This window comes from Carassius auratus, unplaced genomic scaffold (genome assembly GCF_003368295.1).
Source record: "Carassius auratus strain Wakin unplaced genomic scaffold, ASM336829v1 scaf_tig00214205, whole genome shotgun sequence".
Classification (NCBI taxonomy): Eukaryota; Metazoa; Chordata; class Actinopteri; order Cypriniformes; family Cyprinidae; genus Carassius; species Carassius auratus.
Genome location: NW_020527558.1, coordinates 857,166 through 995,180, shown reverse-complemented (window position 1 = coordinate 995,180; position 138,015 = coordinate 857,166). Strand labels below are relative to the sequence as shown.

Genomic DNA, 138,015 nt, shown 5'->3' with positions numbered 1-138,015 from the left:
ATCATAATTTACCAACAAAAACAGAACAGAGAAACAGAAAAATGTGGTTCAACTTTTTATTAATCATGGATTGGATGTCTTTCAAGTTACAGGATTACAGGAAAACCCCTTATGGTCCTTGAGTGACAGACTAAAAGTGGAGTGACTTTGGATAATGTGTTTATACATGATTTCCCAAAGGATTGAATCAGAAAAAAGATATTTGAGTGACCTGACCTCTTTCCAAAACCTGAACCTGACCATAGTGACCCTAATATAAATTTCAAACCCCAATTTTTATAAATCTGACTCTAACACCCCCAAATGGATAACACATCCTCTAGCCCCCCTAAAACTGTACATCTGTAAAATGATCCTAAAAATAAGAAAAAGACTGTTGTGGGAGTCTTCGAGAGTGATTAAGGCATAAAACAATTTAATTTATCCTTATCAAATGAAAGACCCTTTTATTTTTTGGCAAACAAAGTGCTGCACAACAGAGGTTTGCGGTTAAAATGAAAAAGAAAAAAAATGTGATTATTAATTTAAAAATAAAAAATTGTTAATATTTATTAGTATAGTAGTAATATTGTAGTCTTTAGACTGCTAAATAGTAATATATTCGAAGTGACTCTGCAGGGCACTGTACCATGAAGCTAGATTAGCTGGCTAGCCAGGTAAATTTCAGGTTAATTTGCACCAATCCTGGGTTTTAGGTACCACGTAAGTGGTTTGGCATTTAGCGGCATTCATTGCCATAGTAACTTATACTCCATGGCTAACCTGCTCCGGGGCAGCTTATGTTCTGGGTTTGAGATCTCAAACTGAAGTTGGACCAATCAGATGTGAGAGAAGTGACACATGTCTGACACAAAGTCACTCCAGTTTATCTTGCTCCAAATTAAAGGTCACTAATGCTAAAATAAATTTAAAAAAAAAAAGTCTGTCGTTTTATGATTCATATAACTATTTTGATTCATAGTATTATTATTATTATTATTATTATTTACTACACACAAGCAATTTTAGTTTAACAATTAATCATTTATTTTAAATAAAAAATGAATGTATACAGATCATGTAATATGAATAAACTTTAGTATCAATAGATAGCACTATTTAAAAACTAAAAAATATGACCTTACATGTTCGAGTCTCTATCGCTATATATTTTCAAATGTATAAACTAAGTTAACAAGTTTCACTTGTCATTTTACTGATAGAGCAAGATAATTAATTTTATTTGTCATCCTTCATTTTTCATATAATGTTTAAATTAGTCATATTCTTCAATCTTTTAACCTTTAGTTTTGAATCTCGCTGAGTCTCTCGCAAGCATTGACAGTAAAAGAATTAGACGCCAAAATGAATGGGATTGAATGGAATGCTAACAGCAGATGGCGGTACGCTAGCCAATGGCGGCGCCCAGGGGTGCTTCAATAAAATATGAAACCCTGCCCCCCTGCTCGCAAGAAGTAAATCAAACTTGTTTTGTGCTGCAAGGCTCATGATTGATTGGCTGTTCGCCAGTGATATCACACATTCATGTGCACACGCTCCAAAGCCTGAGTTGACAAAGAAAGTTTTATGAACAGCATCATGGTATCAACAAAGAAGGATTGGAGAGATTTGGTTTTGTCAACTCAAAACTAATCCTGTAACTCTGAATTTGTTCAGGTACCATCATAGTACAGGCCCCAGGTGGAGAGGAAATTTGTGTATTCATATCATAGAGAGACGACAGAGGCTGAAAACACAGCGAGTGTCATCCTCGCTTGTATAAACAAAAATATTTTTTCATTGCGGAAAATTATGCCGCCTTTACACGTGATGTCAAATGCTTCCACAGATTTGTAGTATTACTATAGAATTTTACCGCATTGCAAATCACACATTGTTCTTGTTTCTTGTCAACAGTATCTCCGCCAGGATAAGCACTAAATGATTGTCAGGTTTTCTGTTGTGACATTGCGCAAGGTAAATAAGAGGGTGACATCTAGTGGAGAAGACTATTGAAAACGTTAATCAAATATTTTTTTAAATGTTTGCTGAAATAAATATTGGAAAAGTTTGATTAACGCGTTTAAGAATTGATATCAAATCAACATCATTTAAAAAAAAAACGATTAATCAAAAAAATTTTTTTTTTGCCCAGGCCTACTCAGGGTCCAGTCAGGGATACATATATTCTTATATAAGAGCTTTGCTAGCACAGTACTTAAAGGGTTAGTTCACCCAAATATTCAAATGATGTTATTAATGACTCCCCCTCATGTCGTTCCAAACCAGTAAGACCTCAGTTCATCTTCTGAACACAGTTTAAGATATTTTACATTTAGTCTGAGAGCTCTCAGTCCCTCCATTGAAGCTGTGTGTACGGTATACTGTCCATGTCCAGAAAGGTAAGAAAAACATCATCAAAGTAGTCCATTTGACATCAGAGGGTCAGTTAGAATATTTTGAAGCATCGAAAATACATTTTGGTCCAAAAATAACAAAAACTACGACTTTATTCAGCATTGTCTTCTCTTCCGTGTCTGTTGTGAGCGTGTTCACAGTTTAGTGATGTCCATTTCGTGAAGGAATCTTTCGATTTAACTAGCGATGGGAAGTTCGGATCATTTTACAGACTGATTTTTGAGTCTCGTTCAGCAAAATTAACAAATCTGTTTTTGAGTCATTTCGTTCATTTTAGCAAAATGTAATTAAAATGTTATGTGTTACTTCCCCAACACATCTAGTACTTACACAAACGTTGATCACACAACAAACAATACAAAGCTAAAATGCCATAAGATACAGAAAAGATCTGTGATTAGCTCAAAGCACTGAACCCCCAACTGCTTCCAGAGTTCCGCAGCATAAATGGCTGTCCACTGCTCCGGGTGTGTGTTCACGGTGTGTGTGTGCACTTTGGATGGGTTAAATTCAAGGTAGCGTCATCCTGAGGGCATTAGACAAAATTCCCTGCCTAAGAACATGGTCAGGATAACTCATGACCTGTCTGGCCTTCTGGAGCACTTGTTTTTTCCAGTGGGAGCTCAGGTCTGTCAGCTGAACTCCAATGATCTTGGAGCAATACTGCTGAGGCTATTCTTGTCCTTCACATACAATCCATTAAACCAGCAGATGAAAGAAAATGTTAAAAGGCTTTTCTTTCTAAAATCAATAATTAACTCCTTAGTTTTTGTCGCATTTACTCCTTAGTTGAGTAAATGAACCAAATTTATTATCAATGTGTAAGTCCCTCATGAAAATTAAACCCTTTTGCTTCCATTGTGAAAAAACCTTGTCATGTAAGCCTGGAGTGAAGGCATGGTTTTTGCTGTCTAAATAAATATGTGGAAGATCCAAAAATGATTTAATCCATTTCCATATTTTAAGAGAATCATTTACTATTATATGCTCATTAGAAGACCTTGATTAAATTTTTATTGGACTATTTAACAAAGCTTCTAAAGATGTCTTACTACACAAGGTTCTTTCTAACCAGACCCATTCCGGTATCCCCCCTTTATTCTATGGAGTTTGTCTCCACCAGGAAAGGGACTGTAAATTAAAAGCCCAATAGTAACATCTGAAATGGGGAAGATTAAATCCTCCTTTTGCTTTTGGTTTACACAGATGTTTTTTTTTTTTTTTTTTAGATATTCTGACAGTTTTATTATTCCATATAAATGAAACAATAATAGACTCTAATTTTGCAAATAACTTGACAGGTATCAGAACTGTAATGGAAGAAAATAAAAATAAAAATCAAGGGAGAGTCACCATTTTAATTGCATTGATCTTTCCTGCCATAGACATGTAATATTATACCCCAAAATGTAATATTATCTTTTAGCTGATTAATTTTATATGCCAATTCACTTTGAGTAATGCAGCTGTTCTTCTTGGGACTGTGATTCCCAATGTTTAAATTAATTGTGAGCAATTTTAAATGTGATAGAATTTAAAAAGGTTGTGTCGATATCCACAGTTAAAGGCATTAACTCACTTTTATACCAATTTATTTTGAAACCTGATAACTTGTTAATTCTAAAAGGTTAAAAAGAGGTGGAATGGACAATTCTGGCTTTGATATATACAAAAGCACATCATCTGCATTTAAAGATATATTGGGGTCTATCATTCATTAGAATAGGGACAATTTCAACATTCCACCTGACACTTTCTGCCAAGGGTTCCATCGCTAGAGAAAATTGATACGACAGCCTTAACGTGTTACTCTGTATAGTGAGAACAAGGCTGACAGTATCAAGTTTGTAAGGACCGAAGCTTCTGGTTTTAGCATATAAAATACCAATCCAATGAATGAATTTGGCCCCAAATCCAAATCTATTTTGGATTGGATCTATTATACTCATTCTCCCAATTAATTTTCATTTTTGGGTGAACTAATCCTTTAACTGTGGGAACCAGGCACTTCTCACTGTACATCTTCTTTAGCAGCAGCATAACAATTTGGATGCTGTTAGATCTAAAATGACTGACTTTGTCACATGAGACCAGAGTGTGGATTCCAAAAGGTTTATATTGGAAAAAAAAAATAGTTTATTGTGCTTTTGCCTAGCGACGCCCATGCTTCTTGTGCACATTTCGGAGAACCAGAAAAAATATTTCAATTGATCGCTCAGACAATTAAGAGGCACCGAAATCTGCGTTCTGTTTCGGTGCATACCGGTTCCATAGGGTTTCGGTAACCAACCCTATCCATAACCATGGCTTAAAAATGATGCAACTGTGCCGTATTCAGCTCTCTGAAGCCCACATGTATAAAACATCTATCAACTTTGAAACTTTCCAACTCACACAATCCATCCAACCAGCTGATCCACTCCTGAGCAGTTGAAGCAGGAATCGTTTCATCCCAGCCAAGTTTCTTCCTTTACAAATCTTGTACTGTAATATCTTTTTTGCAAATAAGATCACTGGAGACAGAATTCCCAAGGGATCATAAACAGAACTCGCAGTAGCAAGAATCCCCCTTCTGGTTAAAGGCCTTTGCTGCAACACGATTCTGAACTTGAAGGCATCAGATTGTATACACCATTGTACACCGAGTACTCTCTCTACAGGAAGTAAGTCTTGTCCCAAATCCAAGACTTTCACATTTTTGGCTCTGTGTTCCTCTGGGATACTAACCAACACAATTCTGACTGTTAGTTATCCATTTCGTCAATGTAAACTCCCCAATTGCACAAAAAGCTACTAGGTCTTGATACAGAGAAACAGCTTCATCTTCTGAATGTACAGAGACAAGACAATCATCAACATAAAAGCAATTCAAGATTGTATCAATTACTTCCATACTGAAGTCTCTGTTATCTTCTGAACACCTTCTAAGGGCAAAATTTGCACAACTGGGTGACGAAGTGGCTCCAAAGAGATGCACAACCATACGATATTCTACCATTTCTTGAATAAGTTCACCATCAGGCCACCAAATAAATCTCATTCATCTTTCGGTACCCGCACTTAGTGAAACATGTCTTCTATATCCGCTGTGATCACAACTTTCTCTTTCCTAAATCTAGTTATCACTCCAAAAGTTAAAACATGCTTTTCTAATCTTTTCTTTAGGTTCAGAGCATGCTGTTCAGCAATTATTTTGTTGTCCGGCATTTATTCCTCAGAGATAAGCCAACAGAATAATGACCCTCTTCCAACTTTAATGAGTCTGTTACAATCTAATGAACTTGTGATCTTCTCTTGAAAACCTTACTTGTTAATTTTTACTACATTCAGGAAAATAAACTTCAAATTGCTGCTGCCAAGGTTCTCCCAAGTTTGAAACAGAAATCCTTTTGATTGTAATGTCAGGGTACTTAGAAACAAATTAGTCACCTCCATCTCCTCTTAATGGACCATTTACTGTCTATCCCAACCTAGTTTTAATTGCGTAGGTGTGCTGTGTTTCCATGTGCACTGTTGATTGATTCCTCTGTTTGCCAGACATGTGACGTGAACCATGTGGGAATATTGTTTGTTTGAATCATGTTTTGAAGCCTGTTGAGTTGTGATTAGTAAACTCGTATCTCCTTCATTTGTTTCATTGTTCTAATTTGTATGGATTGACCACTGTCATTTAAGTGTTGCGAATCGTATTATTTCTTCATCATCTCATTATGCAGCATGCACACAATGCAGCTTAAGCAAAGTCAACCTGAATAATAAATAAAATACCACTGGTGTTGCAACAAACCTTGCCCACTACATGCTTCATTCATCACTCCATATCATCTGATGTCTTCTGACCGAGACTGTTTGCTCATCAAACCCTCAGTTTCCTTGGAACAATAGAAAGTTTACATTCATATTCACCAACCCCAGTATATCCATTGGACTCAACAAATTCAGGAGCACTGTTCATTAGTTTCCTCGCTTGCTTTAAATCAGTCCCGTTTTCTCTTGGATAAATGTTTAGTATACTAGGGTGCTTAAGATTACACACTTTGCATGTAAAGTGATTTTGTACAATCTTTACTGATGTGCCCTATACACATACAGCCAAAACAAATGCTGTTCTCTTATCCAATAGAGGGCACAATTCCAAAGTGTGTTCACATTTACAGAACAATCAACTTTTGTTGCTGAGTGAAACCTTTCTTTTATTTACAATTTCTAATTTCCTTTCCATTGGTGTAACAGTTGTAGCAAAACTGTTTCTTTTAGTTTTAATGAGACTGAGACTTGCCTTTGTTCAGTAATTTACTTCCTGCTAATGTTGGGAAATCCTGAATGTTTCCAAAAACAGGATCAGTCATTATTTTTACTTGTCTTTTTTAACCAAGTTAACAATGTCTCTAAAGGTAGCTCTTTGATTGACAGCTTCCTGCAGTTCACAGACCGCCATTTCTACCTTAATTTATATGGCAATTTCTGTTTCACCACAGTCAACACATTAGAAGGATATCCATCTCACACGGATACTCAATGTTTTCCATGGAGTTACAACAGCTTCTCAAGACCAAACTGTAATCTTGTAAAGCCCCAACATCAACTTTTAATGCCTGACACTGTGAGATTTTTTTTGCATGTAGGCAGATGCTGGCAGCTTTTTACAATCTCCCTTGGATGACCCCTGGTGTACTGCTCAAGAAAGCATAAGCTATCACTAGAAATTTCAGTTTGTTTGCTTCTTAAAAAATTTGTACCAAACTTTCAAGTTCAACCCGTACAGCTGAAACGTTCTCATTTCTTTGCATGAGTTCTTTGTTGTTCAGTATAGAACTTATGATAAAGTTCAGATTTCATTTTCGATCCTTCTGTAGTTGCTCAACTTTATTAGCCAAAGCCCTTGCAGTAAGTTGAACTTTTCTTTTACATTGGTCCGGTTCAAGTTCAGGATTCTCACTGGATTCACGTTCAGTTCAGCGCATCAGTTCAAAACAAGCAAGTACTCCCCAAAACACGCGAGCACAAAATAAACACTCTTTGGAACAAAACATGTCAAATACGCTCCTCATCTCTAAACAATTTCACACAAGCCCAAACAATGGCTCGCTCAAACAAACCAACAGCCCTACTTCAACAGCAAACAAAAATGGCAACCCATAAAACTGCAGAGCCATTTCAAACTATCAGCTAACTCCAAAAGAGAAAATTACAACCCTCTGTCCTTACTGGTTCAATGTCAACAGACATATCCTAATCATTGATCCTGCTATTCAGAGCATCCAAGCGTTCAATCCTTCTCATTAGAGCGAGTGAAAGTAGATCAATGCGTCATGTTGCTCTTGTTTGATTCCAGTCATCGGAGAGTGCGAACCTGCTTTCAGTATCCAGAATCAACTCGTTCATCCACGAACAGATTTGTTTGTTGACTTTATTGTAGTGGCCGAAGCCAACCTATGCCACAGGAGCTAAGTACGGGAATAACTTGTGATGCATCAATCATCAATTACATTTGCATCTTGAAATTTATTTGTTTGATCAAAAACTTCTCATTGACATATCTTGAAGCACTCAAAGATATTTTAGGTTCAAGGCAAATTTTGATGAATTTTGATGAATTCAGGCTGCATCTTTCTCTGTGAAACACACAGTCACTCTTTACATACTGTAGTCTCAGCCTCAGACATCATGCCCGCGGTCTGATGTACATGGCACACAAAAGTGGAAACGCTTCAGGAATGTTGAAGATGTTATCGGATTGGTTGAATTCTACAGGATTTCGGTGAGATGTGGGTCAAGTTTTTTAACATTCCACTTGGAAACAAAGATACCGTGGCACCAAACCCCTTCATGAAAGAAGAAAGCCAGCGTGTTTACAACTGTGACAATGAGTGATTATCTGGATCAGCTAAATGCTGGATTTCCAAAAGTATGTGAAATATTTATTTTTGTCCATTGTTTTTGAATTTGAATGCTTGAATTGATCAAGCAGACTTGCTGAAACATTATTTCAATCAGGACCACTTCCGTCAAGTATATTTAATGACAATTATACTTGCATACAGTTAGTGTTGGCGGTATGGTTATGTTCTGGGCAACACTCCACACGCTTGTCCATGCAGCCATGCTTGGACAGAGCGGGGAGAGCAGCAAGACAAACCCCCCTGGGGTAAAGAACAGAACCATAAGCATACATAATTACAATTCTCAATTACATGAGTTGTAAACAAAATGTCATGGGGACTGCTTCCAATGAAGACACTGTAAAGAAAGAACAAATTAGATCAGATTACAGGTTCAGTTGGTGGAGTTGGGGTTGGAGGAGGGAGTTAATTGCAAGCAGCGATGCGATGGAGAGACACTGAATAATGGGAATTTAAATAAACAGCAGGAGATAGGTGTCAAGACTGGATTGGTACACGTCAGGAACCAGATGCAAGCGTGACTCACGTGACCTGACTGAACTAACACGATGCTCGATATCTGTAACGGCCATGAAATACTTTAAACAAATATGTTTTCATTCTTTGTTTTGGGGCAAAAAGAAGTTCTGTTAACAAACTTTCCAACACCCCTGCGCTGCTAGAGGCGGGGTGTAAATTAATGTAAATATTTGCCATCAGGTTCGCGTGTATCCCCTAAACAAAACAACGATGAATTATAGTAGTGTTGGCAATCTAGGTTTAAGACTGGCCCCAATGGTCTGAATATTAAAGACAATAGACAATACTGAATATAGACAAAAATGATTAGCAGCAGTTCAGAGTATCATGTTTGCAATACAAAAGAAACATTCCATAATCAGTCCATTATGGGAAGTGTGAATGGCTCATAGTCTGAAAACTTTAACATGATGTGGGAAAAAAATATTGTAATCTGTTTGTTGCTTTACTTTTTTAAGTGTTCATTTATTTTATTAAAATTGGATAAATTGTTTTGATAAAACCAAAGGTTTATTGTTGTATATTCGTTTGGCATTTCATTTACAGTATATCCTTTAAATTTGCTTATTGAAAGCAGCAGTATGGTGTAGCATTTATTAAGGCTGGGCGATATACAGTGAGGAAAATAAGTATTTGAACACCCGGCTATTTTGCAAGTTCTTTGGAAATCATGGAGGGGTCTGAAATCGTCATCGTAGGTGCATTTCCACTGTGAGAGACAATCTAAAAAAAAAAAAAAAATCCAGAAATCACAGTGTATGATTTTTTAACTATTTATTTGTATGATACAGCTATACTATGATAAGTATTTGAACACCTAAGAAAATCAATGTTAATATTTGTTACAGCAGCCTTTGTTTGCAATTACAGAGGTCAAACGTTTCCTGTAGTTTTTCACCAGGTTTGCACACACTGCAGGAGGGATTTTGGCCCACTCCTCCACACAGATCTTCTCTAGATCAGTCAGGTTTCTGGGCTGTAACTGAGAAACACAGAGTTTGAGCTCCCTCCAAAGATTCTCTATTGGGTTTAGGTCTGGAGACTGGCTAGACCACACCAGAACCTTGATATTCTTTTTACAGAACCACTCCTTGGTTATCCTGGCTGTGTGCTTTCGGTCACTGTCATGTTGGAAGACCCAGCCTCGACCCATCTTCAATTCTCTAACTGAGGGAAGGAGGTTGTTCCCCAAAATCTCGCAATACATGGCCCAGGTCATCCTCTCCTTAATACAGTGCAGTCGCCCTGTCCCATGTGCAGAAAAACATCCCCAAAGCATGATGCTACCACCCCCTTGCTTCACAGTAGGGATGGTGTTCTTGGGATGGTACTCATCATTCTTCTTCCTCCAAACACGTTAGTGGAATTAAGACCAAAAAGTTCTATTTTGGTCTGATCTGACCACATGACTTTCTCCCATGACTCCTCTGGATCATCCAAATAGTCATTGATAAACTTAAGATGGGCCTGGACATGTGCTGGTTTAAGCAGGGGAACCTTCCGCACCATGCATGATTTCAAACCATGCCGTCTTAGTGTATTACCAACAGTAACCTTGGAAACGGTGGTCCCAGCTCTTTTCAGGTCATTGACCAGCTCCTCCCGTGTAGTTCTGGGCTGATTTCTCACCTTTCTTAGGATCATTAAGACCCCACAAGGTAAGATCTTGCATGGAGCCCCAGTCCGAGGGAGATTGACAGTCATGTTTAGCTTTTTCCATTTTCTAATGATTGCTCCAACAGTGGACCTTTTTTCACCAAGCTGCTTGGCAATTTCCCCGTAGCCCTTTCCAGCCTTGTGGAGGTGTACAATTCTGTCTCTAGTGTCTTTGGTCTTGGCCATGTTAGTAGTTGGATTCTTATTAATTGTATGGGGTAGACAGGTGTCTTTATGCTGCCAACAACCTCAAACATGTGCATCTAATTTAGGATAATAAGTGGAGTGGAGGTGGACATTTTAAAGGCAGACTAACAGGTCTTTGAGGGTCAGAATTTTAGCTGATAGACAGGTGTTCAAATACTTATTTTCAGCTGTATCATACAAATAAATAGTTAAAACAAATCATACACTGTGATTTCTGGATTTTTTTTTTTTTTAGATTATGTCTCTCACACAGTGGATATGCACCTACGATGACAATTTCAGACCCCTCCATGATTTCCAAGTGGGAGAACTTGCAAAATAGCAGGGTGTTCAAATACTAACTGTCTGCGGCTTTAAGAGAAGCTCTGAGTCATGAAACTATGTTTCCACTGACACTTAAAATCCTATTAGATGGGGAGCTAGTTGATGAAGCACATATCCATTTCTTATATATAAATATGTATAAATGAATACCAGAGACTTTTGCACCCTTTCTGTCTATATTATGAAAATTGGTAAATATAACAGTGAAATTCCCTAATAGTAATTCCAAATGGCCATAGCCTATGTTTCTCTATTCAAACATAAGTGGTTGAGTAAGTGCATTTATTCAGTGATCACAATCGCAAACAATACAGTGATGATCTCATGACAGAACACAGACTGGTTGAACGACACTTTCATTAGATCAAAACTCCAGCTTGTTAGTGTTTTCAGATCATTGTGGGCAGCGCTTCCGCAATGAGGAGTGAGCATTTGCTCATGGTTGCCAGATTGCTTCAAATAAACAAACACCAGGCAGGAAATGTATCATTGTAACAGTGAAGCTCTGAATTAGGGACTTAAACTATTGTTATCTGGCAACGCTCTCATGAAAGTTCACGTAGTAGAGGCGCATGGAGAAGTGCACAGTTTAATGTTACTTTTTTAGACGTTTGGTGCATTTTGGGGGGGGAAGTATGCTTGAATTTGAAATATTCTATATTCTCTATTTCAAATTTTTACATCATCGTCAAAATTATTCCGATATTATCGCTAATATTCGATATATCACCCAGCCCTAACTATTATTTGAAACATGTATTTGGTACTTGCTACCTTATCTTTACTCTTTGCTTTCATTCTTTTCATGGCTTTGTAAAACTTGTCTCGGATGTTTCTCTGCTTCGCTTTTTTACATAACTCCGGGTCGTCGACATCTAGCTTCATTGCTCTTTCTTTCTAGGAATGAAATACTGTCTCTACATCTTTAAACTCTTTCCCCGAGCGATCATACAGGTGCGGTTATATTTGAGAGATGTTGCTCTCCTTAATGACCTCTACAGAATGAGGAACGAACCGAGAAAAAAGAAAAAGAAATCGCACGTCAAAAAAGGTGGAGTTCCAATTGTATAACTACTCTGGACCAATAGAAACTCAAAGGTGTTTATGAACCAAAGCGAAGTCCCCCAGAAAGAACTGCCAAAAAGAACTCAAAACTAACTTCATTTTGGCCTGATTTTGTTCGAAATTACGTCATATCATATATTTTCGATTTCGTTTGAAAGTATAACGGGCCCCTTAAAGCCACCCTAACATGTCTATTAAGTAAAGAGTAGTTACCGAATTTAAGTTTCATGCTATTTTTTTTACTGTGCTGTACATGGTTTATGAGAACTTAAATGTGTATGATAAATGGGGTTAAGTGAGGTTAACTAAAGTTCGGGAGCAGGGCCACACCTCAAACAATCACCTGACTTCCAAACCTCCATATATAACGGGCCACCTCACACCACTCTGCTAGTCTCGTTCTCGAGAACCCACCCTTCCCTCCCTTTCTCATCCATTCAACCAACCTTATCCCGCATTATATTTCTATCAGGTTGTATCAGGGGGTCCTCATTGTCTGGCCTAAATATACGCTAGAGACGGTACCCCCACCCTGAGTCTCCCTGAGCCATCAATTCAAGATTCCCTGATCAACCTGACCATCATCCCATTCCCTCGACCCCTTCATCATCTTTCTACTCTTCCCCAGTTGCATAGCTGGTTTGTGGCGTGGTCCTAGCTAGTGAACATGGGTATAACAACGTAAACCTGGTTTATGAGGACACTTCCTGTGGCCCCGTAAACAAAATGGCTTAAGAACACTCTAAATAGTGTTTTTTAAAATGAAAAAAATGCCTATAGTTTTGTTTGAGGGGCAGTAAAGATATTTATACAGTCATCACATGTAGTATATGTTTCCACGGGTACCAAGGTAACAGATTATTTATGCTATGCAACACTTTATTGTCGCATGCATACACAGTTCAATTATTTTCTTGAAACACAATCTTGAAGCAGTTAAGTAATAATTCATGTAGAGAATTGAGGTTATTGTTGATTTTGAATCTTTTGCTTACAGATCCTGATCCACACACACACATATGTGTAATTGTCCGACCATTGTTGTGCATCTTGCGCTCGAGACCCTGACTTCTGTTCCATTAATCAACACTTTGGCTCTGCAGTTTTTGCATAGTAACTGCATCGTTATATTATATGTCTCGTGTTTTGAAGAGCAAAATCACATTATGCGTGACCATTTCCTTATTGCCTATCACTCAAAGGTGAAAAAACAATCTTGTCAAACTGGAAATATAGTGACTCTAAAGCACTTGACATTCAGGTGTGTGAAGAAAATGTATCCGTGATTATTGTTCAGTAATTTCAAATGACTGTCAAGTATTTACGGATGTGTGAAAGCAGTTACACCAGTAAAAAGTCAGAATCCTTTTGCTTGTGTAACTACATAGTTGTGGTCATTTTACAGTGATTTTCCAGAATTACTGTGTGAAAGGGGCATGAACAGAATAAACATGAACATAATTTTAAATTTTATAAATTAAATAACAAAAGAAAGGTCCACAGCTCTTCTGAACACAATCCAAACTTTTTTCTTTAAATAATTATAATGTTGATAAAGAGAAAATATTATAGTCAGAGTAAACTTAGTCACTGATAGTGAGATTTAATATATCTTATTGGTATATATATATATATATATATATATATATATATATAAATGTGTGTGTGTGTGTGTGTATGTGTATATATATATATATATATATATATATATATAAAAATGTGTGTGTGTGTGTGTGTGTGTGTGTATATACATATATATATTATAGAAAATTTACATTTACATGTTATTTATGTGTTATGCATTTAGCAGACACTTTTATCCAAAGTGACCTACAGTGCATTCAGGCTATCAATTTTTACCTATCATGTGTTACCGGGGAATCGAACCCCAACAATGCTCTATCATTTGAGCTACAGGAACACATCTATATAAAATATATTTATTGGTTTTATACATTAACACAGTGTTTCTCTATTTTAAATTTTTTGCATACCAATCAGTCAGCACTTGCTCAGAATGATCAAGATGATTAACTCCTCAATTCAAATCATCTTTGCTCGATTTAAATTTTTCCTTTCTCTTTGGAGTGTTGCAAGCTCTTGGTGTACTAATAAGTTCTGTCAAGTTGCAAAGACTAAAGTCGCAAATCCAAAGTAAAGAGTCAATCACGTCCTCCTAAACAGCTCATTCTAACACAAGTGAGGGGAGATTTGCATAAGGCCGGCCAAAAAGGTGTAACATTTTTTTTTGCTGTTACCTCCGCCGCCACATTTTGGAGACACTGTGTGTTTCATTGTGAAAGAAAAACTACTTCCAAAAGAGGACACAACTAGATATCAGTGGTTAACCCTGTAGGCGCCAGGTTTAAAAAAAGAAAAATTTAAATGCTGTATTTTGACATCAAGATTTCAAAAGATTGTGGCTTTAAAGGGACAGTAAGTAGGAATTACTCCCATCTAGTGGTGAAATTGTATTTTGCATTCAAACTAATTTTGCTCTCCAGCGCCTCGCTTTTTCAAATGCGCGTTGCATCTACAGTAGGCGATATGTACCAAAAAGCTTTGACAGGATGTCTTCTAATAGCACTTTGTCGAGTTTTCCTTCAGGTGAACAGGTGTGTTATTTCAAACAAACTGCAACATGACAACTAACAAACGAATGTTACAGTATGAATTACTGACTGTGGAAAACATGAAATATTGTAATTAGTAGTTATGTCTAATTTATTCGTTATATTTTCTGAATTATATGCATTGTTAGATATAAAAAAAAAAATATTATAATGTAGATTGTAACACTGACTTACCTGTCGAGAAGAAAACTGGCCCCTTCAGCGTCTCTTTTGAAATCTTTATCAAGCATTAGCTCTTTCCACCTAGAAAAAGCTTCCCCGACATTAAGTCTTGTTTTCTGTAATCTACGGTCACGTTTCCTTTTACGTTCTATTTTTGACTGTTTTGGCGACGATGTTTTCTTCTCCTGTGGCGTGGCATATGTATGGTCCATAATAAGAATGCAATCCAGACTTTTAAACTTGCCTGTGCAGTTTCAAGCGCCTCTCACTGCTCTGCACCTGCGTTTCTGGCTATGACCGAAAACGCGCTGGCTTAGTACTTTTTGTCCCTCTCTGCTATTATAGTTTTGCAAGATGGCGGAACTACATGGAAGCCTCCGTCGACCTACCCGTCCCATGTATATAAAGATAATAAATTCTTCATTTACGAGGATTAGTTTAAACATTGGCATAGGTATTTGTACACCATTGAGGGCATATTTATGAATAAAAATATTGATTTTAGATAATAAAATACCTAAAAAGTTACTTAATGTCCCTTTAAAGGGCTTAAAGATAGAGATCTACTATAAATGAAAAAATGTTGGGCATGACCGAAAGTTTATGAGGGGTGTAAATATACCCATCTAATTTGCATATTATAAAACTGGCTGCAACAAATGCCTTGTTTGTAATGGGTTTTATTGGTTTTGTCTTGTTGGTCCAGGACACACAGCATCACAGAATGGTAAGGGGTGCAACATTTCTGTCACACGCTTGAGGAATCCAGCCAATCACAATGCACTGGATAGCTGGCCAATCAGCACACACCTTGCTTTTCAGAACGATGAGTTTTGTAAAAATCTATGAGTTTCAGAAAGGTGGGGCATAGACTTGCAACAATAATGTACAGTACATAGAAAATAATGTTTTTTGAACCTTAACCCACATAAATACCATATTTTTCGGACTATAAGTCGCACCAATCCGGACCAATTTCCCCTTATAGGAAAATTATGGGGCATTTAAAACAGACTAAATGGACCACTTAAAACATGTTTCTGCAGTTGTTGTTTTTTTTAAATACAACCACTCCTTGTCAAAGATCTGTAATGTTACATATATGTGACATTGGGCGTTTATGGTACATTTTTTATGTTACATATTTGTCACATTGGGCTTTTATTTCTCATTTGAAAAAAAAAACATTTTGTCAGTTTTCTTGCTAAATAAATTTTTTTTCTATTTATTTTCTTTTCCACAACATTTTCAAAATTATAACTTTTATGGGAAGATAAATAAAAAAAACTTTTTCAGAAGTAATACAGTTTTTGCATTTTATTTGCTTTGCCACATATTTCAAAACCACATGACTGAGACCATTCAATTTTACAACAATTTTTTGTAATTTATCAAAATTCTACCTTTTCAGGTATACGGTTTAACCAGAAATAATGTTTTAGAATATTTTTTCACAACTCGAAAATGTGCAAACTGAATAAAAATAAATAACTACCTCACACTGGAGGTCAACATGTTGAACATGCAAGTGATGCAATAACATTGCAAAATTTTACCTTTTCAGGTAAACGGTTTAACCAGAAATACATTTTTAGATTATTTTTTTAACACTTGTTTAACATGCATGTGGTGCAATAACATAAAAGCATATTTTAACATATGTAAACAAAATACATTTAAAATTAATAACATTGTTAATGAAATGTATTTTAGAATTTTTTTTTGCATATAAAACAGGTAAAACATATGTTGATATCATATGTTGGTACTATTTTAAGGTTATTTTATCTTTTTTGTAGTTAGAATAACATGAATAGATTCAGGAAACCTCTTGATCTTCAGTACATTCTGAAGATCAAGATTGTTTCCTGAATCTATTAATGTTTTTAGTTACAGGTTTAGTTAAAAATGTAATTACAGGTATGCAAAAAAAATTCTAAAATACATTTCATTTAACAATGTTATTAATTTAACATTTATTTTGTTTACATATGTTAAAATATACTTTTAATTGAGCAGCAGAATATATATAACACTAAAATTATTGAATCAGCTAAATTATTTGAGCAGCTCATTACCATTTTTCTTAATGTGACACATATGTCACCACAACATTTTCATAACTTGTTTTATATCAATTTGTACAAGACATGTTTTAAAATCAGGTCAAGTGTAATCTAGGATATGTTATTAAAACATTAGAATTGTTGCATGAGTTGAAACATACCTTTAGTAACAAAAACAAGCATTTAAAAAAATTGCTGACACTGCAACATGTGCACTTCAGGCAGGCCACCATTTTGGAAATGTTACCATGGCAACAAAAATGCACAGATTGTCACATGACTGAACCTGGATGTTCCTTAAATGTCTCTTAGGGACTTCCTGGGTTGAAAGTAAGGGATAATGCTTTAAAAAGATCTTTTTGTGGTCTTGTCACCATGTCACCACGGGTTCTTATGGGTTAAGTTGATGAATTTACTTTTCTCACATTTCACTTATTACAATCCTGTTCTTCACAATCATGTCAAATATTTAATTGATATTTGTACTCATTACATCAATATCATTTTAAGTATTCCAGGTACTTCCCAATCACATGGCATTCAGTGATCTTTATTTCGCATTTACTTATCCCTTTTAGAACCTGAAGCTAAAATATGATTGTTTTACTTTAAATATTTTAACAAAATGTGCTATCTTCAAGTGCAAGGTGTCTTTTTTTTTTACAGAAAATAAATGGCTTTCAATGAATTACAGTTAATGACTATTAATGTGTGTGGCGAGTTTGTAAATAGAATTAAATAGACAAAAAAAATTATACATTTTCTGATTTTTATTTAGAAAAGTATCAATCCTGTATTACATATATACAAGTCTTTTTGTGAAATTGTTTGCATAGTTTTCATTCAGGATTTTTTTTTTCATATACACAAATATTCACATGCATGTACACATTACACACATGCACAAACCAAATGCGAAAGAATCTCGCTTAGCCTCCTCCCATCAAAAGTCATCCAAATTGCTTCTTGAGCTGAACTTCTTTACCATGTTTTTGTAGTTTTATTTTTCTTTTATACAATCCACACCCTGTATCTTCCGTTCAAAATTTTGTCTCAACGTTTCTAGTATGCCTAGATATACCTTGATGAGCTGGTTCAGGTGTGTGTTTAATAGTGATGTGTAGTTTGTGAACGAATCGTTCTTTTTGAACAAATCTTTTAGGTGAACGAATCATTCTCGTTCATGTAATCCACTGACTCATATTTCTCATTCAGTTAAGTTCCTCCCTCCACAGCAGCGCGGCGCTATTAGTAGCGCATGCGCAGCTCAGTGAACCGGGTAACTGAACCATTTCATCCTGTCAAAGAATTACTCAACCTTGAGCCAATAGCCTTCGAGTATGAGATGTGACAGAGTATGTGATTTGTTCAATGTAGTGAACGAATACACCCTTCAATGAATGAGTTTCATATGTGTCTGAACTAGATCTAGAGATCTTATCGTTCGTGAACGAAATGACTGAACTGATACCCATGTCGCTCTTGCACGAGTTGAATGATTTAGTACATCTCATTCGTGTATGAAATGACTGAACTGAAACACGTCATTTGTGAAGGAGCTGAATGAACGGATACATGTCGTTCGTGAATGAAATGAACTGGTACATAGCTTATCTCGTTCGTGAACGTAATTTAGCATGTCAATCTCGGAAAATGCAAAGGTACAGTACTGTGCACATACGCTTGTTTTGATATTTAGCAACTCCACGTTTAATCCCCGATTTATGAATGTGAATATATAATATACAAACTGTCTGACCAAACAATTAAAATGCTAATTAGGCAAGAAAACCTTGTGCTTTATTCATCTAAACAACTTAATTAGACTTTATATATTGAATGCGATTATACACACGTTTTAATAAAGCCGGATCAGTTTTTGTAACAAGTGAATACGTTCGTTGACTAAAGACATAACACATAATACACTCTTTTTTTGCCACCTGCTGGCATATTTTGTGTAATACGAAGAAATGATAACTGAACAAATCATTGAATGATTCTGAATGAATCATTTTGGTGAACAAACTGAAAATGAACGAATCTCTAGAAAGAATCATAATTTCCACCACTAGTGTTTAATTGAGGTTAGAGCTAAACTCTGGTGGACAGCAGCTCTCACTCTCTCTCAAAATGCTCTTTTAGAAAATGATTAACTTCGCATTTCAGTCTTTAAATAATTTTTAGGAAAAGGGATGAGTCAAAGGTATAAATTATAATATAAATGTAATAACATATAAAATATTTCTTAGTGTCATAATTGTTTAGATTTTTATCTACCACCGGTTCACAATTACAACAGCGTAAAAATATGTTTAGACTTTCACTTTTGGCCTGGGAAAAAAAACCCCACCACAAAAACAGCTTAAAGGGCTTAATGAAACTGCAAGTTCATTCTCTGGCAGCAGGTGGCACTTTCGGAACTGCAGAATACAATGGTTTTCCCAGTATCCTCGGTACACAAAGCAGAACAGCACTTGACTCTGAAACATGCAACGCTCTTGTTTATTCAATGATCAAACCCCGCCATAAAACGGTTGAACTGAATAAATAGAGTTTGATAGAAATCCACCTACTCCTTTTTTTTTAAAAGCCCCTTAAGTAATAAGCAGTTTCCCAACTACCTGTTTTCAGCATTGTTGCTAATTTGACGTCACATTAGGCACAGGCCCTGCCCCCGAAAGTTGACAGACATTGCTGTTTTATACATAGAACTGCCCTGAGTGAGTTCACAGCGAGTTGTATACAGTCCTCCATAGCTGCACTGCAAGAATGTCTCCCAAGTGTTTTTGGTGTTCTGTAGCTGGATGTATGAATCCACATAGCTCTCTCCATTTACTCCCGAAGTCTGAGCCGCTGAAGACAAGGTGGACTCATTTTGATTTTGAAGAAAATGCTCCCTCAAATCTAAAGTGGGTGTGGCAAAATGGCTCAACAGCACCACCAATAAACATTCAACGGAGTGTGCCTCAAACTACGTTTCACGTACATGTACGGAAATTGGTACATACATGAAACACATTAATATCTACAAAAAAGTATCTTGGTACGCAATCCGAATCCCAACAAGAAGTCATTTATATTTAATTTTCTCTGCAAAATTTTTCTCATTTTTGTCATTTTCAGTGGTTGTACTTTAACAAACTCCTCCTACAGATTTTTTGAAAGTTGGTCAGTGTCAGGGGCGACGTTAGGAGTGGGCTAAGGGGGCTTGAGCCCCGAATGTTTTCAGTAAAGCCCCAAATGTTTTTATTACCACCATGCCATCAATGAATAAAAAATAAAGTATAAAATATAAAGTAATTTATATTAGAATTTAATTAAATAAATAAATATCTCTCGACTCTCACGTCTACAGTGTCTGTCAATTTACGTGTTGTCATTCACACCCGTCGAAAACAACCCACTGAGTCTAGTCCTTCTGACTGACATGTAAACTGGCCAACCATTGATGAGCGTCTGTATGATCCAGCCAATGAAATGAGGTCTTTTGGAGGCAGGTGGTTTGTTGGCGTGTAGTATTTTACTAGATCAATTTATTTGAAAATTAAAATGGATATTTCAAAATTCTTCAAAAAAAAAAAAAAAAAAAAAAGAAGAAGTAAAACCACCCCAGCCAACACTTGAACGCCAAGATACAACAGCTTCAGGTAGCCTATCTGTAAATTTTAATCATAGTATTATATTTCTTTTTCGGTTTTAAATTGTGTCTGATTTAACGTTACATTTTGAACATCTAACAGTTAACGGTTTCGCAGCACAGTCTTTAGGACACACACACACACACACAGAGCGGTTATAATGTTTGGTTAGCACGGCACGGCCTGTGGCAGACTTTTCGTGTCAAGGCAACAATGCAATAAACAAAATAATAAAAAAAGACATATTTCGCAAAGGAAATGGTTTCAAACAAAGCATGTTGTTTTGTTCTGCAGGAACACACAGCGGTGTTTACTGAACAAATTTATTTGAGTAAATGATTCGCTGACCCATTCATAAAAACAGTTGCTTACTTTTTTTCTGAATGAATCATCCGTTTCAAACGATTCCATTGATTAAATGACAGACCGACTCACTCATTAAGGCAGTGGCATGCCGCCATCTAGTGACAAAGGACCATTCTAATTTTTTTAAATTTCATATTTCTGTATTGCAAATTTTATATTTGATGGATTTTTCTGGGCTAAGCCCCGGATCTCAACTCACTCTAGAACCGCCCCTGGTCAGTGTAATCTAAAGGCCTTTACGATGTTAAATTGCTAAGATCTTGAGGTTTCGTTAAAGGGCGTGTCCATGGCGGCCTGACAAATTTCGATGTTTCACCATGAAAAAGTAAGTTGCTATAACTCAGACATACAATTTCCAATCTGAACCAAACTTCACATGTTCGATAACACTTCTGCCCTGAACAGATCTACATGTCCATATTCAGTCATTGTCATAGCACCACCTGCTGAAAACAGGAAGTGTTATGTTTTATGCTGCAACAAACTACTCCTAGAAATTTAATGACATAAACATTTTATTTTGGTCAGTCTAATCTAAAGGCCTTTGCGATGTTATCCGGTTCGCGAATGAATCATTCAGTTCACCAAATCGAACTGAATCATTTTAAACGATTCACATCTCTAATACGCATTAATCCACAGATGACTTAAGATGTTAACTTTTTTTTATGTGGCTGACACTCCCTCTGAGTTCAAGCAAACCAAGCTTCAATGGAGGGCCTGAGAGATCTCGGACTAAATCTATAATATCTTAAACTGTGTTCCGAAGATAAAAGGAGGTCTTACATGTTTGGAACAGAATAAGGGTGAGCTATTAATGACATATTTTTCATTTTTGGGTGAACTAACCCTTTAAGTTACCAGTCACCCCCAGCTTTTTTATTTTTTTATCAATTTTCATTTTCAGAATAATTTGTTGAATGAATATCTGGACACACCACATATCAAAATAAAGAAGTCTCTGGTAGAAAAAAAAGAGTTCAGTGAGAAAATAGCATTTTTTTTACAAAAACCACAATGTAAATGAGCAATGCTTTTATTGCTGGTTTCTGCTTTTTGTCTGTGCTGTCTCATAAATTACAGAAAATGATATCAGTGGTAGTGAAAGAGTTGAAAGCAGGGTAAAAGCAGTATATGTTAAAAAAACATTGTAAACCTATGACCACAACCATGGCCGCGGGAAGTGGGGGTGCTGGGGGTGCTGCAGCACCCCCTAGTGACGAGAGGGAGAAAAAAAATGTAGGCCTATTAAAATATTTTGCACAATTTATAAATTCCTTATGAATATTTTAGAAAATGATTTTGACACACGTAGGCTATTACGTATATATTTTGGATTTTAATTTCATATTTTGAGGCCTAATCAACACGGGTTCGGAAGTTACGTTGTCAACGTCAGGCAGGCAGGTTTGGTCGCCGAGTAACGAGGTTTCCCGCTCGTTCCATGCAGAATACATCCATCTTTATATAATACAGCGCACCTCGACATTTGGACACCTGTAACCAGGGCACCCCGCCTGCATGTAGCTCAGGTAAGAGCATTGTGCTGCCGCGCTTGTAACATTTATTTTTTTGGCAACAAGTGTGGGATCAGCTTTGACTAGCGAAGCAATTGTAAGTAGTACACTATAGTATTTTTGTAAGGTGGTGGGGATGGAGATGGAGAGTATTATTTCGTTCGTGTGTTCTTTGCGTAATGGTTGTGGAGAACTGTTAAATAACGTTTAAATAGTCTGAGATTATTTCCTTTTTGTTTGTGTAAAAAGGTTGGAGATGGAGACAGAAAGCTTTATACTGTGCGTGTGTTCTTTGCGTAATGGATGTGGAGAACTGTTCAATAAACAAATTGCTTAAATAGTCAGAGATTATTTCCTTGTGGTGTGCGTAAAAAGATTTTGGAGTTAATAGAGTTGCGTGTGACATAAACGTGCAGTGACTCAAGCCAGCTGACCAAATCGATTGCATTGTTTTAGCGTTATTGTGAAGTTTGATTAATATTATATTTTGTTGTAATATTATTTGTTGTATCTAAATAAGTTGCATGTATGTATAGGCTATCTGAAATTGTAATGAAAGTAATTATTTCGTTTTCTTTCGATTATTAAACTATTATTTCTCATTCTGCTTCAGATTAATAACGCATTGCGCACATCTGAGAACTGATGTCTGTGTGTTTCAGACCCTGGCTGGCTGTGCACTGAAGTGTATATGACAATAAAGTAGTAAATCTCAATGTATTTATTTTTAAAATGTATTTTAAATAGGCCTATAGTTTTTTGTCAAAAAAAAAAAAAAAAAAACAATCACAGCACCCCCTGTTCAAAATTACTTCCCGCGGCCCTGACCACAACTGTCATTTTCTCTTTCCCTGAACTTATGAGTTGAAATAACTTCCTTGTACTGTGTTTGAGTGACAGCTGTAAAAACAGGTCAACAAGTCTGTCACGCAGATGCCACATTCCTGTTGAGTTCAGTTTCTTTTTCCAAATAAAAGAAATCCAGTTTTGTGCTATTAAAAGAATTATATGAGGGTCATATCTAACAAATTCATGTCTAACCCAGGGTATCCGCGGGGTCATAAAAAGTAATAAATTTAACAATAAGAATTTAAGGCCATAAAAAGTCATAAAAACGTCTGTTTTTTCCAGACAAGGTCTTAAAAAACATTTAGCCATGAATTAAATTGATATGCTAGTCCATTAATTTGTTCTTCCATCAAAATGCGCTCGCAGCGGCAATGGCATTCATTTGTTTCGCCTGTTGTAGTTCTGTATGAGGAATCTGGGTGGTATCACACTGGTATCACAGCGCTCCAGAACTACAAGGTCCATGCGGCAGCATACAGACTTGTCAGAAGGACTTTCACAGAAACCCGCGCGAACTCCGAACATACTGAGCTGAACTGAGTAACCGCGTATCACGGACAGTCCCTCCTGCACATGAACGAACAAATACTAATCGCAGTTTTGAACAAACAAAAGGACGTGAAAGAGCCCAATTCAGTACCACGGTGTTCAGGTGTTCAGGGCTCACGCTGAGAAAGGCTTCTCAAAACGCTTGTACACCGAATTTGCTTCTTTTTGCTCTTGTGCCGACAAATACATACAAAATATGTCAAAATACCCGCCCTGGAATGTATTCTCGAAAAAACGTATTTATTTGTCAGTTATTTTTTAAGTGAAAGTAAACAGTTGAGGGAAAAGATGCGTTCATCGTCTCTTAAAGTGACCGCGCCTAATTTAGCGACTGGCTGCTGTAATGTTAATCCAAGAAAATGACCCAAATAATCTTCATACAGTGAACTATTACTGAAATTGATAGATATACATTTTTTTATCTATCTATCTATATATAAAATTGGGAACAAAAAATTATTCAGCACCTTATAAAGCACCATGCATTGCTTATGTGTTTTTTTTTCTAAAAAAACAAAATGAAGCATTGCTTGGTAATTGGTCAACAAAGTATTGATAGTTGTGTAAATATTGTCATAATAACAGTAGTTTGTAGTTTTGGTTGATTACGTAGATTTCTATCAAAGTTGTGACATTATCAAGACGAATTTGTTCTGACGGAGTTTAACTTTAAGTTCTTGTCATATTTTATAACCTTTTTAGACGCAATAGCAAATAAACGAATAATGTGTGAAAAGGTGTCTGATTTGATTGTATATTTCATTTTTACATTGAAGACTATCCAGTGCTATTTTACATTTAATTATTCGGTTTCTGTACCTTGACACCTACAAACTTGAAAAAAACGTAAACATTGTGTAAATAGCAAAAATACATAAAAATGAACGAACATACAAATTAAACAATTTCAAACAGGGCCCACTGGTACAACCTTCACCAGGGCCCCACTGACCCCAGCTACGTCCTGTGGGTGTTTAATACTGTGACTAAACAACAATAACACTTGTTATTTTGGAAAATAATGCCATAAAATAATTGTTACTTTACAATGTTACAATTGTTAAGTGTTCCTGTGTTCTTGATACTCAAGAAAAAGAAGGCGAAGGCTTCAGTTTCTTAATCTTAAGAAATAATAGAATAACTCTTTTAATAATAAAACTTGTTACTTTCGATGGAAGTCAATAATTAAAAAAAAAAAGACTTTGGAAAGGAATTTTAATGACTGTTAAAAGTTATTTATCGTAATTCGTGTAGGTCATAAATTCAAATCCTAATGGTCATAAAAAGGTCTTAAAAAGTCTTAAATTTGACTGATTAAACCCTGCAGAAACCCTGCTAACCACAAACACATTTTCTTATGGAATAACTAGTAATATACACTCACCTAAAGGTTTATTAGGATCACCATAGTAATACTGTGTTTAACCCTGTTTCGCTTTCAGAACTGCCTTAATTCTACGTGGCATTGATTCAACAAGGTTCTTTTGAAATGTTGGCCCATATTGATAGCATCTTGCAGTTGATGGAGATTTGTGGGATGCACATCCAGGGCACGAAGCTCCCGTTCCACCACTTCCCAAAAATGCTCTATTGGGTTGAGATCTGGTGACTGTGGGGGCCATTTTAGTACAGTGAATTCATTGTCATGTTCAAGAAACCAATTTGAAATGATTCGAGCTTTATAACATGGTGCATTATCCTGCTGGATGGGAACATGGTGGTCATAACGGGATGGACATGGTCAGAAACAATGCTCAGGTAGGCCGTGGCATTTAAACGATGCCCAATTGGCACTAAGGGGTCTAAAGGGTGCGAAGAAAACATCGCCCACACCATTACACCACCACCACCAGCCGGCACAGTGGTAGCAAGGCATGATGGATCCATGTTGTCATTATGTTTACGCCAAATTCTCACTCTATCATCTGAATGTCTCAACAGAAATCGAGACTCATCCCACCAGGCAACATTTTTCCAGTCTTCAACTGTCCAATTTTGGTGAGCTCATGCAAATTGTAGCCTCTTTTTTTCTATTTGTAGTGGAGATGAGTGGGGTGTGGTCTTCTGCTGTTGTAGCCAATCCGCCTCAAGGTTGTGCGTGTTGTGGCTTCACAAATTCTTTGCTGCATACCTCGGTTGTAACATTTACATTTACATTTATTCATTTAGCAGACACTTTTATACAAAGCGGCTTACATATGAAGAGAGTGGAAGAAATCACAAACAACAAAAAGAGCAATGATATATAAGTGCTATAACAAGTCTCAGTTAGGTTAACACAGTACGCGTAGCATGGGATTTTAAATAATATAATAAAAAGAAAACAGAATGAAAAAATAGAGCAAGTTAGTTAGAGGTCTTTACACATACACACACACACACACACACACACACACATAAAATTGCATAATAAATGAAAAGAAAATAGAATACAAAAAGATTAGAAAGGTAGATTTTTTTAAAGAATAGAATTAGAATAGTGAGTGTTAAAGTTAGAGGGTCAAATAAAGATGGAAGGGATGTGTTTTAAGCCGATTCTTGAACATGGCTAAGGACTCAGCTGCTCGGATTGAGTTGGGAATGTCATTCCACCAGGAGGGAACATTTAATTTAAAAGTCCGTAAAAGTGACTGTGCTTCTTTGGGATGGCACAATCAAGTGACGTTCACTTGCAGAATGCAAGCTTCTAGAGGGCACATATGTCTGAAGTTATAAATTTAGGTAAATGGGTGCAGAGCCAGTGGTAGTTTTGTAGGCTAACATCAATGCCTTGAATTTTATGCGAGCAGCTATTGGAAGCCAGTGCAAATTGATAAACAGAGGTGTGACGTGTATACTTTTTGGCTCATTAAAAATTAATCTTGCTGCCACGTTCTGAATTAATTGTAAAGGTTTGATAGAATTGGCTGGAAGACCTGACAAGAGGGCTTTGCAATAGTCCAGCCTGGACAGAACAAGAGCTTGAACAAGGAGTTGTGAAGCATGTTCCGAAAAAAAGGGCTTGATCTTCTTGATGTTGAATAAAGCAAATCTGCAGGATCGGACAGTTTTAGCAATGTAGTCTGAGAAAGTCAGCTGATCATCAATCATAACTACAAGGGTTCTAGCTGTTTTTGAAGGAGTTATGGTTGATGTGCCAAACTGGATGGTGAAATTGAGATGGAACGATGGGTTTGCTGGAATCACAAGCAGTTCTGTCTTGGCAAGGTTGAGTTGAAGGTGATGGTCCATCATCCAGGAAGAAATGTCAGTTAGACAAGCTAAGAAGTGAATAGCTACCGTTGGATCATCAGGATGGAATGAGAGGTAGAGTTGAGTGTCATTAGCATAGCAGTGGTATGAAAAGCCATGTTTCTGTATGACAGATCCTAATGATGCCATGTAGACAGAGAAGAGAAGTGGTCCAAGAACTGAGCCCTGAGGCACCCCAGTAGTTAGATGTTGAGACTTGGACACCTCATCTCTCCAAGATACTTTGAAGGACCTATCTGATAGGTAAGACTCAAACCATTGAAGTGTGGTTCCTGAGATGCCATTTGCCAGTAGGGTTGATAGGAGGATCTGGTGGTTAACCGTGTCAAAAGCAGCGGACAGATCAAGCAGGATAAGTACTGAAGATTTGCATTCTGCTCTTTCCAGTCTTAGAGCTTCAACAACTGAGAGCAAGGCCATCTCAGTTGAATGTCCACTTCTGAAGCCAGATTGGTTGCTGTCAAGGAGATTGTTGTGTGTGAGAAATGTAGAGACTTGTTTGAACACCGTTCGTTCAAGTGTTTTTGCAATGAAAGGAAGAAGGGAAACTGGTCTGTAGTTCTCTAAAAGAGATGGGTTGAGGTTGGGTTTCTTAATTAGTGGAGTTATACGTGTCTAAATGATGAGGGAAAAACACCAGTGTGGAGGCAAGTGTTGATGATATGAGTGAGTGCAGGTACAACTTCAGGAGAAATGGCTTGAAGGAGATGAGATGGAATAGGATCAAGCGGGCAAGTTGAAGGGTGATTAGAAAGGATGAGTTTTGAGACTTCTGCCTCAGAGAGTGAAGAGAAGGATGTAAATGAGTGTAAGTTTGCTGGTGATATGAGCTTGACTTAACTTGTAACGAGTGGTTATTTCAGTCAAAGTTGCTCTTCTATCAGCTTGAATCAGTCGGCCCATTCTCCTCTGACCTCTACCATCAACAAGGCATTTTCGCCCACAGGACTGCCGCATACTGGATGTTTTTCCCTTTTCACACCATTCTTTGTAAACCCTAGAAATGGTTGTGCGTGAAAATCCCAGTAACTGAGCAGATTGTGAAATACTCAGACCGGCCCGTCTGGCACCAACAGCCATGTCATGCTCCAATCACCTTTCTTTCCCATTCTGACATTCAGTTTGGAGTTCAGGAGATTGTCTTGCCCAGGACCACCCCCCTAAATGCATTGAAGCAACTGCCATGTGATTGGTTGATTAGATAATTGCATTAATGACAAATTGAACAGGTGTTCCTAATAATCCTTTAGGCGAGTGTGTGTGTATATATAGATATATATATATTAAAAAAAAATTTTTTAGTTCTCATATAAAAATGGCTTATAATCTGCTAATTAAAAAAACTTTTTTTCTTTAAGCCTTTTTGAAACTTTTTTTATGAAGCCTAGATGAAGTTTAGTTCAAATGAAATGGCCTAGTGGTTGGTGAGTTTGACTCCTAACCCTAAGGTTGTGGGTTTGAGTCTTGGGCCGGCCGACTGAGGTGCCCTTGAGCAAGGCACCGAACCCCCAACTGCTCCCCAGGTGCTGCAGCATAAATGGCTGCCCACTGCTCCAGGTGTGTGTTCACTGATGTGTGTGTGCACTTTGGATGGGTTAAATGCAGAGCACGAATTTTGAGTATGGGTCACCATACTTGGCTGTATGTCACTTCACTTTCACTTTTTTTTTTTCAATCTCAGACAGCTTTGTTCAATAGTTTGCCAGGTCTTCCTAGGTAAATTGAAAATCTGCTTAAATAGGTTGTTCCACATTATTAAGCAAGTCGCATTTATTATGTAATATGTGGAGGAAGAAAGATCTTTCTGAAGATAAAAGGCCTGAAAACAACTAATGTTTTATGAAAACTGAATAGATATTATTGAACTGTGAGAGCACAGAACCCAGTCAGAAAAGGCTTATTAAGTAAGATTTCTGTCAAACAAATTAATTGTACTTTAGAGGCAGTTGTAAAAAGCCACTGATGAACAGGAAGCAGGTATTTGAAGCTTGGAGTCCCCCTAAACTGAAATGCAGCTTTATGCACAACTGCCAGCCTGCATGGAGAGATTCTTGAGACACAAGAAACTCCAGCAGCTTCTAATTTGTTTGAAGGGCTTTTCTGACTGAGTTCTTCTTTGCTTTAAGGCAAACATAATTCTTTTTACAGTTCAAAAATCTCTATTCAGTTTTCACAAAATATTACTTTATTATTAGTTCCTTTTACAAAGCATTACACTGTTTCCTGCTTTTGAATATTGATATTAATTTAATCTTCAATTCCTGTTCTATGTGCAAATTTAATGAAGTTAAAGTCAATCAAAGAAACAGAAAAGAGCTGCATTTCATTTATGATTTATTTTTTCAAGAATGTCTCCCAAGTGTTTTCAGTGTTCTGTAGCTCGATGTATGAATCCACATAGCTCTCTCCATTTACTCCAGAAATCTGAGCCGCTGAAGACTAATTTTGATTTTGAAGAAAATGCTCCTTCAAATCTACTGAAATTCATTTTTGTCTGTGCAAATCATTTGACACCAGATTGCTCCTGAAGGATGATGAAGCAGTGCCAACTGTTCGTGATCCAGCTACACCTCCAGAAGAAGTAATACGTGTTAGTTTTCCAAATTGCCTTTCTGAAAGAGCGTCTTTTTAAGGCTAATGTTGCTAAAGCTACCATTGTCTGCCTGTTTTAACTTATGCTGCCTTCACGTGCTACCAGAATGATCATGAATAGGAAAGGGGAAGTTAAAATTGTATTTGAAAGCAATATGAAGTCGCCTACTGGAATTAGTCAAGCTCATAATCACAAGTGGGGCTTATAAAGTTTCTATGGAATCATGAGTTATTTGTTATCATGCCATACTCCCATCTGTGTAATTTATAATAAACATTTTTTCAATTACAGTACAATTACCGTAGAAGAAAATTAACCAAGAGAAAACATTACCGTTTACAGCTGCGAGAGGGCGGTCTGTGCTGCTCATCGCTCCTGTAGCCTACACTGAGCAGCATAGAGCGCCCTCTAACGTGTAGATGGTAATGTTTTATCTTGGTTCTTGGTTCTAAATAAATGAGACTTATTGGCCAGTGCGTCTTATGTTTTTTTCCTTGTCATGACGTATTTTTGGACTGATGCGACTTATACTTAGGTGCGACTTATAGTCCGAAAAATACGGTAGATAACGGACTTTTAAAACGAATTTGTTTTCTATAAAGATAACTGGCTTGTACTAATAGTGGAGTGTTTATTCACAAAGGCTGAAAGGTTGTCGGAGCTTAAGCTCTGCCCTCTTCCCCTGAGCAACAGCTCATTTGCAGATAAAGGGAAATACATGGAAATTGTGCGTTTTGGCTCATACCCTAAAAGTGGCAATTTTAACAAGCTATAGGATATTATCTGTAAGGTATTTTGAGTTAACACTTTACATACACACTGGGGACATCAGAGACTTATTTTAAATCTTGTGAAAAGGGGCATAATAGGTCCCATTTAAGTAATCTAGCAATGCTGTTTGCACTGGTTGATGGCTGGGTGGCACGAGTAAAATTTTTTCTTAAGTGCATAGCAAAAGCACATTGGAAATGCCAGGAATGTTTTAGTCATTTAGAAGACTTCTACATTCTCAAGAATACCACAAAAGTGTGTGACCAATCAAGTTTCTGTTTAGATCAGTGTGCTCAATAATAGGTATTTGACCTTCATTATGTTTATTTTTGATAAAAATAAACGAAAAAAAAAAATACATCGAAAAATGCTATTCAGTAAATATCTTTCTTGTAGTTCTCTCGTTTTTGTCTCTGATAAGTGTGAGAAACATCAGTATTCGTGGCCACTATCATCACTCCCTAAAAGCAGTATATGTAAAGAAAAAAAGTTATTTTCTCTTTCCCTGAACTTATCAGTTGAAATAATTTCCTTGTCAACAAGTCTGTCAAGCAGGTGCCACATTCCTGTTGAGTTTAGTTTCTTTTTCCAAACAAAAGAACTCCAATATTGTGCTAATAAAAGAATTATATGAGGGTCATATCTAACAAATTCATGTCTTACCACAAACACCTTATAATATATATATATATATATATATATATATATATATATATATATATATATATATATATATATATATATAATTATTATATTATTATTATTATTAAATTAATTAGTTCTCCCATAAAATAACCTTATTATCTGCATTCTAATGTAGTGTCAAACTATTTTTATTTTTTATTTTTATGAAGCTTAGATGAAATTTAATTAAAACAAATTAACATTTTAAACTGTTAAATATATACTGTGTTTTAAATTATGCATTTTAGTATTGGATAAAATAAAAATTCATATTGTAGTTTTTCAAAGAAAGTGTTTACTTAGTTTTGTTGCGGACACGACATAACTCATGGGAATGTGATATGTCGTGGCCTCGAGATACTATTTTGAGGGAATTACTTATTTTTCTTGTGGCTATGAGTTTAATTCGTAAACATACATGCGATACCATAGCAACCCGGGATAATCAGAGATGGATTCATTAATATTTTATTTGAATTACAAAATTATTATATTATTTATACATACAAATTTTTAGCATTTACATTTTATGCATTTATGACATTATATGTAAATGTCGAGCATTTACAGGATGCTATTATTTACAAAAGTAAGCCGAACGTTAAGTAAAGAGATCGAAATTGAAGTAAAAAAAATAAACAAATGTAAAAAATATAACCAATAATAATAGGCTAATTATAATAATGTACACCTATTACTGGGGAAAGACTATCAGTTAATGGATTTACAAGACTGTAGGATGGATTAAAAAAAGTTTTTATATTTTATTATGCACTTCATGTAATATTTATTTATAATAAACTTCATTTGAATAATGACGATGCATGTAATACAGCAAAAAAATAATAATTTAATAATGTTAAAATTACTATGTATAAATAATAAAATTATTAAAATAAATTCAAAATAAAATATTAAATGAATCCATCTGTGATAATCTCAGGTTGCTATGGTCACGGAGGTTTGTTTATGCATTAAACTCGTGGCCATGAGAAAAACATGTCGTTTCTTCAGCATAGAATCTCGAGGCCACGACATAAGGATGTCGTTACCTCAACAAAATGATCTCGTGGCCACGACATATGATATTCCCACGAGTTAATATGATGTTCCCACAAATTAACAACTCGTGGGAACATGATAATATGTCGTGGCCACAACAAAACTAAGTAAACCGAACAAGTCACCTTACAGGCACCGTAGTTCCAAATTATTAAGCAAGTCATATTATATGCAATATGTGGAGGAAGAAAGATCTTTCTGAAGAAAAAAGGCCTGAAAACAACTAATATTTTATGAAAACTGAATAGAGATTATTGAACTGTGAGTGACTTAGAGCACAGAACCCAGTCAGAAAAGGCTTATTAAGTTATTAGGCTTATTAAGGCTTATTAATCCTTTCAAGGGAACTTTGAATTGCGTCCCCTAGGGGGCGCTATGGGGAAAACCTCGTCGTGACCCATGTCTGAAGCATACATTGAAAAAACACAAAATTGTTGGCCAGCGACAGCCTCTGACGTCACTACCAACGTGGCTATAAACAGGCACCGGGAAAACACGTCATTCTCTTCTTCATCTTCACTGACTGGTAAGACCGATCTTTCTCTGTATATCATGGCGACAACTAGCAAGCATTTAGACAACGTGTGCATCCAAGTCTGTGTTATTTGACACCCGATGACACACACAATCTTTGCGTCATTTGTTTGGGTGAAGAGCACACACGCAATGTCTTTAAGGAGGCATCTGCATGCATTCTAAGCGTTTTTTTTTTAATCTTTCTGACCATAGCCCTCCAGCTCAGGTTAGCCTTCCATTTCTGCCTGATCTCCTTACAGATATCGAAAAGAAATGAAAGATGCCGTTTTCTTCTCTCATCCACCGGTTTCGGCATAAGAGTTAAAAAAGTGACGCCATTGAGGCGATGCACGAAAATGTCTATTAGAGGATCCCCCCTGTAGAAAGAGCTTTATTTCTGCGGGGGGGACTTTTTTTTACTTCTACTTTTATCCTCCTCTTCCTAATTCCACTGTAACCACCAGTTCTCCATCTGATTGAGGTTAGGTGGAAGCCTCTTGCATAACACTCTCCTATGCTGGACCTATAATGTTTTTGGCTGGTTCTATGTTCATAGCAACCACCTTAATGATGGTCTGGGACTAAAAGGAGGTGCCCCTTGAGCAGGGCTCCAGCACAGGAGGGTTGGTGAGTATGTAACCCTCTCTGTATATACTTATGTGTATTAAATTGCTGGTGGTTACGTGTCTACTAATAAACTCTGTGAGTTTCCTTTGCAGTGCTCAGTGACAGTTTTTACTAAACACTCGTCAGCACCAGCCATCCGGCTTCATGTTCGGGTATTAGGCGGCTGAGATCAAAGCTTTCTGACGGAGCCTCCTTGATCATCAGGCCTGGCACAGCACTGCAGGTAATTTCATGGATGTCCGGCCTCATCACCTTGAGGGGTCTCCTGGCCACTTAGTGGTGCTGTCACATCCAGCAGGAAATGGAGGTGGCAGTTACAGATGTCTTCTTGTATATGCTGTCTCAGGTGATGCTCCCCTCGCTAGAGGTTTGTAAAATTTGAGCTTGTGTCTCCCGTGTGGCCGTAAGGGGTACCGTCACAGACAGCCATCTAAACATCCCAAGGGCAACTCCAATGGAAATGGTAGAGTTGGTACTTAGTGCTCGCCATGATTCTGGCCTGCACTCCCTTCACTATGGCGGCATGGGTATACTGTTCCCCATAGCACCCCTAGACGTTAAGAAAAGTCTAAGGTTATGAATGTAACCATGATTCCGAGTAGGGAATGAGACACTGCATCCTCTAGCTCCCTGCCATGCTTCAAGTGTATGACGTGTTCTCCTGGTGCCTGTTTTAGTCCCACCGGTAGTGACGTCAGAGGCTGTCACTGGCCAACAATTTGGTGTTTCTTCAATGTATGCTTCAGATATGGGTCATGATGAGGTGTTCCCCATAGCGCCCCCTAGAGGACACAGTGTCTCGTTCCCTACTCAGGGAACTATCATTTCAAACTAATTAATTGTACTTTAGGGGCAGTTGTAAAAAGCCACTGATGAGCAGCAAGCAGGTATTTGAAGCTTGGAGTCCCCCTAAACTGAAATGCAGTTTTATGCACAACTGCCAGCCTGCATGGAGAGATTCTTGAGACACAAGAAACTCCAGCAGCTTCTAATTTGTTTGACAGAAACTTTCTTTTTATTAAGCCTTTTCAGACCGAGTTCTTCTGTGCTCTAAGGCACACAAAAATCTTTTTACAGTTCAAAAGTCTCTATTCACTTTTCACAAAATATAACTTTAATATAAGTTCCTTCTACAAGGAATTGCATTGTTTCCTGCTTTTGAATATTGATATTAATTTAATCTTCAATTCCTGTTCTATGTGCAAATTTAATGAAGTTAAAGTCAATGAAAGAAACAGAAAAGAGCTGCATTTAACTTATAATTTATCAATTAATTTCAAGATCAAAGAAGAGAGAGATGGGCATCAGCACTGGTAAGATTATTTCGGATGCATTTACACTGCAGGTCTTGATGCCCAAATCCGACTTTCTGACTATATCCGATTTTTTTGATGACCTGCTTACATCATCTTTTAAAAGTGTCCTGTATCCGATTTTTGCATTTACACTATACACTGCTGAAACTGAATACCAAACATAGATGTTCTGACCCCGAAAAGGAAGTAAAACAGCACAAAATACAATGGATGCAGATGCAAAATTTTTTTTTGCTTTCCACAATATTTTGAAAAGTCAACAAAGAAATCAGCTAAACATTGGTTAAATATTGGATTTGTCTGCTTACATGGCACACGCAAATACACGTATCCGATTCATACCTGATTACCACAAATGAATGAGGCCTGAATCCGATCTGAGAACATCGGAATCCATGCGTTTTTTTCCTGCTTACAAGTTCACCGGTCATATCCGATCTGTGCCACATGAGAGGAAAAAAAAATCGGAATTGGGTCACTTGAACCATGCAGTGTAAATGGGGCCTTCGTCACACATTTCCTTTTTAACATTTTGGGAAGCATAAAATTTACATACTTGGTTTCAACCAGATGCATTTAGACTTCTGTTTGGAATGCGTCTCAGACAACCTCCTGATGTGGTTTTTTAAACCTTGTTTTGTATAGCTCATCGAACCCCCAACTGCTCCCCGGGCGCCGCAGCATAAATGGCTGCCCACTGCTCCGGGTGTGTGTTCACAGTGTGTGTGTGTGTGTGTGTGTGTTCACTGCTCTGTGTGTGTGCAATTCGGATGGGTTAAATGCAGAGCACAAATTCTGAGTATGGGTCATCATACTTGGCTGAATGTCACGTCACTTCTAGTTGGTATCAGCGAACAAAACCCTCAGATGGTGGATCTCTTTACTCCACCTAATGGTAACTAAACTCTAAACTCAATAAAAAATAGGATAAGGAAACAATGGCCTCTTGCTTGGACTAGACTACCGTATTTTCCGGACTATAAGTCACACTTTTTTCATAGTTTGGTTGGTCCTGGGACTTATAGTCAGGTGCAACTTATTTATCAAAATTAATTTGACATGAACCAAGAGAAATGAACTAAGAGACATGAACCAAGAGAAAACATTACCATCTCCAGCCGGGAGAGGGCGCTCTATTCTGCCAGAGATGCTGCTCAGTGCTCCTGTAGTTTAGACTGAAGACATAGAGCGCCCTCTCGCGGCTGGAGACGTTAATGTTTTCTCTTGGTTCTTGGTTCTAAATAAATACGACTTACAGTCCAGTGCGATTTATATATGTTTTTTTTTCCTCATCGTGACATATTTTTGGACTGATGCGACTTATACTCAGGTGCAACTTATTGTCCAAAAATTACGGTAGTCTTAAAACTAAAACTTCAAAAATTTTGGCCATCACATGCAGAATAGTTTTTCCAGCATTAATTTCACTAAGTATGCACTTACTTTTTTGATGCATAACATGATTTGATTAGCAAAAGGCGGGCATGTGACTATGTACAACCTTTCAAAACAAAGAATGTTGTATGGTCAGCCAATTTTTTTTCCACCTATATAACAGCACACACACACACATACACACACACACACACACCACATCATACTAGTGTACATGGTAAAGTTAGAATAAAGTGATTTGAGTTGGACATACATACCTGGACCAGGATGAAGGTTTTAGTTGTCCACATCTGGCTTCTCTTACTGCTTCTGTACCAAGCAAACAGGAGCCTGGCTTCAGGTAAGACAGAAAACATTCTTCCGTTAACCTGTGTATATATCTTCTGTAAATATACTACTGGGAAAAAAAGAAGTGCTTACAACCAATAAGTAGTTTACAACCAATGTGGTTACACTTTACATTAAGGTTCCCATGCTTCAAGAATGATTTTCGCACATTTAGAATGATTCAATTCTATTTTATAAAATTTTAGCTGCTAGGGCTTTGAGTCTTTGGGAAGGCTTCAATTCGATTAACAGGTTTTCGATTCGATTCAAGAATGGTTTTTGCAAATTTAGAACAATTAAATTCGATTCACAATTAAATTTGATTCAATTATAACTATTCTATTCTGCATTCTTTAAGTGCATTCACAGGATTATTTAAATGTTTCACCTAAATTCTTTAAATGCTAGTCAGGGAGCAAATTACAGTAGCATTTATGATTAGAGAAACGTGGGTGAAAAAAAAAAACTTTTGTCCATGTGTTAAAGGTGCTGTAGGGAACTTTTGTAAAAAAAATTTTTTTACATATTTATTAAACCTTTCATTATGTCCTGACAGTAGAATATGAGACAGATAATCTGTGAAAAAAAATCAAGCTCCTCTGGCTCCTCCCAGTGGTCCTATTGCCATTTGCAGAAACTCCATCACACCTGGTAAAAAATAACCAATCAGAGCTGCGGTCCGTAACTTTGTGTTCAAAATGTAGAAAAATGTATATAATAAGCGAGTACACCTTGAATCCATTTTCCAAACCGTGTTTTTGGCTTGTCCTGAATCACTAGGGTGCACCTATAATAAGTGTTTATATTCGGACTATTTTAGATTGCTTCGGGGGTACCACGGCGGAGTAACCCAGTACCTTTGTGATTCTTCATAGACATAAACAGAGAGAAGTAGTTCCGGCAACGACGTTCTTCCGCAAGACGCAAGCAGTTCTGTTTATTAACCGCTAGAGCATCAAAAGTTCCCTACCGCAGCTTTAAATGCTAGTTTAATGATGTGACATGGCATCCATAAAATTGTATGTAAGCCAAGATTTAAAAAAAAGAGCTTTTAAAGTATTATGTATAAGCTAAATAAAAATTCGTATCAGGGGCATAGCCATCAATTCAGAAGTGACAGGAATTTCAAATACAATCATTTTATGTATGTAGCATATGTAATATTATAATTACTTAAAAATTTTTTTTTTACATGGAATTGTCTTCTTTTTTTATATACTGTTAATTAGCTGTAAGAAATCAAATACACTGCTGGACAATAATCAATCATTTGTAATCAATATTTTCCTAATGGCAATTTTATGATTGTTTTATATACTAGGCTACATTTAATTAGCTATTATTTAAATTTTCTGTACACAATAAGGTAGAAAATATACTTTATATTTTCTGTACTGTAATAAAAGATGTCAATTAGCACTGTATCATTCTTAAATTGTATTTATTGTGTTTTTTTAATGTTTCATCAGTTCATTCTGCTTTTCAGTTTAGCTGCAGATATAGCCTGGCACGTATAGGACCGCAAAATCAATTCACAGTGCGAAAACCTATTTCTAATTTTCATAAAGTAAAATGCTATAGTATTTAACTTTTCCTCTCCATCTGTGAATGATGATTCTGAAAGAAAAAACACCCAATGTCGGTTTGTTTTAGCTGAGAAAAATGAATGGAGCATGAGCGCAATACTGTGATAGTCACAGGCAGTAATTCACAAGTTCACGCTTACATATAATTAGCTGAGGTATGGTATGAGTATTTGGGGTGCTGTCCAGGGAAGGGCTCTGAGATCGGGAATGGTCCGAACCTAGAGTACACCCCCTTCCCCATCTGATTATAAAGTGAACATAAAGTGAGGAGATGGGGTGGAGGAGGGATGCTGATTAATCGTCAATGGATAGAGGTAAGTCAGCGATATTTATACTATGGGATTGATTACTAGATTGTGGTCCACCTGTGTTGATTAGACCAAGTATCTGACGCGCTCCTACCAAACCTTGTTAACGAGAACGTCATTTCACGAATTCACGCTTACATATAATTAACTGAGGTATGGTATGTGTATTTGGCGTGCTGTCCAGGGAAGGGCTCCGAGCTTGGGAATGGCCCGAACCTAGAGTGCCCCAAAAAGCAAATGGACAAGAGGACAGCCGCCAGATTAAGAACGCCCCCCAAAATAGCATTGAGTACTGGCGGGGGCTGATTTTCTGAGAAGTCAACTAGTTGGCGGGTCGGAATAGCCTACATACTACAATGTAGGCGACTTAGCGTTGGGAAGGTAGGCCCCACCGACTACAGGTACTGGACTATGTGGTTAGAGGCGCCCGGTTGGTAGGGCTCTGGTGGGAGCTCAATACGCACCGCACCAGATGGGTTAGTCCCGATGACCGTAAGAGGGAAGTTAAGTTTGTTTAGCTGGGAGGTTCTCACCGACATACGATGGGAGCATGCAGCATCGAACGGGTAAGCCTATGTGTGGCGAGGGGGCGTGGTTTAGCGAAGTCTGCAGCGGGAGAGAGAATCAGGAGACGAGCGGTAAGTGAGTGGTTTGGGCAAAAATTATCATCACCTGCTTGTTCCAGTAATTGGCGTGGAGAGGGTATAAAACGCCAGGAGAGACGGAAGCAAGTGAGAGAGAGACTTCTGACCCGGACCGGAGACGGAAACCGGAAGTAGGAAACCGAAAGCGCTCTGCCAACGTGTCAGAATAGAAGTCCCCATTTGGTGTTTACAAAGTTTTTGTTCTTTTCTGTTAAATAAATACGTCAGCAGTCCGGCCGACCCCTTTGTCCTCTTCCTTGCCGCACACGAACTTACTACACTGGTGCCAAAACCCGGAAAGGAAGAAGGACCGCCGCCGCTGCCATGCAAAGCCGTCCTCCACGCCGCTTGCGGATATCATCGCCTCCCTCGCGGTCCTGCATCGCGAAAAACACCAGGCCCTGCTGGACCTGAGGACCGATCAGGAGAGACGCTTCCAGGCCATCGTTCAGGCCCAGAAGGAGGACCGCGAGAGGTTCCGGAGCTGGATTGATCGGGAGGTTTGCGCCGAGGCTGGCGGGCCGCCCGCCGCCCCCATGCACCTGCCACTTCACAAGATCGGGCCCCAGGACGATCCGGAGGCCTTCCTGGAGTTGTTCAAGAAGTCGGCGGAGGTCTGCGGGTGGCCCCGCGAGCAGTGGCCGGTGCGCCTCATTCCCCTACTCTCCGGCGAGGCCCAGGTGGCCGCGCAACAACTTCCGGTGGCAAACCTCCTTGTCTTCGACGACTTGAAGAGGGCCATCATCCAGCGGGTTGGCTGGTCGCCAGAGCAACATCGCCAGCGCTTCCGGTCCCTGGACTTGGTCGAGGCCGGCCGACCCTTCGCGATGGCCCAACAGCTCTGGGACTTCTGCCGCAAGTGGCTACTGGCCGAGGGAAGTGACGTGGAGCATGTCGTCGACCTGGTGGTGCTGGAGCAGTTCATCACTCGGCTTCCCAAGAAGACGGCCGAGTGGGTCCAGTGCCACCACCCCACCTGGCGGAGGACCAAATGGTGGCATGCCCAGGGGTCGGCGAGCCCCTGCCTTCTCTCTCTCTCTCTCTCTCCTTCTCTCTCTCCCCACTCTCTCTCTCACCTTGTCCCTCTCCCTAGGTCCCGTCCACCCGGCCCTCCTCGTGTCCCGCCCCGGGACCAAATACCTGTGAGCATCAAGGGGGGTACATATCCAGCCTTGGTGGATTCAGGATGCAACCAAATCTCAATCCATCAAAGCCTGATTCAACCGGGGGCATTGGATACAAGCCGTGTGGTTAAGGTGCTGTGCGTACACGGGGATGTGGTGGAGTATCTGGTTGTCCCAATTATTATTCAATTCCGGGGACAAAAGCATAGTGTAGAGGTGGTGGTTAGTCCCCACCTCCGGCATCCGATAATTTTGGGAACGAATTGGCCCGTGTTTACGGTTTTATTGGGGTCGTTATGTGCGGATGCCTCTTGGGGAAATAAGGCACGGAAGGAGACCGCGCGGGTACAGGTGGGAGAAACTGAGCCTGGACCGCTGGGGTCTGCTTCAGGGGAGCTGAACGAAATCGGGAGACTAATTCTCTCTGAGTGTGATGACTTTCCTCTGGAGCAGTCTCAGGATGAGACGTTAAAGCATGCATTTCAACAGGTCCGCTCCATCGATGGCCAGCCTCTCCAACCTGCCCTCCCGCTCACCTAACCGTATTTTGCCATTTTAAAAGACCGGTTGTATCGAGTGACCCAAGACGCTCGGACAAAAGTCAATACAACCCAATTGTTAATTCCGAAGAGCCGCAGGGAAATGCTTTTCCATGCGGCTCATCTTAACCCTATAGCGGGCCATTTGGGACAGGCAGCAACACTAAATCGCCTCTTGACCCATTTCTTTTGGCCGGGCATTCATGACAAAGTGCGCAGGTGGTGCGCGTCTTGTCCGGAATGTCAGTTGGTGAACCCACTGGCCGCCCCAAAAGCGCCTTTGCGCCCTCTTCCCTTAATGCAGGTCCCCTTCGAGAGAATTGGTATGGACCTCATTGGGCCATCAGAGCGATCGGCACGAGGACATCGATTTGCATTAGTCATAGTTGATTAAGCAACACGATATCCTGAAGCGGTGGCCCTCCGCAACATTTCCGCTAAAAGGGTTGCGGATGCCCTGTTTCGTCTCATCTCCCGGGTGGGGGTTCCAAAAGAAATCCTCACCGATCAGGGCACGGCGTTTATGTCACGTACGCTACGCAAACTGTACGGATTGTTGGGCATTAAATCGATTTGAACTAGCGTCTATCACCCACAAACCGACGCCCTGGTTGAACGATTTAATCGCACACTTAAATCCATGATCCGTAAGTTCGTTCACGAAGATGCCAAAAATTGGGATAGGTGGCTAGAGCCCTTGTTATTCTCTGTGCGAGAGGTCCGGCAAGCCTCCACGGGGTTTTCCCCCTTCGAGCTTCTCTATGTACGCCAACCCCGGGGGGTGCTCGACATACTGAGAGAACCTTGGGAGGAGGGACCATCTCAGGGAAAAAACGAAATTCAGTATGTGCTGGACTTGAGAACAAAACTCCACACATTGGGGCGGCTATCAATGGAGAATTTGTTACAAGCCCAGGCCGCCAGAGCCAGCTGTATAACAAGAGAACTAGGTTACGCAAATTTGCACCGGGAGAGAAAGTACTTGTATTACTCCCATCGTCGAGCTCTAAATTAATGGCTAAGTGGCAGGGACCGTTTGAGGTCCGATAGGAACGGGTCCCGTCAGATCTACCACCTCAACCTCCTTAAAAAATGGAATGAGGCGGAATCAGTGATGTTGGCAACGGTGATTGGAAAGGAGGATGATCTCGGGCCAGAGGCGAATATCAAACCACAATCCCTCACCCTGGCTCCAGGTGGCTCCACCTGGCTCCACCTCTCGCCGTCCCAACTCACTGATTTAACGAAATTGCAGGCAGAGTTTGCCGACGTCTTCTCGCCCCTACCGGGCTGCACTAACCTCATTTAGCACCATATCGAGACCGAGCCGGGCGTGGTAGTTCGCAGCCGGCCGTATTGTTTACCTGAGCACAAGAAAAAAGTAGTTCAGGCTGAATTAGGCGCTATGCTGGACATGGGGGTAATAAAAGAATCTAATAGTAAGTGGGCGAGCCCGATAGTTTTAGTTCAGAAAACGGACGGCTCAGTGCGGTTCTGTGTAGATTACCGCAAGGTGAATGCTGTGTCGAAATTCGACACGTATCCAATGCTGCGGGTTGACGAGTTGCTTGATCGGCTAGGCACGGCTCGTTTTAATTCGACATTGGACTTAACAAAGGGCTATTGGCAGATCCCCTTGTCTCCTTTGTCTTAAGAAAAGACAGCTTTCACAACGCCATTTGGATTACACCAATTTGTTACCCTTCCATTTGGCTTGTTCGGGGCCCCAGCTACCTTTCAGCGCCTCATGGATAGAATTCTGCGGCCCCATGCTGCATGTGCAGCTGCCTACCTGGATCATATCATTATATTTAGTAATGATTGGCAGCGGCATATGCAGCATCAGCAGGTCGCTGAGGGGAGCGGGGCTCACGGCCAACCCAAAGAAGTGTGCGATTGGGCGTGTGGAATTAAGGTATCTTGGCTTCCACTTGGGGCAACTTCCTCTCCAGAAGTGGGGGGGGAGGGGCTGCAGGCCGGATGGCTCCCCGGCCTGAGACGGGCGGTGGGGGTATGTGGCAGGGGGGGCGTGGTTTAGCGAAGTCTACAGCGGGAGAGAGAATCAGAAGACGAGCGGTAAGGGAGTGCTTTGGGCAAAAATTATCATCACCTGTTTCTTGTTCCAGTAATTGGCGTGGAGAGGGTATAAAACGCCAGGAGAGACGGAAGCAAGTGAGAGGAAGACGGAATGCCGACCCGAACCGGAGACAGAAACCGGAAGTAGGAAACCGAAAGCGCTCTGCCAACGTGTCAGAATAAAAGTCACCATTTGGTGTTTACAAAGTTTTGGTTATTTTGTGTTAAATAAATACGTCAGCAGTCCGGCCGACCCCTTTGTCCTCTTCCTTGCCACACACGAACTTACTACACTATGCTTGCAGTAAATGTTTATGTACTTCTCGTTGTTGGATTGTCCTGTCTCCGGAACCCCGTCCAATCCTCCTCATCCCCGGATCTCACCACTCACCTTCACGGCTCTTCCCCCGCAGTTCCTGTGTCACACTCTCCTGCTGCCATCTCACCATCACACCTCAGATCAACCGTGAGCTTTGCCTCTTCCCGGATATCTCCCGTACCTCCTGTCTTCGTGTTCATTGTTTGTTTTGTAATTTAATAAAGGTTATAAACTCGCACTTGCTTCTTCATCCTCCTTGATACCATTACATATTCACGATTAAAAAATTTAATTAAGATCGTGTAACAATTCACTTGTTTTACCGATGCATCGATTTCAAACCGATGATGCATATGCATTGATAAAACGAGTGAATCATTACACCACACTAATAACTCCTTTACAAATTGTTGATAAACAATTATAAATTCATAATTAAAAAGGGTGACTTTAATGCAATACCTTTCAAATAGTGAGCCATTTTAACTCAGGTTATAAATGCTTAATATATTTATTCAGACTTATTTCCCTCAAAGATGATCAATTTCATGATGAAGCAGTAAATGTACTATTATATTTAGAATGAAGGGTGTTATATTTTTTGTTTTCTGGTTAATATCTCATGACTCATGTCACTGTTTTTTATTCTGTTCCTTACCAGAAGTTACTGTGTCTTACCAATGATACTCTGCAAAAAGTTAGTCATGCCTATCCAAAGCAATGCATAAAAAGAGATTTCATGTTTATCAAGATAAAATAATCAAAATGTTTCTGAAAAACAAAGCAAATTTTTAATTGCTGAGATATGATGAAAATTTAATTTCAATAATAGTTGTCTGTAGTGCAGTGATATCCGGTTCGCAAACAAATCATTCGATTGTGGCGATGTAAAGAAAATCCGCCCCTTCCGTGCCCATATCGGGATGTGGAACAATTAAGGCAAAATTATAAAAAGGAAAAATCGCTTGAAAAAGGGGGGGGAAATGGTAAACGCGAACGCCAAGTGGCAGGTGAGCAAACCAAACAAAGGAGTTGATCGGCGGGAGTGAGACGCACGCTGTATTGGGTCAGTGAGAGTGCGGAAATAAAGATTCACCAGGCTGCAAAGAGTGTAACGAACTGCTGAAGGAACTCACAAGATCGTCATTCCGTTGGGTTTTGCTAATCCGGAGAAAACGCTGCCTCCCAAGGATCTTTTCCCTGCCAGACATGGTCAGCGATATTGCACACACGCGCACACACACACTAACGCACTTCATCGCACGCACTTCCTTCCACCCATTCGCGGGTCGCTTTGAGTGACCGATGTATTTATATTACTGACTTTCATTTAATTTCCCTTTCAGTATATCTATGACTTTGGTGGTTCAAGAGAAAAAAATATATACTAATCCTGTGTTTTTTTTGTTTTTGTTTTTTTGTTTTTCTCGCTGGACCGCTGATGAGTGTTTTTGTTTGGAGGAGAAAGCCTCGATCTGCTGATCTTGTTTACTGGGATGTCTAAGTTCATTTAATTATGCCTGTATGAAAAACCTTGTCGTTTACAATTGTTGTTTTTCTATACATTATTATCATTATTATTTTTTGTTTGTTTATTATTGTTCGTTTTTGTTCCTTTCCTCCTGATTATATGGGGTTTTTGATTTGTGTCCAGAATTGTGTATAAAGAAAGGACAAATATATAACAATGAATTCTTTCGAACTGCAAGTTGTTGTTGTTTGTCTTCTATTAACTACTGTACAAGCAACCCATGTAGTTTGAGTAACTGTGGTATTTTAAAAAAATCTCCCTGGGTTATCACGGGATTTTGATATTTAATTGGTGACAGGCCAAAATCCTGTCTGGCGCCCGAACTATGAAATAGATTCTGTTTCCAAAAGGTCACTAGGGCGTGCCACCGTTACAGAAGTGGCGCCCGAACAGGGACTTGAACGACTTGAACTCAAGCATTTACATTGATCTGAACCTGAATATTTCCCTGGAACTTGAAAATGTGTCACATGCATTAGAACATTTCTCGTTTAAACTTTAATCTTGAAAATTGTGGGTGTTTCTGATCAGGGAGTACTCTGATCATTTTGTGTGTGTTTTGAGAAAAAAAAAAAAAATTGTGGAAAGTGTTAAACTGTGACTGGAAATTGTACTCGGTCCCTTTTGTACTTTTTTTTTTTCTTATTTTTATTTTAACCCCCAACAAAAAGAAACAAAAAGGCCACAGTAATTCCAAGTTACTCATTTAATTTACTAATTATATACACAACACCATAAAGCCATGGCCACTAGCCCTCCTTCACCATCGACTACTGTGGAAATTGAACCACCCCCAGACATAGCAACTCCAGTCTGGACAACGGTGCATCCAAGGCCCGTTCCTCCACCTCAGTTTCCCACCTTTCACTCCACACCAACTCCGTTCAGCAGTCCCCATCCCAGGTCTCAGGTGCACTTTGCTTCTGCCCCTCCAGGTGGAGCGATTTCATTTCAGCCAGAACCTATGCAACTTTGCACATCCACATTCACTGAAACTACCCCATCTTCCTCAGTATCACAGCATCGCCTGCCTGGTTACCTCCCAACTCCTGGAAAAGAACTTCACCATTTGACTGCGCAAGTGCAAGGTAACTGGGATAATCTGTTTGACTTTATGAAACAGCAGGAAAAAGCTGTGATTGAACTCACCCAGGAGCAAAAAAATGGCTACATCCCATCATGAAAAGCAACTTGTAGACCTGACTTCCAAAATCGATGCCAGCAAACAACAAATTCTCACAACGTTAACTGCAACAAAAGTGGATTCCACAGATTCAGATCAATTAGTCAAGGCCATGAAAGTGATGATGTCACACGAGCTACAGAAAATGGAGTCTACCTTGATTGCTGAAGTCCGTTTCATGGTGGAGCAACTTCAGGTTGAACATCAGAGACATCAGAGCTACACAAAAGAACCTTCAAAAGGAGCATGAGCAGCTCTCCACTGAGTGTAATCGTTGGATCACTCAGGTTGACAAGCTAAGCACTCAACTGAAAGAACTTCAAACAGACAGGGAGAAAGGAAAACGGCAAGATGAAGACATGGCTGATCACCAAGGTAAAGGGTTACAACCAACCTCCCGTTTCACACTTACCGCACCCCCGTCACTGCTAGAAAAGGTCCCAGAATGTCATCCTATTCCTGCTGGAAAAAGTGACCATTTAAAGTTGACCTTTCCCACTTTTGGAAGACCATCTGATGACGCCGATCCTCTGCTGTATCTAACACGATGTCAGGACTTTTTAGCATTGCATCCTCTTGCAGAAAGTGACTTGTTGGCAACCTTCCGAAGTGTACTTCATGGCACAGCACGTGACTGGTGGGAGGTTGCTCGCTCTTCAGTAACGACATGGAGTGAGTTTGAGACTTTTTTTTTGTCCGCTTTTCTTTCTGAAGATTATGAAGACGAGCTGGCTGAGAGAGTACGTACTAGATTGCAAGGAGGAAAAGAAACCATAAGAGACTTTGCTTTCACATATAGAGCACTCTGCAAAAGATGGAAGCCCACTTTGACCGAAGTAGAAATAGTTAAAATGATTCTTAAAAACATAAAGCCTTACCTAGCCAGTCAGTTACGCGGACGTGTAAGCACTGTGGAAGAGCTGGTAAAGCTAGGACACCAACTGGAGAAAGACCATGAGCTGCAGTTGCAATATGAAATGTGCATGGGCCGAAAACTACAATCTGAAGTGTCACAAAAAACCACCAGTAACAAGCAACCTGAAAAACCACAAGTTCAATGCTGGAGATGTAAAGGAAACCACTCACCTGGTTACTGTCCAAATTATGCCTCCCTAACCACAAACCAATCCGCAAAACAACACCAGTCCAATCCACGCCCGTTTCAGCCTCATAAACCTGGAGGTCAAGCCACAAACAATTTTATCACGGCCACAACAAACCAAACATCAAATTCTAAGAATTTACGGAAAACACCCTCTAAACCAGCCCCTGTCCCTCCTGCTATCATTCCTCAACAGCTTATCGTTCCAGTTAGTATTGGCAGCTGGTATGGAAAGGCCATTCTAGATACAGGTGCAAGCTATACCATGATCCACGAAAGCCTGTGGAGAAAGCTCTTCTTGCCAGGAGAACTCAAGCCTTGGTCACTTGGTCCACTGTACCTAGCAAATGGTGAAGCAGAAGTCCCATTAGGATGGGTTCAATTGCAAATCAATATGCATGACCAAACTTTTACTCTACCTGTTGCTATCCTGTCCCCCCAAGCACTTGCATACGCTGTGATTCTCGGGTTGGATTTCATTTACTTCAGTGGCTTACAAATAAATGTCATTGATAGAAAATATTCATTCAAGATTACTCCACAAGAGGAGTATCCTTTTCAACCTGGTAATGCCAGTGTACCTGAAGTTCCTTACTGCATACCTAGCCCTTTAGGCCAGCAACCAGAGCAGCCTCCGAGGACACTCAACCCATCCCTCTCACTATTAAGTTCTATTCCTCCACCCCAACCTGCATTCATAGCGGCATCTGTTGAAGCAAATGTACAAACGCTAATCGACACAGCAGTAAGTGAAGCACATCTATCTCCCCTTGACAAACAAAAATTAAAGACCATCTTAGAGACCAATACCCAAGTGTGTGTTGTACAACCTGGACGTACTGATGTTCTGAAACACTGTATTTATACTAACCATCAGGTCCCTATCAAACAGCGTCCTTACCGCATGTCACCTGCCAAGCAGTTTGTTGTAAAAGATCAGCTTGAAGAAATGGTGAAAGCAGGAATTGTGGAACCATCACACTCTGGCTGGGCATCGCCTGTCGTGTTGGTCCCCAAAAAAGATGGCAGCCTTAGATTTTGTGTTGATTACCGAAAACTAAATGCAGTAACTGAGAACGATGCTTACCCAATTCCAAATATAACTGAGATACTCGAATCACTCTCCGGTTCAGCAATCTTCACAACCATCGACCTAAATAGTGGCTACTGGCAGGTGGCCATGGAAGCCCAAAGTAAGCATAAAACTGCATTTATTACACCTTCAGGACTGTACCACTTTAATGTAATGCCTTTTGGTCTGAAAAATGCCCCCGCCACATTCCAGAGGCTAATGGAGACTGTACTGGGAAAATTGAGAGGAAAAATATGCTTTGTCTACATTGACGATATTATCATCTATTCACCATCAGTGGCTCAGCACTTCAACGATCTCCAATCAGTCCTTCTTAAGCTTCAGGAGGCTGGACTGACTATCAACCTGAAAAAGAGCAAGTTTTGCCTTAAGGAGATTACATTCTTGGGTCATGTTGTTAGCATAAATGGTATTACTGCAGACGCAAGCAAAGTTGAGGCCATCAAATCTTACCCTGTGCCACGAGACATCAAAGAGGTCCAGCGCTTCCTGGGACTAGCCGGTTGGTACCACCGCTTTGTTCCTAATTTTTCTCAAATTGCTGAACCCATAAATGCGCTAAAGAAAAAAGGGCACTCGTTTCACTGGACACCACAATGTCAAGAAGCCTTTGAACAATTAAAAACCCACCTTACTTCACCTCCCATCCTGAGCCATCCAAACCTCCAGTTACCCTTCATGGTGCACACTGATGCCAGCGACACAGGTCTTGGAGCTGTGCTAACACAAAGGAAGGACCAGGGAATGGAAGTAGTTATTGCTTATGCAAGTAGAGCACTGAATAAGGCTGAAAGAAATTACACCGCAACAGAGAAAGAGTGTCTTGCAGTCATATGGGCACTTGAAAAGTGGCAGCATTACTTGGAGTATCGCATGTTCACCGTAGTTACAGACCACATGGCTCTCCAGTGGGTTATGAGCTCCCCAAAGTCCACCAGTCGCCTCGTCAGATGGGCCTTAAGGTTGCAAAAGTTTGATTTCATCATTAAATACAGGAAAGGGAAACTTAATGTGGCACCTGATGCTCTTTCTAGAGTTCCCAGCATATCAGGATGTAACATATACTCCAGCCAGACGGACACTGATGAATTGCCAGTCACGGCTGCAACCATCTGGGAAGAGCAACACAAGGATTCTGAAATCGTAAAATTGCTCAAAGCCTTGGCACAAGACAACAGCACATGGAAAGACAAGTATGAGGTAGTCGAAGACAAACTTTATCACAAGACTTACCTAACAAAGGACCAAGTCCACTACAGGGTGTACCTCCCTCGCAGTCTCATTCCATCTGTCCTTCAATACTACCACTCCAATCCTCTAAGCGGTCATGGTGGCATATTCAAGACCTACAAACGATTGCATCATGTTGTTTTTTGGCCTGGAATGTGGACCGATGTAAAACACCATGTCAAGTGTTGTGAAAAATGTCAAAAGCTTAAATATGAAAATCAGAAACCAGCTGGCAAACTACAACCAATTACAGTGTCGCAACCCAACAAGATGGTAGGAGTGGACATAATGGGACCTTTGCCAAGTAGTACTCGCAGACATGAATACCTTCTAGTTTTTGTGGATTATTTCTCTCGATGGGTTGAGCTCTTTCCAATGCGCACTGCAATTGCGAGCACCATAGCAACGATTCTCCGAACGGAAATCCTCACCCGATATGGAGCACCGGACTTCATCTTGTCTGACCGGGGAACTCAGTTTGTCTCTTCCATATTCAAAGAACTGTGTGAGAAATGGAGTGTTACCCCCAAATTAACAACTGCCTATCACCCACAAACCAATATGACGGAGAGAGTTAACCGCACTTTGAAATGCATGATTGCCTCCTATGTGGATGAAAACCATAAAAAATGGGATCAGTATTTACCTGAGCTTCGTTTTGCTCTTAACTCAGCCGTTCAAGAAAGCACTGGCATGTCCCCTGCGGAGCTCCAGCTAGGAAGAAAATTACAAGGCCCCATGGACAAGATACTTCAGGGTAAAAATCTCTCACCATCAAATCCATCCTATGATGTGGTAAATCAACTAGCCCAGTTAAAATCACAAGCTGAAGAATGCTGTAAAAAAGCCAAAAAACGACAGCTGAGAAGTTACAACAAAAACAGACGAGACGTGTTCTTTAAAGAAAAGGACAGGATCTGGTTACGGAATTTTCCACAGTCCAAGGCACAACAACATTTCAGTGCAAAACTAGCCCCCAAGTGGAAAGGTCCTTACCGAGTGCTGAGAAAATTGGGACCGCTGAATTACCAGATCGCGTTTGAAACAACTGGGGAGGATGTCAGAACAGCGCACGTTTGTAATTTGAAACCGTGTTACCCAACAATGGAAGAGTTAGAGCTAATTGAAAAAAGAAAACTCGTTAAGATTTTCGAACAGTCCTCTGATGAAGAAGAGGAGTTTTTGGGCTTCTAAGAGAAACTCAAATATTTGTTGTTTTGCCAACCATGGGTTGTTTGTCCCAGCGGGGGGGAGTGTGGCGATGTAAAGAAAATCCGCCCCTTCCGTGCCCATATCGGGATGTGGAACAATTAAGGCAAAATTATAAAAAGGAAAAATCGCTTGGAAAAAGGGGGGGAAATGGTAAACGCGAACGCCAAGTGGCAGGTGAGCAAACCAAACAAAGGAGTTGATCGGCGGGAGTGAGACGCACGCTGTATTGGGTCAGTGAGAGTGCGGAAATAAAGATTCACCAGGCTGCAAAGAGTGTAACGAACTGCTGAAGGAACTCACAAGATCGTCATTCCGTTGGGTTTTGCTAATCCGGAGAAAACGCTGCCTCCCAAGGATCTTTTCCCTGCCAGACATGGTCAGCGATATTGCACACACGCGCACACACACACTAACGCACTTCATCGCACGCACTTCCTTCCACCCATTCGCGGGTCGCTTTGAGTGACCGATGTATTTATATTACTGACTTTCATTTAATTTCCCTTTCAGTATATCTATGACTTTGGTGGTTCAAGAGAAAAAAATATATACTAATCCTGTGTTTTTTTTGTTTTTGTTTTTTTGTTTTTCTCGCTGGACCGCTGATGAGTGTTTTTGTTTGGAGGAGAAAGCCTCGATCTGCTGATCTTGTTTACTGGGATGTCTAAGTTCATTTAATTATGCCTGTATGAAAAACCTTGTCGTTTACAATTGTTGTTTTTCTATACATTATTATCATTATTATTTTTTTGTTTGTTTATTATTGTTCGTTTTTGTTCCTTTCCTCCTGATTATATGGGGTTTTTGATTTGTGTCCAGAATTGTGTATAAAGAAAGGACAAATATATAACAATGAATTCTTTCGAACTGCAAGTTGTTGTTGTTTGTCTTCTATTAACTACTGTACAAGCAACCCATGTAGTTTGAGTAACTGTGGTATTTTAAAAAAATCTCCCTGGGTTATCACGGGATTTTGATATTTAATTGGTGACAGGCCAAAATCCTGTCTGGCGCCCGAACTATGAAATAGATTCTGTTTCCAAAAGGTCACTAGGGCGTGCCACCGTTACACGATGTAACCGGATCTTTTTGAACAAGTTCACCAAATCGAACTGAATCGTTTTAAACTGTTCCCGTCTCCAATACGCATTAATCCAGAAATTAGTTAAGCTGTTAAACTTTTTTAATGTGGCTGACACTCCCTCTGAGTTCAAACAAACTAATTTCCCAGAGTAATTCATGTACTGAAACACTGTACACTGACTGAACTGCTACAAAGAGAAAACTGAAGATGAACACAAAGCCGAGCCAAATAACGAACAAAAGATTGACTTGTTCTCGAGTCAAGAACCGTTTCTGTCGGATGCATCCGATTCGAGAAATGAGTAGCTGATGATACTGACCATGTGTGATTCAGCATGAAGCAGACTGACACACAGCGCATCTGAACCAAACTGGTTTGGTTGTTTTGGTGATTGATTTTGAACTGATTCTGTGCTAATGGGTGCATTCGACTTGAAGCTTGGCTAAAGACAGCGATCAACGAGAGCAGCCTCTTGCAGTCCTGGGCGGAGTTGAAAACAGACATGTCAAACAGACGTTTTTGAATCTTTTTCATGAGCAACAGAAACTTTTTACATACTGCTTATATTTTCGATATAAGCAGCGCCATATTTTCAAGAATAAAGTTCAACATAGACATATACTATTTAAATACTAATACAGTGGGGCATATATGCTTTTATCAGTGTTGTGTGAAAAACGGATTTAAGTACAACAGTGTGACTACTTTAAAAGCTTTTACCATTCTGAAAAACACAGATTTGTTGCGATTATTGCATCTGAAATGATTCAACTATTAGTCAATCTTTCGTTAGTTATCTGGCTCAGCTTGGTGTTCATCTTCAGTTCTCTCTTCACAGCAGTTCATTCAGTGTACTGTTTCAGTACATGAATTACTCCAGGATATTGCTTTGTTTTAACTCCGAGGGAGTGTCAGCCACATTAAAAAAAGTGAACAGCTTAAGTAATTTGTGGATTAATGCATATTGGAGATGCGAACTGTTTCAAACAATTCAGTTCGATTTGGTGAACTGGTTCAAGAATAACCGGTTACTTCAAGTGATTTGTTCACGAACTAATGTTTATGTCCATAATGCTGCCTTATCTGTATATTTATTGTACATTTGTAACAGTGTTAATTTCGTTGACTAAATATCTTCGTCATTATTTTCGTCACGAATATATTTTTGCAGACGAAAACGAAACGAAAACTAAAATAGAAGGCACTGATCGAGACTAAAACTATGACTAAATTGATTGACATTATCGTCAACGAATAAAGGACGAGACGAAAATAGACTGTGACAAAAATCAAATAAGCAGACGGGAGAGATGCGAGGAATGAGCAAAAGAACCGGCAAAACAGAACAGACTGCATGAGAGAAGAGAACCAATCAGAGCCTGACTTATTGAGACGTGAAGCGAAGGTTTTCAGTTTTTATGAGCTCCCGGGAAGTCGGCATTCGAAGAGGTGATAGGGACTTTAAGCAACCGCCTCTGGTGGAACGGCAACGCCATTCTGGCGTTGTATTGCGCCTGCGTGAATTTAACTGCTACTTTCTGACGTTCTAATTTAACGGTCTACTACGGGAGAACAGCTGATTTGCCAGAGTCGCTACAACGTGAGAGGTTAGGTAAATAAATGTTATGTTTTTAGACTTATTTACATCATACAATATTAAAAACTCCTCTTCTGACAAAAGATTGTCATTTAACGCCAAAAGCAATCCTTCTCTTGCTTTTTTAAATTATATATTTTTTTGGATCTCAATAAATGAATTAATGCTGCGTTGCGCTGTTCTGTTTTACCGTTGCTTAGTGACTTTTACGTTCTTGGCTAAAGCGGTGTGACGGCAAACTTCCGGTCGCTGTAGCCGTTCCATTCGCAGCTGTTGCTTAAAGTCCCTACTGTCTAAAAGAGCGACAAAATGTCCACAGCTCACTTCACGTTTGACGACGAACAAAACAAAACAAAGTGTAAAGCACGCAGAGCGCTCATTCGTGGCAAGAACACAACCAATTTGAAAAGACATTTACAGACGAGCCACCCGGACATTTTCTCAAATGTAATTTTACAACGATGTTCTTTTGTTTATTGAGCTAAGCAAAATTGGAATAGTGCAGTGCGTAGATGTTGTAGCATTAAATATTACGAACTGAAAAGTACTGTAAAATAGCCCCTTCTTCAAATTAGATGCGAGCACAATACTAATACGTAATATCATGATAAATACATTTGATTAATACTAATGTTTAGTATATTTTATAATGTTCTACTTGTTGACAATATCACAAATATTTCTATATTAGTCATGTGAAACATGAATGTTCACATCCTATCATTATACATACAAATCTAGCAATATTGTAGTATTTAAAACATACAATATTGCTAGACAAATGAATACCTTATAAAATCTTGTTACTTTTTTTATCCACCTAGCTGCCAACTTATTAAATATTTACTTTAAATGTATGCACTTATTGTTCAGCTCAGCTGTAAGCTTTAAGGTCCTGGACCTAACGTTATTTTTCTTTTATTGATGGTCAATTGGCAGCTTAGTTATTGTTTACATTGTCATGACAGTGTTTGTTGCTGCATAAAAGCTTTTGAATCGAAATAAAGACACAGTTGTGTTGAAATAAAGTTGAATTTGTGTTTTATATATTTTGGTTAAGTTTGTTTCCTATACCAGCTGTAAAAAATTGTCTAGTAAATCTGTTATTGATTTTAGTCTTATTTTAGTCGACTAAAATACCAAGCAATTTTAGTCGACTAAAATAAGACTAAAATTAAAACAAATCAGATGACTAAAACTAAAAAGAATTATAGTCAAAAGACTAAGACTAAAACTAAATTAAAATTTCGTGTCAAAATTAACACTGATTTGTAACATATTGTAGACCTTGTATATTATGTACTTACTGCTTATTGCACTTCTGGTTAGATGCTTACTGCATTTCCATTGTGTCCATATCAAAGTCCAAGATATTCACACCTTTATTTTGACCCCCATAAGCTATACAGAACTGCCCCCCCCCCCCCGACTCCAAAAAAAAAAAAAAAACTCCCTCCGGCTGAACTGAATTCGGTCTGTTTTTTGGCTGTGAGGAACAGTGTGTTGTCATGTTACTGGGTTTAAATATGCTGCCGGCACTCACAGCAGATCCAAAGACTTGAACTACTTCAGTCTGTGTGAACTGAATTTCAAAAGTTTCACAATTTGAGTGGAGTTACTGAAATAAATGAACTTTTCCATGACATTCTAATTTATTGAGATGCACCTGTATACGGTTACATTTTGGAAATAAAAGTTTCTGTAGTTGCCTTTGTGTTACCAAAGCCTGTAGTTAGCATTAGTGATCATCTGATAATCCACTTGTCCACTTAAAAGTCATGTTGTCAGGAGGTGACATTGCATACAAGATTTTTCAAATGTTTATATCTGTAATCGCTTTGTTAGTTTGGAATTACCTACCATACAAATTACTGCACCAATGCTCCCACAGGTGGATAGCCAAACGTTCATGCTACAGTGGCCTTTATTATCATAGCAAAAATAATTATTCATAGCATATAACTAATTATCTCTAATGGTATATTTAGATGCTTCAATTCAGCTTGTATTTATCAAATGGTTTTGGAGTTTTCATTTGGTGGAATACTTATTTGTTTCTCTGCGAGTTTTCTTTCTAATGGTTGAAAGCTAGGAGGACACCCACATGTGTGAATATACTTCCAATTTGATTGGATGATAACAGTCGGTGATGTCACTAGTGCAACACCTGGAATTATAAGTGAAATTTACGTAATGTGTGGCCAAGTATGGTGTCCCATAGTTAGAATTTGTGCTCTTTATTTCACACATCCAAGTGCACACCCACAGCATTGGGCAGCAATTGCTTTGCTCAAGGGTCTCACTTCAGTTGTGGTATAGAAGTTGAAGGAGAGCACTGTTCATTCACTTCCTCCACCTGCATTTCCTCCCGGTACTGAAACTCGAACCCGCAACTGTCTTTGTAACCATTAGGCCACAACTGCCCCAAGATATTTGAGTCCCAAAATAAATAAATAGCCCTGGATAAGATGCAGTAGGCATTTTTGAGAAAAAGTACTTCAAGGTTTGTTTCTATATAATTTTCAGGTGCTGAATCCATTTCTGTCATATAACAAGTTGTAAACATCACTGTTTTGGCATAAACAATAAAAACAAAATGGCTGCCAAAAAACAACAACATTTTAATGCATTTATTGCAGTTTAAACATTAAACATTAGAACTAAACTGTGCATTCTCAGGATATTTAACCATGCAATCAATGAAAAAACAACATTTACATGAAAGGGACCATTTTTAATGTTTAAATGGCTGCTGTAGTTCTGAAATTTCAACAAAATCAATCATCAATACTGTGATCAGTTTTTACAAAAGTTATTTGTTCATAAATGTATCATAGGACTTTCTGCATTTGCAAGATGCAGTGCATGGATTAGGCTTGCAACCGCATCGGGCTGTCTTGCACCCAGTGGTGTAGGCACAGGTGATTAACTCCTCACAGGCATCTGGAATTGGGGATAGTGACATGAGTTGAGGAATAAGGGAATTCCCCTCTGTCTTCCATCCCATGGTTTCAGGGGGTGGTAGAACTGGCTGCTGTAAGACGGCCTGCCGCCAGACCAAAGCCTGGAAGTGAGAGCGCTGAATGTGGAAGTAGAGAGCGTCTCTGGTTGGGGGCAGTTTTTCTATTGTCATGCCCTTGACAAACATGCTTGCACAAACTTCATTGATGTTACCAGAATCCAAACTGTTCTGAATTCTGAATGGTGTGGTCTACCAGTTAATGGGGGGGTGAAATGCTATTTCATGCATACTGAGTTTTTTACACTGTTAAAGAGTTGGATTCCCATGCTAAACAAAGTTTCAAAAATTAAGTTGTACATTTGAAGGAGTATTTTTGTTCCAAAAATACTCCTTCCAGTTTGTCACAAGTTTCTGAAAGTTTTTTTCGAGTATGGCTCTGATGTTAGATGGAGCGGAATTTCCTTATATGGGTCCTAAGGGCACTTCTGCCGGAAGAGCGCGCGCTCAAGTATAGCAGAGCACTGAGAGCACAGACATTCACTGATCAGAGCGAGAGCGTCACGAAATGTCACAAAAGAAGTGTGTTTTTGGATGCCAGGGCAAGACAACCCTGCACAGATTACCAAAAAAAAACAGCATTAAGGGACCAGTGGATGGAGTTTATTTTTACAGAGCATCAACAGAGTTGTGCAAGTGTTTTTGTTTGTTGCCTGCATTTCGAAGATGCTTGTTTTACAAACAAGGCCCAGTTTGACGCCGGATTTGCACATCGTTTATTTCTTAAGGATAAAAAAATAAAAAGACGACAGAAAGTGGAACTTTTCCAAAACCGCTAAGCAAATATATACAGTTTCAGTACATACCACATAGAGACGTCGTTGCTGATGCTGCTCTTGTTAAATTTCAGCCTCTGGATCTGATTTTGGATTATAAATATACGCTGAATCTGACTTTTAGCCATGGTTTGTTTTGGATGTTTTTTTCCTCACGGTAATGTCACAGCTTCCAAACGCTCTCAACGCAAAAGCTTACTCGCGCACGTGATTCTTTAGCTCCACCCACACGTCACGCCTCAAGTGCAGTGGGATGTAGGGCTGTCAACGAATATTCTAAATTTGAATATGTATTTGAATAGTTTTAAAAAAAGAATTTCGAAGGTGAAAATTAATATTCGAATAAAAAAAAAATTTGGAAAAAAAGGCCTGCAGTAGCAGTGTCCAACTCGACCTCAGCAGAGAAAATGAGGTAAAATTGTTGACCCGCGAGATAAAGTTGTATGCAAGCTATTTAAGATACAGTTAGCATACCACTCGACCACTAGCAACATGAGGTCACATCTCAAAAATGTGCACCCAAATGAGCATGGCATAATGTGTGGAACTCCAGCTAAACAGTCACGTCTTGACACTTAACGTTACTTTGCATCGCCCGCCACAAGCTCTTTGTCTACAACACGACAAGAGGCCATAACGCAGGGTTTCCCATACATTCATTAATCTGTGGCGGCCCGCCACAGTATCAACACTGACCGCCACGGATTGATTCATATTTTTAAAATATTTAATATGGGTACAATAGTATTATATTGTAGAGCTGCGCGCTGCTTGCTCCCTCCCTCTCACAAACTGACAACGGAGGCACGCACGACTAGCCCCTCCTCTTCGAACACGATCTGAATCAAAACATGAGCATGTGTTAGTTAGAGGACAGATCACCGATGCTTAATGCTTATTCCCCCAGCGAAGATTCCATAATCAATCCGGAGTTGAATGGTTAGTAATGAACACTGTTGCTCAACATAACTCTGAGAAGTTAGTCTACGTTAAGCGCTGTCGCGTTTGCATTACAGATTCGCGCTAATTGGTCAAGTATTTTTTTTCTAAATATAGATAAACAACTATTGCGAAATGACGGCGTTTCCATTAACCGATGTTATGCGACTAAAACTTCATTTTTTTCCTCTCGCGATCAGTCATTCCAAACATCATGGCAACGGACGTTGGTAGGTTTATATATATACCACAGCCACCAGACTAGACATTTATATTATTATTATCTCCAGGTTCAGGTTGGTGTGTGTTGGCTTTTGTCCACCACAATCTCCAGGTTTGTGTGTGAGCCTGTGTGTGTCTGAGTCTGTGTGAGTCTTTTTTAATGTTTGAGTGTGTGAGCCTGTGTTTGAGTGTGTCAGTGAGTTTGAGTGTGTGTGTGTGTCCATCTCCAGGTCCAGGTTTGTGTGTGAGCAAAATTTGCAACAAGAAGTCTGTGGAGCAGTCATAGCATAGAAAGGGTAGCAATGGCATAGCAATGTAGCAATAGCAATGTCTTTAAAGGGATAGTTCACCCAAAGATGAAAATTCTATCATCGTTTACTCACCCTCAAGTTGTTTTACAAACCTGTATGAGTTTCTTTGTTCTGCTGAACACAAAGGAAGATATATGGAAGAATGTTTGTAACCAAACAGATCTCGGTCCCCATTGACTACCATAGCATATATTTTTTCCTACTATGGAAGTCAATGGGGGACTGAGATCTGTTTGATTCTGTCATTCTTCCAAATATCTCCAAATATAACCAAATTATCAAACGTTGAGGTAAAATTGAGGCAGCGTCGCACAGCTTTCAAAAGGTGGACGAGCTCGACACACAGTACCAATTGTATCTCATCATTCACCTCGTGCGTGCACTGATTTCCGGCTGTCCGCGAGCCCTCTTGATGATGAAAATGACAATGCAGACGGTGCGTGGACGTGGACGCCCAAAGTTTATTTTGCCTTTATCAGTCGTGCACGAGATGCGATGACAATGTTAGTGTTCCACTAGATGCAGCACTGTTGCCATGTTCTTTTAAAATAGTGCTGAAAAAGAGAACATCAATATGTTTGCATCAAAACTGAAACCAAGCCGATCACACAGAATGCATATTTCGCTCATTTTCTAGTGGGGCATCTTCTATAAACATTGCATTCGCATCTTGCACAAGAGAGCCTCATAAAGCCATGGAAAATTAATGCAAGTTTAACTTTTTAAAAACACATCTCGAGACTTTATGGTGGGTTTTTCCCCATCTCAATGCCTCTCATGTTTTTAACTGAAAAAATGTACTCTGTGTGATTGGCATTCCGCCCTTTGTATTAAACCATTAATGCATTCATGATGCTGTTCACTTTATGGTTGTTTAAGCAACTTATTTATAATTGGTTTATAAACATGAATTTAAATATTATTCACTTCACAATCATGTATTCTAATGCTTTGAATAAACGTGCATTAGTAATATTTTGCTTGATGCGCCCTCTTGTGGCCTCTGGACAGAAGCAAAAGGCCCCTTCTCTACACCCTAACTGAAATTATGCATTTTAAATTCTAATATAATTAGAATTTTGATAATATATAAGTACACAATTAGAATTTAGTTGTTCAGCCATTTTGACAGTCCTACCAAAGACTTACTTCAACATGTTTCGGGAGGAGAGGATGAATTTACATGTTGTAAATCTTGGATTCAGCGCGAACTACCATAGCGGTGCCCATCACTTGGTATAGATCAACTAACACGGTCAATATAAAAGTGTTTAACTACCAAATATAATATTATATATATATATATATATATATATATATATATGACCCTTGGTTAATCTGGCCCGGTTTGCCCCATTCTTCCACAGCACTCACACACACTCAGATTGTGGATGATATTTTATTTTACTCAGACAGAGCAGTGGAAAGAAGAGAATTGTGAGTCACGCTAATACAGCTCCATCCACAGCAGTTCTCTCTAGCTCTGTTGTTCTCAGCATAACGGTTTACTCAAATTGTTGTACTTAAAACAACAAACAAATTTTGAAATGTAATTTCTCCAGGAAATTATACACCCTTTTGCCAATCCTCTTTCTAGATGTAATGTTTTGTGATCATATAATATACAGAGTACAAAATAATCATCCATTTTATGGTAACAGTAGAATAAAATTAAATGGAAAACATTTGTAAAACAACGAATTGAGAGAGCTCTACAAAATACAGTTTACAATAAACATTCTAAACAAATGTAAATTCTTAAATGCTTTATGAAAATTACCTGCACACAGAGCAGTGGAAAGAAGAGAATTGTGAGTCACGCTAATACAGCTCCATCTGTTTGAGAAATGATTTCAGTTTTTTTTAGAGAGCACATGGAAAAAATGGCGCACATTAAAAGATAATGGAGTTCGTGAACAGAAATAAAACTATCAAAATACCCAGAAATACGAACAGAAAACACACTCAAAAATCAATTAATGTCCATCGTGTGCAATCCCTAACATACATCTTCTAACATTCAATATAAAACTAGTATTTTTATACTTTTAATGTGGAGCTGCAATAGAAACGATCTCACCCACAGCAGTTCTCTTCTTCTTCTTTTTTTTTTTTTTTAACGGCGGTTGGCATCCAGCTTAATGGTGCATTACCGCCACCTTCTGTTCCGGAGTGTGGATCAGTCAGTAGGTTTACAGTACAATCTATAATATTCAAAAAAAAAAAAGGAAAGGGGGGGGGGACCCTTTATATCCTATAATAAAGCCCAGTATCCTTTAAAAAAAAAACAATTCTCTCACCTGTGCTCTGTCATTCATACTAAGTACTGTTTTTAAAGTGAGTTTCTGCACCCCTTGTTCTTTAAATCTGTTATCCATTATCACCCTCTCCCTCTGATATTTCCTACAATGTAGAATTACATGTTCCACCGATTCCTCTTCCTGACATTCCTCACACATACCCGTCTGATGTTTCCCCACCATTCTTAATGTTTTATTTAGAGCACAGTGTCCCAGCCTTAGTCTCATAAGTACCGTTTCCTCTTTTCTATCTCCACCTCCTACCTTATTTACTTTAATACTCTTTTGGATATAGTATAAATGTCTCCCTTTCTCCTCACTATCCCACATTTCTTGCCATTTTTGGTTAATTTTTTCCCAGATTATACATTTTACTTCTGCTTTACTGATTCTTATTTGCATTTCTACATGTCCCTTATTTAATGCCTTCTTTGCAACCTTGTCCACTTTTTCATTGCCCTCCACTCCTATGTGCGCCGGAACCCAAAAAAAAAATAACCAGTCCACCTTGGTGTGTTATTCTTGTAACTGAATAGAGAATTTCAAATAAAATATCCTGTCGACTTGAATGGAACGATATTAAACTAACTAGAGCTTAAACTAACTATATTTTCAAAGAATATAATTAAAATAGTGAGTGTTAAAGTTAGAGGGTCAAATAAAGATGGAAGAGATGTGTTTTAAGCCGATTCTTGAAGATGGCTAAGGACTCAGCTGCTCGGATTGAGTTGGGGAGTTCATTCCACCAGAAGGGAATGAACGCAAGCTTCTAGAGGGCACATAAGTCTGAAGTAACAAATTTAGGTAAATGGGTGCAGAGCCAGTGGTAGTTTTTTAGGCAAACATCAATGCCTTGAATTTTATGCGAGCAGCTATTGGAAGCCAGTGCAAATTGATAAACAGAGGTGTGACGTGTATTCTTTTTGGCTCATTAAAAATTAATCTTGCTGCCACGTTCTGAATTAATTGTAAAGGTTTGATAGAATTGGCTGGAAGACCTGCCAAGAGGGCTTTGCAATAGTCCAGCCTGGACAGAACAAGAGCTTGAACAAGGAGTTGTGCAGCATGTTCCGAAAGAAAGGGCTTGATCTTCTTGATGTTGAATAAAGCAAATCTGCAGGATCGGACAATTTTAGCAATGTGGTCTGAGAAAGTCAGCTGATCATCAATCATAACTCCAAGGCTTCTAGCTGTTTTTGAAGCAGTTATGGTTGATGTGCCTAACTTGATGGTGAAATTGAGATGGAACGATGGGTTTGCTGGAATCACAAGCAGTTCTGTCTTGGCAAGGTTGAGTTGAAGGTGATGGTCCATCATCCAGGAAGAAATGTCTGTTAGAAAAGCTGAGATGTGAATAGCTACCGTCGGATCATCAGGATGGAATGAGAGGTAGACCTGAGTGTCATCAGCATAGCAGTGGTATGAAAAGCCATGTTTCTGTATGACAGATCCTAATGATGCCATGTAGACAGAGAAGAGAAGTGGTCCAAGAACTGAGCCCTGAGGCACCAAAGTAGTTAGATGTTGAGACTTGGACACCTCACCTCTCCAAGATACTTTGAAGGACCTATCTGATAGGTAAGACTCAAACCATTGAAGTGTTGTTCCTGAGATGCCTTTTCGCCATATATATATTTCATAATATAGTGAGCATTTTTGTGAATATTTTGAATAAAACAGGAAAAATTAAGTAAAGGCAATCCATGTCTCATACAGATCTATTGTGGCTGCGTAGTGTCATGACAAGCATGACGCGTCATCGTGGAAACAATAAGGCGATACATTATAAAATAACAGTCGACTAAAAAAACTCACGCCGGGGTCTCAGCTAGAATATTTTAAATTCACGTGCGAAAGGGATAACATCAACCAGGATGATTACACTGGAATGCACAGAACATGGAAGGTCAAAAACTGAAAAAGTTCAGCTAAAAAATAGGACTGGTTTCAGTTACAAAGGGGGAAATCCAACTTACAGTTTGTTATGATTTAAACACTAGAGGGCCAATAGTTACACAGCATTCCATTAACAGAACAAAATGTTTCTATTCCTATGCAGAATATGTGCATCACCAACTATTGCTGTTATTTATATTGCCATGTCTTCATTTAAGAGCTGCGGACAACTCTGTTCTTTGTCAATATCTTGGATCTTTCAGGTCAATGTTCAGTACCCACAGTGCTCTGCTGTCTTGGACAAAATAATGGATGCTACCGTGGCTGTTTTTGTGATCAGGCTTGCCTCACCTTCGGTGACTGTTGTCCTGACTACAGTCAGACATGCTTTCAATGTAAGACTAAATACTCTTAACACAAATTATTCATCTAAGACAGGGGAAGGCAAGTTAGGTCTAAGAGAGCCAGAGAGTTTAGCTCCAAACTAAAAACAAAATAAAAATAAAAAGACATATTTTGATAGCATTGGTAGTCCTCAAGACATGTATTAGCTTGTTCATGTTTGTTTGATTATATTTGGAGCCAAACTCTTCTGGTCAGCGTCTCTTAAGGACCGAACTTGCCTACCCCAGATCTAAGGTATTCTGATATATATATATATATATATATATTTTTTAAATCAATACTTTAAAGTCACAAAATCTAATCATCTTTACCATTATCAGCACATTCACTACCTTCATCTCCATACTCACCAACCACATTACCGCCAACAACAACAACTTCAACATCTTCACAAATTTTAGAACCATCTCCATTCTCACCAACCACATTACCGCCACCACCAACAACTTCAACGTCTTTACATACCTCAGCACCATCTCCATCCTCATCAACCTCTCCAACAACATCATCAATAGAACCACTATCAGGTGACTGTTTCAACTATTTTAATTAATTTAATTGACTGTTTCCCACATTGCACATGTAAGCCTTTTAACACATGATTTTTAGGTGAGATAACGTGTTTTAGTTAAGAAAAAATCCAAACTGAGTGATTGTAATGCTTTAAAAACTGTCTGGTATCACAACTATTCCTTGTCACAAAAGCTGATCTACCCAATGACAGTAGAAGGCAGAACATCAAAAGGGATGACAATGTACAAAGGCATCTGTGTTTGCATTTCATAGCAAAATGAGCTGAAAGATGACCAAACTTTTTGCCACGATTTTGCAAGATTAAAACAGGTGCACTATTTTAGGGCTGCAACTAACGATTAATCAATACGTCAATTCCTTTTTTTCTATTGTTGATAAGCGATTTTATTGATTAGTTGTTGCAGCTCTACACTACACCCCCCCCCCCCCCCAAAACATTTTTTTTTTCAAAATGTAAATGAGTCAATACACCTTCAATCCTTCTTCTAGATGTGTTTTTGTCTTATGCTGATTCAACATGGAAAGCCATGTATAAGTGTTTATATTTTAGTTCAAGTGGGATGCTTTTTGTGGCAAGTTGCGTACTTTCATAAGTCATCCAGTCGCATACCAGAACAATGGTAACACTTCAGTAAAGGGAACGATTCTCACTATTAACCATTTGCTTATTTGCATGCATGTTATTAACATATTGCCTGTTTATTAGTACATATAAAGCACATATTCTGCATCATCATATTCTACATCCCTAATCCTACCCAATAACGAAACTTAACAACTACCTCATTAACTACTATTAATAACTAGCAAATCAGGGGTTTGAGGCAAAATTTGGGTATTCCAAAAAGCAGTTTATGTGACAGACTCAGGTTTGTTTGAGGATAAGCAAGTGGACCTCAACTTTAGTTTCCAAAATCTGAGGTAACTTTAAGGGCATGTAAGCAACCATAGCAACTTGCTATCTGAAGATAACTGGAGCAGGTTAGGTTCCAGGGTTAGTTCACTTCAGCCCATGATCTACTGATGAGCCTTCAGTGGGTGTGACATAGCACATAATACTATATATTAGTATAATACCGTCATGTATATAGCCTAACTAATACTTTTGTAGTATATTTAAAGATGGGTACTTAAGTACATTTTGCGACGCTCCTCACGTTACTTTATCTTAAAGGGTTAGTTCACCGAAAAATGAAAATTATGTAATTAGTAACTCACACTCTTGTCGTTCCAAACCCCCAAGACCTCCGCTTGTCTTCGGAAACACAGTTTAAGATATTTTAGAAACAAAGTCGTAGTTTTTGCTATTTCTGGACATGGACAGTATTCTGTGCGCACAGTTTCAATGGAGGGACAGAGAGCTCTTGGACTAAATTTAAAATATCTTAAACTGTGTCCCGAAGATGAACGGAGGTATTACGGGTTTGACGGGTTAATGACATAATTTTTCGGTGAACTAACCCTTTAATGCACTAAAAGTTATAAATGCTTCAGTTTATTCTAAACGTACCATCTACTTTACACTCTGCACTCTGCCATGCCCATTTGCAAATGATTCATTCTTGAGTCAATTCTGTTCAAATGCTTGATCAAACAAGTTGGCAAAGACGTGGCTTTGGATCTGCATTGAATTGAAAGCAAATCTGCAAAGGGTATTGTTTTCTAGCAATGAAAATCTATTAGATGAACACTGCGTGTGCTGTCTACGGTTCAACAGGAAGGCCTATAACTTAGGCTACATTTGATTACAGTAGACAATACTAATATTACTTTAGTTTGTTGTACGTGTAACTTAAAGCAGAGGGGTGCCAAGTTGAATGCAACTTCCAAAAGACAAAAAATAGGCGATTTATATTTTCTATATTTTGATTCAATCACACCAAGCGTGAGAACGTTCAGCAAGTCATATCATCAGGTGCTAAATTCAGATCTGTGTTCACTGGCTGGCTGGGGTTCGGGCAAAGATCTTCTGCTCTAGACCGGCGGCCACAGTATCACTTGTGCTCACACATGCAGCCATCTCAGTGTTTGCTGCATGTGTGAGCAGAAAAAAACACAGACAGACATCCTTAGGAAGGCACTGGAAGTGCGCGTTTTACAAATCTGGAACACGGTCGTTCTTTGAAGTATCGATACTAATAAATTTAGGAATCGTTACGTTTTTAATTTCCGAGAATCGCGATACTTTTGAAGTGTTGGTGCACCGTGCAACCATATTTTGTATCCTTCTGATCTCCTCTATGGGACGCGAGACCAGAGAGTGGAGCAGGTGTCGCTCATTTCCCAATCACTCTACCAGCCTCGCTCTGTTTCCGTGGCTCTTGGCCCCGCCCCAATCATCACAATAATCTAAATGTTATTTGCTCTCTTTCTGTACAATGAAAGATTAGTAGCCGTTTTTATATCACATTAACTTTCAATGTTAAATTGAAATTTTATATAATCAGTCATATTAAAAATGTTATGGCATGACACCCATATCTGTCAAGTAAACAGACAGGTTTTTAAGCATAGTTAATAATTCTATTATAAGGCTACTTTGACCATGACTCCCCTACCACTTTATTCAGCGTTCACTACGTTCGGATTCATCAATCACAATGAATTAAATCTCATGGAAGTAAAAAGTGTACATGTAAACGCACCTAGTGTGCATTTGTTTTGTTATGTTCAGATGTTCAGTAACTTAGTGGTCATGTGAGGTGTTTTCGCTCTTATTTGTGTCAGAGGTTATTTATACATACTGTACGGGGCCGTTAAATGCTTGAATCTGATTGGCTGACGAACGTTCTGCTCTGTTGCTCTCGCTCTCTAATAACTTCATTAATAACTGCATTAGAATGCTATCAACGGCTCAAGCCTCCATTACCAGCTTTAAAACAACGTTTTGGTACAAGCAAATGAGGCATTGTATAAGATGCAGAATAAATAGTCCTACTCGCAATAGCGATTTAAGTACAAAAACCGAATGAATCCCTTTAAATAAATCATAGGATCGATGTCTTGAGGTGTGATAGCCATAGTATAAGTGGAATAATTGACTCCGCGTCGCATTGAGACCAAATCACCACCTCGGGTGTGCATTATTTTTCTAATAATTTAACGGCCTGTTGTCAATTATTCCTTACATATAAAATACATTCTTTAAAATATAATTTATTTCAGTGATGCAAATATAAATTTTCATCAGCAGAGTCATGATCTTTTCAAAAAAATATTCTAATATATTGATTTATTAACAGCGCTTGAAACAGTTTTGCTGCTTTATATTTTTTGGAACCTGTAACATTTTGTTTAGGATTCTTTGATGAAATGAAAGCTAAAAAGAACATCATTGATAGTAGATCAACATATTGGAATGATTTCTGAAGGATTATGTGACAGTGAAGACTGGAGCAAAGGCTGATGAAATGTTTATATTACATTTACATTTAATCATTTAGCAGACGCTTTTATCCAAAGCGACTTACAAATGAGAACAATAGAAGCAAGTCAGGTCAACAAGAGAACAACAACAGTATACAAGTGCCATGACAAGTCTCAGTTAGTCTAGTACAGAACGCATAGCCAGGTTTTTTATTTTAATAAATGAAAAAACAAGAAAAGGAAAAGTGCTAGTATTAGTTGGTTAAGTGGTGGCGAAAAATATGGGTCTTTAGATGTTTCTTGAAAATGAGTAAATACTCAGCTGTACGAATTGAGATTGAGAGGTCATTCCACCAGCTGGGCACAGTCCAGGAAAAGGTCAGTGAGAGTGATTTTGAATATATATATATATATATATATATATATATATATATATATATATATATATATATATATATGTGTGTGTGTGTGTGTGTGTGTGTGTGTGTGTGTTTCATTACATACATTTTATCTATATATGTAAATAAAAATAGACTATAGATATTCAGAATATGACCCAAAGTAACAAGTAACTAACCGCTAGAGTAAAAGTACTTTTACTTGAGTAGATATTTCTATAAGTACTTTTACTTTGGTAAAAGAATACAGTACCCACATCTGGGTAATATTTAACTTACTATATCATACATATTTATTTCATTTTATATTTAATCTCATACGTGGATCTGCATTTTCTATAATGTATTTCTATAATAAAAATATACATCCGATATGACTGATATAATTAGCATCAAACAAACCTTATTATCAAGGATTAAAGAGTAAGCGGAAAATAGAAAAATGATTGCACAACAATTAGGTAGCGATATAAATGAAGCATGTAAATTACCATTGAACAAAAGAAGAAGAAAGAAACAGCTTGGCGTACTTTTTCATAGTGACTCATCAATTCATCACTGTGTTGAGAATGTCTTGAGTCTTAATCAGGAACGTACTCTGTGTTGAATGAATTTACTCCCGGACATGTTTTTGGAACCACATACCTTGAGAAAGCAAGGTTTGGGGTTAATCAACAGAGGGTTCAGGGTTTAACAGATGGTAAATTAAGCATGCTTGCTGGAATACATCCCAGGAACAGGAAAAAACACAACTAAAACAGTCCATAACTGTAACACCAACATTATGAATTTGATTATTAAAATCACCAAGGATGATTACATTTGAAGACACAGAAAATAGAGAGGTCAAAAACTCAGAAAGGTCAGTTAAAAAATAGGACTGGTCTCAGTTACACAGGAGGAAATCCAGCTTACAGGTTTGTTTTGTTTTAAACAAAAGTTACGTAGCAGTCTTTTACCAGAACAAAACTTTTGTCAAATCATGTTTTTAATCTTATGCAGAATATGTGCATCACCAAGTATTGCTATAACAAGAATAAATACTCTTAACACAAATCATTCATCTAAGACAGGGGAAGGCAAGTTAGGTCCTAGAGAGATGCTGTCCTGAAGAGTTTAGCTCCAACCTTTAAATAAAAAAGTCACCTTTTGATAGTCTTGGTAGTCCTGGAGACATTTATTAGCTTGTTCATGTGTGCCAAAGTCTCCTGGTCAGCGTCTCTCTAGGACTGAACTTGCCTACCCCAGACCTAAGATATCCCAATACATTTTAAAAAAGTGTTAGAAATCACTACTTTAAAGTCACAGAATCTAATCCTACATCATTGTCCTTATCTTTACCATTATTAGCACATTCACTGCCTTCATCTCCATCCTCACCAAGCACATCAACGCCAACAACATCAACATCTTCAAAAACCTCAGCACCATCTCCATCCTCACCAACCACATTACCACCTCCACCAACAACTTCAACGTCTTCACAAACCACAGCAGCATCTCCATCCTCACCAACCACATTACCGCCAACAACAACTTCAACGTCTTCACAAACCTCAGCAGCATCTCCATCCTCACCAACCACATTACCGCCAACAACAACTTCAACGTCTTCACAAACCTCAGCAGCATCTCCATCCTCACCAACCACATTACCGCCAACAACAACTTCAACGTCTTCACAAACCTCAGCACCGTCTCCATCCTCACCAACCACATTACCGCCAACAACAACAACTTCAACGTCTTCACAAACCTCAGCAGCATCTCCATCCTCACCAACCACATTACCACCACCACCAACAACTTTAACGTCTTCACAAACCTCAGCAGCATCTCCATCCTCACCAACCACATTACCGCCAACAACAACAACTTCAACGTCTTCACAAACCTCAGCACCGTCTCCATCCTCACCAACCACATTACCGCCAACAACAACAACTTCAACGTCTTCACAAACCTCAGCAGCATCTCCATCCTCACCAACCACATTACCGCCAACAACAACTTCAACGTCTTCACAAACCTCAGCAGCGTCTCCATCCTCACCAACCACATTACCGCCAACAACAACTTCAACGTCTTCACAAACCTCAGCACCGTCTCCATCCTCACCAACCACATTACCGCCAACAACAACAACATCAACGTTTTTACAAACCTCAGCACCATCATCATCCTCATCAACCTCTCCAACAACATCATCAATAGAACCACTATCAGGTGACTGTTTCAACTATTTTAATTAATTTAATTGGCTGTTTCCCACATTGCACATGTAAGCCTTTTAACTAGGGGTGAAACAATTCACTCGTTTTATTGATACATCGATTTCAACCCCCGATGATGCATATCCATCGATTTTGAATAATGATTTTTGAATCCTCATTAGACGATTTTAGAGTTTAATCAACTCTAAAATCTGTTAAAAATCTGAAGGAAACTGTTAAAATAACCACAGCATTAACAGCAACCTTGAAATAAGAGTGCAAGGTTTATCTGATAATCAGATGCATGAAAGTAGCATTTGTTGCTAAAAAAAAAAACAGACATTGGGCACGTTTTCTTTCATAATCGTCATTCGCCAATGGAGAGGAAAAGTTAAATACTATAGCATTTTATTTTATGAAAATGAGATAAAGAAGTTTTCGCACTGAAAGAGATCTCGCGCTCATATATGTGCCAGGCTATATCTGCAGCTAAGCTAAAAAAATAATGAACTGATGGATTGTTTAGACAAAAAACATAATAAATAAAATTCATAAATGATGCAGTGCTAATTGACATGATTTATTACAGTATAGAAACTATAAAGTATCTTTGATACTTTCTGTCCAGAAAATTGAAACAATTGTTTGTAGTACAGAATATAAAACAATCATTCATTTGCCATTACGAAAAATTATAGATTATAAATGATTTATTCTTGTCCAGCAGTGTATTTGATTTATTATAGCAAATTTTAAATAGCATATAGCAAATCTTGGCTTACATTCATGTATATGCCATAGCATCATTAAACTTGAATCTAACAATGGACAAAATTTTCTCTCTCTCTCTCTCTCTCTCTCTAACCTATGGTTCTATAATCATTAAGGCTGCTGTGTAATTTGCCCCCTGAGTAGCATTTAAAGAATTTAGGGGAAGCATTTAAATAATCCTTTGAATACACTTAAAGAGGGCAGAATCGAATCGTTATAATCGAATCAAATTGATTTGAATTGTTCTAAATGAATCGAATTGAAAACCTATGAATCATGAATAGAATCACTTTATACCCAAATATTCACAGCCATACTGTTAACACATGATGTTTCTCTGATATTACATGTTTTAGTTAAGAAAAAAAAAATCCAAAAACAGTCTGGTATCACAACTATTCCTTGCCACAAAGCTGATCTACCCAATGGCAGTAGTGCTATTTAACCACTAGAAGGCAGAACATCAAAAGGGATGACAAAATGTACAAAGGCATCTGTGTTTGCATTTCATAGCAAAATAAGCTGAAAGATGACCAAACAATTTTTTTTGCCACAATTCAGAAGTATGCAAGATTAGAACATGTGGGCCCTTTTAGGGCTGCAACTATTGATTATTTTTATAATTAATATCTGTTTATAGGCTTATTATAATTTATAACAAATACCTGCAGAGGATGCTAGCGGCCTGATGTGGTTTCACTTTACAGCATGACCAAATGTTTAAATCCATATAATTTTAATATTTGGTGACATGCAAACTCAGAGGAAAAGTTTAAAGTTTTATTTTGAAATCACGATGTACAAGAAATTTCATTTAAAATATGTTGATGTATTCTCGTGTGCTGGCATAGGTTTCTAAAAGATTGTTGCGCTGCGTCGTGTATTTAGTGGGAAAAATTGTTTTTGTCAAAAACAAAAATTAACACCAATTTAATATAAACTGCCTCTTAAACGTTCAAATACTTTTCAAGTACCTTTTCATAAATACGGCTGTTTTCAAGGGTTTTCCAGGACTTACATTTCAAAAAGTAAAATTCAAGTACTTCAAGCAGCTTGTACCAACCCTGTTTATATTGACCTTTAATTTGTAGGAAGTGAAACTGCTGGAGTGACTTTTGTTTGCATCAGACGTGTCAATTTGCTCACATCTGATTGGTCCAATTTCAGTTTGAGATATCGCTTATTCAGAACATAACCTGCTCCGGAGGCACAGAAACGTATGGAACTACCTCCCCAACCCAGTCCATTAAATCCACTTTAGACATGTCTATTACTAACTCACAGTAATGTGCTTACCCTCAGCGGCAGGAGTGTGCTCTGGTCAAGGTGTTAAGTCAGACATAATAAAATGTACACAGGCTGCTGTCTGGATAATGAGTAAAGGCGGGCGTACACGGAGCGATTTTTGCTATCGTACGAGTTCGCATGCGATTTTTTTAATCGTGTGGAAATTGCGTATGCTCGTATGGTCACGGCTCGTATCATTTGCGATGAATTACGAGCTGAGCAGAGTGGCTTACGAGCACTTCCCAACCTCCCGATCATTTTTAAACATGTCTAAAAAGTTCATGAGCTATCGGTTTGAATTCGTGACATGTGTGCGGTTGAATGAGCCGATTTGTTGATTTATCTGAAGTTGACCAATCACAAACTAGGAAAACCACAGAAGAAGAAAGACGAAGACGGCAGCGCCACGGCGAATGTGGACTATTGACCAGGAGGACAAAACTCAATTAAGTCTGACAGGAACAGCGAGCGCTGTATGATGTTTCTAGCAATGTGTACCATGCTTTTTAGTTATCTCGCTCTCGCTCTCGCTCTCACTCACATACGCATATGTAGTTTACAGGGACTCTGCATAGATGTAACGGTATTCTATACTGTATATTCCCATACACTATCTATATCCATCACGGAAAATGCATGTTTAAAATTTCTATTAAACACCGTATAGTATTTTTTAAAGCCATTTGGTTTACGAGGGCACAGGAATTGTCCTCACAAACCATGTTTACATTGTAATACCTATTTCAGATATTTATAAACCATATACAAGAACACACACACACACACAGGGTAACCAAACGTCCCGGTTTCCTGTTGCTGAAAAATAACCTGTACGTGTAGGAAACAGTCACGACTTGTATCAATATTTTATATGTAGTTATGAGAGAGGGAGAGCAGTTATATTAGGCGCGTTCGACTTGAAGCAGCGCTGCACAGAATGATCACCTGTATGACATCAAAGTACCGCGAGAGCGATTCGAATGCATTGGATATGTGTGCTCTCTTATCGCTCTCATGGTACTTTAATGCCATACAGTGATCCTTCTGTGCATGCAGCGGAGTCGAATGCGTCTATCAACTTCAACTTCTGGAATTCGCAGGTTGTAAAATCGTGTCGTATATCTTCTTGTCCATACGATTTTCAGATAAACTCACTCGTGCCATGTGCGTGGACATACGATCTTCCGACCATGCAAATTCGCACCGTGTACGTCCGCTCTAAGATAGGCACGATCTAAAAAGTCCCTAGTAAATTATTAACTGAACACAGGTGAACAGAATGACATAATCAGGACAATGCATGAAACAAGGTCAAAGGAGCAGAAGAAGGCAGGAGACCAGGAACAGGGAAAAACACAACTAAACAGTCAACAACCATAACAACATTATCAATATGATTATTAACCCTTTAAAGCTTACAATCACACCAGTGTGATCAGTCTTGGCTGGTCCCTAAAGTGTACGATAACAACGTTGTGATTAGAACTTTCAGTGCGTCATCAACTGCTAAATTTAAATCCACTTTCGCGCTTTGGCTGGCGTGGATACAGATTGGATGCACTGAGCGCTTGTCATATTTTTTTCACAAATATTCCATGTTTTCAACCATAATGCTTATTTTAGGTTTCAGATATTTAAATACACATAAGTACTAGCAAAAGCATCCATTTACATTTTGTAAAATAGAAGTACTGATGTTGATAAAAACGGCAATAATAATCCTTACAAATATAATCGGACTACATTTTTATTGATATCATATACAGATTTTGTAGGTCACTATAAAGTTTACTCTGCTCTTCTCTCGGTTTACCAGAGACCTACTTCAACATGTTTCAGGAGGAGAGGATGAATTTACGTGTTGTAAATTCAAACACTAGAGGGCCAAAAGTTACATAGTTTCCATTACCAGAACAAAATGTTTCTATTCCTATGCAGATTATGTGCATCTCCAAATATTGCTGTTATTTATATCACCACATCTTCATTTAAGAGTTTTTGACAACTCTGTTCTCTGTCAATATCTTGGATCTTTCAGGTCAATGTTCAGTACCCACAGTGCTCTGCTGTCTTGGACTTAATAATGGATGCTTCCGTGGCTGTTTTTGTGATGAGGCTTGCCTCACCCTCGGTGACTGTTGTCCTGACTACAGTCAGACATGCTTTCAATGTAAGACTAAATACTCTTAACACAAATCATTCATCTAAGACAGGGGAAGGCAAGTTAGGTCTAAGAGAACCAGAGAGTTTAACTCAAAACTTTAAAAAAATATGTATTTTGAAAGCATTGGTAGTCCTGAAGACATTTATTAGCTTGTTCATGTGGGTTTAATTATATTTGGAGCCAAACTCTCCTGGTTAGCGTCTCTTTAGGGACAAACTTACCTACCCCAGATCTAAGATATCCTAATATGGATATATCCTTTGAAGTCGCAGAATCTAATCCTACAACACTGTCCTTATCTTTACCATTATCAGCACATTCAATGCCTTCATCTACATCCTCTACCACATTACCGCCAACAACAACATCAACGTCTTCACAAACTTCAGCACCATATCCATCCTCAGCAACCACATTACCACCACCAACAACAACTTCAACGTCTTCACAAACCTCAGCAGCATCTCCATCCTCACCAACCACATTACCGCCAACAACAACAACTTCAACGTCTTCACAAACCTCAGCAGCATCTCCATCCTCACCAACCACATTACCGCCAACAACAACAACTTCAACGTCTTCACAAACCTCAGCAGCATCTCCATCCTCACCAACCACATTACCACCACCACCAACAACTTCAACGTCTTCACAAACCTCAGCACCGTCTCCATCCTCACCAACCACATTACCGCCAACAACAACAACTTCAACGTCTTCACAAACCTCAGCACCGTCTCCATCCTCACCAACCACATTACCGCCAACAACAACAACTTCAACGTCTTCACAAACCTCAGCAGCATCTCCATCCTCACCAACCACATTACTGCCAACAACAACAACTTCAACGTCTTCACAAACCTCAGCAGCATCTCCATCCTCACCAACCTCATTACCACCACCAACAACAACTTCAACGTCTTCACAAACCTCAGCACCATCTCAATCCTCACCAACCACATTACCGCCAACAACAACATCAAAGTCTTTACAAACCTCAGCAACATCATCTTCCTCATCAACTTCTCCAACGACATCATCAATAGAACCACTATCAGGTGACTGTTTCAACTTTTTTAATCAATTTAATTGGCTGTTTTCCCACATTGCACATGTAAGCCTTTTAACACTTGATTTTTGTGTGAGATAACATGTTTAAGTTAAGAAAAAATCCAGACTGAGTGATTGTCATGCTTTAAGAACATGACTGGTATCACAACTATTCCTTGTCACAAAAGCAGACTTCCCAACCTGCAAAATGTAATTTCAGGGAGGTATCCCGAAGACCCCAACCCATACAAAAAATACATCTCGGCTGTAGTCACCTTCTCAGTGAGACTTTGCCTATCTGAATGGGAGAACTGAGATATAGTGGAGCAGCCTTCCCTGCGCTTAGCCTCCCTAACATGTTGTGGTCCCTAAAAGCTATAGCATAAAATATTATTTCTATAAGCTATAGGCCTATGTAATTATTCATTTATTATGTTTAAATATGTAGATTACTTTTACTATTTATATAATCTGCTTATACAATTTATGTAAACTGCTTTTATTTATTTTCCATTGCAACTTTAAACAGGTCTAAAGAGTTTGTTGTTTCCATGTAGCCTTGGCAACTAGCCTGAATAATATGCAGATGAAATGTTTTATGTTTTACATCTATAAGACAGGGGTACACTCTCGTGCAGTCTGCCATAAAATGTGTCTTATACTTTTTTTTTTTTCTTTTTTTTTGTGGCACTCACCCTCTGCCATGGTGCTTCTGTTTCTAGATAGACATAACTGATTAATTTTATTCGGGTGAAGAAATAAAAGCCCGCCCACACTGACAATTGATTGGTTGATTTGCAGAAACAGGCCAATCAGGATGCACACATTAGCACACACACGCAAGGTCTCTCGCTCTCTCTCCCTCTCTTCCGTGCGCGCGCTACACGGTTTGAAACACAGTATCTGTTTCGCATGCGCGCTTTTGCTCGCTCAGTCTAGATTCCGGGAGATTTTAACTCATTTGTGGGTCTCAGGGAGCCGCTTTCAATATGCGGGAGACTTGGGATGTCTGCAAAAGCCAATCTACCCAATGACAGTAGTGCTATTTAACCACTAGAGGGCAGAACATCAAATGGGATGACAAAATGTACAGAGGCATCTGTGTTTGCATTTCATAGCAAAATAAGCTGAAAGATGACCAAACCTTGCCACGAGTTTGCAAGTTTAGAACAGATGCATTATTTTAGGGCTGCAACTAACGATTAATCAATACGTCAATTAATTTTTTTCTATTGTTGATAATCAATTTTATTGATTAGTTGTTGCAGCTCTACACTACCCCCCCCCCCCCCCCCAAAGTAAAATTAATTAGTTTAACCCAAGCTAAAGAGTAAGTATGCACATTTGATCAGATGAAACTGCAGTGACAGTTTAAGAGATGCATTATTTGAATGCTTGGTGAAAGAGAAGCATTTTTTATCTAGATTTAAACAGAGAAAGTGTATCTGAACCCCGAACATTATCAGGAATTATATGTCACGGCATGGTAGAGAAGGCACCAAGGAAAGAACAAGGTCAGGGTCCAGATGCAGGGAAGAATTTACTTTAATCAGAACCGAACAAAAAGGCCAACAAGGCAAAACAAAACGGGCTCAAACACGATAGCTGGCAAACCACACAGATGCATATCTCGAAGCACACTATAGAAATAACAATCGACAATTCACAAGTACAATTAATCCAGGCAGGCAGAGTGGTGTGAGTGAGGAGAATATATGTTCGTGAACAAATGGGTAACAGCTGTGTGTGTCTAGGTGAGTGAGTGGATGCAACAGGTGCACCGAGTGAACCAGGTGTATAGTGTACGGTGAATTAGTCCGGGAGATGGGGAAATGGTGGTGAGAGGGAGGAACACCGGGTCTGGACTCATGACAGGATATTCCAGAGTTTGGGAGCCAAATGTGTAAAGGCTCTACCTCCTTTAGTGGACTTAGCGTTTTTTTTACCTTAGGGAGCGTGATGGATTGTAATCTGGTAGAAGGCTAATTAGGTACGCAGGAGTTAAACCATTTAGGGCATTATAGGTAAGTAATGATAATTTGTATCTGATACGGAACTTAATAGGTTGCCAGTGCAGAGACTGTAAAATTGGGTTAATATTATCATATTTTCTTTACCTGGTAAGGACTATAGCTGCTGCATTTTGGACTACCTGTAGTTTTTTTATTGAAGACAGAGGACAACCACCTAGAAGTGCATTACAATAGTCCAGTCTAGAGGTCAAGAATGCATGAACTAGCTTTTCTGCATCAAAACAGGTAGCATATTTCATAGTTGGCAATGTTTCCAAGATGGAAAAATTCAGTTTTTGTAACATGGCAAATATGATTTTCAAAAGACAAATTGCTGTCTAATATGACACCCAGATTTCTGACTGTAGAGGACATAACAGTACATCCGTCTAGATGCAAATTGTAATCTACAAGATTCTGTGTAGTGTTTTTTGGTCCAATAATTAATATCTCTGTCTTATTCGAATTTAATTGGAGAAAATTATTTGTCATCCAATCTTTTACATTTTTAACACACTCTGTTAGCTTAGATAATTGAGAAGTTTCATCTGGTCTTGTTGAGATATATAGCTGAGTATCATCAGCATAACAGTGGAAGCTAATTCCGTATTTTCTAATAATATTACCAAGGGGCAACATGTATATTGAAAATAGAAGGGGACCTAGGACGGATCCTTGTGGCACTCCATATTTTACTGATGATAAATGAGATGACACCCCATTTAAGTACACAAAATGGTAGCGATTGGACAGGTAGGATCTAAACCATATTAGAGTGTTGACAGGGCCGGGCTAATATGCTCATACTTCCTGGTTCTAGTAAGAACTCTTGCTGCTGAGACCTTTTAGACCAGCTGTAATTTGTTTACTAAGCGTGCAGAACAACCACCCAATAAAGCATTACAATAATCTAACCTTGAGCTCATAAATGCATGGATTAACATTTCTGCATTTGACATTGAGAGCATAGGCCGTTATTTAGATATATTTTTGAGATGGAAAAATGCAGTTTTACAAATGCTAGAAACGTGGCTTTCTAAGAAAAGATGGCGATCAAGTAGCACACCTAGGTTCCTAATTGATGACGAAGAATTCACAGAGCAGCCATCAAGTCGTAGACAGTGTACTAGGTCATTACAGTTTTTAAGTTTATAATTAACTCCTCTGTTTTTTTCAGAATTTAGCAGTAAGAAATTACTCATTAACCAGTTTGTTTTTTATATCGACTATGCATTCCATTAGTTTTTCAAATTGGTGTATTTCACCGGGCCACAAAGAAATATAGAGCTGAGCATCATCAGCATAACAGTGAAAGCTAACACCATGTTTCCTGATGATATCTCCCAAGGGTAACATATAAATCATGAAGAGTAGCGGCCCTAGTACTGAGCCTTGAGGTACTTGTGATCGATATGATACCTCTTCATTCACTGCTACGAATTGATGGTGGTCATATAAGTACGATTTAAACCATGCTAATGCACTTCCATTAATGCCAACAGAGTGATCAAGTCTATGCAAAACAATGGCGTGGTCAATTGTGTCAAATGCAGCACTAAGATCCAATAGAACTAATAGAGGGTGTGACGAGTGGGGCGGGGCCGAGTGCTGTGGGGGGGGGCGAGGCCGGTGAAGTGTTTGAGAAATGAGCGAGACCTGCTTGACACACCGGTCTCGAGTCCCACGGAGGAGATGGAAGGATATAAAACAGGAGTGATGACAGTGAAGGACAAGAGAGGACAGAGCCTGGATTTATTATGGACGCTCGAGGCGGTGGGCTGGAGTGAGTTGCCAGGGATGGGCGAGGTCACTGCCAGCTGCCCGTGATGTGGAGGGGCGGCTGCCGTCCGTGAAGGAGTGGAGGAGTCACTGCCGTTCGCCAGAGAGCCGGAGCCTGCTGCCGTCTGCCATGATGGGGAGGAGCAGGGAACGGGGGACTCCTGCCGGCTGCCCAAAACCGGAGGAGCCGTCGCCGTCCACCGGGCGGTGGAGGAATGTCATGCCATCTGCCGAGGGCCATCCAGTGCCACCGCCAGGCACCGCAGAGGAGATCACCCAGCTGGTGGATGGCCGAGCGGCAGTGCATCTGGGAACCGGAATTGTTTTTTTTTCTCCTCGCTCCCCTATCTCGTCTCTGTCGCTCCTCATCCTTTCATCTCCTTTTCTCTCGCTTCGTCTGTCCTACCCCCAGGCTCCCGCAGGTGACCATGAGCGGTGGGGGGGATAGAGCGCAGTATCGGGAGTACCGCCCCGGCCGGTTCCCGCCTCCTCCTTCCCGATAATTATGGAGTTTTTGTTACAGAGAGATACAACTACGATCAGATGATAAGAGCAGGTCATTTGTAACTCTTAGGAGAGCAGTCTCAGTACTATGATATGATCAAAATCCTGACTGGAAATCCTCACATATACCATATCAGGTGATTGTTTCAAATATTTTAATTACTTGAATTGGCTGTTTCCCACATTGCACATGTAAGCCTGTTAACTAGGGGTGTAACGATTCACTAATTTTATCGATACATCGATTTCAACCCCTGACTATGCATATGCATCAATTTTGAATAATGATTTTAGAATCGTCAATAGCTGATTTTGGACTTTTGGACTAATCAATTTAAAATGCTAAGAATTGATTGAATCACGATTTCTATAGTGAATCAGTGCTTTGAAAATAAATACACATTAAATAACTACAAGCACAAATTAATGGAGACCTTAAACCGTGTTCGTGCCTCGCATGTAGCCTGTCTTTCAAGTGCTCCACTATTACGACCCGAGACTATCACAGGATTGCGCTCATGCTCCGTTCGTCTCACTGACACATTTTTTTGAGCAGCTGTGTGATCTCTCCTTAGGACTAGTGGTCAGTAATGCTAAAGTGAAGTAATTTTACTTTTCTGTAGTTTTTCAATGAATCTCGGCATCTTACCAACAGCATTACCTGCAGTTGAAGGCTGTGTATCTATTGCATTGTCGGAGCAGAAATAAGTGTCTAAAGCATACGCACCGTTCCATTTGAATTATATATGTGTTTTAACAATGTTGTTAAACAGAATGTACGAAGGTTAAAATAACCACAGCATTAACAACCTTAAAATAAGAGTGCAAGGTTTATCTGATAATCAGATGCATGAAAGTTGCATTTGTTGCAAAAAAATAAAAAAAAATAAAAAAACAGACATCAGGCATGTACTATAGCATTTTATGAAAATGAGATGAAGTTTTCACACTGAAAGAGAAGTGATCTCACGCTCATACATGTGCCAGGCTATATCTGCAGCTAAGCTGAATAAAAATAATGAACTAATGAATTATTTAGACAAAAACACAATAAATAAAGTTAATGAATGATTCAGTGCTAATTGACATGATTTACAGTATTTTACACTTTATTCTATTCAGAAAATGTAAACAATTGTTTGTAGTATATAAAACAATCATAAAATTGCCATTAGGAAAAATTATATATTACAAATGATTTATTATTGTCCATCAGTATATTTGATTTATTATAGCAAATTCAAAGTAATAGATAAGAAAGAAAAATACATACCTAAAATTAATGTATTTGGCTGGGAACCAGAATTGGCTACACCCTTGGATGACAAAATGTTAGCCTATGCATGGTACTTTTAAAGCTCTTTTAAAATCTTGGCTTACATTCATGTATATGCCATGTCATGCCATAGCATCATTAAACTAGCATCTAACAATGGACACAATTGTTTTTTTTCCCTCTCTCTCTCTCTCCAACGTATGGTTCTACAATCATAAAGGCTGCTGTGTAATTTGCCCCCTGAGTAACATTTAAAGAATTTAGGGGAAGCATTTAAATAATCCGTTATAATAGAATCAAATCGATTAGAATTGTTCTAAATGTGTAAAAATCTTTCTTGAATTGAAAACCTTTGAATCGCATAACTTAATACCCAAATATTCACAGCCTTACTGTTAACACATTATTTTTTTATGTGAAATAAAAAAAAAACCAAACTAAGTGATCGTCATACTTTAAAAACAGTCTGGTATCACAATTATTCCTTGCCACAAAGCTGATCTACCCAATGACAGTAGTGCTGAAGGCAGAACATCAAAAGGGATGAGAAAATGTACAAAGGCAATCTGTGTTTGCATTTCATAGCAAAATAAACTGAAAGATGACCAAGATTAGAACATGTGCACCATTTTAGTACACTGATGTACTCAATGCACCACAAGTACACGTGCATTCAGGTGACGGAAAATTGAGAAGAATTAAATCACTCAGTGAACAAGGGTACCAATTAACTTTGACCTAGAGTGGTCGGCACTCCTTCCTAGCCAATCCAACAAAAAGAATAATAAAAATAACTTCAAATTTTCACAAATCAATAAAACACAAAAAGAAAGAAAGGAAATAGTCAAATATCACAAATCAATACCCACAAAAAAAAAGTTGATCAAAGAAATACAAATTAACAAAACCACCAATTCAATCACCTACCCATAAACATTACACACACATCCCTCCATAGGATCACACAAACTCACAACCATTAATACTTATTTCTCACGCACACACACTTCCAACAATCAACAAACCCACTCACACAACTTGCATCAGTTTATGAATTCATTCACACAACAATCCATTTGTACCATACAACCCCACAAACACAATCTCCCAGTTGAAACAGTGCGAAGTTGACCAAACGGCCACGCGAACTAAACTCGGGTCTCACAATCTCCAGACGTCAAGTTCACTGGATGCAGACTGGTCAAGCAGGTGGAATTCCTCCATTAAATCAATAGTTTACCCACCTGAATATTAGCAAATCAGCCCTTCCAACGTCATACCACAAATGGATAAACACAGCCCAGGATGCATACCAAATTGTGTGTGGCTCAAAGATCCCCATGCGGGAACAGCCCGGAAAGACGGCGTCTAAGTCTGCAGCAGTCAACACGCTTCCCAACAACTCAGAAACCCTCCTTATTCACTCACGCACCTTATAGCGCACCTGGATCTAAATAGGTGATAACCATGCAGTAAGTAATCAAGTTGTTACCAACATTAACTAGGCAGCTATGCCTGCTACACATGCAAACTCAGAGCAAAAGTTTAAAGTTTTATTTTGAAATCACGATGTACAACAAATTGCATTTAAAATATTTTGATGTATTCTCCTGTGCTGGCATAGGTTTCTAAAAGATTGTTGCGCTGCGTCGTGTATTTAGTGAGAAAAGATTGTTTTTGTTGAATATTTATTGAATATTTATATTGACCTTTAATTTGTAGGAAGTGACATGTCAGACATGTGTCAATTTGCTCACATCTGATTGGTCCAATTTCAGTTTGAGATCTCTTATTAAGAACATAACCTGCCCTGGAGCAGGTTAGCTGTGCAGTGTAAGTTACTATGGCAATGAACATCACTAAAAGCCAGGCCTCTTTCATGGTACCTATAACCCAGGATTTGTGCAAACTGAAACTCTGAGTTTTTTTACTCAAGAAGATGGGTTGGTTCTGAGTTGGTTTCATTGCTATGGTAACTTACCCTACCTACATGGCTACACTGCTCCAGAGCAGGTTTTATGCTGGGTTAGAGATTGCAAACCTAAACTGGACCAATCGAGTGAAGTGACATATATATATATATGATGCAAAGAAGCCATCCCCCTGTATCTCTTGCTCCAGATTAGAGCAGTCTACAGACAAAATTACATGACTTTTGCAGATACTTATTATATTTATATTATAATATAATACTGTGGAAGTCAATGGGAACCACCAACTGTTTAATTACCAGCAATCTAAACTGACAGTCACCACTGATAAGATACTACTAATTATTGTAGAAACGTAATTTTTTGTAAAGCTGTTTTGCAATGATTAGTATCGTAAAAAATATATATATACAAATAAACGACATGAGGGTGAGTACATGATGACAGATATTTTGTGGGTGATTTATCCCTTTAACTCAGACACCTTGTCCAAATAACCACACTTTAAGTCTTGGCCACTTATGTCTCCTCGCGACAAGAAGTAAGTGCGCAAGACTATCCCAGGTCTTAAAAATGGCAAAGCGCAGTGCCCTTAATGCACATTAAATTACTTTCTTGTTATCTCGAATACCGCTCCGGAGTGGTATTCAAGGCTCAATTGATCCCATCATGCATCATGTTGTGGAAATACTAAAAGACTTTTGCCCAAGATCTCGCGAGAGGTCACCAAAACCTTTCCAATATATGTTAAATATAAATAATTATTACATATAATTTGGTTGTAAAACAAAGAGTTTTATTGATACAAATGAGTAGTGGTGATAGTTTTGTACAACATTTGCAACTGCAAATCTGTTATAGGGACTACTAACAGACATTTAGAAGTTGATTTTAAAATGCAAAGTATTGAAAATAAAAATAATGCTCTGTAAACACTTTCATTTTTACAACACTATCATTGTGTCCCATTAGATAATGAAAAGGTCTACACACACTTGTGGTCTTCATGCAAACACTTGAACCAAATACAGGAAATACATAATATAAGTAGTCAAGTGCAAAGACGGTGATCCGGATGGTGGATCAGCACCTAGAAAGGACCTCTACTGCCCTGAAAGACAGCGGAGACCAGGACAACTAGAGCCCCAGAAACAGATCCCCTGTAAAGACCTTGTCTCAGAGGAGCACCAGGACAAGGCCACAGGAAACGGATGATTCTTCTGCACAATCTGACTTTGCTGCAGCCGGGAATTGAACTACTGGTTTTGTCTGGTCAGAGGAGAACTGGCCCCCCAACTGAGCCTGGTTTCTCCAAAGGTTTTTTCTCCATTCTGTCACCGATGGAGTTTAGGTTCCTTGCCGCTGTCACCTCTGGCTTGCTTAGTTGGGGTCACTTCATCTACAGCGATATCGTTGACTTGATTGCAAATAAAAACAGACACTATTTCAACTGAACAGAGATGACATTACTGAATTCAATGATGAACTGCCTTTAACTATCATTTTGCATTATTGACACACTGTTTTCCAAATGAATGTTGTTCAGTGCTTTGACGCAATGTATTTTGTTTAAAGCGCTATATAAATAAAGGTGACTTGACTTGACTTGCGGCTTTTTGGACAAGGAATGAGTCAGTCAACTCAGGATCAGTCTACTCAGAGTTGATTGAACTAACTAATTTAAAGAGGCCCCAGATATGTTTTATAGTGGGTTTTGGTTCTTTTGTTGTTGTAGGGCTCTAAAGAGCTTTGAAATAATGCCAATCATTTTGCAAAGTGATTTAGAACAATAATGTGGTCTAGACCTGCCTGAAACTACTTTAGCCATGTGTTTTTTTGTGCATTGATCATCTTTTTTTTTGTTTCAGGTTGTAATACTTGCACTGAATATGAGACTTGCCAGAAGAGAGGTGGTGTCTATGGCTGTGGTTGCTTGCAAGGACAAATACCAAATCCTGAAAACTTTGGTAAGTGCTCTCACATTTGGTGTGCATTCATACATTTTTCTAAAGCAAAATTATTTTTGTCAGTAAAGTTGTTTGTGAGGATATATATTTAAACATTTAGATCTGGTTCATGATTCTGACTGGCTAAAGGCCTTTCTCAGCCATGCAATGTTCTACTAATATCATATGGAATCCGTTTCATAAAATGTATTGCTCTGCTGGATCTATACTGGCAGCATTTTTCACAGCGTCAATAGTAGATACAGATACTACTGTTATTGTGTTTAGACCTCAGTTATGCCATTTATGTGTAAACAGTGCCTTTTTCAAAAAAATTTAAATATTTTTGGAGATCCAGGTTGTCGGCGACTTTTCAACGTTCATGTAGTAATGCGATGTGACTCAATATTAGCATGTCTGTGATTGCTTCCAATGGTGTGTGGCATATAGAGCAGCTGTGCTGATATAGAGCCATATCACACTCCCATTCAAGAGATTTTGCTTATGTACGTATATCTTTGAAATCCTTATCTGCTCAGATGCTCTGGAAACTTGTGCCAGCAGCACTGGCTTCATATCTCTATCCCGCTGCCAGCTCTTTGAATCTGGTTTTCGTCCTGAGAACCTGCACCTAAATGACCCAAACTGCAAAGGAAGCCTGGAGAATGGCAGACTTCTGTTTTATTTTGACAATGAAGGTCACATATGTGGTACCACTCTGACGGTAATGATCCTTCCATTTGTTTCATCACTAGAGCTACTAATGCGATACCAATCCAAAGATATGCATAATGATTAGTAAGTTGTCCTAAAGCTTGACATCTCTTCACCTCCCCATAGAGCAACAGGACTCACTTCATCTACCAAAACTCCATTCAGTCTAACCTGAGGAACGCTGACCAGAGCATCATTACAAGAGAGATATGGATGAACATGACATTTTCTTGTGCATACCCTCTGATCCAGACCCTATCTATGCCCATGGGTGTCCAGGTCGAAGGCGGGTAAGGTTACTCAGTATATTTTGCTTGTTTGGGAAGTGTTGACTAAGTTGTACACCTGATTCTCATTTTGTTGATTTATTATGTGTTTCACATTGTTACCAGTCAGAGTAGCAGGACTGCTTTGTTTCTTTGAGTTTTTTCAATAAATTAACTACTTCTGTGAATATTAAGCTTATATTCATTCAATATATTCATTTCTTCAACTCTGAGAGTGAGACAGAAAAACAGACTTGATAAATTAATCTAGCTGCAGTAATGATCCTCCTCTTCTAACAGAGGGGTCTGTCCTTTGATGAACGCACACAGGCTTTTGAATCTGCAACACCACGCTATTCTCTCCATGATTTTCCCGGGCAGTTTTGAATCCATGTCATACATAATATGGATTTTTTTTTTTTTGACAAAAAAAAAAAGAAAAGAAAAGAAAAGAAAACCAGACAGACAGACCAAAGGACATCAGGCAAAATCATCATAGATTAACAGAAGTGCTCAACATCATGTAAAAAGAAAAGAATGGGGGCAAAAATAAATGAATGTATAAATAAATAAAGGCATATACATCTCAGTTTGTATTCAGATAAGATGCTTCACATTTCTTTCGGGCATGTCTCAGAGAGAAAGTCAGATGTTCCATAACATAAATTTCGTTAACTATTTCTATCCATTCAGCAATTGTCTGGTAATCTTTAATTAGCCATTTCCTAGTTATTGCTTTCTTGCTGCCTGCTAAAAGTATTTGTAACAGATATCTATCTGTCTTTCTCAGCCCTGTTGGTAGATTTCCTAAATATATAACACTGAAATTAAACTCGAGCTCTGAGCCGAATATTGACCTAATTGCCTTCACCAACTCTATCCAATACAAATAAATAATAGTACATTCTCAAAAGATATGGAAGTGACCAGCAGACATATTACCACACATTTTCCAACACTGACAATGTTCAAGATTGTTACTCTGTGTCTTTTATTAGGGGTTATAAAGAATCTTAGTGTTTTTCCAGGTGAATTCCCTCCACAAACCTGAGATATAAGTCGTAGATTGTATCCTGCATATATTCGACCAGTCATCTTGGCTCATCTTTATGTTAGCTTCTTTCTCTCACCTCTTTTTTTACACACACTTTTGAAAGTATCCTGTCTAACTGTAGACATTCAGTCGAAGTATCTGAAAAAATCTTTCTTCCCTAAAATGTAAGTATCCATGAGTTTTTTGGAAGTATCCAAACCATCAGTGTTATATTATACAGTACGAAGTCATAACTGAATTAGTCCAGTGTTTGAATCTACCGTCCCGTCCAGCTGGTGCAAATTCTGTATCATACTTCACCCAACGTAATATTCGTACATTCCTTATTTCAGTAGTTTGTGCGTGTTAAGAGGGACTGCCATCCAATTACTTAATTTTTTCAGATGCTTTTTCAGGAGAATTTTTTCACCCAGTATAGATTGGAGAGGTATGTTTATTTGACTGTGCTCTAGGTCATTCCATTTTGCATCACACACAGGGTCAAACCAACAGACCAGAGAACGTAACTGTGCTGCTCTATAATAATCCTCCAAGCATGGTCCATAACATACCACCTTTGTCCTTGGGGAGTTGTAATATTTGAAATCTAATCCTTTGGTTTTGTTTTCCCAAAATAAAAGATGAGAGAGTTCTATTCCAATCACTGAATTAATTGCCTGGAAGGCACTTCAACAGGCAAGGATTGAAAAAGCAGCCTGGGTAGTATATTCATCTTTACAGCGTCTATTCTGTTGTACATATTGTCTTATACTTTTTTTTTTTTTTTTTTTTGTGGCACTCACCCTCTGCCATGGTGCTCCCATTTCTAGATAGACATAACTGATTAATTTTGTTCGGGGGAAGAAATAAAAGCCCGCCCACACTGACAATTGATTGGTTGATTTGCAGAAACAGGCCAATCAGGATGCTCTCTGTCTGACATGCGCTTCGCAGACACGCACATTAGCACACACTCAAGGTCTCTCGCTCCCTCTCCCTCTCTGCCGTGCGCGCGCTACACGGTTTGAAACACAGTATCTGTTTCGCATGCGCTTTTGCTTGCTCGGTCTAGATTCCGGGAGATTTTAACTCATTTGCGGGTCTCAGGGAGCCGCTTTCAATATGCGGGGTCTGTATTGGTCTATAGGAGCTGCAGTCTGAGTTGTTTTTACCCATTTTAGAAATAACTGAGATTACTGCTTGTCTCCAGGACAACAGGGTCTTGCCACCTCCCAGAACAGTTAAAACAATCCCTTAGCATTAGTGTTATTGTTTCCGTGATGGTCTTGTGCCATTTTGATGGGTAACCATCTGTTTGATATTGCCTTGTTTATCTCATCATCTGTTATCTCCTGAGTTATTATTTTGTTTTGCTCTGTCCCTATAGATGGTAAGTCCAAAGATATTAGAAAGGATGATAAGACAGTTGACTCAGTTGTTCGAGGCTGAGCATATCATTTTGTTTAGTACGTTTCAAAGGCATTTTGTATGTCTTCCAAATTATGATACATCTCATTGGTCCTGGGGTCCCTCACTTTATGTATAAACCTCTCAGCCTGTTTCAGTATTCTCAATGCAAGTAGTTTTTATGGACTAAGGGCCATTTTTATAGAAATGTTGTTTAATAAGTTTAGCTCTCTTCTCTGCTTGATTTTCATATAGGTTGTTTAAGTCTACATTATGTCATTTAGAATACTGGTGTCATTGTACTCCATATGTTTACTTTCTAGTGATTAAAATTTTTCAATTCTTTAGTCTTTAATCTGTCTCTCTTTTTCCTTTTTCTTATGGGCCGACCACATCATGCGTTTACCTCTAATAACAGCTTTTGCAGCATCCCATAATGTGCTAGAAGACACTGCTCGACTGTCATAAAGTCATATAATCTTTAAATTCTCATTCAGAAGGCTAGTGTAAAAGGGTTAGTTCACCCAAAAATGATAAATGTCATTAATGACTCACCCACATGTCGTTCCAAACCCCTAAAGACCATCTTTGTTTATCTTTGAAACAAAGTTTAGTCCAAGAGCTTTCTGTCCCTCCATTGAAAATGTATGTACAGCAGGGCCGGCCCGCGGCATAGGCGCTATAGGGAAATGCTAAGGGCGCCACTCATCCATAGGGGCGACAGAATGAGTGAACGAGTGAAATTATTATTATTTTTTTTTACATATTTTTTTTAAATATTAGGCTACTACTTAAAAACGATTAATTCGAAATACTACCAAATAAAGCAAAAAAAAAAAAAAGTCCGGCTCTTCAATCTTCCCCCGCCCATCGAGTGTTTGAAGTGAGTCACAAACAGAGCGCGTGCACGATCAGTTGTTGGTAATTTGTTGTGTAGCGTGCCCGACGCCACATCCAATGTAGACAGTACTGCTTTTGTTAACACACAGCTCGTAGAAACGGGCCTGGCAGCTATAATGACACATTATAAATGAGCATAGTCTGCAATAGATACAGTGCCAAAAAGAAGAGAAGAGGATAAAGACCGAGGTAAAGAGATGTAGTGAAAGAACAATTTATTGCATAGGAGTAAGATACTATAATTTCATGGCAGTTATTTTTACCTTAAACTTAATGTTAGCAGTTGTTCTGAGTTCTGAGTCCCCAGACTGTGATTTTGTACAATCATGTCAGTTTTAAGACGCATTTTTTAATTAATGTTTTACTCTACAGTTGTGCAGTTTTGGGGGGATACAGTACAGGCCAAAAGTTTGGAAACATTACTATTTTTAATGTTTTTGAAAGAAGTTTCTTCTGCTCATCAAGCCTGCATTTATTTGATCAAAAATACAGAAAAAATGTAATATTGTGATATATTATTACAATTTAAAATAATTTGTTTTCAATTTATTATACTTTAAATTGTCATTTATTTCTGTGATGCAAAGCTGAATTTTCAGCATCATTACTCCATTCTTCAGTTTCACATGTGACATCCAGTCTATCACATGATCCTTTAGAAATCATTCTAATATGATGATTTATTATGAGTATATATGCTAAATCATGAACACAATGACAGGGTGAAGAAATGGGCTGTGATGTATGGGGCGCCAGGTAAAATCTTGCCTAGGGCAGCAAATTGGTCACGGCCGGCCCTGATGTACAGTATACTGTCCATGTCCAGAAAGGTAATAAAAACATCTTCAAAGTAGTCCATGTGACATCAGAGGGTCAGTTAGAATTTGTTGAAGCATCGAAAATACATTTTTGTCCCAAAATAAAAAAAAAATTACGACTTTATTCAGCATTGTCTTCTTTTCCGGGTCTGTTGTGAGCACGTTATCTTTGTTATTTGGTGCACCAGAAAACACATCAGCAGTGTCATACATAAGCACCATCGTGAACGCACTCACAATAGACCTGGAAGAGAAGATGATGCTGAATAAAGTTGTAATTTTTGTTATTTTTGGACTAAAATTTATTTTCGATGCTTCAACTAATTCTTACTGACCCTCTGATGTCACCCTTATATATAATGTATTATACATACGAGCTTCATAGAAAGTGTTAACGTTTTTTTTTTTACATAGCGCGCTTCAGGTCTTATATTTTTCTATAATTAAGGTTCTATTTTAGGAGTCCAGGGATGGCTGTAGCTGGATGTTCCAGTCTCCCCTACAAATCAATACACCTGATGTTTCCGTAGAGATCATATTAAAAACTTTCTTGATCAGCTGTTTATCATGTCCTGGTGGTCTATAGACATTCATTAATGTAACTTTTTTGTGGTCGATAAAGCTTTTGAACATTACATATCACCCTTCTTTGTCAGTAATTTGTGAGGAAAACTGGAAATTTACATTATTTGAAATTAGGATCCCACTTTATATTAACTGTCCCTAATGGTTGCACTTTATTTTACAGTAAGTGTACTTACATGTACTTATAGTGTACTTACAGTGTATTTATCTAAGAAAGTTCTGGTAATACAAGGTAACTACATGGGGTAGGGTTAGGTTTAGGGTTAGTACCTAGTTATTACATAGTTATTGTAATTACTATAATAAGTACATAGTATCTACATGAGGAACAGGACTGTAAAATAAAGTGCTACCTCCCTAATACCTGTGTACATATTATGTAACCACAGTGTAAATACACATTGGTACATAGTATCTACAGCTGATATATTTAATTAACTTCACACATTTAACAACCCTCAGGATGGTTTGTTTAAGTACAAGTGTAACAGGACATTGGTAACAACACTTTTCACTTCACTAAGTACTCGTGCAACAGGAATTATATAATTACTTTTTGAAACAATGATATGTATAAGAGTAATTGCAACCATTTGATCTGGGGGGTGGAGATGAGTAGGTTTAGGGGTGTAAATGGGATCCAGGGGGTGGAGATGGGTAGGTCTAGGGGTGGAAATGGGATCTAGGGGTTGGAGATGGGTAGGTTTAGGGGTGAAAATGGAATCCCGGGGGTGGAGAAGGGTAGGTTTAGGGGTGAAAATGGAATCCCGGGGGTGGAGAAGGGTAGGTTTAGGGGTGGAAATGGGATCCCGGGGGTGGAGAAGGGTAGGTTTAGGGGTGGAAATGGGATCCAGGGGTTGAGATGGGTAGGTTTCAGGGGTGGAAATGGGATCCCGGGGGTGGAGAAGGGTAGGTTTAGGGGTGGAAATGGGATCCCGGGGGTGGAGAAGGGTAGGTTTAGGGGTGGAAATGGGATCCAGGGGTTGAGATGGGTAGGTTTGTAATACCAGTGTACTTACATGGTAATTCCTCAGGCAATATATTGTATTGCAATCCTTGTATCCTGATAGAAATCATATTGCCAGAATCTTGGCAATACACAGCCCTAGTTAGCACCTTGCAGTGGTTTGGATCCAAGGGATCGGTGACAGCATTGTATAGCGAGTGTGACATCGGGGAGGGACAGCTCCACTTTAATAAACGTCTCTAAGAACTCCTGTACATTGTCTACCTTGGCTCCCTCTGGGATCCCATGGATGTGTATGTTGTTTTTGCATGAATGCGACTCCCAAGTCTGTCAGCCGAGATTGTAATTTGTCTTGGAGCTCCAAAGTCGACATAAAAGTAGAATGTAAATGGAGTACAACCCAGCATCTTCTTCCAAGGCTGACGTGTCCCTTATTGGTCAAGGAGGTCATTTTGGAACTCCCTGCCTGCCCTGCTTCAGCCAAGAAGGCCATTGGGTAAACCTGATTGTTGTTTCCGAGTTGTTTGGCACTGTCTTCTCTGGTTCCTTCCAGCCCTTTAGCTCCTCTTGAGCTGTCTGCACCTAGTATCCTGGATCTGCCTGAGAGTTTCAATCATCTCTCTCCACCTATAACTTCCAAGCCTGTAACTCAACCTTAGACCATTAACCAGTCGTCTCAACCATGGTTATTCATTCCCTTGGCTCCATCTGGGACTGTCATCACTATGACTTAAGCAGACTTCCTCTTCCCTCCTGAGTTTCAGTATCAGCCGGTATCTATCTCATGGGTTCTGTCTGGTCTCTACCGCCACCAGCACTGCCTCAGTCGACCACCTGGTTCTACCTAGCAAGGCTCCACCATAATTCTTCCCTCTTTCAACTCCACTGTGGGACTTCATCCTGATTCTCCTTCTGGGGGTTACTCCCTGGCTCCTCCCACCTCCATCTCTGCTCTGGTTATGCCTGCCATGTGTCCTTGGTTACTCCAACCTTTGTCTCTGCCTTGGCACCTCCATCCATCAGTAGGGTCTGTTCTGCCTGTACCACATCCTCTGTCTAAGCCCCTTCATATTTCCTTATGTTCGACTGTTGTTTTTGATGTTGTAAGGAACTAAGGGACAGTTTATTTTTTTCTGTTTTAGTTTGAGTGGGTTTGGCATTTTTGTGTGTTTTTAATCTGTTTCCTTGGTTTTTCATTGATTAGTTCATATTTTGCAAATTTGTATGGACTGCATTCACTTCCTAATACATGAGGGATACTACTTATCTATAAAAACTAAATCAAATTACTCATTTAGGACTTTCCAGAGAATTTCTATTTAAAGCAAAAATGGTTATGAGTCTTGGAAAAGATTACAGTGGTTACAAAGCAAGTTTGCAACCTTAGTAAGATTCAGGCTGAGAATTGAATGGCTAGTGGTTTGAGTCTCATAACCAGTACATTCAAGTTTATTCATGTTTGCTGATAGTTTATTTTTTCTGCCCACAGTTTGAAAAGTGAGGAACTTCCTGCTGGCCAGGGCACATACCAGATCCGGATGATTCCCTACCATGATGCACAATTTACTAGCCCATATGATGGACGGGTACAAGTTGAGGTGAACCAGCAGATGTATGTGGCTGTGGATGTGGAAGGAGTGGATAGAAATCAAATTGCAACTGTTCTGGACAACTGCTGGGCCACACCTGTTAATGATTCGGACTATCATATTCGCTGGAATCTAATTATTAGAGAGTGAGTGACAATGTTTAAATGGTTAAATTACAAAATTTGTTGTATTCTCAGAATGTGAATACTACAAAACTGGCTAACACTTTAGAATAATGGACCATTATTAGAAGGAGCTATGCAGGAAGTAATGCAGTACAAACAAGTAGTACTACATTAAAAGCCCTTGGACACTATGAAATTTTTGCACGGTAAAAAATAAATACAATCTTATGTTGTGTCAGTCACACTTACACACTGCCTCTGAAACTTTCATCTGTCATAAAAAAATTCAGATCGGGTTCGATTTTCTGCAATTATTTGCATCCGTAGTAAGCATTATGAGAGATGTTTTGACAATTCAGAGCCACCATACAAACGAACGCCAAAATATATATAGGTCCTTGCACACAAAGTTCATGGAAATTGGGTGGCTCCAGTGTAGTTAGCAAAGCATCAAACTGACAAAACTCTCCTTGGATTGGATGATGGATCCACTATTTCCTGTTTCTTTTTCTCCTTTAAAGAAGAGAGGAGAACAAAATCATCCTCACTGCATGAAGACTCCATTTTGTATTGTTTTACGAATTTTTTCGCAACAGATTAATATGCTTCAGACTCTGTGTGCAACGTTTCTGTGCATGACAAATGTTTAGGATGTTAAAAATGCTGAAAAAAAAGGATACGCAAATTTGGGACTCAGGGTGGCTGGGCAAATATATCAATGCATCGTGAATCGAGAAATGTTTCAGGATTGATTCTGAGATTAGTTGTGAACACTGCATGCATTAGAAACAGCCATACTCTGCTTGTTTACTAAGCTCATGTCAAAATCTAAGTGCCGAATCAATTCCAGAGGAAAAGCGATGCATTCTGAAAACCTATTTTTGCATTCTGCATCGATTTATCGTGTCAGCCCTTCTTAACATTGTCCAATTTAAGACACAATATTGTTGTTATCAGAAATTAATTGGTAATTCTGTGTAATGCCTCATAACTGGTCAATGTTAGATAATTACTAAAGTAGATTAGCCTCATGAAGAACTATTTTTGATGACATAATAGGAACCATCTCAGTCCTAAATTCACTATTATTTAATGATTAGTTGATTCTTTTTCCAAAGAGTTAACAGTAGGAACTGTTAACGTAGTACTACGTACAGTCTCTCATTAATGGGTTACTATGCAGGAAGTAATGCAGAACAAATTATTCTAAAGTGTTACTAAAAAATACTTTACACTAAGTTCATACCTAGAAATGGCCCTGATGACCAAACATTAAGACAATAAAATCTTACCATGGTCTAGTTTTCCTGTCATCGCCTTCCTTTCTAAAACTCTCCTCCCTTCCTAGATGCCAGAATCCTGATGATGGCACAGTGGAGGTTCTTCAGAATGGCAATGGCACAACAAGCTATTTCTCCTTCAGAATGTTCACTTTCTCAGGAATTTCTGACCGCATCTTCCTGCACTGTCAGGTTCATCTTTGCCTTGTACAGAATGGCAGATGTGCACTGGTAAGTTAGGACAGTAAAGTTCAACTGGATTGCTTTGGCAGTAGTTTATTTTATGGAGACTCTTTCTAAAAGAAAACATTCAAACAAACTTTGCATTGTAGAAAGCATGTATTTAATGATAAAATAATTTTCTTGTCTGTCATCTTTAGTCATGCAACCCTGGAAATAGACATAGAAGGCACAGATCTTTGGACTTCTACCACTCTGCAGCAATCACCATGGGTCTCAGTAAACCTGATGAATGAAAGATCATGAATTTAAAATTCAAATTAAGTAATGAATAGGAAGAACAAATATCTCTCTAATCACTCCCTATATACATGCATTGATTTATTGTTATAGACTAGGGATGTCCAAACTCGGTCCTGGAGGCTGCTGTCCTGCAGAGTTCAGTGTCATCCAGCTCCAAAACCATCTGTCTGGAAGTTTCTTGTATGCATAGTAAGACCTTGATTAGTTGGTTCAGGTGTATTTAATTGGGGCTGGAGCTAAACTCTGCAGGACAGTGGCCCTCCAGGATCGAGTTTGAATACCCCATTTATAGAGGAAGTCAAAACAGTATATACAATACTTAATTATTTTAGAGTGTTGGGTGGATTTGATTAACAATTACTATCAATGGAAGCTGTCTCTTTTTCTTTGTTCAAAAAGTAATCTTGGAGCACAATTTAACAGACTAACCTTTAATAAAAATGCATGGCAATGGAAGAGATTTGAAGTTTTGATTTCACATTTAGATTGAATACATATTTAATAAGTACTACTTACAAAGTACATAATGGCAGAAAATAAAATGTCACTCAGAGATAACACATAACGTGCCACTGGTAGTTTAGACAAAATAACTAAAAAGTTAAAGTCACACCAAACATGACATTACAAGAGCACATCAAATGAACATAAATGTTAGACTAGAAAAGATTACATGACGGAAGAACCAAGAGAAGTTACACAGTTAAGTTATTTTTTAATATAACTGATTGTGTTTGTCTGAATGAAGACGGTCATATATAGCTAGGATGGCTAATTATTTTTATTTTTGTGTGAAGAATCCCTTTAATGTTTATTTTGAGTCCTGATAAGGAGACAACAAGCACATAAGACTTTGTGTCTGCATCTTATATTTATCAAGCAGTAAAAAAGCCTCTTCCAGCACCCAAAACAAGAGCTCTGTGGACAAAAGTCTGAATGCAGGACTGGTGGGATTATATTCCTGTGGCACTTAACAGATGATGACCGGAATGCAATTTTAGAATCACACAGCAGTCATATATTATAATGGTTTCATTCAACAACAATAGCTTGTTTTATGCATCACGTGTCACTATGTCTTAATTTCATTCGGGTTTGGCCAATTCTTTCAGATATCAAATTTGTCATAATAATAATTTACTATTAGTCATATGTAGTTGTCATGTAATTTATCATTTATTCATCATATTATTATTATTTGATTTAAATCTTTCATCCAAAAAGTTCATCCGAAGTTCTGACATGCTGTGATTTTTGAGTTGCTTATAAACGCATGGTTAAAGTCTGAAAACACTATATTCAGTACAAACGGGGCTACAATGATATGTAAATAGCAAATAGAAAACAAAATTTATGTGTAGTTAGTGAAAAACTACAATTTTGAAGTCCCTGAAATAATAAAACACATACAGAACATTTGTTCACAATACTTGTAGCCTAAAATCTTTGCTTCAAAATGATGTGAATCTTGTTTACTCGCTCACAGAAAAAAAATTGATTGATTTAAGTTTTCTAAGACACTTTTTGGATCGAAAGTGCACATGCGAGTAGGCATGATTGACCATGAATATTAGTGTTTATTTACACCTGAGAAGACAAAAGGGCTGCATAATAAACCAGTGTTAGGACAAAATAAATGTGTATATATATATATATATTTTTTTTAAATAATATATTAAATAATCCCACAAAATAACTTGAGATTCACTTGTGAGTTCAGTTAAACAGTTTATTATTAAAAAAGCACATTTATTATTATTATTATTATTATTAATGTTGAAGAGAGCTAAAAAAATATTATTATACTTTTTTTTTTTTGCATATTATATTTATTGTGGTATTTTTACATTTTCAGACACATAAATAGTACAATCAGAAGACAGGACAAAATACAACTACACAAGCAAGGAAAAAACAAACAAAAAACAACTCCTTCAATTAAATTCAGTTAACCACATCACAAAATAAAGGCAAAGGGGTTCAAGGCAAGTTTTTGCATAACATGGCATAATAGACAAGGTGAAATAATATTGTAATAATAACAAATATATGATAATAATAATAATATTAGATAAAAACCTAGGCCTTTTTACCCCACAAGGGTATTACTTAATGAAAATGACCAAAATAACAGAGAGCGTATAGATCTGCAACAGTATCAACATTGTCGCTAGTTTTGACAAATAATTGAGGTAAAGTAAGTCAAATGTTAAAATGAAATTTAAAGAAAAGATAAAAAAAACCCTGAGCATATTAAGAATGACACAGAAGTTGAAGAAGATAGCAATTATAAGAAAATAAAATTACATTTCAAATAGTATTGCCAGGGTTCCATTAGTTAATGTTAGTTAATGTATTAATTAACATGAACAAACAATGAATAATACATTTATTACTGTATTTATTCATCTTTGTTAATGTTAGTTAATGAAAATACAGTTATTCATTGTTAGTTCATGGTAATTCACAGTGCATTAACTAATGTTAACAAGCACAACTTTTGATTTAAATAATGCATTAGTAAATGTTGAAATTAACATGAACTAAGACTTATAAATGCTGTAGAAGGATTGTTCTTGCTTAGTTCATGTTAACGAAAGTAGTTAACTAACATTAACTAATGGAACCTTATTCTAAAGTGTTACCGAAGTTTTTAATGGGTGATTGAAAAGAGGCCTCCAAGAAGCATAAAACTAATCTATATTTCTATATTTCCGTATATATTTTTTTTGCTATATCTAAGTCTTTCCACATGTATGGTGGAGGAGAGTTCTGACAACCAAGTTTTGAATAGCGGCTTCGACTTTTTCTTCCACACACAAAGAATAGATTTTTTTGCAACATCATACCATTAATGTATAGGCACTCGGAAAAGCATGGCTAAGACACTGCAAGGAAGTTAACGTGCCAAGAACAGCAGTCGCAGGATCTAAAGGAAGCTCACACGCATAAGCATCAGAGAGAAATTGAAGGACTTCTGACCAAATTCACAGAGTTTTGGGCAAGTCCAGAAAAGATGACCAAGAGAGCCCTCCGCAAATTCGCACTTATTGCAGAGTGGGGAAACAGAAGAATAAAAAGTGATCAGTTTGACTCTTGAATAGTGTAATCTATTCAGCACTTTGTATTGAATCAGCTGGTGTCTGGCATTAATAGAGCAGATGTATATATTCTTAAGACATTTTAAGACAATACCCAATTCATTTTCCCAATCGTTTTTCAGATTAGTAGAGATATCTGAATAGATAACTGAATTGTATAAAAATCTACAAATTTTGTGATTAACTTTACTGCAGCTTTAGATGTCTCTGGAGGAGAGAGTCTAGTTTGAAGAACCCCGTTCAATCACAAGTCATGAAGGAAGATCATCTGCAAAACTATTGGGGTGTGTGGGTCATACCAGTAAGTTAAGGCTCTACCATTGGCAGCCCAGTAGTAGTGCTGAAAGTTTGGTAGACCTAAACCCCCCAGTGACCTTAGCTTGCAGACATGTAATTTATATATTCTATGTGTTTTAAAGCCCCAGACAAATGGCAGTACAATAGAGTCTAATATTTTGGAGAACTTTTTAGGCAAATATATTGGTATGTTCTTAAAAAGATCACCATTTTAATAGCATTCACATGCCCCATCATTGATAGAGGTAGGGTCCACCAGCTTTTCAAGTTTTCTATCATAGTTAAATAATTAAGCTTATATATCTCCTTAGGGTTTCTAGGTATATTAACTCCAAGATAACTGTTCATTTATTTTTGAAATGAGCGATCGTTTCATTAGATAAGACCCTTATTCATCGTCTGGTATCGTTTAAAGCCCTTTGAGGCTGCACTAAAACTGTCAATTGGACCTTGAACCGTTTGGATCCCATTGGAGACCGTAATATAGGGAAAAATCCTGGAATGTTTTCATCAAAAACCTTAATTTCTTTTCGACTGAAGAAAGAAAGACATGGACATCTTGGATGACATGGGGGTGAGTAAATTATCAGCAGAAGTTTTTTTTTAAGTGAACTAATCCTTTAAATCTACTTATGTACATTGACAACGTAGCCCTAATCACAATCATAATTCGTTGGAAAACATTGTATTTAAGTTTCTTATTGATTTATCATAGAACTTGAAGTTAATGACTGACTGCATGGTGATGAGACCTATCATTCAATCTACATTTTATAGCGTCAGTTTCCTTCATCGTATGAAACTGCTCACCTGGACATGAACCTGAGCTCGGCTGATTATGATTAGTGTCTCCTGTCCATCTTTCTTTTGCAAAACTTGAATAATACCACTGCTTACCTCATATTGAATCTTTGGGTGCAGACTTAATTGAAGAGCCTCGTATAAACAGGGTGTGATGATTAGGGAAACCAAAGAATACAGGCGCCATCATTTCTGCCAGAAGACTCACAGGCGGGCAACGAAGATTTCATTGTGGACTGGCTAGATCCCTTCTGCATTCAGAAAGAAAACAAAAAGGGCATACACCATAAATAATAATAACTGACAAAAATAATGAAACAAGAAATTAAAGTAACAAGAAAATAAGTGCAAAACAAATGTCCCTATGTCCAGCCAAGGTTTGATTCAATCTTCAGCAAGCTTTTCCTGGCATTGTCTTGAACTGTTTCACCTGTCACTCTCATTTGATGCGGTTTAAAAAAAAAAAAAAAAAAAAAAAAAAAAAAAAACAATATTGTAAAGGGACAAAAAAAAAGATTATGACCTGAAATCTCACCATTTCCTGAGAGTCACAGGTCCTTTAGTATCCTTATGGTTTCTGCTCAAATTCAGTGTCTGAAAAGGGCAAGGACAAAACAAACCTTTTTAATCATAATAAAGATAAAATAAGATTTAGAGACAACAGAGAAATGTGTAAAATATCTTCTAGAATCTGTTTACTATCCTTGAAAGAGACTCTCGGGTCTTAGCTGTGTCACCACCCTTAGACCTTAAACACATGCATCAGAAAACCACTGCAACAAAATTTCAGATGTCCTTCACTGACATTTTTATTGTCTTGAACATATTTTGACCTCCACACACTTGCTGCTAATCAAATATATTGCTTTAAACAAATAAAGGCAAAACAAGCATCTAAAGCTTCTCCAAGCATTATGAAAAAAGAAAGGCAAAACTGCTTAAGCTCTGCACTTAAAGTCAACTAACATATGTATATTAACCATTTTCAGGAAAACATGAATTACATTAATTTCCTGAATTCTTTTAGCAAAAACAGAAAAATGACTGCCTCAATGAATAAATGACAAGAAATGCAATAGCATCATTTTTAAAGTATGACTTTACATAACTAATCAATCACATAAGCTTGTGACATCAATTTTGCAGAACCTTACAGCTACAAAATGCTATAACAACAGTTAAATGTAATGTTTGTAATGTTAGTAATGTTAGTTGTAATGCAAGTAATGTTTGTAACAGACAGTGCTGTTTAAATTTCAATGTTAACAGTTCAGTGCAACACTTAACTTGTTTGCTAATTAGGGCAATACAAAATTCAAATAGTTTAAACTCTGTTGTATAGAATATAGAACATCTCAGAAACATCAAGAGTACAGTTCTCAATAATCCCTAGAGGGATTGTTTAAAGATCTAAGATCAAAAACTCTGAAAAGCATGCCTGTGATAACAGAAATCAGGTAAGAGTACTCAATATCAGCTGGCATAACTGAGAACACAAAGAAAACAGTAGTTCCCAGTCAAGGTACAGTTAAGCTGTCTTTAAACGGCCTCCTGCCACTCGTGATCAGAGAGATCAGCGATGAGGGTGAGTACTCTTGGGTTCACATGCAGTATCTTCTTAGTTTTTTCAACTTTTGTTCCCTTCTCTGGGTTAATGTTGAAGAAACACCTTGATAAACACTATAATCCATAATAAAACCCTATACAACAAAAAAAAAAAAAAAAGGGAAAGGTGAGGGAAAAATAAAAAAAATTACCTCCGAAGCAATTCAAGTGTGGAGCCAAGTTCCAGTGGATAGTGGATGTTCAGGCAGTAGGAGCTACCAAGCATCAGACAGATTGCAGAGATAAAGTCAGTTATTTGGTCATTCACGACTTTGTGGTCAATGTTGAGCATGAACAGTCTCGATGCAAAGCAGGAGGATCCTTGGAATGAAATACAAGTGTAAAAGAATTAACTGTAAAACCCCCTTTACCATTCAAATGAGTCTTAAAATAGTGAAAGTGCAGACATTTAATATAGTGTATCCTTGCATTAGCTTTGGTTCTGTGCAGTTGCACTGATTTTCAACTCGCCACAAACGATGATACATGGTGTCACAGGCAGGCTTTCCACATGGGCTTCTTTTGCCAGACATGTTTAATCAACATAGTGGAAGAGGGTCTCCTCTTTTTCATCGAAATAGGAGAGAAGGAGGAGCATCACATCTTTCACGTCTTCTGAGCAGCCCTTCAGCTGTCCTCTCTGCATTCGAAGCTTTATCTTGTGTCTGCACAAGTGTTTTTCAGAAAGTCCAGAAGCCGTTTTCCCTTCTTTTCCAGACTGGTGAGGAAAGTCTCTTTCAGCGGTACCCAAGTAAGTTCTTCAAAGTGGACTATCATTCCAATCACCTGAAACAAAAAAGGCCACTCTTCTATGATTGTTTGCATGTCTGCTCCGCTATTTATTGCTTTGTGCTGAGAGTAGTAGGTGCAATTCATTAGAGTTTTTACTTCTTCATGACTGAAGCTTGTCTGTTCACTGAGAATCTTCATATGTTCTTTCTTCTCCTGCTAGGTTTCCAGTGTCTTAGTGACTGGCAAAAACTTCACGTCCCACTTTATGCAGCCATATGTGTCTTGAACAGATGCTCGCTTTTCAGGTGTGACTTCATCGGTGTCATCTGATCCTCCCAGTTTACGCTTCTGTAACACTGGTGAAGTAGACCTCTTCACATTTTCAATTCGTGTCTGAATCTGTTTTACCAAAGAGTGGTACCCCTGTCCTACCACATCCCCCTCGATGACATCCAGCAGTGACTTGGGATACATCGCAACCAGTTTTTTTGCAATTTCAGTCGAGGCTCTTCTAGTTGGAGAGGCACAGGCTTTCATCATCTCCTTCACAATGATGCAGATCATCCCAGTCTAGAGAATATATTGGACTGGGTGAGGGGGAGGCAGAAAATGAGGAGCAAGAAGATGAAGACGATAGGCTGGCCTGGCTTGTAATGTCAGAATTTGGTGCTGTAAAACAAAATGACAAACGATACGATTAATTGTAAAACAGAAAGCCCTTCATGGCTATTGTGCAATGAAATCATAATACTTACTGGTTTGTTTCCAGGCAGCCAGCAGTTTTCTTGCCTGAATTGGTCTCAGGACAGAGTTCAGATCTGACGATGAACTGCAAGTCCTCAGATGTCTCCACTCCTAATGATTGTAGTGCCTCCAGTACAATTTCAAGGATTGAGGCAGACATTTTTATGCTGTCCCCCATTTCCGAAATGTCTGATAAAAGAATGTGAATAAAGGTCAATTTACACCAAGTGGTACCTTTGTTGTTAAAATATGAAGCTGAGCTTGCTTAATATTACACTTTTATACAGTGTTTCGTAAGTACCAAACTAACAGCCCCATTATTGTGACAGTACACCATGTTTCAATGGAACCATCTGGTACCCATGCTTCATGTAAGATGTTAATGGATAGAAATCAGTTATGATCATGAGAATGGTATTCTTTCACGTGCACTGACACCAGAAAATTAACACTGTCATTCTTAATCAAAATGAGAACTGCTTCACCAAACTCAACAGAGTCAGAGCCCCCTGTGACAAGGAAGTGTCCTTTCTTGTACTCTGTTCCCTTGTACATCATTTCTACTGTGACCTTTGTATTGGTTTCAGTAAAGTCAAACATTTAGACTGCATCTTGAATGGCTTTACTGTACAGCACTGAGTGAAATGGAGAACCATCTTTGACTTTCAAGACAGATTGACACAACGAACATGCTGCTAGATAGGCCTGAAACATCTGATCTCTGAAACATCTTTCAGAGAGTGTATGGCAGAGGTTTTTGAAATTTGTAAAATTTCTGGCACATCTCTTGAAATAACTGTGTTTACTTTCAAAGCGTATTGTCCATAATCTTATCAGTGGGCCAAATTTCAGAATCAGTGCTGGGTAATGGCGTAGAAAATGGTGTTTTGGTCTCAGGTTGCATTCTGGGAACAGAGCTTTTCTTGACTCCAAATATTCTTGAATAAGAATATCAAGATATGCTACCTGAGCCACTGAAATTTTCTGAGCACACACCATGTCTACAATATCTTTCAGCTGCAGAGTTAAGTACCACACATCAACTGTGGGGTCTGTCACTATGTCACCAACTATGAGAGGCAGCAATCGGAGGAAGTTCCAGTTCTGTACAGCCTGTCCTGAGAGTTTAGCTGCTTGAGGGCTGACCTCAGATGGCTTTGTAGAAGCATCAGAGGCATGGTAACTAAACTGTTTGATGCGTCGGTTCAGAGTGGAGTAAGTGAACCATGCTTTTTTCTTTATGAAGTACTTCAGATACAGTGCCACATCATATGCCAAAACTCCCTCAAAGATATCGTGAACTAGACATGGTGGCAAGCCTGGCATACAAACATTGAAGTATTTGAGTGAATTGACCACTGACCTGAACTTCACTCCTTCGAAGTCTGGTGTATTGTCAAACTGGAGTTGTAGTTCTCTTTGGTACGTTCTGGTCCACACAGATTTGTGTCAGCACCCTGAAATTCAGATTTCGTTATCAGGCAGTTCCTGCAGAAGTACTTTGAAGAACTAAAATTTTCAGTGAAGCCACCAATACAGTGAGAACCCAGATTATCACCAGCAATGCAAAACAAAGTTCCTTTGACTCTAGTTTCATCTGATGCAACAATCCCACTGTCCTCCAATTCTTTAAAGTCTGCTAGTAATTCAGAGAACACATAAGCATGACCAAACTCTTTAAAATCTTTCTCCCTGCACAGTAAGACAAGAGACATGTGGTCTGTGTCTGAGCGTACATGAAGTGGCAAGTTTGCCACTGATGCATATACAGCTATACAGCTTGACATGCAGCCTCTCTATATAAATCACCAATGCTGCTGTCTGAAAACTCTCTGTTTACGTTACATGTGGGCAGTGAAAATTGGCCGGGGTGAAATGCAGGGCTTTAGCCAACAAGTCTCCTTCAAGAAAAAAAAAGCGTGCAACACACAGCTCAGCAGCGTCATTTTCAGGTGACGTCATCCCGTAATGTAATGTCGATCTTTGTTTCTTTAGGAGGAGGTTTGATCAGAAGTCACGTCTGCAGACCGCTGCAGCCACGTCTTGACTTGCTTCCCCTTTTTTTGGCAAAATGATTCGCACATACTGCACAATGTTGCTACCAGAAAACACTTTCTCTGCAATTCGAACATAAAACGTCTGTACACAGTTTACCAGCAACCAATCAACAGCGATCACACAAACTCAAAATTTAATGCGGACCCACTTAAGGTGGCCTTGATAATATGGCGTGAAACATAACATAAAGTTGTTTTAAAATAATAATTAAAAAAAATATTGAAATCAATTTTATTCACAACCATGGACTTTATTTTAAACATCTTTTGCTGTTGATTTTTTTTTATCAGAAAGTTAACAATGATATACTACAGGCCTAACTTTTAATCTGTATATCAGTATCTGAATTTGAAAATAAAAAATACTATCAATTTTATTGTCTTTAACTGCTGATATTTTTTTTAATGGTATTTACTGGTTGTATTATTACGGTGGACCCTATTTTTTTAACATCTTGCTTCTGTAAAAATGAATGTTTTTGTTTGCTTAAAAATCTACAGATTTATACTGTGAATTCCAATGTGCACAACCCCAAAAGATGTAGTTTTACTCAAATAATACCGTAAAATCTAAGGTTTTCAGACATTTTCAACATTACAATATTTAATTGTAAAATGTATGCATATTTATTTATTTTTTCCCAGGAAATATTTATAATTTCAACATTTTATTACAGTAAAAAACAAAGTTTTATCCAGTCTCACAATTAACGGTTATTCAATCTATTTAATACAGTAAAAGGAAGTTTTTGGTTTTACGCTCCATTACCATTGGAATTTGACGCCGTTTTGCTGTATATCTTACTGACTTTTTTTACAGTGTACATTTGGGGACAATATCAAAGGATTATTTTTAATGGCAAGGGCGAGAGGTTCAATTGCAACTGCAAAAAGCAAAGGTGAAAGAGGACCGCCCTGATGGGTGCCTCTATGTAGTCGGAACTGAGTTGACCTATTAAAGTTGGTGAGAACCGAAGCCCTAGGTTGGGCGCATAACATCCTCACCCAAGAGGCAAATGTATCACCCAAGTTAAATTCTCTAATCACAGCTAAAATATAGTCCCACTAAATTTGGTCTAATGCCTTTTCTCTATCCAAAGCAAGTATTGCAATGCTGATTTTAGAATAAAATCTAGTACTGTATATAAGATATTCATTAATCGTCTGACTTTAAAAAAGGAAAAACAGCCAGGAATAGAACCAGACTGATCAAGATGAATATTTTTTTAATAGTTATTTAATCTGTTAGCAAGAATCTTAGTATAAAATATAAGATCAGAATTCAAAAGAGCAATGGGACGATATGATGATGGGTCTGTTTCTTCTTTACTATAGAATTAAGGAAATATTTGCCTTATAAAAGGACTGGGGGACCTTGTGTTCACCAAATGAGTGAATAAACATCAGAAGATTTATTTTTTGTGTATTTGTTTGACATTACTGATAATGTTGTTGTTCTAGTTGACTCAAGTCAATGCATAGGTCTATAGCACTTATATAGACTTTAAAAGTTAAGTTGTTGGATAAACTTGATTATTACAATAGAATTATTAATAACACAAGCTAAAATTAAAAGAAAATTGGACCACCTCTAGAAGTCCACCTGACATTAAAGGCCTGAAAGCTTTAACAGTTTTGAAAGAAATTATGTGAAGGAAAGTAGAACTTGTAAGAAAAATACTAAATTTATCAGGCCATGGCTGCTAAACTGGTAATATGCCTGGCTGTGTTGAATACCTTCTCACCTGTACATATTTACTTGTAAATATGGGTGAGGAAAACTGGCTAGAAAATGCAGATACACCATAAATTTGCTATGGACATGTGGTAGTGACTAGCCAACCATATTGTTAAGACTGAAGCCAAAGAAAAGCTACAAGGCTTACAGTTACCTGCACTGCAAAATGAACAGATTATGTTTAAAGCGAAAATATGTTATAGTATGAATATTGTGTTGCATAGATAACCCTCATCATGAGGCGGATGGTACATATTTGATTAAAGGTTTATTGATGCTGATTGATAAAGATTTAATGAATATGTCTAGGAATGCTTAGGAATTGTAAAGCAAGGGAAGTAGCCAATATTCAGAATGATTTTTGCCTTGGTTCACAAGTTAGTAAAAGATGCTTGTAAATGTCTTGATGAATAGAATTGTTGAATGTGCTGATCTTAAGTGGACAAAAAAGAAGTTATATTCTATATAGGTATAAGTGAAGGTATATTCTGATTGAACACTTCAAAAGGACTGAGAAAAATTGCAGTGGCAGCGATGTACAATGGGACCATTCTTATACTTATAGTATTTCAACACTTGGTTTTAGTTGTGTTCCAGGTTCCTGAATGTGCTGATTGTTTGCATTGGCTCGCTTTGCAACGTTATCGTCACATCTGAAATAAAAAAGTACGCATGCTGTTTACACAAACGGCATTATTAACTTATTGTGATGTCACTAATAGTAGCAGTAATTTATAGGGGAAAAAAGAACAATTACCACAGTTACCACAGTGCATTTATTATCAATGATATTTACTCCTCACTTGATACAATTATACTTCAGATGATCGCAAACACCAATGACGGGGTATAAAACATTGAAAATGGGGCAAGATAAAAATAAGTTATAACGGCAATGACTGATTTGTTCAAACAGATTCATTCAGTTAGGAAACACCTCCTCAGTGTGTTTCTCAAAGACGCAAATGTACAGTGCTGTTACTGCTGTAGCTTAGTCTTCAGCTTTTTTCGTTGGTGAAATAGAGCTAAAAGAGGGAATATGGTGTCTAAAATGCACTTATTATTAACTTCTTATTTATTAAACTTTTAAAATAATCAAAATCACATTTGTTATTCTAATTTCTGGAGAACAACTGCACTATTCGTATGATGTTATACTGTATTAGATTAAATATATTAAATTAAATAAACCCATGGCGGCTCATGGGTTTTAAAATAGAGGAGGCACACTAACGTCAATTGTATTGGTCTGGGGATCTCTGCCGATTATGTGAATTATTATTATTTGCTTAAATACGTTAAAATTGCTTTTTGGTGGTTTTTAGTCAGAAAACGTTTAGAAAATATATTCAGTATTGCTACTCATTATAAATACATAGTAAATTATCAGCCCAGCCGCTAATTTATGTCTCTATGATGTTCTTTTTCTCAACACTCCTCAGCGCTGAAAGTGAACACTTGATGCTGATTGGTTCCCCTGGCCTCCCCTTCTCTTTCACTTAGCGGTTGTAATTACATCATGAGACATGAACTGAAAAGAATATTGAAGTTTATTTTTAATTTAATTAAATTTTATTGAATTATTATTAACATTAAATCGTCTTCATTTTCACCTCAAAATTTGGGGGAAGCGGTGCCTTCCCTGCGATGAACAGCCACTGAAACCAACTAATGCTGCATTCAAGTCCCCCTGGGAAGTTTGTACTTATGAGTTGACAATTCGTAATTACGACGTCGGGTGCATTTGTTTGTTTTATTTGGATCCCCATTAGCTTCAGCATAAGCTAAAAGCTATTCTTCCTGAGGTCCTATAATTTACCATGTGAAAATACAATTTATGACACCATACGTACAAGACATTACACTACATTGAAAATACATATTGTACAGTTAATACTATCGATCACAAAATAACAATTAATAAAAATTGCGCCGCTCCAAAGAGATCTATATAAAAAAGAATGTAACTAGGAACCCTATAACAGTATCTCCTTAAATTAAATTAATATTAACTGTATATGTTTCTTTGAATGTAATATTTCTTAAGTGATTTTTTTGAAACCATACAAAGTGTTTTGTTGTTTAAAACCCTCTCAAGGCAGGCATTGCTGATTTCCAACAGTTAAAAAATAAGAACCTTATTACTCCAGATACATATTTTATGGATCTGTAGTACTAAAAACTTTACTAAAGGTTACTAAAGTTACTAAGTTACTAAAACTTAATATGAATCTGAGAGGGTTAACAGTATTTGGAAGAGAGTTCCATTCACACATTGCGCTATACCTTACTGAACGTTGAATTGATTTGGTTTTTAAAATAGGTAAAATAAAACTACCACCTATTGCATGCCTCGTTGGATAATAATGTGTATCTGTACTAAAGTATAGTTTTGCATATAAAGTAAAAGGTGTTTTGTTTGTTATAACATTACATACAAATACCATTAGTGAATACACCAATCTATTTTTACTTTAAACCATAAGAGGCTTTCATGCATTTTGTCAACATTTGATCTAAACCCACATGAGAGAGCCAGACGTGCAGTTTTATTCTGGATAACTTGTAGATTTTTTATATTAGTTGATGAAGTATTGGAGCAAACCAAAGAGCAGTAATCAAGGTGTGAAAAAAACAATGCATAAAGTACTTGTTTAACAATCTGTGGTGTAAAATATTTTACTTTTAATAACAGCAAAAGTGTTGCCCCTTTTAGTTAACAGTTTCTGAACATGTATGTCCCCACACAACCTACTATCAATCATCACTCCCAATAGTTTAGCCACTTCTTTTTGTTCAACTGAATTTTGCTCTGTGCTAAGTTCAAGCTTCGGTTTCTTCCAACCACAAAACAGGTAGTTTTAGATACATTGAGAATCAATTTGTTATTCCTTCCTGTTATTCCAGTTCTCCACTAACTGTAGTTCTCTCTGTAGTTTTGTATTTAAATCACCAATATCAGTTCCTGCTAAATATACAGTGGAATAATCAGCAAACATTGAAATGCTTGCTTTATCTAAAACAGTTGGAAGATCATTGGTAATGATTGTGTACAGGAGCGGCCCAAGACAACTTCCCTGAGGCACGCCATGTTCCACGACCCTTACATTTGAAAAGGTTTCATTAAAGTAAACTAATTCTAAAAATATGGATGGAAAATCTAAATGTACAAGACTTAAATATGCGTACACTATGGTTGTGTGTAGAACGTTATTAAACAAGCTAGGTAAATGCATAAATTGTATAAAACAAGGGTAAACGTTATAATCGCTAACATAGCAGACTACATCGTTGACAAAAGTACATTGGTACACGATTATATTTTTTGGACATGATTTATTAATGACTCAGCATCATCTATATTAAAGAGAAAATAATTACTTCATCCGATGTTTAATGTGATTGAAATAAGCTTGACTAGTTCCACAACTACTGAAACACGTTGTTTTCTCGCACTGGACTGTGTGTGTCAGTGTGCTCCGTTTGCATTTGTATTGTTTTACTACTTACACAATTAGTTTAATTATATATCATTATATTATTTACAAAACACATATTTTAATTATTTTTTGAGGGGACAACCCTCAAATGGGGGCGGGGGGTCCTGACCCTCCCAACCCCCCACGATTTCCACCAATGCTCTCAGCGCATCTTCTTGAGGTGAATTCTGTCTTATTCCTCTTAGTGCAAAGCAAACAGTAAATTCTAAAATATTTGAAGAACAGTCTCACTGCATTGTTAACTGTGTGGGTGTTTACACTCTGCATGCTTCACGTGGACTGTTGTAATATAAATAGCGTGTTTAGTGCCAGGGAGTGGTAACATTAGATATCAATTAAATTAAATGAATGCATTTAGCAGATGCTTTTATCCAAATCGACTTACAGTACATTAAGGCTATTAATTTTTATTTATCATTAAATAACTTAGCATTAGATATAATGAAGAGAGATGTGAAAGACGGGACATCCCATTGTTTTCATATGGATGATTTCAATAAGACTTGCTCAGTGTTGGGAAGTAACTAGTTATTACAGGTGTAAAGGTACGTGTATTCGTACTGGACCGTTTTGGTACAGGGCTTTTGGTAAGGTGCACGTGTGTACCGAATGACCGAATGCAATATTTTGTATGCCGAACAATAGGTACATTTTCGTGTTTCCAAACGAACATATTAAGTGGCGGAAGTCTCCACGTTCAGCGCAAATCCCGCCCTGCAGCTGATTCTAAGGCCGGTGACACACTGGCTGCATGGCGTGACATTTCTGCTGCATGTCAGTTGCTTCGTGTTTTCTGTGTCTTTACACACCAGAATCGTGCCTGACGCGGCGCTGGCGCGATGCTGCTACTGTAGGTGACATAGAGGGAGACCGCCTACAGACCAGGATCTTGTCTTCATGACAACAATATCTATACTTCATGTTGAGCATAAATATAAAGCCTACTAATAAAGGACACCGTCAACAGTATTGACATGTGCAATATGCCAGTGTGTCACCAGCCTAAGGTTTTCAAAAGGCATCACGTAAGTGTGAACATCACTACAACTAGGAAAAAAACGATTGTAATTAAAACGCAGCTCCAGTCGGCATTTAAACAGACCTTTGCTCTTAATTTCGATCGGTCCAACGCAATAATGAAATCTGAGCAGGTCTAAAAACTGTTGGTGCTGCACTTTACACTTTGGAAAAGTTATATTTTTTAAATATGAGCAGGCCTACAAGCTGGGATTGGTAATGCTGCACTGTAATCATAGTTATTTATTTATATTTTTCATTATATTTATTATATGGTATTGGTTTGAGACTGAGAGTATTTTATTTAGTGGAGAACTTTGTTGCAGAATTTTATTTATTATTCTTTATTTTATTTTATATATATTTTATTAAAAAAGTATTTTAAAAAAGTGTAAACAAATTGTTAAAAAAGTTTATAATAATAAACAACCTGCAGTTTAGTGTTTGCATTTCTTTCCCTTACTGTACCGAAAATGAACCTAACCGTGAGTTTAAAACCGAGGTAAGTACCAAACCGTGATTTTTGCGTACCGTTACACCCCTTCTAGTTACATGTAACAGCGTTACGTAATTCAATTACAAAATAAATGTATCTGTAATCAGTTAGACTAAGAAAAAGTTATAGTCAAATAAATCAAAAGAAGGTCAGTACACTTGAATCAAAACATAATATGGACTAGTGTCTGTGAATATTAAGCGCAAAAACACAATATATAAATCCTGCATGTTCTGTGTGTCTGTGGAAATCAGGCGCGGACCAGACATCGCGAGAATCGGAACAATTCCAAGTGGCCTGGAAGATATAGCCTGCTATTTTAATATTATTATTGTATAATTGCTTGTCGAATTTTATTAAAAAATAAATACAAATAGTATTCAGGAAAAATAGTCACTGTACTTTTACTTTAATAAAAGCATGGCTACTTTTTGAAAGAGAAAAACATGACTCATGTTCAGTATTAGGATTTTTCTATGAAGACATTGTAGTCATGTACTAATTTTGACATGTAGACAATTTAGAAAGTATAGTTTTGTTAAATTTTAGTATTAAAGTCATGAGAGAGATATACAGTAAAGAGATATATAGAGACTGAAAAGAAAAATGGAAGTGAAGGTGCAGTTCAGCAGATATTTTTTTATTATTTTGCAGGTCCCCAACCTAAAGATGAAGGTCCATACAAAAAATAGAGTTGTCCATGTTTCAGAATGTGTTCTGGGTGTATGAGTTTGAGATTTCCCGGCCTAAACTTTTTTTCTCTAAGGGTTTTCAGCCTCTGCCGCCTCAATATATGAGTACATGAACACATAAACAAAATCTGTAGAACTGGGGCCTGTACCATGAAGCTGGATTAGGTGGCTAGCCAGCTATGTTTCAGCTTAGTTTCCGCCAACCCTGGGTTTTAGGTACTATGAAAGTAGCTCGGCTTTAATCTGTGTTCGTTGCCATGGTATCTTATGCTGCACAGCTAACCTGCTCCGGGGCAGGTTATGTTCTGGATTCAAGATCTCAGACTGAAGGTGAACCAATCAGATGTGAGAGAAGTGACACATGTTTGACACAAAGTCACTCCAGTTTATCTTGCTCCAAATTTAATGATAATAACATCATTTTATGATTTATATAATTATTGTGATTCAAATTATTATTTATCTCTTACACACAAGCAATTTTAGTTTAAAATTAATGTATACAGATCATGTAATATAAATAAGCTGTAGTATCAAAAGACTGAACTATTTTAAAAATTACAAATCTGAACTTACATGTTCAAGTCTCTATCACTATATATTTTCAAATGTATAAACTAAGTTAACAAGTTCCACTTGTGACTACACTGATGGAGCAAGATCATTTATTTTATTAGTCCTCCTTTATTTTTCATATGACATTTAAATTTGTCATATTCTTCAATCTCTTAACCTTTAGCAAAACCTTTAACCTTTAGTTTTGATTCTCGCTGGGTCTCTCGTGAGAAGTAATTAATCAAACTTGCTTTCTGTTGCAAGGCTCGTGATTGGCTGTTCGCCAGTGATGTCACACATTCATGTGCATGCGCTCCACAAACTCAGGATCAAAGCCTGAATTGACAAAGAAAGTTGATGAACAGCATCATGGTACCAACAAAGCCGGATTGGAGAGGTTTGGTTTTGTCAACTCAAAACTAATCCTGTAACTCTGAATTTGTTCAGCTACCATCATGGTACAGGCCCCTGATCTGAGTCACATGAGCTTTTTACATGTTTTCAAAAATACTATGGTCATATCATATACAAAGAGACACCAATGTTTCAAAACTACACCAATGTTTCAGAGTTTAGTACACAGAATAGGACACATGCTTATTAGAGTTGATGTATATGCTTTTTTTTATTATTATTATTATTATTATTTTTACTATTTATTTTTCCAAACTTTAGGTGCAGTGTTTCCAGTAGTTATGCAGAGATTTGGTTTAAAAAACAGTATCAGTAAACCATTTTGTATGATTTTAAATATGCACTGAATTTCAGATTAATTGTAGCATTTGGACCAATCAGACACACGACTATTTGTTACATTTAACAAATAATATCTAACGCTTCCTCATCTAACCAAAGGGTCTATGGACCCTTCCCCCAAAAGGCACCTATCTCCTCAAAATGGACAGAACAGGCCTCTGGTTACCTAGCAACCATAGGCACACTATCTGATAACACTAGGTTTAAGACGCCCCAGGAATGTGGCTACATTTACATGTTTACATTTACATTTACTGTGTTCCTGTAGCTCAATTGGTAGAGCATTGCGCTATCAAGAGCAAGGTTGGGGGTTCGATTCCCCGCGAACACATGATAGATAAAAATTGATAGCATGAATGCACTATAAGTTGCTTTGGATAAAATAATCTGCTAAATGCATAAATTTAACTTAATTTGAATTTAATTTATATGTAATCATTTAGCAGACACTTTTATCCAAAGCGATTTACAAATGAGAACAATAGAAGCAGTCAGGTCAACAAGAGAAGAATAACAGTATACAAGTGCCATGACAAGTCTCAGTTAGTGTAGTACAGAACGCATAGCCAGGTTTTTTTTTTCATTATGAAAAACAAGAATAGAAGGAAAAGTGCTAGTATTAGTTGGTGGAAAAGATGAGTCTTTCTCAGCTGTTCGAATTGAGATTGGGAGGTCATTCCATCAGCTGGGCACAATGCAGGAAAAGGTCCATGAGAGGGATTTCGAACTTCTTTGGGATGGCACCACAAGGCGACGTTCACTTGCATAGCGCAAACTTCTAGAGGGCACATAAGATTGAACTAGTGAGTTTAGGTATGTTGGTGCTGTGCCAGTGTTCATCTTGTAGGCAAGCATCAGTACCTTGAATTTGATGTGAGCGGCTACTGGTAGCCAGTATAACCTGATGAGGAGAGCATAAACGTGAGCTTTTTTGGCTCATTGAAGACAACCCTCGCTGCTACATTCTGGATCAGTTGTAGAGGCTTGACAGTACATGCAGGAAGGCCCGCCAGGAGAGCATCACAATAGTCCAGTCTGGAGAGAACAAGAGCTTGGACAAGAATTTGGGTGGCTTGATCTGACAGGAAGGGTCTAATCTTCCTAATGTTGTATAAGGCAAATCTGCAGGACCGGGTCATTGTAGCAATGTGGTCTGTGAAGCTTAATTGATGATCCATCACAACTCCTAGGTTTTTGGCTGTCCTGGAAGGAGTTTTGGTTGACGAACCCAGCTGTATGGAGAAGTTGTGATGAAACGATGGGTTAGCTGGAACCACCAGGAGTTCTGTCTTGGTAAGGTTGAGCTGAAGGTGATGGTCCTTCATCCAGCTAGAAATGTCACTAAGACAGGCTGAAATGCGAGCATCTACCGTCAGGTCATCTGGTTGGAATGAGAAGTAGAGTTGGGTGTCATCAGTGTAGCAGTGATAAGAAAAGCCATGCTTCTGAATGACAGATTGGCTGTTTACTAGTACTTATAAAGCACATATTAATGCCTTATTCTGCATGGTCATATTCTACATCCCTACCCCATACCTAAACTTAACAACTACATTACTAACTATTAATAAGCAGTAAATTAGGAGTTAAAAGTCATAGTTAATAGTGACTATGTGTTTGCCATACTGAAATGTTACCCAGCGAATATGCATTGCCAGCTCAGGGTTGACCATGGTAGGGAATTTGACATGTCCCTATACATGCAAGAGAAACCGTCAAGACACAGACACAACCTCAGCAGACAACCATACCTCCAAACAGCTTCAACAATGGTGAGGTTTTTGCAATGCTGATAACAGTTATAAGACTACTACAACCAATATAAAAATATGTAATTAATAATACATATGTGCATTTCAAACTGGCAATTTATTTTCCTTATTAGTTCATATGTTCTTCATTGTGTTTCATATAATATGAAACATTATTTTTCAAAATCTTAGAGCTGAAAGGATTTGGCCTGAAGTGAACAACCTTGGTGCCCATGCTGTTGGTGGTTTAGTTGAAAGTTTTAATGCAGATTATATCTGTCGATTCTGCCTTGGCCACCATGCTGAATTCCAGGAAAAGGAAGTGAGATCAGGTGCTTTTCCTCCAAGAACTAGAGAAGATTATACAAGCCATGTTCAGACTGTGAAGGAACATCCTACACTGACCCATTGCTATGGTGTCAAAAAGGTTTGTCCGTTGACCAACAAACTGAAGCATTTTCACTTTACTACTGGCAATCCCCCAGACATAGCCAATGATTTATTTGAAGGTGTCATCCCTGTGGAGCTAGCACTGTGCCTCTCTGTTCTTGTAAAGAAGAAATATTTCACTCTAAGTGAACTCAATGAGGCAATTGCTTTCTTTCCCTACAAATGGACGGACAAAACAAATAGCCCTCACGCAATACCTGAAAATTTTGCCAAACGTCGAAGTGTAGGGGGCAATATGCATGAGAACTGGGCTCTTATCCGACTTCTGCCATTCTTGATTGGGTCCCAGATACCTTTAGGTGAACCTGCTTGGCAAATTCTCATGACTTTAAAAGACATTGTTGAACTGGTCGTGTCACCTGTCCACACTGCAGAAACTATCGGTTATCTGGACTCAAAAATATCAGAACATCGGCATCAATTTCTTGAACTTTTCCCAAATGAAAGACTGCTCCCAAAACACCACTTCTTGGAGGATTATCCTCAGTTGATTGAGTGTTTTGGTCCAGTAGTTGGACTTTGGACCATACGTTTTGATTCTAAGCATAGCTTTTTCAAGCGTGTAGTGAGACATACGTCAAATTTCAAAATTGTATTGCTGTCCCTTGCTACAAGGCATCAACTAATGATTGGTTACCACTTGCATGCCAGTCCTGAGAAGACCTCATTGTATGTGAATAAAGTTTCCAATATGCAATTGGAGCTTCTGCATGTGGATATACAGCAGGCCATAAGAAACATTTCAAATCAAGCAAGTGTCCCTTTAACCACTTCATTGACTTACTGCGGAACAGTATACAAAGTGGGGATGATTCTGCCTTATGGCTGCACTGGAGGTTTACCTGACTTTGCTGGAATTATGCAGATTGTCATTTTGGACAAAAGTATTAGTTTCATTGTCAAGACTTTCAGTGCTTTGTATGATGAACATCTGAGATCTTACTATCTTCAGTCAAGTGGGGATGGGCGTCTTGTTGAGTTTAAGGCACTTTGTGATTGGTATCCTCTGGCCGCTTATTGTTTAGGTCAAAACCGCTTGGTCACACTGAAACATCATATCTGCTGTTCCTATTAAATGGTCAGGCTGAGCAAACATTAAATGCCTGACTGCCTCTTGTACAAATAATGTTAAGCCTAAGATCCATGAATACAAGAATGGCAATGATGGAAAATTACGACTTGGTTTACAATTGAATTGTTTCATGGAATTGTTTAACAAAATGATCTTTCTCATGGAAAATGTTGGCATTTTTTTATTTTATTTTCATATCTTAAAACTGCTGACTTACATTTTATACAGATTTGTTTTATTTGTGCAAAAAAAAAGAAAGATTAAGAGCATGTTTGATAACAAAAAGTGCATTATGTTTTCATTATTATCTTAACCTGAAAAAAGCAGTAAATGTTATAATTAAGTACATTTCATTCATACAAATGAGTAAATTCTGCTTGATTTATTTGTGAGACAACTTAAATTAATAAAGCACATTCCACTAATAATATTAAATTCATCATGTGCCATTGACTAAATAATTTAGGAATTTTTACTTAATTTATTTGGGTAAATTTCACTAAAAAACAACAACCTTAAAATCTACTCAAATATAATACGTGTAATATTGTTACCATAATTTTTTTAAGCAGACAGCATGTAATATTTTTTACAGTGCATGCTTAATTGTTTTAGGCCGTGGAATACCCAATGAACTTGCAGCAAGTGGATGTCCATCAAAAATTTCAGATGAGCTGCTGCCCAATGCCTCTGTTGTGGCAAATATGTACGAGCAGGAGTTAGGATAGTCGCTGACTTGGATGTCTACCTTTGGAACGGACCCCTTTTCCTCTGAGGAGGACCGATGTCATGCAGAGCAGGACTTTGTAGAAAAGTATCCAGACATCTCTCTACTATTCAATCAAGCAGTGAACAGTGAATATAGCCTTTTCAGGATCAGAATGAGAATGAGCTTTATTGCCAGGTATGTTTACACATACGAGGAATTTGTTTTCATGACAGAAGCATCCGCAGTACAACAGAATGACAGCGACAGAACATAAAACACATAATAAAAGAATAAAAAATACAAATAAGTAGATAGTGAATGACAATATACAAATTGACAATTGTTGGCAGGTACAGTATTGTTCAAAATAATAGCAGTACAATGTGACTAACCAGAATAATCAAGGTTTTTCGTATATTTTTTTATTGCTACGTGGCAAACAAGTTACCAGTAGGTTCAGTAGATTCTCAGAAAACAAATGAGACCCAGCATTCATGATATGCACGCTCTTAAGGCTGTGCAATTAGTTGAATTAGTTGAAAGGGGTGTGTTCAAAAAAATAGCAGTGTGGCATTCAATCACTGAGGTCATCAATTTTGTGAAGAAACAGGTGTGAATCAGGTGGCCCCTATTTAAGGATGAAGCCAACACTTGTTGAACATGCATTTGAAAGCTGAGGAAAATGGGTCGTTCAAGACATTGTTCAGAAGAACAGCGTACTTTGATTAAAAAGTTGATTAGAGAGGGGAAAACCTATAAAGAGGTGCAAAAAATGATAGGCTGTTCAGCTAAAATTATCTCCAATGCCTTAAAATGGAGAGCAAAACCAGAGAGACGTGGAAGAAAACGGAAGACAACCATCAAAATGGATAGAAGAATAACCAGAATGGCAAAGGCTCAGCCAATGATCACCTCCAGGATGATCAAAGACAGTCTGGAGTTACCTGTAAGTACTGTGACAGTTAGAAGACGTCTGTGTGAAGCTAATCTATTTTCAAGAATCCCCCGCAAAGCCCCTCTGTTAAAAAAAAGGCATGTGCAGAAGAGGTTACAATTTGCCAAAGAACACATCAACTGGCCTAAAGAGAAATGGAGGAACATTTTGTGGACTGATGAGAGTAAAATTGTTCTTTTTGGGTCCAAGGGCCACAGGCAGTTTGTGAGACGACCCCAAAACTCTGAATTCAAGCCACAGTACACAGTGAAGACAGTGAAGCATGGAGGTGCAAGCATCATGATATGGGCATGTTTCTCCTACTATGGTGTTGGGCCTATTTATCGCATACCAGGGATCATGGATCAGTTTGCATATGTTAAAATACTTGAAGAGGTCATGTTGCCCTATGCTGAAGAGGACATGCCCTTGAAATGGTTGTTTCAACAAGACAATGACCCAAAACACACTAGTAAACGGGCAAAGTCTTGGTTCCAAACCAACAAAATTAATGTTATGGAGTGGCCAGCCCAATCTCCAGACCTTAATCCAATCGAGAACTTGTGGGGTGATATCAAAAATGCTGTTTCTGAAGCAAAACCAAGAAATGTGAATGAATTGTGGAATGTTGTTAAAGAATCATGGAGTGGAATAACAGCTGAGAGGTGCCACAAGTTGGTTGACTCCATGCCACACAGATGTCAAGCAGTTTTAAAAAACTGTGGTCATAGAACTAAATATTAGTTTAGTGATTCACAGGATTGCTAAATCCCAGAAAAAAAAAATGTTTGTACAAAATAGTTTTGAGTTTGTACAGTCAAAGGTAGACACTGCTATTTTTTTGAACACACCCCTTTCAACTAATTGCCCAATTGCACAGCCTTAAGAGCGTGCATATCATGAATGCTGGGTCTTGTTTGTTTTCTGACAATCTACTGAACCTACTGGTAACTTGTTTGCCACGTAGCAATAAAAAATATACTAAAAACCTTGATTATTCTGGTTAGTCACATTGTACTGCTATTATTTTGAACAATACTGTATATTACAAAATGCAGTTATGTATGTACATGTATATTATGTGCAAAATTTAAGTGTATACTAAGTATGTGTGTTAGATAAATAAAGTGTATGTGTATATAAATATAAAGTGTAGTGTGTTCGCAGTTATTATCAGCATGCAGGATGCATTGCTTTACCTCATAAATGTAACCCAAAGATATGTACGAAAAGTTACATCAATTCTCTATTTATAATTCTCTATTATTATTATTATTTTTTTAAGCAGTGAAGTCTTAATTATGCAGTATTAATTAGGCATGTAGTAGACTTCTTCTGTGAAGTCTATAAAATCAGCCTGGGTATACAAATAATGCTTGCCATTCCTCAATGCAAATTCTGCAGCCAATAAGGCTTTGGCAGCATGATAAAACCATGGGCTCGTTCATTGGACCTGGAAATTTGATTCAGAAAACAGTTTTAAATACTACAGTTGCAGTATTTGAGAACTATTTGATACATTTGTGGAACACTGTTGTCTTTGTGGAAACTGGTAAATCAGTTGTATTCATAAAGTTTAGATTAGCACAAACAAATTATATATTTTTTCTTATTACATAAAATTGTAGGTTCAGTCACTGCTTGATGATTTTACACAATTTAATAATATTTTAAAATATTATTTTGAAGAATAAAATATAAAATTATACAAACCTTTGCAGATTATACACGCAAAAGCATCTCTGACAGCTGTGGTTTCTGCATCTGTAAGGGATACCGTCATCCTCGGATTGGAATTGGCAAATTCCATTAGCTCTTTCATCGTTGTGGACACTGCTTGCAGTCCCTGGGCTGCTGCCACAACCTCTTCAATAGTGTCCACAATCTCTTGGAGGCCAGTATTTTCTCTTCGACTGGAAAACATTTAAATCATACAAGGCAAAAATTTTTACTTTTGTTTTCAACAGATAGTGTATTCACAGTGAAAGTAAGCAGATACAATCATTTTAACTTTACTTTGATGATTATAAACCTATTAAAGTCTCAAGGGCTTCATGCAGTCTAACTGTAATCCTATGGATTAACCTGTGACTTTAAATAACGTGATGCTGTGCATCTGCACTAGGACCTGAATTCTCAACAACCTGTCCTCCAACCAATACGCTTGTATAGGTCGTTTGTCCAAATCCCTGAAATACGACCCATCAGAGCATATCGTTTTCATATTAATGTTTTGTACTCTTTTATTTGCCCTCTGGTTTGCGTTTCGTGTAGCTCAGTTAGTAGATTATTGCGTTATACCTTGATATGTAATCATGCTATCATGGGTTCGATCCCAGGGAACAGACATGCACGAAAATGTATATGCTCAATAAATCATAATTTTAGCAGGTTAGGTTTAGGGGTGGGGTTAGGTGTGGTCATTCAAATGAATAAGCCACCTACAGTAGTAAAATATGTATGAAATACTGTGAGATTGGTGTAAAATGCCCACACATTGCATTTAAATAAACGTGCGTTTTGATTGGTAATGACGTTATACGTCAATTCATGACGACAGATGCAACACGATACTGTCATTATTTTTACGCCCACTAGAGGGCGCTTAACTTTAAAACTTAAATATAGGTCGTAATAAATGCTTGCACAAACGACCTATATGGTCGTTTTTTGTTGGAGGACAGGATCATTCTCAAATATACTTTTAAGAAAATACTGAATATCTAGCAAATTTAGTTGACAATCCATACAAATGGGATTGAAATTGTAATTAATTTAATTAATAATGAAATGCAGCAGTTTCTGTACCTCAGTCTCCTCCTTTTACTTTCTCGTAGCTACAGGAATTCTTCCTGCGGCACAGCAAATACTTTCCGTGCATTCTGCTTCCAGTATGCTGATCCTGTATAGTAAATAATTTATAAACAAAAGATTTGGAATAATTTCTAACATGATTATGAAGCATTTAAAACAAAGTATGCTGTATGTATATGTTGTTTTCTTGAGGCAGTGAAAATGCTGCTATAATAAGAAATACAAAATGTTAAATCCAGGATTTCCTTTCTTTGGCCATCAGTCAGGATCAGTGAGTCTTCTTTAACTTTACTCAGAATACCCGAAACAGAAGACTCAAACTCAGAAAAAACGCACCGTTAACGTTTTGCTGGTCTCCAACTTGCCATCATGAAGTTCAGCAATGAAAATATTCCTAAATAATTATAAAAAAAACAAAATCATTTTTGCACATTTGACATTAGAATCCTCTTCCTGTACATGGCTGAGCATCTTGAGACAAAACAATGGCACTGAAACATTTTAAGATATCTTAGTGCAAGTTGCTTTCAAAACATCTAAAACAAACATTTTAGTCTGGGACTAGACTTAAACCTTGTCTATGAAACCAGGGGTATATGTTCACATGCATGCAGCATTTTTATGTTTTTGGCAATTAACTTGTGTGACTGGATGACATAGTAACTAATGCACTGAAAGCATGTAAAGTCTTCAATTGTTTTATATACTATTATACTGTGATGCTTAAATTATGTACTAGGTGTAACATATTCAGTTGTTTCAAGTTTTTACAAAGGAATTGTTTAATTTGGTTACCTCTGGAAAGTTTTTGGCATAGTTGCTCTTGGAACTGCAGAAGGACCGGTTGGAGAACCTGCTGCTGCACTGACTGGCCGGTTGAAGGAAAGGCTCATTATGACCCCTTACTGTGAGGTCAACAAGACTAGAGAGGTATATTAGCCTGATTTAGCCCTCACTTTAAGACCTAGCACATGGATTCAATTCAATTATATACATTCGATTTTCTCACGAACATTTTGCCACATAAAGGCAAATTCACCCTACACCGACAGACACCGACCACGGTCTACAATCACTAAATTACCTAAACCAATGCCAACAGAGACAACACACTGATCCGACGAAACCAGGCAAAGTGTCTTGGTCGGTGCAGTGTGAATTGGCATTTGTAGTTGAATCTACAGTAACTTTACCTGAAAGATCCTATAGATCTTGTCAAGATGTAAGGTAATTTTCTTTTAAAGTGATTCGCTTGTTCCCTCTAAAGAACACAAAACTTTTCATTGTGATCGACTGTCAGACAGTGATGGTCGCGCACGCTCTTTCATCAGTGTTGCCAGGTATATGGTTTCCCGCTTGAATGTTCCTCCTTCCCTCCCTGGAAGTGGAACGGAATATTTACCACCCAAAAACGCTAATTTTACTCCCCGGAAAGTTATTAAATGTTTTTATTTATTTTTTTTAGGAGGGGAACACCTCAGGAATTCAGTTGGGATAACGATGGCCGTTTTTTGACTAGATTGATCAGCAATTGGGAGGGTGTTGTTATGCAGATTCGGCAACACTGTTTCACAGCTACATCTGGGTCAGGCCAAATTGGATAACTAAATATCAGATTCAGTCTTAACACAGCATTAATTATTCAGTACAATAACATGTTAGCATGTGTCGATGTGAGGTAGTTCATAAGATTTGAGTTGCTTGAGGCAGACGTGGATAAAATATTTTATCCTGGGCATAGCGTGCATGTTACAGAAACATTCTTGCCTTTAATTTCCGGTACTTCCAGTTCGAGAAAGCCATTATTATTGCTGATGCCGTCTTGTGTTTAGTGGTTGTCAGAGCGTGCAGTGAGACCGCGTGAGCAGGGCACCGCCCACCCAGCCAATCATGATTGGATTTACATTGCCCACATTGCCCGTAAATACTTTGGGAGTCCTGCCACAACTGTCCCATGCGAGAGACTTTTTTGTTTAGCAGGCCATATTGTGCAGAAGAGGAGATCTAGTTTGTCACCAGAAAATGTGAACAAGCTGGTCTACCTGAGTTAATGGCGGGAGAAATAGAAATAGAGCTTTGACTGATTGACACAAAGCTACTGACTGTGAACAGTTCATCTCGACCTCTTTTGTAGGCCTACAGTTAAAAATGTATGTTTAACTGAAAAAACAGTTTGTTAACACAAGTACATCTTATTGAACATAATTTATTTTCATCATCAATTATAATAGTAGGACAGCTTTCTCAAGCAGTTTGTGATGCATTTTGGAAACAGGAGATGAGCCCCTGGTCTAATGCGCCACCTGGCTTGAGAAACCCGTTCTAAAAGACTTACTTTTAGTCATTATTTGGGAAGCACACACATTCTGAATGCCTTCGGCAGAATTCAAATGAGCCATTTTAATCTAGATTAATTCCAACATTACAGTGAGATTAATCTAGATGTAAAAATTTTTTGCTATGCCCACCACTAATATAAATATATTCCAGTTTTTCCAAATTCATTCCTTGATTCAAATTTCATCATAAGCTTAATTGATTTGGTCTAAAGAGATAAGAATGAATGATTATTTAAATTTGAAAACTACAAATAAAATAGCTGCCAAAGTAAATTTTGGTAACTACAGTTTGGCTAAAACTATTGACTAAAAGTAGTTACTAAAAGTTGACAAAAATGCAATGAATTTTCGTTGACTAAAACTAGACTGAAACTATGAAAGTCTCAAATGACTAAAATGCCTGCCAAAATTAACACTGGTTTCTGAGACCCTTGGAAGTGTAGTCCTTTGGAAACACTGCATACCCCATTTTTCCAGGGTTGTGTTTCAGTGTAGATGGACCAAAATGGAGATTTCTGAAAATCTGTCCAGATTTGCTTCCTGATTGGGTCTTCTGGTTCAGCAGCATCCATCAGGGCTTTTAATGCAAATGTGCACACATTTGGAGAAATATTGATATCTGGAGTATTGCTAGAGCCGATACAGGATGGCTGCCTCCGTGACATGCTCTGCAGTTGTTTTTATAAGTTTGCCCTGTCTTTAGTTATGTTCCTGAAATTAGTCTCACCAGGGACGAATTGCTGGACATTCTGCACCCCACATCAGAATAGCAGCTGTGCTGATCACGCACTGCAGGATGCGAAGACGGGGAAAAAGAGCTGGTGCGCTCGTGAAACTCAGAAAATGCGGATAATGTATGTTGTTGCCTAGCATCCATCTGGCATATCTCCACTTCTCTTCCCAACACAAACGAACAAACTCCTTCTGCTCTCCCAGACAAATAACGATTTCTTACACTCTACTGCTCTGTGTTTCACGGAAACTTGGCTAAATGAGGCCACTCCAGACAGCGTGCTCCATCTCCCGGGCTTTCAGCTTTTTAGAGTGGATCGCGATGCAGAGTCAACGGGGAAATTGCGTGCCAGCGGGACATGCTTCTACATCAACGAAAGGTGAAGTACAGATGTAACAGTGTTAAAGAAAATGTGCTGTTCAGATCTAGAAACAATCTTCATTAACTGCAAGCCATTCTCTTCGCCACTGGAGTTTCACGTGTTCATTCTGATGAGTGTTTACATTCCTCCGCGAGCACACATGAGTTCAGCTTTATAGAAACTCACTGATCAGATCACAGAGACAGAACAACAACACCTAATCATTCTCTGGGACTAAATAAAGCAAATCTCTCCCATTAACTGCCAAAATAAAGACAGCACATATTATGTCCCACCAGAGACAGTAATGTATTGGATCAGTTACACCACAATAAAGGATGCATATCACTCTGTTCCACGAGCAGCTTTGGGACGTTCTGATCACTCTCTGGTTCATCTTATACCGACCTACAGGCAGAAACTAAAATCAGCTAAACCTGTATTAAGGACTGTAAAAAGATGGACTAATGAAGCAGAGCAGGATTTACAATCTTGTTTTGACCTCACTGATTGGAGTGTTTTTGAAGCTGCTACCACCGATCTGGACGAGCTCACAGAGACCGTAACATCCTATATTAGTTTATGAGAGGATATGTGTATTCCTACCAGGACTCAACTAACTTACAACAATGACAAATCATGGTTCACTGCAAACACCAGACACCTCCATCTGGCCAAAGGAGATGCTTACAGGAAGGGGGACGATGTTTTGTATAAACAGGCTAAATACTCACTGGGAAATGAGATCAGAGTGGCAAAGATCAATTATTCTGGAAAAATAAGGACTTAACTTCCAGCGACTCATCAGTGTGGAAAGTCTGAAGGAGATTACGAATTACAAGACACCACCCCCCAGCACTGTGGCGAATCATCAACTAGCAGATGGCTAGAGAGTCTAGAGAGTCAGACTCCCAATCGAAAGGTGCTCCGGGTGTGTGTTCACAGTGTGTGTGTGTTCACTGCTCTGTGTGTGTGCACTTCGGATGGGTTAAATACAGGACTAAATGACTACAGGCCAGTGGCTTTACCGTCTGTGGTCATGAAGTCATTTGAAAAACTGGTGCTGGCCCACCTGAAGGTCATTACTTGACCCTTACTGGATCCTCTTGAGTTTGCCTACAGAGCAAAGAGGTCTGTGGACGATGCAGTAAACATTGGACTGCATTATCTTCTGCAACATCTAGACAGACCGGGGACTTATGTCAGGATCCTGTTTGTGGACTTCAGCTTGGCCTTTAACACTATCATTCCAAACCTCCTCCTGCCCAAACTAACTCAGCTCTCCATGCCCACCTCCGTCTGTCAGTGGATCAACAGCTTCCTGACAGACAGGCAGCAGCTAGTGAGGCTGGGAAAATACACATCCAGCACCTGTATAACCAGCACTGAAGCTCCTCAGCGTTGTGTTCTATCCCCACTGCTCTTCTCCCTGTACACCATCGACTGGACATCTAAAGACCCCTCTGTCAGGCTCCTGAAGTTTGCAGATGACACCACATCGGCCTCATTCACTTAGTCTACTTAGTCTAAATTTTGCACATACTCGGTGACACCGCCACAAAACAGAGGGATAGTGTTAATTTCAGATATTTAAATAATTTCACACATTTCTAATAATGCAGTGATAATTGTATTTGTTTTGATATGGTTATTTACATCTGTTTACCTGTTATTTGGGTGGGGGAAGGGGATATATTGAGTTGGAATACAAGGGACTCATATTGTGGAAGGCCCTGGTTAAGGAAGGAAGAGGACAGCCATTTTAGGGGGTTTAGGTGATGGCACATGGAGGAATGGGCATGCTTTGAGAGGCTGGCAAACAAAGGTGCTGGGAAACGTCTCGCTCTCACTAGTGCCAGAGCCATGGATTTAAGATATATCTGGCCAGTGACTAGAGGAGTACCTGAATTGAGTGGTTGAGGCCTTAGTCTCAGTGAACAAGGACATTTTCTTGGTAGGGTATCGTTTGTGAATTATTTTTCCTCTTTTCCTGAAGCCTTGCAGGTGGGGTCTAGAAATCCTTGAGAAGAGAATATGGGTGAGACTGAACCAGATTTTTTTGTCCTCTTTTACTCCTTCCTTTTTGTGGGGATTATAATATATTTATATATATTGTACTATTTCTTTGTTGTGGACTGATGGTATTGGGATATCTGCACCTTGATAGGACTCATGGACTGATATCAACACTTGCCTTTTGGATTCAGATTACTTATTTACCCCTCAGTGTGCTGTTCATTGTGCTGTGGGGTTGAACAATGTTTTCTTGAAGTATATATGTTAAGTAATGCATGCATTGATCACTGAGAGTCTAATGTTTTGCACATGCTTTTTTTGAATTGATTGTTGGTAAGCTGTTTAAATCAAGTTTACCCAAAAATAACTCTTTGGTAACAATAAGACTTAAAGTAAGTCGGGTTTAATTTGTTACCAATATACCTGTACATACAAAACTGCCTATAGTAATATACATGGACATACATTGTTAATTTGTATATTGTAACTAGCTTACCTTTAATTATTTTATTATGTGTTTTTTGTTCTGTCGCTGTCATTCTGTTGCACTGCAGAGCTTCTGTTATGAAAAAACATACCTGGCAATTAAGCTCATTCTCATTCTGATCTTTACACATTTACTTTATATTTCTTTATTCGTTTTCAGTATAAGTTTTTTTCAGCAATGTCTGATTGTGTTTAGATCACTATTTTGACTCTGAGAAAGCTCATTCACTGCTCATGTCACTCATATTATGCAATTACCCATAAGTTGTAGGTGTAGTTATGACAGAGTAATCTTAGTCGGGTTTCCATCCAATGTTGTGAATTTAACTTATGCACAAAATTGGAATATTGCATAAAACATTTCTGAAAAAGCACAGTTTCCATCCAATCATGTCAAAGAGAACAAAATCGTCACTTCCTGATAAACTGGCACAAAACATCACTAAGCAGGAGAAGCAACTGAATATAATAATTTGCATATAAAATAAATTACTTGCGCCTCGGAGCAAGCAGACAAAACACAATAAATGCGGTCATTGCTTTCATATGTGGATGCCTCCTGTTTGGGGGAACGCAGTCGTGTACAGGGCTGGGAAGGTTTCTTTTAAAATGTATTTCAATACAGATTTCAAAATACAAGCTTTAAAAAGTAATCAGTAATGTAATTTGTTAGATTACTCAGTGTGGGTTCCACATTGGTTTCATTAAACAAAAGAAATTATTCATAATCTAAAATGCTTTTCAGGTGTAACTGTAATCTGATTACCCCTTATTTAAAATGTAATTATAACGAAATACAGTTACTCGTATTTTGTATTTTAAGCAGGTTAAAGCTGTTACATGTATTTCGTTACTCCCCAGCCCTGGTCGTGTAAGACAATTTTGGGAGACTTTTATACAGAAATACTTTGACAACAGGCTTTGCCAAGGCATTTCAGAATGACCATGAAAACATTTCTGATCCTGTGCAATGAGATCTGTCCGCTGGTTAATCAGATTATGCAGTCCCATTGCGCAAAGTAAATTTTTTAATGTGCATAGAGGAATTAATTTGCAAAATGCATTTCCATCTGCCATTATTTGCGTGAAGCCTTTTTCGCAACCACATCAAGCTCAAAATGTTGCATTTCTATCACTTTTCTGATGCAATGCTTCAAAATGCGCATAAAAACAGGGTGATGGAAACATAGCTATTGTCTTAAGGGAAGATAAACTGTTGCTTCTCTGAAAACAATAAGGTGAAGACTGAATTAGGGCTTTAAGAAAGTTGCTATTATCACAACTTGATGGAGTAGCGCACAAAAGGAGATATCAAGAGGTGCATATAGAGAACAGTCTTTCTTATAAAGTGACTAGAACAATGATGGTGTGCATTTTGTATATTTTATGTAATGACGTGCACATTTTTTGTTTAACCAATCACACACACCCATCTCCAGCTATGATAATATAAAATGAAGCAGAAACTCTTATGATAAAACCTAAAATAGTTGTAAAAAGTATTTGATTAACACAGTATTTATAATAATTATAGAAATAGAATATAATTCTGTAAATAATCCCTTAAAGGAGAAACACATGTAAATCAGAGAAATACATAAGAAAATGAATAGTGATAATACTTATCGCATATCACAAGAAATGTATAAATATAGGAAGAATAAACTGATAATAATAAGTGTCTGCAGTCATAATATATTTATGAGAATTGTTAAGTATACCACACTAGCAGGGCACACCTGCCAAAAAAAAAAATTTACCCCCCCGGAACACAATTTTTAACTTGAAACGTGATTGGGTTAGTTTTAAGTAGCAATTGGGTGGGTTTTCTTAAAAAAACCTGGCAACCCTGCTAGTGCGCCTCTTGAGATCGTGGTTGTGTCCAAATTCAGGGTCTACATCCTTCGGAGGACTCATTTGAAGGATGTTACGTCACAGCGCCGCGACGAAGGCTGTCCAAATTCGTAGGATCCTTCAAATGCGGCCCACAAATGCGTCCTCCTTTTCCCCGAATTGGAAGGATGGGTGTGGTGGATCCTTTCCCGTCCTACCTATCCCATAATTCTTTTCGGCAGAGCGTAATGGCAGACGAAGCGAGCGGTAGCGGAGTGGAAGAGGAGTATGCTTTTCGATGTAAGTTTTTTAAAAACTGGCTTTTCAAAAAAATATATTTTTTCAGTGGTTGTCTAGTTAGGCATTTTGTTTTAGCGTTAAGCTTTTTTTTTTTTTTTTTACATTTGTACGTTTATATGTAAAAAAAAACATTACTTACGTAAACTAGCTTCTTCTTTATTGCCTGTGTGAAAATCCCCTTACACACAGCTAAATTGTTAGTGATTGAAGCTGTTTTTAACGCTTCTAGGGACGAAAGAGCAGACAGAGGTTTTTATAAAGCTCCGGGGAGAGAACGATGAGCTCTTCACCGGAGCAAAGAACTCTGCAACTGTGGGATGGAGGTACAGGAATAAATCTATTTAGAAATCCCATTGTAATATCAAGGCAGTTTTGTTTCTTTTTTGATTTGTGCAGTACAAATAACATTTTCTGCAGTCATTAAACAGCTGAAACGTTTTGTCCATTTGTACAGTAAATTTCCACCATTGTCGTTTTGATATCTGTGATTAACACAATTCCAATATTTTCTCTTTTTCTCCTACATTAGGATAGTTTTGGAGAAGATGGGCCTATCTGGTAAAGTGACACCAGCCCAAGCAAAGAAAAAGTGGGACAATTTAAAAAAGAAATATAAATTATGTCCCTATATAGAAAATAATATTTTTGTTAGTAACAGTTAAAAAAAAATCCTAGGTTTAAGCTTACATGTTTTGTGAACAGTTTATATTTTTACTTGTCTTTAGGAATACAAGTATCCAGGGTCAGGAGAGGGAGTGAGTGGGAAGCCCACTGCTGCTACTTGGCCCTGGTTTGTCCAAATGGATGAGGTTTTAGGACAAAGGCCTTCAAGTTGCCCCCTGTCCTTATTGCCTCCATCCCTATGGACACTTCAGGGCCAAGTGCAGCAGTGAGTGACCAAGAGGAGAGAGAGGAAGAAGAGAGGGAAGGAGGTAGGCAGCCAGCAGCGAAGAAGAGGAGAAGGGACCGTGACCAGGAGCTGTTAGACCTCATCAGGGAGGACATGAGGCAGCAGAGAGAGGCTGAAGAGAGGAGGGCACAGGCTGAAGAGAGGAGGGCACAGGCTGAAGAGAGGAGGGCACAGGAGAGCAGGGAGAGGATGGACATGCTCTTCTCCATTCTGGAGTGTTGGGTCCCCCAATTTTTTTTTTTTTCTTGGGGTGGGAGGGATTACATTTTTTCCATTGTTAGCTTCAGTTGTTTGAAATAAATAGTTTGAAATAAATACTTCTCATTCATTGTATTTCTTTTTTTTATTTTCCATACTCTTCAAAGTAAAAGGAACATTTGTAAAGAAAATTAAGTGTATAATTATTTAATAACAGTCAGAAAACAAAATTGAGGTAACAAAATTCAAGAACATACAGAAACTATTTACAGAACTATTTACAGGACAACAGATTTTACCAAATCACTGCAGAATTAATCTGAGTGACCAGGTATTGGACCATTTTTATGTTTAATTACAACGGGAGTCCCTGGCAGTGTTGATGGAGCTGCTGAAAGGATGAGAGACATGGATGGAGTGCAGCAGGGATCCGTGGCTGATCCTCTGGTTGGCGAGTGAAACATCACAGGGTGGTCTGCAGAGAGCTTCAGGATGTCTCCTCCCATTGTCCACTACATCGTCCACCAGCAGGGTTTGAAGAGCGACTCAATCAACGGCTGTCACATCTGTAACATGCATTAATAAATATGTAAACAGGAGAAATTGAATCCAATCCTTTCATGACAAAGTATTTTTTAAATAAGATATTAAAGTTATTGTTTACTTGCTTGTTAAAGGTAGTCATGACCTGGTGGTACAACCTCCAGGGCAGACACCTCAGTACAGAGTTGGTCCCGCCACTGAGCACCACTGACCACCACTCCACATCGTCCTCAAGCTCATCCTCAGGTGCCAACACGTCTCCGGCACTGAGGCAGATGTTGTGGAGGATGGTGCATGCTGTCACAACCTGCAATTAAGGGAAGTTGTGGCCTAATGGTTAGAGAGTCGGACTCCCAATCGAAAGGTTGTGAGTTCTAGTCCCGGGCCGGCAGGAATTGTGGGTGGGGGGAGTGCATGTACAGTGCTCTCTCCACCCTCAATACCACGACTTAGGTGTCCTTGAGCAAGGCATCAAACCCCCAACTGCTCCCCGGGTGCCGCAGCATAAATGGCTGCCCACTGCTCCGGGTGTGTGCTCACAGTGTGTGTGTGTGTTCACTGCTCTGTGTGTGTGCACTTCGGATGGGTTAAATGCAGAGCACAAACTCTGAGTATGGGTCACCATACTTGGCTGAATGTCACGTCACTTTCACTTTCACAATAGCATATATAAATGTAGTATGTTGTGATATTTAAAAAAAATAATTTAATATAACACTGGCTGGTAACTTACATTAGGAACAAAGGTGTAGTGCACCTCCAGCGCTTGCAGGAAGATGGAACGGAACCTTGTCTTCATCATTCCAAAAGCACGCTCTATAATGGAGGGTGCCATGGAATGATGGCTGTTAAAGCGCTGGGCTCCCACACCTTGCCTTCTTCAAGAGGAATATGACCTTGTGGCGAATGGCCACCACCTCCTCAGTCACTCAGTGGACAATGTAGGGGACGGTGGACCGGGGCATCCCAAACATTCTTGAGACCACCCTGTAGGATGCTCCACAGGCCAACCAGAAGAGAAAAACCAGGGTCTCTAATGTAACACCCCACCCACGTTTTCTCTCCTGGTTCAGGAGGTATTGCAACACTGCCAGAGAATCTTCCTGGCTGAAGAAACGGTCCAAAACTGGGACACCCAGGTTAATGCTGCAGTAACGGAGTCTGGTCTGGTAAAGGAAAAGTAGAGAACAAATACATAATATAATTAGTACATTAGAATAAGTGTTTAACAGATAAAAGCATTATTCTACCTTAAGACAAATTTAAATATCAAAACCAGACATGGGGGCTTGTGACTTGGTGACTTGGACTCGAGTCGACTCGAGTCGCTATTTTTAGGACTTGAGACTTGACTCGGACTTGGAAGTTAAAGACTCGGGACTTGACTTGACTTGAGACACGATGACTTGAATGACTTGAGTGTTAATCACATCATGTTTTCATTTTGAATATAAAATATATAAATTATTTTTTAAAATAAAGTTAATTACTCAGCTGGAGCGCAGGCTGAGAATAGCGTCGTGACTGGATCAGGACACTATCATCAGTCATGCCCTCTCTACCTTACACACACCACGCCCACTTAAATCAGATATCACATCACATCAACATGTCAGCCTGAGAGGTACCGAGGGTCATCGCTTTTGTCTTCAATAGTTCGCGCCTAAAAACGCGTGGAAAACGCTAGTCGCGCCGCTTTCTACTTCTTTCCAAAGCGCTCGGGCAGAAGTGCTCCTGGGGCGTCTGTCGTTGCTAAGCATCCATGACACACTCTCTCTCAATGAAAACGCGGAAATTTCAGCAAAGGATAAATGGATTTGCAGCACTAAAAATCGCTCGCAGTAGCTCTGCTACTAAATTCATTTCAAAATGGCAATCCATATAAAGCTATGAACAGCTGTTCCTTCATCTTAGCTGAGCTTTCAACGTTGATACGGGAAAGGATGAAGCTGATTGGTTAGTTATTGTCACATGACCTGCGGTGCGCTTGCGGCATTCTGAAAAGTTTAGATGTTGAGCGCGTTGCTTCCATTATGAGCGCGCATACCGCGCGCCTACATTGGAAATAACGAACTTGCGCGCACAGAAGACGTGATGTGAACGGCCCCTAATGATCCGCTAGCAGGCCGTCAAAAAAACGCATTCCAGGGGCGGCGCTAGGGTTGGGCTAAGGGGGCATAAGCCCCGAATATTTTGTTACCTTGTCTTTCTCATAGAGCAAAACAATTAATCAGAAAAACAAATGTAGCTGCCGCGATTACCCAATCATGACAAGTGCATATTACATACACATATATATATATATATATATATATATATATATATATATATATATATATATATATATATATACACAGTACAGAATATAAATATGACGTATTTTCAGTTGTTTCATACTTTTTTGTTATGTACAGTACAGACCAAAAGTTTGGACACACCTTCTCATTCAAAGAGTTTTCTTTATTTTCATGACTATGAAAATTGTAGAGTCACACTGAATGCATCAAGGGCTATTTGACCAAGAAGGAGAGTGATGGGGTGCTGCGCCAGATGACCTGGCCTCCACAGTCACCAGACCTGAACCCAATCCAGATGGTTTAGGGGTGAGCTGGACCACAGACAGAAGGCAAAAGGGCCAACAAGTGCTAAGCATCTCTCAGGGAACTCCTTCAAGACTGTTGGAAGACCATTTCAGGTGACTACCTCTTGAAACTCATCAAGAGAAGGCCAAGAGTGTGCAAAGCAGTAATCAAAGCAAAAGGTGGCTACTTTGAAGAGCCAAGAATATTACATATTTTCGGTTGTTTCACACTTTGTTATGTATATAATTCCACATGTGTTAATTCATAGTTTTGATGCCTTCAGTGTGAATCTACAATTTTCATAGTCATGAAAATAAAGAAAACTCTTTGAATGAGAAGGTGTGTACAAACTTTTGGTCTGTACTGTACATAACAAAAAAGTATGAAACAACTGAAAATATGTCATATTTATATTCTATACTCTGAGAGAGAGTGTGTGAGAGAGAGAGAGAGAGAGAGAGAGAGAGAGAGAGGAGAAATGTAACAGTTTAATGTTGTATGTAAACTGTGTTTGAGAGAGAGAGAGAGAGAGAGAGAGAGGGGTGTTCAGAGAGGAGTCTGTTGGATGTTTAGCTGTTATTTGTTTTATGGACTCAATGTTGAAAATGTAAAACATTTCAAACACTGTTGGCAGAAGTGAAAAATAAATAATTTTAGGAAGTTACAATTTTGTTTGATTCCATGATGTATTTTACTGAACATGAGTATTTACAATGCAAATCCAAATTATTTTAATTTACTGACAGTTACTTATATCTTATTTTTTAACTTTATTAAGATCAGATTCTGCAGGTAAAATAACAATATTAAGGTGACTTGACTTGGACTTGACTTGACATAGCTTGTGACTTGACTTGACTTGACTTGCCCAAGAAAAAAATACTTGGGACTTACTTGAGACTTGAAGGTTAAGACTTGAGACTTACTTGAGACTTGCACATGTGTGACTTGGTCCCATCTCTGATCAAAACTCCAATTATTTTTTAATACAATGCACATTATACATATTACAGGAATCATTATATACATATTATATATATATATATATATATATATATATATATATATATATATATATATATTAGTGCTGTCAATCGATTAAAAAAAATTAACTAATTAATCGCACAATTTTTTAAAATTAATCGCGATTAATCGCGATTAATCGCAATTAAAAGACTGAAACTTTTTGCATATGTAAATGTAAAATGTAAATAATTAATGTAAACTCAAGACAAAGAAACTATTTAAATTCAAAATATGATTGTTTATTGGAATTTTTGTTTAACTTGTAACACAGATTTTCTCATGTAAACAACATACCTGCAATAAACCATCAATATCCTCCAAATTAACTGTTGGCTTGAAAGCCATATTTATTACAGAAATAAAAACACAGGCATGTAAGTACCATTTGAATTTCAAAACAATCAATGTCAATAAAAAACAAAAATGATTTCCATGTTGAATTCTAAGTGGACTGCAAAAAAAATCCAAAGTATAGTCATTGCCAGTGCTTTAAGTGGGCCGGTACGCACCGGTACTCAGTACCGCCACTTCCAAATATAGCTCTTGAGCGTACCGCCACCTCTCCGTGCGCCCAGAACGTGCTTGTAGCGTACCGGTACGCTCATTTGGACATCTGTTTTAATAGAGGTTTTAATCTTTTACCTGCACTGCCGATATTCAGAGCGCCCTTCACAATGCAAGCTTCCTAATTCATCCCACCCAGAGCAGAAACTACATTACCCATTCACCCTTAAGTTATACAAGTGAATAGCGCATGTGTCGCTTTTCCCACTGTTAAGTGTCAACAACTCAACGTGGCCGGAGAAGGTGTGTGAAACTCGTTATGAGTGTACACAATGCTCGGTTCGGTTAAATATCAAATACAGTTAACAACAACACTTAATATGTTTTCTTGGCTTCAGACTCTGAATACTGCAAGAACAAGACCAGAATCTGATGATTCGCTGACTGACACCTCTCCAAATTCGAAGCCTATCACTGCAGGTCAGACTCAAGCTAATTAAGTAATGCAGCTCTTTCATGAAGGGTGATCAGACGTCCCGAAAAATTCGGGACAGTCCCGAAATCTAAACTGTTGTCCCGACTCCCGAATCTGGCCCTAATTGGCCCGGAACTTATACTAAAGCAAAATCTTGAGTATTTATTGTCTGATAAACATTAAAAAATGTCTGCGGAGGTTGAGTCGTCCTGCAGCCCCCGCTGGCTGTTCATTGGCTGCAGCATCTTTTTTCTAAGTTCTAAAAAATACCGTAGACGGCAAGGCACAAATTTAGATATTCATTTATCTAATTAATCTATAGCCTATGCACAAAGACAATATGATCTCTTTGTCCCCTTTTTGTTTTAAAGCTTGATGAAGAGAGAGAGAGCGCAAGTTGCAGCAGCTGCTAGGAGGACAGTGATGCACGAGGAGTGATTGACAGTTCGCGGCACTGTGTACAAAAAATACTCCGCTACACAATTATTTCGTTTTTTTGGTTTAAGCTTATTAACGTTAGCGTTACAGAAAGGTCTGATTTACGCACTGTTACAACAGTCATTGTTTTTTTTTTTTTTAAACAATGACATTTGAGTTCATGATTTTAATGTTGCTGTTTCTTGTGGCAGACTGAATGAAGAGTAATGTTTCTTGTGGCAGACTGAAGAGTAATCCGGCAGAGTTTTATACTGAAACTTTCCGTCTAAAAGTCCTTCCTTGGTCTTATCCATATTTCTTTGCACGTTGAACACACATAGGCCACGACCAGAAATAAAAAAACTGCAACCGCGTTAATTGCGTTATTTTTTTTTAACGCGTTAAATATTTCAAATTAATCGAATGCGTTAACGCGCTAATTTTGACAGCACTAATATATATATAATTTAGATTAGTGAGATTTATCTGCACAGCACCTACCATTTGGCCTCCATTAAATAAGCATCTGTACTTCTCCAAAATAGATTTACATAAACATTACATATACATCTTAAAATATAAACAGAAGCGATAATCAATTCCTGCTACACATGTCCAAACCTTGAGAATTAGTACACCACCAAGGCATACTCTTTTATTAATGCCGAGGATTCTGACATGAAATTGGTTTGCATACTGTTTTGTGCATACTATATCATAGGGAAGCATGTGGTTTTGGACGTACCCTCTGTGTGTGTGTGTTTGTATAGAATAAAATTTGCATATGAAGATGCATTTCCAAAGCTATTAAAATTTTTAATCTAGAAAAGAGACTTTTTTTTAATTAACATACATTTTTTACAAGTTTTCTTAACTTACCATTACATTACAACTAGTTTAGCTGCTGCATGTAATACAAAGGCTGAGGGAGTAACAGTAAATTTGACATTTTTCACTCTTTTAAATATCGTATAATATTAGATAATCTCTTGTTATAAATCATTTTTTTTCTTTTTTTGGAAAGTCATTAAAAACTACCACTATAATATTATTTTCTTTTGCTGCTGGGGCAAATGAGAACACAAAAAATATATTTGTTGCAGTTTCCATTCACCACTATATAATTTCACCCAACAATAACGGCTTCTACTTCTGAGAACGCTGGGAATGTGAAAAGGATCTACACACAAACAAGAAAACAATCATGTCTCTGGGTTATTCAGTGACTAAATTTGTAGATTATATTGATTGATTAAAGCCTCTCCTTTTCAGTTTCTTTAATTGGCAAAAAAATATAACTTCCAAAACCATCAACCACAAACTGAACTGCTGACTGGACTCTTGATGAAACAGTAACAACCTAAACATTTCCAGAAAGTCTCCAACCTGTTCAAATGAATGTGTGCATTTAAACCTAATTTAAATAAACACAATACACATTGCAGCAAGTTGAAGTTCCTTTTTAGATAAATACCTGAAGTATTTCCACAAAAACAGTTCTTCTCTGCATATATACCAGCCACATAAACACAGATGCGGAACACAACACAGTCCACTACAGAGAGAAACCAGGGTAAGAGGTAAAGTCCGAAAAAGAGATCAGATTCAAAGCATCTGAATTTTCAGGTAACAGAGATTAATCATGAATATATTTCATTATATATCAATATTTTTTTTTTTTTACCACATTAAAATTGTGTTTCATAGGGAAATGAGTGTAACCATTTCAACTGCACCATAAATGTCTGGAATTGTGAATGATAGCATGGATAAAGGTTCAATAATGGACACTATCTACGTCAGTGCAGAGGCTGTAAGAGACATGAAACATAAGAAAGAGACAGAAGACTTCAACACAGAAGAACCCCGAACACCTCAACACAAAGGTAACTGAGATTAGAGGAACAGTTCAGCCAAAAAATTACTTTTTCTGATTATTTACTAAATTTTAGGTCATCCAGTATGATGTAGTCTGCGCATGTTCCACTTGTAAATATAATGAAAATGACTTTTTCTCCAGAGAAGACCATTATGTGAGTATTGTCATGTGGATTAATGTAAAGCTGCCTAAATATGTTTTTTTTTGACCATTCGAAATTATCTGTATTGAACCCCGTTCACTTGCATTAGATGGAGAAAAATCCTGGAATGTTTTCCTCCCGAAGTTTAATTTCTCTTCGGCTGAAGAAAATCATAAACTGTGAATCTCGGATGAGTAAATAATCAGGAAACCATTTTTGAGTGAACTGTTCCTCTGCATTTACTCACAAAACACAAGAACAAAAACTACACTAATAAACATGAAAAGGTTTAAAGTCAGTCCACTGTTGGCAGGTTTTCAGAAGATGTGAGTCGTATGATATGAGGAAGTGAAGAGACTAACATCATATCTATCCTCTTCAGGAAGTGATGGTGTGACGATCTCCAGAGCAGCTGGTGTGTGTTTGGGACTGATGTGTGTTCTTCTGATGACTGCAGTCATAGTGTTGTGTGTCATCTTCACTCAAGAGAGACAACAACTACTAACCAACAATATGAACCTCACTCAAGAGAGACAAAAGCTGCAGACTAAGATCACCAACCTCACTCAAGAGAGACAACAGCTACTAACCAACAATATGAACCTCACTCAAGAGAGACAACAGCTGAATACTAAGATCATCAACCTCACAGAAGAGAGAGACCAGTTGAAATCAGAAAAAAATGAACTTCGGAAGAATTTTGCGGGTTAGTTTCTTCATTCTGACTGGTAACTTGATCTAAAGCAGTAGCTAATGCTTGTAATTGACCTTTGTTTAGCTCTTTATGTTTATAATGATTAATGATAATTTAGGGATGTCAGCTGAGTATAAATAATCATTTAAGACATATCAATGTAGCAGATGAGTAATTATAAAGGAAAAAGTGGCTTTATAAGTCAGAATTAATTTAATTGAGCATAAGCATTTCATTACAGTTTTTCTTGATTGCTAACACAATTCATAAAACAAAATTCACCATTTTCTCACAACTATAAACACAATCTCAAAACTACACACCAACTTGTACAAACTTCCAAGTTAAAATCAAATATTTAAGTCAAAAACATTCTTAGCTGTTTATGTTTATAATGATTAATGATAATTTAGGGATGCTTCAGTGTCTAGAGAACACTAATGAGATCAGTTTAAAACA

General features: G+C 38.2%; 1 protein-coding gene and 2 long non-coding RNA genes across 4 annotated transcripts in view; 2 read left to right on the top strand and 1 right to left on the bottom strand.

Moving 5' to 3' along the window:
• Positions 1-36,230: 36,230 nt before the first annotated feature.
• On the top strand, positions 36,231-94,671 carry LOC113091509 (mucin-2-like). The gene is made up of 12 exons (XM_026257081.1): positions 36,231-36,410; positions 62,752-62,883; positions 63,214-63,420; positions 68,542-69,417; positions 73,501-73,632; positions 73,941-74,690; positions 84,053-84,151; positions 84,670-84,854; positions 84,971-85,134; positions 92,310-92,555; positions 93,883-94,045; positions 94,195-94,671. Exons 1-12 carry the CDS (start codon positions 36,338-36,340, stop codon positions 94,288-94,290), a joined length of 3,123 nt encoding a protein of 1,040 aa, XP_026112866.1. The 5' UTR covers positions 36,231-36,337; the 3' UTR covers positions 94,291-94,671.
• On the bottom strand, positions 48,082-48,886 carry LOC113091510 (uncharacterized). Of its 2 annotated transcripts, XR_003287372.1 has the most exons (4): positions 48,764-48,886; positions 48,533-48,617; positions 48,356-48,460; positions 48,082-48,247 (listed from the first exon to the last, which is right to left on the bottom strand). It is a non-coding gene; the product is annotated as an uncharacterized LOC113091510 (long non-coding RNA). The 2 variants fall into 2 exon arrangements; XR_003287371.1 differs by having other exon boundaries at positions 48,533-48,882.
• A 42,704-nt stretch (positions 94,672-137,375) lies between the features above and the next one.
• LOC113091532 (uncharacterized) overlaps positions 137,376-138,015 on the top strand; it is a 2,006-nt gene continuing 1,366 nt past the window's right edge. The window contains exon 1 of the long non-coding RNA XR_003287381.1: positions 137,376-137,568. This is a non-coding gene — a long non-coding RNA (uncharacterized LOC113091532). The remainder of the gene's footprint in view (positions 137,569-138,015) is intronic.

Coding starts and splice junctions, on each gene's coding strand:
- LOC113091509 (XM_026257081.1), top strand. CDS start 36,338: ATGAAGGTTTTAGTTGTCCACATCTGGCTTCTCTTACTGCTTCTGTAC. Junction 62,884..63,213: donor CAGTCAGACATGCTTTCAAT/GTAAGACTAAAT, acceptor TACCATTATCAG/CACATTCACTACCTTCATCT. Junction 84,855..84,970: donor TATGTGGTACCACTCTGACG/GTAATGATCCTT, acceptor ACCTCCCCATAG/AGCAACAGGACTCACTTCAT.